The 144,179-nt window shown below is 39.8% G+C and overlaps 2 protein-coding genes and 1 pseudogene across 7 annotated transcripts; 2 read left to right on the top strand and 1 right to left on the bottom strand.

The window, feature by feature from the left end:
* Positions 1–36,218: 36,218 nt before the first annotated feature.
* On the top strand, positions 36,219–89,960 carry SLC2A12 (solute carrier family 2 member 12). Of its 5 annotated transcripts, none has more exons than XM_073219630.1 (5): positions 36,222–36,524; positions 53,683–54,657; positions 73,078–73,200; positions 78,247–78,379; positions 88,660–89,960. In XM_073219630.1, exons 1-5 carry the CDS (start codon positions 36,329–36,331, stop codon positions 88,811–88,813), a joined length of 1,581 nt encoding a protein of 526 aa, XP_073075731.1. In that variant the 5' UTR covers positions 36,222–36,328; the 3' UTR covers positions 88,814–89,960. The 5 variants fall into 5 exon arrangements, with proteins under 5 accessions (XP_073075729.1, XP_073075730.1, XP_073075731.1 ...); XM_017644523.3 differs by having other exon boundaries at positions 36,223–36,524; positions 53,317–54,657; XM_073219627.1 differs by lacking the exon at positions 73,078–73,200 and having other exon boundaries at positions 53,317–54,657.
* LOC108386586 (ubiquitin-conjugating enzyme E2 W-like) lies at positions 73,507–76,017 on the top strand (annotated as a pseudogene).
* An 866-nt stretch (positions 89,961–90,826) lies between the features above and the next one.
* On the bottom strand, positions 90,827–122,330 carry TBPL1 (TATA-box binding protein like 1). Of its 2 annotated transcripts, none has more exons than XM_073219631.1 (7): positions 122,055–122,330; positions 99,238–99,310; positions 97,408–97,490; positions 97,180–97,243; positions 95,209–95,312; positions 95,024–95,118; positions 90,827–93,048 (listed from the first exon to the last, which is right to left on the bottom strand). In XM_073219631.1, the coding sequence occupies exons 1-7, from the start codon at positions 122,174–122,176 to the stop codon at positions 92,969–92,971; spliced, it is 621 nt and encodes a 206-aa protein (XP_073075732.1). In that variant the 5' UTR covers positions 122,177–122,330; the 3' UTR covers positions 90,827–92,968. The 2 variants fall into 2 exon arrangements, with proteins under 2 accessions (XP_073075732.1, XP_073075733.1); XM_073219632.1 differs by having other exon boundaries at positions 99,238–99,416; positions 122,055–122,265.
* Between the last annotated feature and the right edge of the window lie 21,849 nt (positions 122,331–144,179).

The raw sequence follows: 144,179 nt of genomic DNA, 5'->3' as shown, positions 1-144,179 counted from the left end.
GCTCCCAGTTAACAAAGTGCTGGTTTAGGGATGGAGAGTAAGGGGACAGGGATGAGGAAGGGAGCAGTTGCTTCAATTAGCATGTTTTGGGGAGACCACGCTGTTGGAGTTGCATTTGAGTAGGGGTGTGAACAATTTGAGATAACGTGCCATTGCAACATCAGGAGAAGAGTATAACAGGTGGATAAGACTCTGAGTGGGGAATGCCCTTAGAATGTTTGGGAAGAGCTGTAAGACTTGTGAGGCCTTGGCACAGTGTGGGAGGAGCCTGGAAGGGAATGAGTGAAGTCACCCCTGGTCATTCCTGGAGGGCCTGGAGGCCATGGTAAGGAGTTTGGGTTGTATCCTCAATACTGTGGGAGGACACTGAAGCATTAGAAGAGAGAAGGGCCTGAATCTGGTTTACATTTTTAAAGGGTCAATTTGAAGACTTTTCAGTAGTCCAGGGAGAAAAGATGGTGACTTAATCTAGGGTGTTAGCTATGGAAGAGGTTAAAGAAGGTCAGATTAAGGATGTATTTTTAAGGTACAGCTGATGAGGGGTCTATGGGCTGGATTTGAGAAGCAGGAGAAACAGAGAAATTAAAGGTGTCTCTCAGGTTGTAGACCTGAGCAGTGAGATGCAAGGCAGCGTCATCTATGAAGATGGTATGAGGACCAAGTGGGACTGCTTGGGGTTGCACAGCAGGGCGTGTGGCAATCCAAACAACAGATCTGGATGGATGCAGGAGTGCTCTGCAGTGAGTAGTGGGGTCTTCATACAGGATAAATGACCATTCAGCTTCAACAAGACTAAGATTCAGGAAAGGAGACAGTGTGGAAGTCAAACGACTGGAGAATTGGATCCTAACAGGACTGAGGCAGAAACATCTCACAGCAGATGTACCAAGTCTCTGGCGAGGAGGACTCCCTTAAATAATGGGTTATTATTTAAACTACACTGTGTGTTAATTACAGTTTATAAAACATGTATGTGGCAGGGTCACATATTTTAACATGGAAGCATCCCAACCCTCTTCCCCATGACCTTCGAGGACTGTGAAGGAGCTGCTGTACTCCTGGGCTGGTTTTGGAAATTGATCAGGGTAGTCAATGAAGAGATTTAGCAGAAGCTGAGATAAGAAAGGCGAATTTACACTGGAAAGAGTATGTGTCTTCAGAATAAATCATAAAATGAAAGAAAGGGACAAAATGGTGGACAGGGGAAAGGGAGCCATGTGGGAATGTCACTGTAGTTCTCGATGACTTTCCAATATGAGATTGCACATAATACTCAGTTGTTTGTCTGCAGTAATATCCATTTTCTAGAAGCTGTTATTAGTAAGAGTATGCTACATTTCCAAAAGCACTACTCATTTTTATTTGTAGTTACCTTTTTCAAATTTTGTCACTGTAATAAATTGGGTTTATAGTAAAATGTGAAAAATCAAAATAAAATGACTGCTTATAAGAAAAAGAGGTTGTAACCTGCAATGACTCTCAAGTAAAGATATTTTAAGACATTAAACAATTTCGAGAGATGGACATAAAAACTTCAATAAACTTTTAGACTTCCCATTATGCTCTGCTACTGTAAGGTTATTGAAACAGAGAAATATCTTGGAAATTAGGGATGTTCCATAAACCCATGCCTGTATAGTCAATTAAGATGTGACAAAGGAGGCAATAATACATAATGTGGGAAGAGAGGCTTTTCAATAAATGATGCTGGGAAAATTGGACAACTATGTGCAAGAGAATGAAATTGAATCACTGTCTTACATCACACAAAATAAACTCGAAATGGATTAAAGACCTAAATACAAGACATGAAGCCATAAAACTCCTAGAAGAAAACAGGCAATAAACTCTTGAACATTATTAGTATTAGTAATTTTTTTCTGGATACATCTCCTCAGGCAAGGGAAACAAAAGCAAAAATAAACAAGTGGGACTACTTCAAACTAATATGCTTCTGCACAGCAAGGGACGTCATCAGCAAAACCCTACTGTATGGGACAATATATTTGCAAAGAGTATATCCAGCAAGGGGCTAATATCCAAAGTATGTAAAGAGCTCATACAATTCAACACAAAAAAACAAATAATCTGATTTAAAAATTGGCAGAGGACCAGAATAGACATTTTTCCAAAAAAAGACATTATAGATGGCCAACAGGCACATGAAAAGGTGCTCAACATCACTAATTATGAGGGAAAGGCAAGTCAAAACCACAATACCACCTCACATCAGTCAGAATGGGTAATACCAACAAGACAAGAAATAAGTTTTGGCAAGGATATGGAGAAAAGGCAACCCTCATACAATGCTTGTGGGTTTACAAATTGGTGCAGCCATTATGGAAAGCAATATGGAAGTTTCTCAAACAATGAGAAATAGAAATACCATATGACCCAGCAATTCCACTTCTGAGAACTTACCTGAAGAAAACAAAATCACTAAACTATGTGCATTCTTATATGTACTTCAGCATTCTTTACAATAGCCAAGACATGGAAACAACCTAGGGGTCCATCAATAGATGAATGGATAAAGAGGATGTGGTACATGTGCACAATGGAATATTACTCAGCCATAAAAAGAAAGAAATCCTGCCATTTGTGACAACATGGATGGATCTAAAGGGTATCAAGTGAAATAAGTCGTTTAGAGAAAGATACAATTTCACTTACATGTGGATTCTAAAACAAAACTCGTACACATAAACTGAATAATGATAAAGATTCATAAACATGAAATAGACTTATAAACACAGAGAACAGACCAGTGGTTGCCATAAGGGAGGGGAGTCAGGGGATGGATGAAATAGGAACAGGGTGCAAAAAAATTGGTGAGAATGTTTGATTTGTGCATTTTAGTGTATGTACCTGAATATAAAACAAAATTATAAATAAGTAGAAATATATGTATTTAAAAAATAAACACCTAGCAAGAATGTAGGTTAAAAAAGAAAAAGGAATATTCCTAGAAAATAAATGAGAAGGTTTTGTTCAGGTTTGCCTTGAGAAGGAAAAGATAATGCAAACTAATACCCACTGAGCACCTATTCATAGCACCAGGCATTGTTCTAAATCCATCCATTTCATGGGTGAGAAACCCAGAGACCTTAAGTAACTTGCTAAGGCCACAAATGGGAAAGAATGCAGCCAATTTTCTTAGTCACTACACCAAATTGTGGAATTCCTTCAAAAGCAAAAAGAAACCCTCTTCTTTCATGCCAACTTGAGTAAAATTCACAAAACAAACCAAGCAAAGCCCTTGCCATTTGTCAACCAAAATTTCATTTTGTAAGATACTGTAGTAACGTTACCAATAGAGGGCAATATCGGCTTGGAAAAGTTTGACCCGCACACTAGGAAGGATCCGCACAAAAAATTCTGGCCCTTAAGCAATAAGCAGCAGTTTATGACTATGCTTTTGTTTACATAGTGACGCTATTGCTTTATTATTTTATGATTTCTCTCTAACCCTCATCATTCAATTTCGACTTGGAGAAAGGAAAATTCTAGAAAATTTAAAATCACAAGATTTCTGGAGTTAACACTTTTGTTGGACTCACTTTATCTGAGAGAAACAGTACATGCATGAAAATAGAAATTAAGTATGTTTTTACGTTACTTCAAAAACTTATACCATTATGTTTATCTTATTTATTGAAAAGAGAAGCAAAACATGTTTTCTCCCCACCAGGGCTCAACACTATAAAATCATAGGATTTAAAAGCTAGAAGGTAATTAAACTTTAAATCCTTTCATTATATTGCAGATTTACTGAAGTGAAGCATCACAAAATAAGATAAACGAGGACATAGAAAAATCTCTTAAATCTTGCCTTATGTGATGTAAATTATGTTTGTAAATATTTACTTGATTTTTCCCAAGTTACTTGATTTTATTGTTCAGCCTATGCTTTCCAGTATTACTAAGATCAGTTTCTAATAAACACATGTCAACCTTGCCATAAATGCTAAATATTTCTGGGAGTGGCTGGGTCAAAATTAAAGGAAATTTCTCTAAGCAGCTTTGTTTTAGGGCTCATATATTAATTTATAAGGGATTATCTGTTTTTAATGTCCATCACAGTTTTTAAATGAACAAGTTTAGACTGGGAATGTCTCCTTAGATTGAGGAGTAATTTCTTTTTATCACTGATTATACTTATTTACAGGTCAGTCATTCTGGGATATTCATCACCTATGTTGGTATACCAAGTGATAAACTTGAGTGGTGACTTACCAGTTTCTAATACAGATAATGTGAACCAGTTATTCATCTTCTGAAGTGAATAGCAGAGAACTTAGATCCTAGTATGACTTAATTTGTCCATCTGCTCATTTATTTCATTCATTCAGTACCAACCAGCTCAATGCTAGGCCTACCAAATTGAAGAAAGCTGTTCAAGTCATACCATCAAGTAGCTTGCAATTGGAATGGCTTATAATAAAAGCTAATATTTAAGTTAACTGAAAGATACACTTGCTGTTTAATTGGCATTATGCTGACTGCTTTAAGCAATACTCTAATCTTCACAATAAACTTAGAATGTTGATACTAATTTGTACCATTTAAAAAGTAAATTGGCTTGATACCTGAATGGATTATTTTAACCTTGGAAATGAGTATGGAATTCCTTTCTTCATTGCTAAGAAATGCCAGTTGAATAACGACAGATGTCTGATCAGTTTGGATCAAACTGATTTTATCTATGAAAGAAAATGTATTGAACAACTACTATGTGCTGATCTATACTATAAATTTGTTAAGAATGTGAAATTAGTCTCTGCCCATAAGGAACACATCTTATGGTTTATATCACTGCATTCATTTTTATTCCCTAATTTAAAATAGCATCTTCTGAGGAAGCTCTAACCGATCTCTCCTTGCTTCTTATTAAAATTCTTAGGAAAAGGAAAATATAGGAAAGAAAATGTAGGAATATATCAAAGTCTGCAATGCTGAAAATTAAGACTCTAAGAGAAATTTTCCTAAACTCCAGTGGATAACCTGCGTGGAAATGCCTAGCCCGTACTAGAACACAGGGAACTGAACAACCCTAACACTGTCCAAACCACCTGCCCCTGGCCCAGAAGTACAAGGCCTAAACTAAAAAGAAAACCAAGAATCTTTCCCTCTCCTCTGTGGCTCCCTCCTTTTCAGACTGCCCAGTTGCCACTCCCACCTCTATCTTTCATTTCCATGCTCCTTTTAGCCTTTCTTCTTATATCCATTTAGGACCTGCAACTTGAGGGAAACAATTGGACACAAAGGAATGCACTGAATCTGGGGATATGTAATTTCCATAACTAAAGTGCTGTAGACAGAGTACCAGCTCTGGAGGAGTCATTTCTCATATTCTCATTGGGTTCAGTGTCAGATGACTGGTCGAGGGGTAGAATATATTCCCATCTGTTTCACAGAACAAAGCTAAATGAATGTAATTTGTTACCTGCTAGAATCTGGGCTTAGGAGTTGAGTATACAAATCTATTAAACAGTTACATATCTATAGAGAAAATTTAACTGGAACCCAATTGTCAGAAAGTGAAGCCAAGGGCAACTCTTCATCCAATTTGGCAAATTCTAGATCTGGAGAGTTACTCTATTGTTGGACTATGAATATGCAAGTGAACAGAAAAGAAAACATGTGTATTCATTAGATGGGAGGACACAGTTATAGCATAACAAACACCACAAAATAGCAGTGATATGCAACAATAAATTTTTATTCTCATGGATCTGTGGATCAGTTTGGGATTGGCTGATCTGGGCTGGACTCAATTGAGTATACTCCTCCATAGAGCTGAATATTTTCTTGGCAATAATCTAATCTAATTTATACCCAAACAAAAAATACAGATAGTTTGAAGATGTATTACAGAACAAGAGAAGAGACTCATGCTATTAAAGACTCAGAAAAAAAAAGAGGAAACCTCTAAAAATGATTTAATATAGAACCCAGAAGAAAAATAGAGAGAACTCTGAAATTTCAAAAAGATTCACAATGGCATGCTCTATATGAAATAAGACCAGATAGTTATGAAAAGAGAAAGGACTGAAATCAATTTTTTTAAGTATGCTAAGACAAGGAAAGTAGATAGTGAAACATTTCTAAATGAGCTCAACAATGCAGAAACAATTAAAAGTTTGAAGCAATAAACTTTTGAAGCAGTAAAGAGCAGACTTGATTTGGATAAAACTCAACCAGTAATCTGGAGAAGCCTTTTTATAATGAAGAGAAAGAAGTAGAAAACAGACATTCCTGATATGAAGTTAAGGGTTCCTGAAAACAAAAAACAAAAAAAACTCAAGCATTGAAACAAGCAGTAATTATACACATTATTGAAAAAGAAAGTTTCCTGAGTTGCGTTAATGCCCTTCAGCCAAAGGCCACCAGCAAGAACCTTGCAGTTAAACAAGGTTGGTTATATTGGCTCGTTGCAGCGAGGGAGTGCATGCACCATGGGAGTGTGGGGAAAGGAACTGAGAAAAAACACAGGATTAGGGATTCTGTTAGGTGATTTTGAGGAGAGTTCAAGGAAGTAAGGCTTTGCTCTGGCATTGATGCTGTCAGAAAAGAAGTGTGTTTATTTATTATTGTGTATTTGTAAGTTTCCTAGGGTTGCCATGACAAAATCCTACAGACTGGGTGGCTTAAACAACAAATGTATTTGTCTCAGTGTTTGGGAGACTCGAAGTCCAAGAGTGTGGTGTCGGCAGGGCCATGCTCCCTCTGGAGGCACCAGGGCAGGCCCTCTCCCGACCTCTCTCCTGGCTCCTAGGTAGTTCTTGGCCCGTGGCAAGAGGATACCAGTCTTCCCACAGCATTCCCCCTGTGGGTGTGTCTGTCCCTTTTACCCCTCCCTATTAGGACACCAATCACATTGGATTAGGGGCGCACCCTACTTCAGCATGATTCCACCTCCATTTAACTATTTCCACGAGCAATGACCCCATTTCCAAATCAGGTCACATTCTGAAGAACTGGGGACTAGGACTTCGATATATAGACAGGAGGAGGACACAATTCAATCCGTAACAAGTAGCCCAGTGAATCTTAGCTAGAAAGAGAGAACAGAAAGAGGCTAACACTGTCATGGTAAAGAAGCAACAGTCAAAATACCTCAATAAAAAAAGAAGAAGAAGCAACAGTCCCTTTTCCTGGACAGGCTAGGGGAATGTTTGGTCATTTTTGTGGCTTGGAGAGGGTTTACGTTTTTCTCTGAGCTCAGGCACGATTACTTTTGTCCTAGTCATTTTTTGTCCTGATCATTATTTTTGTCCTGATCCATTGCTGTCACAGACAGTCTTGTCTGATGTTGATGCTCTGTGAAACTGTTTTTGTTCAGCAGGAAAGAACAAAACTTAGCCACGAGCTCCAGCTGTGAGTGCTAGCAAAATTAAGGCCTAATTGACAGTTTCAGGCCAGTTCCCTGCAACCAGGAGCTGCTGTTGTCATTCTCAGTCCACCATTCTAATCAGGGGCAAATGAAATTAGGGCACAGGACATTAACCTATGATTTCCAGATCTTTAGTATGGATAGAATTTTGCTGGATAGGAGGTTTTCCTGAGAACATAGCCTTTATTTCTATATTTGAACCATTTAAGATTTCAAATTTAGCTCTTACATAACTCTCCTTTGAGCAGGGTGGAGTTCTTTTTCATCCCTTCCCTAAAACACCAGATTTATCCTAGTTGAAGAATTGCCAGTAGAAAGGCAAACTAGGAAATGTACTTTCAAAATATATGAAGTAGTCAGTCCCTGTGTTCTATATATAGAGAGAAAGGCTGTGGAAAGTCAAGGGCAGTGTCCCTTGGATAGATGGAGCTTTCAAAAGTTCCATGTATTTTTGTATCACTAAAGAAGGTCTGAATTACTGTGACAGTAAAAATTGTTTCTCTCTAGGCTTTCAGCAAGGGTGAACAGTTAACGCTGAGCTTGGTCAGTGCTGAGCGACTTTTGAATCAAAGTTGTACAAAGCTCCAGATTCATCAATAGCCAAAGGATGTATAAATCTATTCTAAATGAGGATTGGGGAAATGAGTTTTATTTTATTACTAAGAGCTGAATCAGCTGTCTCATCAGGTTTCAGCGGACAAAAATATTATTTCTGACAGAAATTCTCTGGCTTGACCAGGAGATTTTTCAGTATGGGACATTTCATGAACCATGGCCAAGTTCAGAATTAAAGGACATTCATAATCAAGACATGGTTTCTAGAGTAAATTTCATTGTTTCCTGAAGTTGTTCTTAGTATTCCTTTAAAGTATGTAACTAGGGCAAATTTCATTAACCAATGGAAGTCAGTTCCCAGCCTTCTTCACTTACTTTGTATTCCTTTCACTTTGTTGCTCGGTAAGGACAGGTTCCACTTGGGTCAGATGGAAAGTAATGGCTTGTCTATTTGTCTATTTAATTCCGCCCCCGTCCTCCACTCCCTCCTCCTTACCCCACTAAGGAGGTTTTATGAAACAGTTTAAAGAAGCCAAACTGCCTTTTAATCTTCTAAAAATGTCCTTCTATGGCTAAGAATTTAAATTTCAAAAAAAAAAAAAACAAAAAACAAGGTTCTGCAGAATCCTAACTTTTTATTTTATTAAATTATCATTGATAAACACTTTTATGAAGGTTTCACATGAAAAACAATGTGGTTACATTCACCCCTATTATCGGGTTCCCCCCCACCCCATTGCAGTCACTGTCCGTCAGTATAGTAAGATGCCACAGAGTCCCTATTTGCCTTCTCTGTGCTGCACTGTCTTCTCCATGCAGAATCCTAACTTTTGAACTCCCTTCTCTTCTGGGCAAACCTTTAACTTCTTTCTTTAATTTATTAATTATTTAATTTTTAAAATGAGGTGTAATTGACATACAACATTGTATTAGTTTCAGAGGTTAAGCCTTTAGCCTCTCTTCAGCAGTTGTTATAGGGGCCCATAATGCACCTTCCTTTGCCATTGTTCTGAGTCAAAATAATAGAAATAGTTAATATTCTGCAGTAGAAGTTTTAAAATTGTAAGACAACCTAAACCTTAACATAGGCAGTTTTGTCCTTGGGTGTGTTTTGAACAACCTCAGCACTGAAGGAGCATGATGTCGTGGAAAGAACACATTCTTGGTTCAAATTAGGCTTGCATCCTTTACAAGCTCTGTGGTTTTAGATAATTTTTCAGATACTCAGTTTCCTCTTCTGTTAAGTGGGGATAAAAAGATAGCTTGTGAAGATGCAATGAGATAGCGGATGCCGGCCAGAAAATATTAAATATTGGTTTTCTGCTTTTCTTTTTCTTCTTCCTTATCTAAGTGTAGATTAATTATACTAATCCTATAACAGAAAACACATATACAGAGCTCATTGCACTAGGCACTGTGAAATATGTGCATATCTCAGTTGGTGGTCAAAGATCACATAAAGGAAAGGAAGAGAAAGGCCCCTTAATTCTCCCTTTTATCCTTCCCTTTCTGCTCTTTCCATGTGCTCCCCTTGGGTCCCCAGCTTTTTGCCTTAGCTTTCCTAGGTTCTCACTCCTTCCCCTTTTGGCCTGAGCTGCCTCCTATTCTGTCTCAGTGTGGGTCCTGCCCCGCCCAGGCATTCTTGGCCCTCAACTCATCCTTCAGTGAAGTGGTTCTTAAATCTTGGACATCATGGACCAAGATTTATTACACCTTTTTTGTAATAGTGTGGACCATAATAAAGCTGTCCAGGTGTTTTTTTCAAATGAGGAATTTTTTTAAAAAAGTGACTGCTATTATTATGATTCTTGTTTTTTCAAGAATATTTTAATACCAAAAAATAATTGAAAGAACATAAACTCAGAAGAAAGGAAAGTCCTTTACATCATGAGGTTTTAATTTCATGACAAATTCTTTGGACGGTTTTTATTTTTCTAGATTTGTTTCAGGGTGGTTGGAATTTGGGTCCAGAGGCTTGCTTTAAAAATTACTTTCTGCTTTGCTCTCTCTCCTCCTCCACCTTTTCCTTTTCCTCCCTCTCCCTGCCCCCACTTTATCAAAATATAACTGCCTCGTGCAATGCTTCTTGAAAGCCTGCCTAGTAACAGGAGTTAATTTAAAATGCCAAATTTTTGGTGGCAAATAACTAAAGATGTACATAAGTATGAGCGATTTTTTTCTGGACACATCTCTCTGGGAAAGGGAAACAAAAGTAAAAGTGAACAAGGGAGGCAACATCAAACTAAAAAGCTTCTGTACAGCAAAGAACACCATCAACAAAATGAAAAAACAACCTACATTATGGGAGAATATATTCATAAACAATTTATCTGAGAAGAGGTTAACATCCAAAATATATAGAGAACTCATTTGACTAAACACCAAAAAACAAATAACCTGGTTTAAAAATGGTCAGAGAATGTGAATAGACATTTTTTCTTTGGAAATGTCTCCAAATATTGGTTTTCTGCTTTTCTTTTTCTTCTTCCTTATCTAAGTGTAGATTAGTTATACTAATCCTATAACAGAAAACACATATACAGTGCTCATTGCACTAGGCACTGAAATATGTACATATTTCAGTTGGTGGTCAAAGATCACATAAAGGAAAGGAAGGGAAAGGCCCCTTAATTGGCCAATAGGCACATGAAAAGATGCTCCACGTCGCTAATCACCAGGGAAATGCAAATCAAAATCACAGTGAGGTATCACCTCACACCAGTCAGAATGTGGTCACTATCAAAAGGACAAGAAATAACAAGTATTGGTAAGAGTGTGGAGAAAAGGGAACCCTCCTACAGTGTTGGTGAGAATGTGAATTGGTGCAACCACTGTGGAGAGCAGTATGGAGGTTCCTCAAAAAACTAAAAATAGAAATACCATATGATCCAGTAACTTTGCTTCTAGGCATTTACCCAAAGAAAACAACATCTCTAATTCTAAAAGATATATGCACCCCTATGTTTATCGCCACATTATTTACAATAGCTAAGATATAGAAGCAATCAAAGTGTCTATCAATATATGAATGGATAAAGAAGATGTGGTACATATACACAATGGAATATTATTCAGCCATAAAACAAGAAAGAAATTCTGTCATTTGCGACAACATGGATGGATCTGGAGGGTATTATGCTAAATGAAATAAGCTGGGCAGAGAAGGACAAATACATACGATTTTGGTTATATGTGGAATCTAAAAATAAAACAAAATGAACGAAACAACAGTAGACTCATAGACACTGATAGTTACCATGGGGGAGGGGTTGGGATGGGTGAGTGAAATAGATGAAGTGGATAAAGATGCACAAAATCTCAATCATAATATAGATTTGTCACAGGAGTGAAAGTACAGCAGAGGGAATATAGTCAATAGTTCTGTAACATCTTCCTATATCGACAGTAACTATACAAGTTCAAGTGAGGATTTAATAATGTTGAATCATTATTAATAATGTTGAATCACCATGTTATATATTTGAAACAAATATAATATTGTATATCAACTATTCTTCAACAAAAATATAGAATAAAAAATAAATAAATAACTAAAGATGTTACCATTTCTCCAAAATGTTTTTCTGTCTCCTTATTGGCTCAAATAATATTTTAAAGGCTGCTGTAACTCAAAATTTCAGAGGTAGGATAGGATTGGTTTGATTTGTAAAATTCAAAGGTGTCCTGAAAAACCCAGCATCTCTCCTGTTCTTATTCTAACTATGTAAATCTGGCTGCACTTTGCATCCAGGAGACTGTGTCAAAAGATATTTGGGAGACCTGTTTCTTCATCCATATCCAGACAGAAAGCCCATCCACAGTTGCGTTTACAGTTATACTTTGGTGCTGGCCTTCCTGGTAGCAGATCTGTTTTGAAAGTCTTACAGAGTCAGACATATCTTTCAACAGACAACTACCTGGATCACCAGAAGGCCCACTTTGAAAGGGAACATCAGGAATTGGTTATTTTGGCCAGAGTCCAATCCATATAAAAGTCAGCATACAGTTAATGAGCTCTAGTGATGAATCCTCAGTGGTGCATAAGGGAAAGGAAGAGTTTAATTTTATGTTATCTTTCATCTCCCTTATCAATGCTGAATTTTAAACCAATCTACCAAAAATGCCTATGATTTAAATTGCAAGTGTAATTTTTAAAAGGTGAAAATAAATTTTTAGAATTATTATTTGCATTTTACTCTTAATTCTGTAGGAGACCTGATGAATGAGAGTTGTTTCTTCTCCTTTCACATTCAAAGAAACTAGATTCTCACAACAAGCCTCATGGCTTTATGGACATTTTTATTGCAGAACAGAAAGTGGAAGACACTCAGAATAAGCCCTTCCCTGCACCGCCAATCCTTTTGTTCTGAGAGTCTGGCCCACTGGGGTAGCTGATGTTGTGGGTGGGGGAGCCAGGACTGGCCAGACAAGGACACAGAGTGTTCGTTCCAGAGCCTGAGGAGGCACAGTAGTTTGGAGTTCATGATGGGTGTGCCCTTGTGCCCTAAGAGGACATGAGACCTCCCGTATGAAGTGGCTCATACTGCTAGAACGGAATACTGATGTCAAAGGGAGTGAACTTATTCCTAATGTTTCCTCCCATGTGGAGAAACTTTCAGAGGCCACTGCTCTACTGAAGGAGTCAGGGCAAAGAACCAGGCCTGCACACCCCAGGTCTTCTGTGTTTTTCCTGCTCCACTCGTTGTTGATGTTTCAGATTCTGCCGCAGTGGAGAAGGACCATAGTTGCTCAGAACAGCTTCAGCTCAGTGGGTGGAGCAGTTCAGCTGGGTCGGTAAGCCAGCTGTACTCCAGAGTTTAGTGTTAGCAAACCATTCGGCCATTCTCCCCAGCGTAGCCTTATTAGTATCTTAAGTGGTATTTTGATCCCCATCTGCACTATTCCTGCATCTCTCTCTCAGTTAGTCCTGAACTCAAGCAGGAGAAAAAAGGGGGTGCTTAGTTGTATAGGCAATAACTAAGAATCATGGATCTCCTGTCCACTTGGAATAGCCATTCAGCAAACATTAACAGACTGTCTACGATGAGCTAGGCAGTTCTTATAGTGGGTATGTGGCAGATGGGTGTTTCAACTGTGGCATTGACATTGTGAAGACAATAAACCTTTTCTATGTTTGGGGCACCATATATGAGTCATCAGATACTTAATGACACTCCAAAACATGATGGATATATTTAATTTGAGTCAATATTATCCTTCTCACAGGTAAGTACTATAGATCACTTTCATGACTGCTGTTAATAATTTGAATTTATATTTGAAAGGGTAGCTGTTATTGAGAGATCTGGAAGGTGAAGTAGGAAGGGAAAAGACAGGGCTTTGCCTCAAACTATTTAGCAATTATATGGACAGTGGAAAAGGCCATCTTTTTGCACAAAGATAGTCTATTATTTGGTGAAAAAATCCTAACCTCAAGTAAATTAGGTTCAAAGAGAGGGAGGTTGAACATTAAAGTAACAGAGTAAAAAGCTACACTGTTCTCTCCATATAAAAATTGCTTGAGTTTTTGTACAGAGAAATAAATCCAACCATATTAATTCAATGGCTGTCAGATTTATTGAAATTTCTAAACAGCTGACTGGGCCAAACATCATCTTTCTGAGGAGTTGATCTTACTTAGTATGACAGAACAACAAATAAATTACCTTCCTGAAGACCTTTGAAAGAAAACATTGCAATCCCTACACCTTGCTCATTTCAGAATCTCCAAGGATAAAGCTTTGACCCTAAATTGCTGAAGATTATTATTTTCTCACTTTTAATTCTTGTCTTTGACTCAAGCTAAATGCCAGAAGTATTTAAAACTTTCCCATGTTCTCCTCATTCACCGTAATGTATGCCAAATCCAAAAGTGGAGTGCAAGAAAATAGCTTTAGTTTTGTTAAGATTTCCTTTTAACATGTGGAAGAAAAAAGACATCACTATGCCAGTTCTTACCATGCTCTAATCACAGAAAGTTGGCTTTCATTTGGATAACAGCTGTCATAAAACTTGTTCCTCAGCAAGCTCTGCCCAATGCAAAGTCATGAGGTAGGCAGGTGCTCTTTCAACCCATCCACTTTAACCTTCTCACGGCCTGGACTCCACTGCATCCCTGTTCCACTGTGGGGTCCCGATTTCCTGACTAGGAAATTCCAAATTTAGGATTAGGCTCTTCCCAAGTACGTGTTCATTTTAATAAGGATATGCCAATACGAAACGTTAATGAGCAGAAGAAATGAGAAGGCTTCCATATAATTCTGTGCCTGTGTCTGTAATATTACAGTACACCGTGACTTTCCTGCCAGACTAACAATTGTGCAGCACGGATTTTTGCTCTTACTCTCAACTGTGTGTCTACTGACTAGATATACAAATGCGAGGTTGAGTTAAGGCACAACATAGGTGATTGATTTATTTTCCATGGATTAATAATGGATGCATGTTTTGATGTTTGGACACTTTGACAGCACATACGCTGTTTGGACTCACCTAAATTGTTACTTCTAATTCTAATTGCATCTTCCCTCAAAAAGTACAGTTGAAAGTTGGCTCCGAGAGAGCAGAATGGAAATGTAACTTCCATGGCATGCAAACAGAAAATGACTTTATTCTTTCTCTTCAATTGCTCTTACCAACCTGCCCTATAGAGGTATTTCTTCTCTGTCTGTTGGATAAAATCTGAAGCAGGCCCCAATAATCTTATAACAACTCTTAGGAAATAAAAGAGACCTCTAGTTACTTCTAGTCATAGTTACAGCTTCATTTTAATATCAATATACCTACATTCATGTATAGCAAGAACTCCAAACTTTATTAAGTGAAGGCTTTTTCCTTACCCAGCTCATGCCACCTTTGGGCTGCAAACCTGCCATCGGAAAGAGGGGCGTGGCCAGTTTCCCTTCTGTTTCATTGAGTTCCTTTCTCCTCTCTGCCGTCTGATCCTATAAAACATCAAAACTGAGGATGTTTAACAGAGGTGCCAAGCTAGCTTTTTCTTTGTGTGCACCTGTGGGATCTTCAGTGGTCCCTTACTGAGACCTCACATTGCCCAGTCCCCTGACATGGATGATGCATTCCCTACCTGGACTATTGCGACAACCCTCACATTCAGCCCCAGACCCAGTGGGTTCCTTTGGCCCGATACTGATGCAATTACCTCACTCAGCAGCTCCACTGGGTAGGGCTCCTTCCAGGTCGATCCAGTCGCAATCCTCACTGTCCACTTGCTTCTTGGACTATACCACCTGTGCCTGTGGCAGCCCTCTAACCCGCCTTATCTACGCACGTGGCTTCAGTTTAGCCCTTTGCTTTGGCTTCATAGGTATATATCTCACAATCTTATATTCTAAGATTTATCAAGCTTTACAAATGTGTCTCTCAAGCCCTTCTCACCAGCTTGAGTAAAGAGGCAGTAACCCTCTGTATTCCCCATGTCTGGAGTCAGAGGAGGAAGGAAAAGAGCCTCAGCTTGCCAGCATTTTTTCAAAGGAACTCGTGATTAACCTTCACCTCTTATACCTGGTTGACAGATGTTAGGCTGAGAGGGTCATGGAAACAGCTTTTGATCACCGCCGTGGCTAGCCTGGCAAAGGAGGTACAGCGCCCCACTTGGGAATGTGGAACATCTGTCACCTATTATTTTTGACTCAAGCTTTTGAGACTGTAGTCAAAATCAAGGACAAAAGGATCCTATTTTAACAACCTACACAAACATTAAAGTGGGGTGCATAGCAGTCTATTATTTCATGCGCAGACGCTTTCAAATAAACGAGTCAGGTTCCTGGTTCAAAATGTTGGATGAGTATATGTGTTACTGGAAGGAATACAAAGAGGAAAACAACCACAACAGCCAGCGAGCAGACTAGAGACTTGATTGATTTCTGGAATATGGAAGGAAGGTTGCAGAGCCCGGAATGACAAGCCAGGCCACCCCGAGGGCCCTCAGAAGGCTGCGGCGGGGGCGCGGCTCTCCTGCTTTGCCGGCTCCAGGGAGGTGCGGGGCTTAGCGGCGGCGGGTTGGCAGGCAGGTTGGGAGAGAAGTGGAAGGCAGGCTCTTACTGGGAGGCTTTCCACCGAACAGTGGCGCTAGTGGCTGCCTTGCTGTCTGTCTTCCCTCATCTCACACCAAGCGAATGGCCGCTACTGTCTTCAGCCCTAGGGGAGAAAACCCCACAGAGCTGTGGTAGCCAAAGAAAGGGAGTGACCTATTACGCTGAGATTAGGGCTCCGAGAGAGTGGACGCTAGCAATTCAGAATAAAGCCTTAGCCTTTGTGCCAACAAGATTAGCATATGTGCTCCCTGCAGGGGTTTCACCCAAAAGTAAACCTTGCCATTCAGTGCCTGCAGCGTGTGTGCTCAGGCAAGTACACGCACGCACACCCCTCACCACCGTAGGCTGGTTACAGGAAGATCCTCGTGGGGAGAACAGACCCATGTAGTGGCTTTGATAACGAAGGATCCCCAGACCTTGCCTAAAGAGATCTGGGCAAACACCAGAGGCTATGTGTGGGGCAAGTTGGGAGGACCCTGATCTCTAACATCCTGCAGATGTTTGATCTGAGATGCAGTTGTGCAGCTGAATGCACAGTGGCCTCCAGCAAGGAGTCCCTGATTCCCGTTGCTCTTGCTTTGTATGAAGTGAGCATGGCAGTGGTCTTGGATGTAAAAAATAAACATTTTGGCTTGGGCTACTAAGAAGTTTGAGCTCAGGTGCCAGTTATTTAGGAACCTCCTGGGAAATACCAACGGGCCACATCTGGAGAATTAGAGGGTACCTGCTACAGTGAGGGGTTGAATTTGGGTACCAGCCCTGCCAGTGGAGGCAGGAAGAACACTTAACTACAGAGGAAATTTCAGGCTCTGTCCCTGAGAGGCAGGAACCTTCAGTCTTGGCTAACTTGTTGCCAGGTAACCAAGAGCAATTTCCCAAAATTAGTCATCCAAAGAGGGCCAAGAGGAATAAACAGAATGACTAATTCCAGAGAAATCAAAGTTAACCAAGGAAACCCAAAATAATTTTTTTAAAAACTTAGAGAAGATACTGTGCTCACCACATTCACACACAATAGTAGCTGCCCACCTATAAGCCTTCAGAGATGGACTGGATTGTCAAAGCAGAGTTACTTGGATAATATACCTCACCCACCACCAGATTCACGGATAATTCCAAGACTCCAGGCAAAAACCAGGCACAGATGTGACAATTCTCTTGGGAAGAGCCCAAATATGTCAGATTTAGCTTGGTATAAATGCCTCTTTCTCCCTCATTAGAATGCATTTTGTTTTCAGATTAACAATTGGATTCTGAAAGGTTGTAATATAGTTGTATGCTGTCTGTTTCTCAGCCAGCCATGCTACAAAAGCTTCATAAATGCCAGGCTTATTTACAATAAGTAATCTTGACCTGATCCCTTTTCTTCCTTGGATTCAGTTTAAATTTTGCTGAAATGTATTTTCAATATTTTTTCCAAAAGGGTAAATAGTAGAAAATCTTCGGAGACAAGCATGTCTATAAATGCCTTTATTTTGCTTTCATGCTGGAGTAGTGGTATGGAGCACAGATTCATATTTATTGGTCAAATGGTTGTTAACAACAATAAAATTCTGAATAGGGGAGTCAATGCTCAATGCACAATCATTAATCCATCTCAAGCCTAATTCTTGTCAGTCTCCAATCTTCTGAAGCATAACGAACAAGTTCTTACATGGTGAACAAATTCTTACATAGTGAATAAGTTCTTACATGGTGAATAGTACAAGGGCAGTCATCACAGAACCTTTTGGTTTTGACCACGCATTATGAACTATAAACAAGCAGGTCAAATATGAATATTTGTTTGATTTTTATACTTGATTTATATGTGGATCCCACATTTCTCCCTTTATTATTATTATTATTATTACTTTTAATAAAATGCTGAAGTGGTAGGTAGATGCAAGATAAAGGTAGAAAACATAGTTTAGTGTTGTAAGAGAGCAATTGTAGATGATCAGGTGTGTGCCTGTAGACTATGTGCTAATCCAAGCTAGACAAGGGCATTAAAACATCCACGGATGCAGAAGATTTCTCTCAAAACAGGGGGGGGTGAGGTTCTAAGCCTCACCACTGTTGATCCCCAATTTCTCACCTGATGGCCCCCCTGCGACTGTGCCTGTCTTAGGTTGTTCCTCCCTTGAGGAATCTTACCCGTCTCTGGCTAACCAGTCATCTTCCGGGGCCATACAGGGAGATGTAAAGTTGGTAAGTGAGAGAGAAGCCATATTGTTTGAAAAGGTTAGCTTTTTACTTCTTTGCAGATTTATGCCCTGTGGCTTCTATGCCCAGCATTTGTCTTAAGGTATCTTTACCACTTGGAGGAATTATGATACTCGGTAAATTCGATATGAGGCACTAATTCTATTTAACTGTATTTAACTCTATTTAACTCTATTACTGTAACTCCAGGGGGAAATTCCCAGGGCAAAATACCTTTGAAACTGAAATCAGCAAAGGGAGAAATAAAGTGGAAGAAACCTGTTTTATTTCTTACAAGCGGTCATCCTGCGTCTCTCTTGACCCAACTGCAGAAGAGAGAACTCCACCCAAACTCTCCAGTCCAGATAAACTCTCTCTTGCCTACGTAATTACCTATTGATACAGAGATGGCTGCTTCTCTCCATCCTTTGGAAACACCTACTGATATGGAGATGCACTAGGGCCAGGCGAGAGATTCTGAAAATATTGCAGTTTTACCCACAGTTACATTATACAAGATTGTCACTTGCTAGACTAGTGTTAGGGATTCTCCATTCCTAGCTGGCTTTGAAGAAGAGAACAGCCATGTTGAGAAAGCACCTAAGAGCTGAGGGCAGCCTCCAGACAACAGCCCCCAAGAAACTGGGGCTCTGAGTTCCCAGCTGCAAGAAAATGAATCCTGCCAGGCTTAGAAGCAGGTTCTTCCCTGGTCAAGCCTCCAGAAAAGACTGCAGACCACTTGACACCTTTCTAGTGGGCTTTACTGACCTTTTTCTCTTTCCATCTCTTTCCAGCCTTTGGAGATCCTGAGCAGAGGACTCAGCTGAGCTGTGCCCAGAATCCTGACCCAAGTAAACCATGAGATTGTAAATATGTATTGTTTTAAGCTGCTGAGTTTGTGATAATTTGTTATGCAGAAATAGGTAAATAATACAAGACAGTTCAACCCAAAATCTGATCAATGGGAGTTTTGGAAATAAGAAATAGAGAAAATACAGGAAATAATAAATGAAATAATGCAAGAATATTTCTAAAATTATTTAAAAAATGAACAACTCAGATTGGAAACTGCTAAGAAGGGTTAATAAGAAGAGAGAAAAATAGATTTCAGACTAATAGGGATAAATAAAGGAGCTTAAAAAATTTTGAGAGGGGGAAGAGTACCACAGTTTATCTAAAAGAAATGAAAATTAGGTGGGCATCCTACTGCTGGATGTCTTCACGTTTCTGAGGAAGACTTCTATTAACCTAGAGTTATACACCAACCCATACCATTCTTCGATGCACAAAATGAAGGCATTGTCAGACATGCATAGATAGCCCCAAAGGTTTTCTATTTGCCTTTCTGAAAAAAAGTATTGAGGATATACTTTAGGAAAACCTAAAATAAACCAGGGGAAGAAGAAAGTATGAGGTCAAGAAAGAGAAGACTAATCCGTGATAAAGATTATGCAGCAGACCTTGGAAGCCTTCTGTTAAAATTCAAAGTCAAAGAAAGTCAGTGGATTCATTCTGACAAATATTAATGCTGGGGGAGCATTGTGTACCTTCCTCGGTTCTTGTCCCCACTGCAACAAAGAATTGAAGAGCAGAGACACAGTAGTGAAGTAGAGTAAAAGTTTTATCCAAAGTTGCTTACTTAAAGAGAGAAAATGCAGCAACCTCAGGGAGGAAAGGCGCCTTGAAAAGTTTAAATTTTATTTAAAGAGAGAAAGTGCACACTCAGAGAAATGGGAGTGCAAGCTACTTCAGAGGGAGAGGCACACTGAAAGATTGTGAAAAAGTTTAAGTTACGCACTCAGAAAGCGTGGGCAACCTCAGAGAGAGGAGCACACTGAAAAGTTGGGGTTCCCCCTTTTAAGGATTTTTCAGGAATGTGACAAAAGGCTAGGGGTGTGGACTTGTTAAATGCTATCAGTCCTCCAGGTAATTCTGCAAAATTGCACAAGAAATTTACTGCTCTGGTCCCCTTCCAGGATAGCAGCTTCCTGGTTTGGGAGCATATCAGTTAAGACTGCCTGCCCTTCCTCCAAGGTGGGCTGGGTTGTTCTCTGTTTGCTAAAAACTAAGTTAAGAATCTTACTTGTAAACTTTTGGAGTTTTTTAAAATGCAATTTTAGCTCTAAGATGGAATCTCCTTGTCTTTAGTACACTGTTAATAGGTGGGCCTTTTAGCAAGCTAGAGTAAATCTTACAATGGCGTGATCTAATTGACACAATGAAGACATGGGCTGTGCTCAGATACTTTTATCTGAGGAATATTCAAACATTCAAGGCCAAGTTGCTCCTGACCTTTTGAGCTTCAACTGGTTAACTCTGAGTCCTTTCTAGTGGGCTTTACTGACCTTATTCTCTTTCCACCCCTTTCATATCTATTTTGCTGCCTAACATTAAGAAGCTACATGACCTTAGTGAAAAGGTAAAGAGCATAAGCTTCTTTTTGGAAAATATAAAAGCAATAAGAAACTAAAAGAAAAATATTTATAAGAAACTTAAAGTTGAAATGTGAAACAATCTAAAACATGGTATAATTTTAAGCAATTGAAAGAGTCTAATTAAATAAGTTATTTAATGTTAACCTTTGGACTTATTTTCTCTTCTGGTGTTAGAGCTGTTAGTGACGCATGAGTACATTTTTTTCTTTATGTATCCCATCATATTACCTCATTTAGTTCCATGGCGAATAATTTATTCCTAATTATCCTGTTGTAAATGCTGTATGATAAGTACCAATTTTTCAAAACAATCTATAGACAAAGCATGAATAAATTAACTAGAGCTTGAGACACTAGAAACAAATGCTATAAATATTGTGAATGTAAAAATAAATTTGGTTTTAAAAGTCGGGAAAGTGCTGCTATGGGCATTGGAGACATGTAGAAAAATTCAATAGGAAAATTAAAAATAACTATAATGAACTGGGAAGAGAGAGGAGGACTGACAGGTCCGGGTTAGTGAAGGAGCAGGATGAACTGGAATCCAGTCTGCACTCTGCCCATCAACCTGTGTGTGAGACGGGCAGCTTGGGGCATCCCCTTGTAGTTTCCAGAAGGCCCGGGTGGGGCGAGGGGGAGCCGCTAGAATCCATTCCTCTGAGATTCTACCAGCCCTGACCCCAAATGCTGAAGAAAGTGTGAAAATGCCGGGAAATGTGAAAAAGTGGGTTGCTTCTCTTGGTGCGACAGCCACAAAGCTCTCAGTCCCTTCCCGTTCTGGAGGAGAGCTCTTGAAAACCTTCCTCCCCTACAGTTGCCTGGGTCTTTTCAACCCTGAGCACTCCCTCCTCTCCATCTCCTTCTTAGCATAATTCCTCTCAATCAGTCCAGGCCCAGGCAAAACAAAAGCCAGGACGGGGGATGTCTTCTGGGTGCCTGGCAACCGCTACTTCCTGCGGTGCCACACAAAACAGGAGGGCTGCCTGGGAACACAAAGGCCTGGCTATCTTCTGGGATGGGGGAGGTAAGCACACCCTAGCAGCAAGACCGAAAGACAAACTGGTATTTTCAAAGAATGGTCTTACATCATTCTTCTCTCCTCACTCCCACCTCCCCACGCAGTCTTCAAGTCTGTAAAAGAGAATGTTCTTCTCTAATCTGTGGCCCTAATCTGTTGCCCCTCCAAAGGGACTTGGTCCAGGTTCCCCAGGATGTTAGCCCTCCGACCTGAAGCAGTGTCAGTTGGCGAGAGATCTTCCCCAGATGCCCTCAGGACCAGTAGGCCGGGGAGCCTGGCTCCGCAGCAGCTGGACTGGGAGGCAACCGCCCAAATCACCGTGCATCCCAGGCTGAGGGTTGTCTTAGTCTGCCGAAGCCTCTGGTGCGCCTCATGTTTTGGGGAACAGGCCCGCAGGCAACTGAAGAGGAAGAAAAGTCAATTTTGACAAAACCAGATCAGGCCTCCTAACTGGGGACCGTGCCCTCTTCTTCCTCACTGTTCTTTCTTCCATTTTAAGACATCTGCCCTGTGCAGTAGAAGGGAAAACTAAAGGAGCCCACTGAATGGAATTGCTGACTCTGTAGTGTCTCCCCTCCTGGCTCTCCACGATCACCAGGCACACACTCTGGCTCCCTCTGCTCTGCTACAGAAGAAGAGCAAACACAGGGTTGCTGCTTCTGCAGACCCCCAGTGACTGGCTTTGACTCTTTCCGCTGTTGCTGGGAAGCTGTGTCTGGGGAGGTCTCTCGCTGTGCACAAAGTGAAACCTCAGGCTGGACAAAGGAGGTTCTTGACTCGGGATGAGAAAGAGTTCTCGAACAGGTCGACGAGTCTAGGTAAGGAAGGAATTCATTAAAGCAAGCGCATCAGGGAATGGCAGCTGCCTTGCAGGCAGCAGAGAATAGGAAAGTGGAGAGGGAAAGAGGGAAAGTTCTCGGCTTAGGGCAGATTCCCTTGCTAACTCCTGAAGCCAGGGTCACCTAGCATCTTGCATCCACTTGGGTCTGCACAGCATGGGGACTAGCTCCTACCACTTCAGGATTTGGGAGAGCCGCGGAGCACAGGATGGAGAGAAATTATGTTCTGAGAACTTCCCAAAGAAAGGGAAGATTTTTCAGGCGGGCTACTAAGAGCAGAGATTGCACAGTGGCAGTTTCATCCGGATCACCCAGGTGAAGGAAACATGCAGGCCCAAATCTGAGCTCTTAGCAGCCCCTTCCTACTTACTAGGAGTAAAGCAGAGACAGAGTGAAGACCTGGAAATAAAATGAAATAGCAAAGAGACAAACCGCAATAATTTCAGCAGTGAGAAAGCTTTATTTGAAAGTATGCACTTAAGGAAAGGGAAGTGAGGGTGTCCTCAGAGAGGAAGCACACTGAAAGTTTTGGGACTCTGTCTCTTAAGGCTTTCAAGAATGGGGCAAAGGGCAGAGGGGGGATTGTTGGGCACTGGCTCGACTTGAGGTCTTAAGGTGCTTATCTCTGGTGGGAGACACCAGGTCTCCTTTCCTTTATTATCAGTCTTCCAGAAAATTCTGCTAAATAAACCCAACACAAGGAATGATTTACCCTGTTCTTCTCCAAGATAGTGGTTACATTTAAGTAGTGGGGACATATCAGTTAATACTGCCTGGCCCTACCTTTAGATAGGCTGTTGGGTTATTGTCTGATTACCAGAGAATATGTTAGGAATCTAACTTCTCAACTCTCTGCTTTTTAAAATAGAACCTTAGCCTTAAGATGGAGTCCCTCCTGTTCTTACTATACTATTTATATCTCTGCATTTCCATCATAGGCAGGAAAAGTTAATCATGATGCTTGTCTCACGTCCCTGCCCTACCTCACCACCATGGGGTTAAACAGGCTCCTCATCTCCACTGGGCTCATTGGGGGCCTTCTCCAGGGTCCATCACCTCCTATGGCCTCCAGACAACTCATTCAAGGACCAAGTAAGAGCCATGTCTCTTGCATGGGGCACCAGACCAGAGGGTACTCTCTGTGCTCAGTGCCCAGCTCCTAGGAGGCCTGTGGAGGATGCCCACTCCAAGTTTCCCGAGCCCACAAAATGACAGTCAGGGCTGTTTGCTGCTGTGGTAAATCCCCATCCATCTCAGCAGTCAGGCAAGATATGGGCCCCTGAAGTCGATGCCCACCCACGCCTCACTCTATATTCATGGCCTCACCACCTTCCCTCCTCTCCCGCCTTGTTGTAAGCCACACAGTTCTTGGTACGTTGTTGAAACAACCCTAGGAAATGCATACAGACACCAGGCCCTGGCCTGCTTTCCCGCTGTCTGCTAACAGTCCAGCATGATCCCCCTCCATCAACCTGGACTTTGGCCAAACAAAAGCCCAGAGGAGGCTTGTTTTCCAGGCCAGGCCACTGCTCTTTCTAGCCTGCTGCCCAGCGAACCCCCAGCAGGCCCTCCAAGACCCATTTCCCTCTGGGACCCCAGGTGCGTTAGGCCAGGTACGGTATCTCCACACAATATTCATGTGCAATTCATATGATACATGCAAGCTGATGGGGGAGAAAGATATTCTTGGATGAATCTTTGGATTTGAATTTTTCTATCTGCAGATATATTTTGACCCCACATACCTGGTGTCAGTCATCACCTACTCACAAAGGGCTCAAACTCAGAAATAAGCACAAAAGTGGCTTCAGCCCCTCAAAAGAGCTCTCACAGGTCGGCGCCGGTTTCCTCACCATGGGAGGGGCAGAGTTACCTCATCCTTTCTCAGGCTCAGAGCCTATTAATTATTCAGGTACATCTGGGGGCATCTGTTTCTTTCCTCAAGTTCCTTCCTCCGTTCCAAGTGGAGAGTAGAGATGCAGAGAAAATGAGATGGGGGTGAAGAAAAGAAAAGAGAGGGGTGAAGAGCCACAGGGTGTCAGCCTCCCAGTCTCTTCTGCTGACCTGTGAAGGGACTGGTGAGCAATCAGAATTTAGAAAGGAAGAGACATGACTGCCTAAGGCCCTCAGGCAGCTGCTGCTTGCCATTCTCTGCCTTTGTCCCAAGAATACACACAGACTATTGCCCCAACTCCTCCCAATGCACTGAGACCAGCTGCCACCTTCCTGATGCAAAGAATAAGAGCTCAGGGGTGCAGGGTTGGCCTGATGTTAATTGCACTGCCATCCACCCACCTGCCTCTGGGACTGAGAGCCAAATCCTCTCACAGGGAGGCCTCAAGCAGGAGTTCCCTGGACACATCCTTGTCTCTGCCTCCTTAACTCTTCTTCCCCAAAGTCCAAAAGAAAGAACATTTCCCTCCCTCCCCTGACCAAGCTCATCTCTGATCTTGAAGTTTTCATTTTTGGTTTCTAGATCTGCCCTTTCTCAAGATGACTGTGGAAATTTCCATTTGCCTCCTGGAGTTACAGCCCCATTCCAGAGGGGTTGACCTTCCTCTCTAATCCTAGCAAGACAACAGTCTCCCCACACAGCAGACCAGCCCTGCACGGTTCCTCAGGCCACAGGGATTTGGTCTGCTGCTACACAGACCACAGTCACAGACCGGTGCAGATTGCGCTCGGTGCAATCTAATCCAGTTGCTTTTTCTTTTAAGGCTTTATTTTCTAGAGTAGGTTTGGGTTCACAGCAAAATAGAGCAGAAGGTACAAAGATTGCTTAGATTCCCCCTGCCCCCACTATCATCATCCCCACGAGAATGGTACATTCATTACCAACTCATGAACCTGCACTGACTTTTATCACCCGAAGTTCATATTTTAACTTATGGCTCATTCTTGGTGTTGCACAGTCTATCAGTTCTGGCAAATGTGTGAAGACACCTCTACACCCTTAGAATGTCAAACAGAGCAGTTTCACCACCCTAAAAATCCTCTGTGCTCTGCCTATTTACCCCTCCCACATCCCCTGGCAACCACTCATCTTCTTGTCTCCACAGTTTTGCCTTTTCCAGAATGTCATGTAGTTGAAGTCATACCAGTGTAGCCTTTTTATAAGGCTTCTTCCACTTAGATATGCACTCAAGGGTCCTCCATATATTTTTATGACTTGATAGCTCTAGTAGCTTTTTTTATAATTTTTCTAATACGAAAGAGCCTGCCTGCCCCTCATGCAAACTTCGGGTGTCAAGTTCCAACTTCTGGCAGATCTCTCTCCATTTTTCTGTCTATCACTAATCTATTTTAGAACAAGAATTCAAAAATAAGAAGACTGTCACAGAAGATAGGAACTTCAAAATGAGTTTAAATATTTCCTCTTGGAAAATGAGTATTATTTGACTGCTCAGTTTGACACTGTAGCCTATTGCAATATGTGACAGATGTCGTATCCTCAGATTGAATCTGTACAGTTTCTTAGCTTTAATGAATATTATATTTAAATTCTTTAAAAAGAATATATACATTATGCAGAACCTGGAAAATACTGACTGCAACTATTTAAATTTATGGTAAAACATTTAGACATCAGCTTAAAAATGTATGAAAAAGTACAGAATTTTCCAAAAGTTTTTCAAATTATTTTATGGTGCACTTAAGCAAAAGTATTGGAGGGACACCCACTAAAAGTAAATGAGTGACGGAACAAAGTTGTCTTCATATCTCACACATCAGTTTTTCTTCAAGACATTATAGGATACCTCTATACACTCATTACCCAGAATAATGTGGAAAATATTCCATTTGGTTTCTACCTTATGTTAACTAAGGCAGGGAAGTGTGTAATGCATAAAAGGATGATGATAAAAATAAAATTTCCCTTAAAATACTCACCAAAAACCTTAAGCTTCCTAATTCCCTGGACATTTTTTACATTTTTAATTGTCCACCATGGTGTTTCAGTGTTTTGGAATGCAGAGAAGTAAAGAGAAAGGAAGCACCTGACAGAATAAAGAAAGAAAATTATATGTGCCAGTGCTTGCTAATAATCTTTGTCCTGTTCCTCACTGTCCCTGATCTTGGATGAGGCTCTTTCCTTGCCAGCCCTTTGTCAAGGGGGAGACAGTGAAAACTGCATCTGCAGGGCCCAGGGCAGAGTAGCCCCACATCAGGTTGAGAAGCTAAAGTGGTTTGGAGCTAACTAGTGGTTGTTTGTTCATTTTAAAGATCAAAGATAACATAAAGTTAGTGATTCTACTATAAAATAACTAATGGCTTCCTTTACAAACCAAAGTTGCTTAGTAGGTCTCTACCTGGCTAATTTCTTAACCATTTAGGGCCTCAATTTCTCTACTTGTCAGTGTCCCACTGAACTTGATAGTCTCTGAGGTCACCTTCAGTCCCTGCATGCTGTAATTCTTAGTGATGCCCTTACAAAGCCGAAGAGCAGAAATGATCAGGGATCTGCTTGCTTATTCAATAATGATTTTGCATCAGAAAAAATGCTCTCCTGAGCCCTAGGAAGGCTCATGCTCAGCATGGTAACACCTTTACATCTTAGAAATTCCATTAGAATTTCTTCCCAGAGTGAATTCCCTTCCATGCCTAGGGTAGCTTCAAGTGGTAGATTCTGTGACCCAGATGCTGCCTTAGATTCCAGCACAAGACAATGAAATAAGAGTTCTGGAGACTGTGAAAATTATATGAACTCACGGAGGCCATTTATGACCAAAAGACAAAGTGCCCTTACTAAATAGCATTTAGGATCTGGAAAGATGTGAAAAGAAAAGGTGTTGGATGCAATAAGAAGAAAGAAGCTTTTGAGATTCATATTCAGAAAGAAGGGTATTCAAATCAAAGGAAGGTCAAGCACACATGCAATGGATGTCGTCAGTCTGAAAAACTCCCCGGTTCTTCCACAAGGGCACCCCATTCATTGTTCCACCCCGTCACCTTGCTTTGTGCCAGGTGCATAGTAAATACATGGTAAATAACTGTGTGGATAGATGACTGTTGGAATGAATGCCCACATTCCCTTCACTCCAGGCCTCAAAGACACCTGGGCAGGCTTAGATGCAGCACAGACAAGCAGCTAACGACATCACAAAAACTGTGCCTCCGCAGGCACGGCAACTTGCAGTCTCCTCAGTCCCTTGCAGCTGGAAAATTGTTCTTCCTCCTCCCTACCAAAAGGGGGCAGCAGATTCAAGGTCCGCAAAGCCACCACCACCATCACAAATACCTTGGCGCAGATTTCCCAAACTCCATCCTTCTAAAGTTAATGGGGGGTGGGGGTGGGGGAGGGTGAAATTAAGGGATCTAAAATTAAAGGTGGCAGCTACCTACATTAAAACTATTTACTGTCCACACTGAAAAATTTGTTAGATATAAAATGCTTTTGGTATCCCTAGACCAGCATATAATATGGGGGATTTCTCAAACCTCCTAGATGATGGAGGAGTCCTGTCACTCTTTAATTCCCTAGAATGCCTATGAACATCTCAAGGAACACCGAACTCTGTAGAAGACAGATTAGGAAGCACTGTCCTAGCAAACCCGTTTTCATCCTAATGCCTAAGTTGATTCTCTCAGCTTTAAAGTATCAGCTCTCTTTGTGAACAGGGAGAGGGCTGCAGCGTTGACCTCTGTCACTTCATGGAGTAACTATCTAAAGATGGAGTTTGGAAACCTAGATATACCCCCATCCTTTATCCTTGATGCTTTCCTTTCCCTTTCCCTCCTGGTAGGTAAGGGCAGCCTCCAAGTTCCATCTGAGAGTTAACGATCTCGCCAGGGGCCTCCAGCTGGGTACGTGGCTCTGCGAAGTGTTGAGTCAGGCCATGCTATTGTAAAGGCTGGAGATACATGGACTTTTCTGGTTTATCACCACTGCATCAGTTGCCAGTCATGTCATATGCTGCTTCGTCCTTATTTAGACGATAGCATGATTTGAATGGATAAGCAAATAGACTGAGCATTAACTTGATTCTCTATTGCTATCACATGGGTGAACGAATTATGTTTTTAAAGTACACTAAGAGTTTTTCAAAGGCTTTCAAATACTTAATCTGATTTTTATCTTAACTCCGTTGAGAATTTTTGGACTCTGGCCAACACTAACCAAAAATGAATTTGTTGGTTGGCTTTGGAGTGTTTAAGGAACTGAAGGAAAAAAATTAGAAAGAATGAAGTCTTGGGAAAAACCAAGAGAGTTCTGGAGAAATAGGTAGTAGGGACTAGTGGTTGGACTTTTCAGGGCTCTGCCATCAGGAATGACTGACTGTCCCACCCGGGAATGGTCCTTGTGTCACCTCTTCTGCCTCATATTCCAGGGGCAGGACACCTAATTGTCATGGCAGTCGGTTACAAGCCTCCCCTTCGGCGAGAAGGTGGTGTACATTAGTTGGCAAGTAGACCAAAATGGCAAGTCATTTTCTGAAAAGAATATTGTCCAAAGAAGAGAGTATGGCTGCTCAGCGAAAAATTAGCAGCTTCAAGCAAAGCAAGCATGTCCTTTATCTTGGAGATCGGAAACAGCCTAGAGGGATGGCTTGAACTGTCCAAAGTCATGTGGAAAAGAAAACAAAAAATTCAACATTAGAATATATATTACCTTACTCTTGATTCGGTATTTTTTCTATTATTACCTTCTTCTTCCATGGAGTCCCTTGGATGTATCAGCAACAATATCATTTATTGAGGAACACTATGGTCAGGTACAGTTCTGAATACTTTCCATATATCAATTCATTTAATCTTCATGGGAATCCTAGGAGATGGGTGCTATTATTACCCCATTCTAGAGATGGGGAAACTCAGTCTTAGTTCCCAGATTTCCTGGCAATCAGGCTCTAGACTTCAGTTAGATGCATCTATCTGTAGGTACATAAGATGGGGAGGCTATTTTCTCTGCCTCTTTGAGAAGTTCCTGCCAGCCTGTGGGATCAGGCAGATGTGTGATTTTCCTGAGGCAGCATTCCAGCCTCTATGACTTCCTGGAGAATGCTGTTATAAGGACAGTTAATGTCTGATACCTGGATTTAAGCAATGCATTCTTGACCTTATTGCTCCATTAGGTGGCCTTAGATCTAGGAGATCAGCTGATGAGTCAGCTCTGTATTATTCTGGGAGTCATTTCTGAATCCTTGGAATCAGATCTTTCAGGTTTTCCAATGATTTTATAAGCACCCAATTCCCTGTGTTAAATTCCTTCCCTCTTAAATTCCTGAACTGAACTCTAACTGATACAACCAGTCCCTCACTTACTTCAGAGACAGAAGTTCTAAAAGAGAGGGTTCTTGCCTATCCTGTTCTCTCCTGAGTATAAGATGTCTGGACCTGATTTAGTTAGTTGTGCTGGGGGTAAAATTGGGGCAACTACAGGAGGAATGTGATAAGAGTATCTAAAAGGGAATCAGGTCAAGGAGACACTGATCAACTGGCCCACCACAGAGTCTCAGATCAGACTAGATTGCAGAGTTCAAATCAGGAAGCAGCAGGAGATGGCTCCGGAGAGGTCAGCTCAAGCCGGACTGAATAGGGTAGTAAGACCAATCCTAAGAAAGTCGTGGCTGTAGTATGGAAAATGCAGGCAGGGAGACCTGTTGGAGGTTGTTGAACTGTCTCTCTGGAAGGTAGTAAATCCTTACTATACCCTGGATTTAGAGAGTGGCAGTGAGGATGGGGAGAGGGGAATGGTTCTGAGAGAATTTTTAGTAAGCACGGTCATTTGGAAAGAACTATTTCCCCACCATATTCATGGTATCAGATCTAAGTTTTATAAGACCTGACATTTGTAAAAATTTGGGAGCTCCTATTTCAGAAAACAAAAATAAAAAATTAAGTATGAAAGTAAATATTTATTTAGATAAATTACACATATTGAAAAGCTGCCAACATCATACAATCTAGGAATTGCCTGGTACATCTCTTTGATTCTTTTTCTCCCTTCCTTCTTCATACACGATCTTTTTCCATGACATGATTTTCTGTAGAGAGAATAGAAAGAATTAGTTCTGTCCTCTAGTGGGGCTCTCCTCTCCAGCCCACATATGCTTGGCACTGCTAGTCCTAGGACAGATCCACCCTGGGAGACAGCCTCTAGCTCTGTCCTTTTCATCCTTGTGCCACATGAGTGATATCATGAAACATGGGTTGGCACCGTGCGTACCAGAATTCCTGGAAGTCCTTCTTTTACAAGCAAGAGATTAACTATATTGAAGTACCTGTGAGCCATCTCAGTGAACAAACCAAATATTTTTCCAACTTAACTGCCCTTAAGCCAGATCCCAATTATTCTATGGCCACTCCTATGTCACTCAACACAAAAAAATGTGACAAGGAGGATGTCATGCCAGTGTGCAAATAGTCTTAACTGATTGCAGTTAAATATTTTACCTCTGCAAATTTCACAAAAATGTATGATCCTACGACTGCATTCCCACCCAGGGGAAGGGCCAGTGTGAGTGAGGGGCCCTGAAGCTTAAACTTTGTCAGCTTTGTATTAATCTGCCTCTGCATGCATGGAAAAGGACTCAGCTAGATGAGTTCAGAAACCAACTCTAGCTTGGAGACTAGAGTAAAAACTAATCCCTTCTCTGAGACGGTCCAGCTACCCCTGGGCACACACCTCACAGCATCTATCTAGTAACATTGAACCCTGGACATGGCAGCCAGAACCATGGCCACCATGACTACCCAGATGGGGCCTGCAAATTCTGCTACTTCATGCTGCTGGCTTCTCACGCAAAATGCAAGGTTTGTGATTTGCTTGGCAGAGCCTGGCCTTATGTGTAAAGGAAGCCAGAAAAGGAACCTTCCCAGCTTTTTTGCAGGAGACAAGTCAGTTTTCTATGGAATGCCCTCTTCACTGACCAGCAAATAAGGAGACATGTAATGAAGGTGACGAGGGCTCCCAGACCAAGCAAGGCTACTGTTGTCCCATAGAACTGAGCAACTTTTTCAGACATCATGGCAGAAATGGAAGGATCACCTAAGTCAGTTAGCCATTGAACACCTTTCTGTGGATGCCTCCATCCAAAGGGCATGGTAATGTACTGAGGCAGATTTAAGATTTAGAAAGAATTTATCTGGCAAAAGCTAAACATATGGAGAAGGTTGCTGATTTTGTATCCCTAAGCAATACTAAAGCAGACGGGGGCCTAACTGATAAATAAGATGGTGTCATTTCAAGGAAGATTATAAATCGAACAGCTCCAATAGTTGCCCAAATGCAATCTTAGAAAAACTGCCCCTTCTTCAACATTCTTACAATAATCTTCTGGAAAATTTATTTTATAAATAAACATACAAACCTCTGCTATCTTTGAATGGGAATGCCCCACAGACAGCTGTGCCGTGTGTAAATTGCGCAATGGTATCCGGTAGCCCTAAATTTAAAGAACTTTTCTTCACATTTATATGTATTAGATATACAATATTATAATAACATTAAGAAAACATTTTTCCAGAAAATGCTTTTTGCACATGATAAGGATTGATCTAAGTTCCTTAATGAGTCCTAAGTTTACTATTCCAAGATTATTAGATTTTTTTCAATTTTTCCAAGTTCCCTTCTTGTATCTACCAATAAGCACCTATATTTTAAACATTCGTGGAATGGTACTCTTGCATGCAATTTTCTACTCTTATTTTCCCACTTAACATAACAGGAGTAACATTTTTCTTGTATTGCTCGATTATCTCTTTTAATGAATTATTATACAATTTATATCAAATGAACACGTCATGATGAATTTAACTGTACTTCTTTTGTAATTTGAGGAACTTTAATCAACGTACTATGACCGGTAATATTCTACACATAAGAAAAGCGTTACTTTGAAAACTTTAGAGAGAGGTTGGTTACATAGGATAAACAGGTAAAATTATAAGTATCTTCCAATAAAATCAGGCCAAGCTGATTATTTTATTGGAATATGGCTAATAAACAGCTGCATTTGTATCTGGCTATTTTCTTTTTGAAGATCATAGTTGCCCCATTTGTGTTTACACTGTAATGAACCATTTCAGGATTAAAAACTCCAGAGGCACATTCCACATAAACATTAGCGCAATAAGATGCACTGCAGAGAAGCAGTAGGGTGCGGTAGAAAGCATGTGGGTTTTGGAATCAAATGGACTTAGACTGCTGTGCTTTAAATGTGACATTCCACAAAAGGACTTGCACAAGAATGCTCATAACAGCTTTGTTTATAATAGCCCAAACAAGACACAGCCCAGGTGTCCACCATAGGAAAATGGATAAACTGCGGTGTATTCACCATGGCATACCATTCAGTAAGAAACAGAATGAACTGCTAACACACTCAAAACCATGGGTGAATCTGGAATTATGCTCAGTGAAAGAATTACACTGAGTATATACTCTTTGATCCCATTATATGAAGAGCTTGATCACAGGCAAAGCTAACCCATGGCGGAAAAAATCAGAACATTGGTTGTTTCTAGAGGCTGAGGTGGGAATGTACCTCTTGGGCTGATGGTCACGCTCTTCTGCATAATAGAAGTTTAGCTAGTACACATGTATGTGCTTCACTGAATTCATATAATGGTACCCTTAAGATTTGTACACTTCACTGTATGTAAAATGTTTTAAAGAAAAATAAAGAACCTAAACAAATATTGAAATCTAGTTGATGATACACATTCCAAAGCATTCCAACTCACTTTGAAATGCATAAAAGCTAAGATGATCAAAGGAGGGAGAGACTAATGTACAGATTTTTAGGTTAGAGAACAAGCATGTGGTAAGATATTGAGTACAGAATCTACACTTTCCTGTATGACTGAAAAATTTCAGGATAAAATATTGGGAAATGGCTTTTCATCTTGGACATGTTTCATAAGCTTGTCAGTTTAAATTTCTGCTGAACAGAGATAATAGTATTTACTTGGCAAAGTCACTGTGAATTTTAAGAAAAATTGTCATGACAAGAGGCCTGATATACAGATGGTCACATGCCTTATGATACTGCTTGCCTTCTCTTCATGCCCTCCTGCCTGTCTTATCAGTTTAGAAGCCGTAAAATGTGTTTTGGGGTCTGGTAACATTGTCTAAAAGTAGGTGTTCTAAAATGTATGCAGCAAAATTATTAGGGTCATGGGGAATAAACTGTCTGTAAACTTATACGGTCTTTGAGTGGAGGAATACCTTTTAATAATAGCAGTGGCTTAAACTCCATGGAAGGATAGGGGATACTTGCTCTAAAGAGATTAACAGAAAGAAATGAGGAAGGACAAAATGTTATAAGCAATTGTCAAATGGGTTTTATATTAAAAAATTAAATAGCTATTTAGTTCCCTAAAAGCTCCATTTATGAGCACTTATTTAACAAATATTTATTGAGCATCTCATGTAGGCCTGGTATTGTGCTAGAAGCTGGGGATATAGGGGTGGACAAGTACAGGAGACAGACAGAGGTGCCTGCCCTCTTGGAGTTTACATTCTAGTAACGCTCATGTCAGTTGAATGTATAGGGATTGGTCTGTTAGCCAGCAAGTATTTACTGAGTATTTACTCTGGGCCAGACACCTGGAATACAGTAATGGACCAGACACAGTCCACACTCCATAGAGCTTACTGTCTAGAAGAAAAGGCAAATTTAATCAAACCACTGCATGTAACTACAATACATTATAACTGCAAAATACTGTGAAGGAGAAGTACAGTCTTCTTAAGGAAATTTTGGCAGGGAAATACTCCCCTCTAGACTAGATGGAAAGAATTTACCCCCTAAGTTAAGAGAGTAAGTGAGCACAGAACAGACTGAGAGAGTCAGGGGCGCACATCAGTTCAACAATGGAATGAGGAACAGAATTAGGTGCACCAGGAGGCAGTCAGTCAGCCAGTGTTTGCTCACTCTGATTTCTTGCTGGCTTATGCCTTTGGAGTTTCTGTATGTTTTGGCTATAGAAAGCTCAGTGAAAATTGTTGGATTGCTTTTAGCTACAGGAAGTAATTCTGGAATTAGGTTTATCTTCTGCCTAGTCAGACTATTGCAAACACCCTAACACTCCCATGGGGCCAACAAGCTGCTGGGGATACAGGGCCTGGGATCACTAAATAAAGTATTTTCACAGCTGACCTGCTGCAAGAACAATCGTCCTAACTGAGGTCATTGGTTCTGAGCAGAAAGATGATAGAAGGCAAGAGAATATGGAGAACTGATGAGAAATATGTGTGTCTCACAGATAACTGCTGCTCCTACAAGCAGAATACATCCTGCTAACAGATAAAAACTAAAGCACCATTGCACTACCCATTCTATAGAGGGGACAAACTGATCTGTGGGATTCTGAAGGGGGCTGGCCTGTGCTTGAAGAACTTCCATTCTTCTAGCACTATTGGCATACAGCAAGTGCATAATAAACACTAGTTGAATTATTACAGGTTTGTTTTCACTCGCTACCTGACTCCCTAAAGGATAAGAAACATATAGAACTATTTATTGATGAGCTAACAAAATATACCAGCAATAAGTTAGAGATATGTTATGATCCAGCCAAAAAGCCAAAAGTAAGTCCTGTGTGGTTCAGATTCTGCCTATACAAATAACGCAAGTTTGCTTCCCCAACCTGAGGAATGACTAGGACTAAAAGCCATGTTTCATGGCATCTTCTTAAGGTCAAAAAGAGCTAAAAGTAAAGAAGGCCAGGAAAATCAGAGGACAAGACTAGAAAGTTAGGATGTAGGAGAGTTAAGGCATTAGACTTCCTGGCTTCCTCATCTCAGCCCCACCTCGGAGTAGCTGTGAGACTTCAGGCAAGTTACTCAGCCTCCATTTTCTCTTCTGTAATATGGATATCTGTCTGACCAATTTTTTTTTTCAGAAGAATCACTTGAGTTAATGCCCTTAGCACAATTTCTGGCACATAATAAATACTCCATAAATTTTAGTTTTCACTCCTAGTGATTTTCTGAAATGATCCCAAGATTTCATCCCTAAGATTTTTCAATAAATATGATTTGCTAAATATACAACTGTAGGTACCATGTCATAACTCTGTAAGTCCTTTTATATAAATATAGTCAAAAATAAGAAAACAAAAAGTCCTCCTTCTCATGCTTTGATTTTGTTTCAGATTATATGACCACAGGACCCACACAATGGGTCCATGGTCTGGCCTCTGAATTGGAAATACCTTCCTTCTGCAATCAGGCTATCACACTGCCTGACAGGAGATTCAAGGTTCGTTCCTCAAAATCCACTGGATCTCTTTGCTAAAATTTGAAAATATAAAAGGTCCACAGAAACTGTGCATTCTGAGCATGTGTGTGCTTGGTCTGAGATCTTGGAGACACGAGTATAAGGCATTTATCTAGTGCAAAATCAGGCTGAAACAATAAATATGTTTTCTGATCTGTTTAAAATGGTTAAGTGTCACCACTCTTGGAATAACAGTCTTGCTGAAAAATTGACACACTTTCCTTGCTGGTATGTCCTCACATAAATCGTTCCTCTCCCTGCAAGATTAACTGATACCATCTGTGAGTAATCTCGGCCCTCACCCTCCGTTTAGATTTGAATCCGCATATTTCTTCTGTGTTTCAAAGGGGCAGAAATACAAGAGCTACCCCTAGCTAAGGGCCAAACACTGTGTCTGAGCTCCCAATCCCCAGCCTTTTAACTCCTTGCTTCCCACTCTGCATCTGAAGCCAACAACAAGCCTCGGAGACAGGGCCCTCCCACTGCCTGTGATAGGCTGCTTGGAATAGCAACAGCCCGTGTCACCTAAAAGGGCAAAGCCTTCGGAAATAGAAACAAAGTTGGTCACAAATCACATAGGCTTTGCCCGAAGTTTTCTTCACCCTTTTCGAGCATGGAACCATGGGGCAAGTGACCCCTCCCGTCAGTGGGGGAAGCCCGGGGGGTTTGCGAGGAGGGAACGCCTGTAACTTCCCCGCGACCATGGTACCTGTTGAAAACGCGGAGGGCCCCGGTTTGCTGAGCCCGAAGGGGAGAGCCGCGGACACTGATGGCAGCGACAGAGCCAGCGGCGGCCGGCATCCTCCCTGGGCGAGAGGTAAAGCGAGGCAGCTGGGCTGGGGACCGGCTGGAGGAGCGGCTGTCTCGGGGTGGAGGTGGGGGTGTACACGTGAGCGTGCTAGGTGCGTGGAGAGCAGGGACAGGGGCTGGTGGGAGAAGGGGTGCCAAGGAGCTGTACTGTGAGGATTGAAGTCCCTCTGCTGGTATGATGGGCCCCAGAGATTGCGCTGACATGATATAATGTATGAATCTTTTGTATTTGGGGATGAGTAGCCGGCAAGACAGTCACGTGTGTAAACCACCTCCCCTCTCAAAAACACACACACACCACTTTTTCATTTATTATCACAAATGGAAAATCTGTGGACACCAGAGCCACCATTTTTAAAATCAGTATTTTCCGTAAGCTTCGTAAAATTATTAGTTATGTAATCAATGAACACAACTTTCTAAATTCCCAGCGTGCGTCTGTAATGACTTGAGCATAATTTGGAGCCCACAACCTCTGCTTCATTTGCACCTGCTTTCTTTAAACCTGGCCTTTGAAACTGAGGTTTAATACTTTTTTCTTCCGGGGGCAAAATTTGGAAAAGTTTTAATTCATTTAAGTTACCTGTGCTCAACCAAATGATTTTCTTCACGTCCACACTTAAAATTCCCACAAACACATTGCACACTTTTGACGGCTTCTTCCTACCCATTTAGTTCATTCTCAAGGAAATAGAACCGGTCATAATAGGAAATGAAATCAAACACAAATAATTCTCTCCTTCCTACTCGTTCCTCAGCTCTGCTCCCCTTAATCACATAATACATTCCTGCAGAATACATATCCTGGTCATCTACTGGAATGTCATGAAAACTCCAGAACATGAAATAACACGAAAGGCATTTTTACCCTCCACTTTGGAATGGATCTATAAACTTATCTTTGCATCGTAGCTTTGTGTGATCTTGGCACTGAACCCACCACCCCTCTCAGGCGGGAGTGGAACGACACCTTTTAGGAACTGAGAAGCTGTCTCCTTCCCTGTCCTGGTCCAGCTCAGCCTTCTCTTGCTTTCCCACTTGCAGTCATGACTGAATATCCGGGGTCGTCTTTCCACGTGGCCTAGCTCTCTCAAGCAAAGCTGACTCTCCCTCCAAGCCTGAGCTCTGGCTCCCAAGTTTAAGAGCAGGCACGGGAACGTGTACAGGAGGGTAAAGGAAAAGAGTTGCAAGAGGCAGCTGAGGTGCTAATATCAACAAAAATTCACTAAACAGAGTCAGGGATAATGACACAAAGATGAAAAGAGACTTTGCCCTGAAGTGCCTTCACAGTAACAATTAAAAACTGGCGATTTAATTTTGATACGAAAGCACAGTGTACCCTTATTAGGTGAAAGTGAAGAATTTCACAATTACCTCAAAGGAAAGTCACGTGTATTTGTAAAGGTTGAATGTAAGTGCAAAATTCAATGTAAAGGGCAACTGTTTATATTGTAAATGAATGATAAATGAATAAATACCATAAATTACCTTTTAAATTTAATTTGAAGTGAACCTCTATTTTGTGAAAGAGCAAACCTAAGTATTTCCCTAAAATCTTAAATGAGTACAGCTTTGATTTGTACTGTATATAGTTTATTGTTGGTTTTAGTATTACTTTTGTAAGTTTTCCTAAATTGTCTTAAACATCCCTGGTATCCAAAAGGCAATTTTATATATATATATACAAATACATACATACATACATATATATATATAAAATAAATGCCTTGTGCACACTGGTGTATGGTCTTGACAATTTAGTTAACCTCTCATATTGAGATGATATTTTGGTCTCTTATGAAGAAGTTAAGGATTAATGACATAATATCTGTCAAATACTCATTTTGACTTCTTTAAAATTCCATAGCTTCATTCAGGTAATTTAGAGTATTTAAACTTGCTCAATAATTATTATACTACTCCTGCATTTGAAGGTAGCAAGTTATTCTGTATTCCTGGATGAGAAAATTCCAGTACAAAGAGGAATGAGTTACACAACCCAAGACAAGAAGGTTAAATCATTTGAGATACTGAAAAATGGAACAAAATGAAATAAAAACCCTAAGCTCTATGATTGCATCCCTTAATGTTATTATGCACAATGAAAAGTTTTCTTTCTTGGCCAACCCCTTAAACTGGAAAGAATATTTTGTTCCAATGACTAGGAGCTTAATGAACTATGCTTTGTTTTTAAGAACTTATGACTCAAAGTGGATATACTTTTAGTGATTTTTTTAGTGTTCACAGGCATGTTATGATTGACCTTATAGGACAAGGTTGATCTCAATTTGAAATCCTGGTACCTAGAGATGACAACAGATACAGGTGAAGGGAGAAAAATGGACTTCTGCAGCATCTCACACAAAGGCAACATGAGGCCAGAACATGCGTGGTGGTTCCAATTCACATAGTGGCTGGTGCAAAACTTACCCTGACTCTTCTGGCCTAGGATGCCCAGGGACTGCTCCTCCAACCTCCAACGTCCTAATTCAAATGATTGGCTGAGGAGAGGGTTCCTTAAGGCCCCTTCACCACACCAGTGCTACTTTTTCCTCTCAAATCTGCCCAAAAGGTCAGAAACCAAGGACAGTAGTCACTGTATGTGTGCAGGTTCTCAGCACTGTGGGTCCAGCTGCCAAACGCACTAGAACCCAGATCATTAGACCTGGACTCACTGACCCAGTTGAAAGGGCTGGGCTTCATCCCCTCTAAGACCCTTCTAAGTCTGAAATGCCACAGTCTGAGATTTAAAAAATGCACACTTCATACATCCACTGATCAGATGGATACCCTAAGGCAGTGGCTCTCAAACTCATTCAAGCTGTGCATTCCTTTTTCAAATGGTAGCAGAGTAGGTGGTCAGTGTATTACAGGTAATCATGACACCGGTCTAGTGGAAGGAGGGGATGTGAGAAAGGAAAGAGCTGCGGTCTGCTTGCTTCCCTGCTCCTCGTTTCTCATAGTCCTGGGTCAACTCCTGGCTGGGCTCGCATGAGCAGACACAGGTCCATCACTACTCTGATTCTGCAGGCCATGCTTTTAAGGGGGGGCCTGTTTGTTGTGCTCCTGATGAGTCTTGGGCTCCTAAACCAGGCTGCCTTGAATTTAGCTGGGCTTGGCATTCTCAGGCTTCCTGGTTAGCTGGAGGTGGGGTGGGGAGGGGGAGGGCATCCTACTTGAAAAAGAGACTGTGGAGACTTTTGGGAACAAATTATCCCCAGGGAAGAGAGTCCCAACCAGCTTGGCCTGGTAACAGCCTTGTTTTGTGAGAGGAGCAGTTCTAACAAAGGACCAGTCACTTTGGGAAGAACCAGGCCTTGGACATTCCCTTTTTTCCAGGCTTTCCATATACTAAAAAGTAACAAAACCTGTGACAAAAATTACTGTGTTTTGAAAACATGTGTATTTAGCAAATTTATGTCTGATAACAACAAAAAATTGCTGTGTGTAACTTGGTATTCCCAAGGAATGACAACACTTCTAGACACGTGAATTTATGAGAGACTATGGACCCTTTCGTCTGGATAATAAGACCATATTTGAAGATAACCATCTCCCCTTTTGCAGCAGTTAGCTTATCTCTGTGACTGTACAGGTTAATCTCACTTGGAAATCACATCAAAAGTCTAAATTCGAGGATTTTCATGACTGGGAGGCCTAGTCAGATGGCTCCTCCAAGATCTGGGAAGCGAGAAGGCTCTAGACAAACAAGGTGGGGGCTGTTGCACCACAGACTCAGGGTGGTGTTCGGCTGGTGCCTGAGGGTTTTCGTTCCCCTTCAACATCCACCTAGAGAGGGCAGAGAAGTTGCCCCTTGCCACAGACCACCTCCTAGCCACAGCAGCAGCCAGCAGCCAGCAGACGTTAGTGGGAGCTTGCAGTGCAGGGCCTGGTGGACATGGAGAAAGCCAGGCCCAGAAACCACCAAGCTGGGCAGCTGAACTGGAAGGGCTGACATGAGCCAGCAGACACCAGTGTGCCTGAACTGGTTTTACAGCTAATGTCTACTCTGAAAGGTCAGTGCCCCTGTCCCAGTTCCTAAATATTAGACATCACTTTTCTCTGGCAAGATTGCCTTCAGAAGCTGAGGTCCCTAAGATCCGAGGAACATGACTGGTGGTAGCCGATAAGACCCTGAGTGAATCCTGAAAGTATATTCTTTGTGAAATCTCAAGGCAGTACTTTTAAGTGGTCTAGATCTTATAGCAGCTGGTAAAAACAGAACTCAAAACACAATAAATCCACCCCAGAGCTACCCAAGAACTCCAGTTTACCTGTGTATATTAAAGGAAAATCAACAAAGTTTAAAATGCAATTTTTAACTGCTATACATGTGTGGGATTATGTTTCTCATTCAAGCATAGTTAGCTCTTGAGCCTGATTTTGTAGACAGTGTTTTCTCAATAGGAAGGCCCGGTTTTACTTGGTTTCAGGGTTTAAAATGTTCTGAGAGCTCCAAATGACCTTCCATTAGTGTGCAACTGGCTTGGGTTTCTAGGAGTTGAAGCAGCTATGTACTCAGATTATATGAACAAGAACCAATTTTATTTGATTCTTAAATGAAACAGAGTAGGAGCTCCTCGGTTCATTTTTTTTCCTCATGCACAATCTTCCCCAAGAGAGTTAGTTACTGACTAAAGCAAATCAATGGGATCCACATAAAAGGGGACCACGTTATGGTGGTGAGAAAAGAGACAAGCTAGAATGGGCTTCTTCCCAAGGGGTATTTGACTAAATACCAAATAAGGGTGAATTTTCATCGCATCCTCCCTCAAAAATACCCAGTCTCATTTAAAGGCACAGGACCTGAAATTCCCCCATATATTTCTCAGCTGCAATTTTGAGCCAAATATATTACCTTTACAGTGAATCATAAAGTCATATGAATTTTTTCTATTTTATTTTGCTTTATTTTGGTTCACTGGCATCTTTTCCTTCCCAGTGTTACAACATGCTCCTTTATGCATTTGCTAAATGGCTACACTTCAGTGATACACTAATTTTTCTGTACTATTTAGGTAGAAGTATTCATAAGACTAGAATAATTTATCACCTTATTTTAATTTTAGAAGCTTTAGTTATTTTTGAACAATGATTCACTTTATACAGTTCTGCCAAAAGTATCAGAGAGAAAAATGCAATTCTTCATTTGACTTATAGGAGTATTCTTTTTTCCTTAAGTAAATCAAGTGCAATTTATCTTTCAACTGTTAAATTGTGCTTCCCTTAGAAGTAATTGTTTCTCGGAAACACTCATGACTCAGGTCTGCCCAGCAGTGTTAGGCTCTGGACATTCGCTCCGTTAGCCACATCCATGTTATTTATCCAACATGTTTTGCTTCTGTATGCACCTGTTTCCACACTTTGTGGAAGTTTGAGTAGGAAGTTATGTGTAATGCTAATTTAGAAACCTTCCCAACATGGCATCTCAGCCTCAGATGTGCAAGGCTTTTAAAGAATCAGGGAAAGACTTGTAATTAGAATCAATTCATATGGTGAGAGAGCATCCCCAAGCTAATGAAATATTTCATTTCCATTGGGAAATAAAACAGTGGAAACCTTAAGGCAAAAATCACAGGAAAAATTTTTCATGCTGTAAGCCCAATTATGTAGGTACTGCCCCCAATGAAGGAATTTGAGAATTTATGAAAAGGCATAATTGTTATGTTGGAAACGAGATATCACTTCACTTCCTTTGCTATCAGCTAGAGACTGTTTCAAAGTTTTACTCGTGTTGAAGAGATCTTGCCCCATCAATTCAGACTAAACAAATCTTTGTTGAATGATTATTGTGGGCCAGATTTTTATGTTAATATTATCCCTTCTTATCTTTACAAGAACCCAATGAGGTAATATTTCCTCATTTCACAGATGAGGAAACTGAGGCCAAGAGAGCAAAAGCTCACATTTACCACACACGAGGCACTCTTCCACCATTTATTTGCATAACAACTCTATGAAGTAGGTAATATTATCTTTATCTTAGGAGCAAGGGCACAAAGGAACAGAAAGGTTAAGGATCAGGTCACAGTCCAGCTGGTTAATAATCAGGCACTCTGATTCCAGACTCTTCCTTCACCATTAAACACAGGTAGCTCCTGGAGAGAAGCAAAGTGCCATATTTCCAGGTAGCACCAATAATAAGTGGCACCACAGTGATCTGGCCTCAGTATCCTAAATCCAATCCATGCTTTTGCCCACTTGGCCAGTAATACCATCCACCACTGATGTCTCTGCCTCCTGCTCTGTTCTGTGACCTGATCTCTGAGTTTGGGCTTCAGAACTGTATTGCATTTAATTTTAGCTAGTTCCCTAATTTTCCACACAATGTGTCATATTCTTGCATCTATCTGATCTCTAAGCTGACTGTAAGTGCTTGGAAAGTATTATGCAATTTATAAGTTGGAGGAACAATGGCTTTTCTCTGTTTTTCCATCAGGGATCAGATGAATGTGGCACAAGTTCCACCATCAGATCCAGACGTAACCTATGGAGTATCTCAACACAATGCTTACAATGACCAGCCTACTGACTGCAGGGTGACTCAGATGAACCTTTCTGCCATCTGTGCCCAAGACAGTGCTGGCCCATAGTACATGCTTAGTTGTTAGATGAGTAAATGAGTGAGGAAGTGTTTTTGGGGGGCTAAATTTGGCATTTTAACTCAGAATACGTACAGAGTATCTACTCCGTGAGAGGCACACTGGATACTTCAGGCTGAAAAAAGATATCTAAGACATTATTCATGTCTCTAGATTTACCAACTCATCAGAAAGATAAGACAATAAATGACTACAAGACAAATGTTTAGCAAATTTTGAGTGTCTACTAGGAATCAGATAGGATGCTTGGCCCTGGGTCCAATGATGAACAAGAGACATCCATGCAATGAAGATGCTTATTACCAATTGGTGGAGAAAGTCAAGAGATCAGGAAACCTCCAGGGGTGGAGGTGACCAGACACATAAGACTATAGTGTGCACAAGGCAGCTCCTCCACGTTTTGAAGGATCCTGGAAGACCGTATGGCTAAACTGAGTCAACAAAGTATAACAGAGGCCAAGAGGTTAACACAGGACAATCTATATAGCTGGTATACATGTTTGCAGAAGAGAGAATGGTGTATTCAAGGAACTACACATATTTTTGTATGATAGAGCATAGAGTTCAAAAGGAGGCAGAGCATGAGAAGTCTGAAATCAGATCATGAAAACTCTGTGTACTGAGTCCTTGAGAGGAGGAATTTTAATCGAGAAAGTTTCTGAAAATGATGGTAGTGGTGACAGAGTTAGGAGTCTTGGGAAACCTCACCTGCATGTCTCTAAACCTGCCAGCTTCATGCTGTCACCATGATTTTAAACTTCAAGGCTAAGTCCACATTCCTTCATGCTCCCCACTTCTCTGCCTATCCTCAAACATACACAATACATCTTAGGAGTTCTGTGGTTCTTCCAATCACTTTTTGCTGTGTTTAATGGATTCTTGTCCTTCACTTCTTGCAACTGGTCTTTTTTCTTATCCCTACTCTAATCCGTGCATAGATCACAGCCCTTTTTCCTCCACATACTCAAATCCCATTCATACAAGTTGATTTTTACTGATGGTTTGAAGAGGGCTATGGGGCAATTAAATATTAGGTGGGCCCATTCTTACAATTCTCTTGTTAAATCCACTACAGGAAATTTCTTGTAAACCAGCTTTTCCAAAACCACAGGCTGCTTGCCCTGTTATTCCCTCCAGCTTGCTCCCCATTCCCCACAACTTGTCCTCATAACCTGCACTGTTTCTTCTATTTCTCCTGTTTCTGGGCTCTCTTATTCTTACTTGATCCCACTTTCTCTCTCTCTCTCTCTCTCTCTCTCTCTCTCTCTCTCTCTCTCTCTCACACACACACACACACACACACACACACACACACACTCAAATGTGTCAGAATTCTCCCTTTATATTATATAAAGCATCCTGGCCTTTGCTCTCTCTGCCCCTCTCTTGCCTGGAGCCCACCTGTGTATTATAACTATGCCCCATGGTCTTCTCCCTTAACACTCAGGTTGTCATCCAGGTATTTCTTTTTAGTAAATAAAGCGCTCTTCCTAATAATATAAAGAACTTTATAGCCACAGTCTTTACAATATTATTTATTTTCCTCACATTTCATTTCCCTAATTAAGGAATTTTAAAAGCACTAAGGGTGATTCTCAACCATTTTTTTGGGTACACGGACTCCTTTTTAAATAGAAAAAGAATTTCAATCCCTCACATAATAGTATCCTCAGTTTTATATTCAATGATTAGAAAATATAGAATAGCAGAAAGATATTATGCACTCACTAGCACTTGGAATTAAAAAAATACTTTGTCACACTGACATACGTTTGAAATTTTGATGTGCAAATATGTATGTTACTATTTTTTCCAGTAATCATTGATGGGGTGAGGATCCCTCTTAATGACTTTGTTAATTTTCAAATGTCCCTAACTCACCCGGGCTCACACATTGAGACTCTCCATTCTAAAAAATATCAGAGCTCTCTAGGGAAAATGGCTGCTGGTTTGGTCTTCCAGTTCACCCCTTCCTATCTATTGAAAAACCCCATACAAACATGGAAAGAGATATGAAAGCCAGATATACCCATCAGTGAGTTTAGGACTCAACCCTAAATGAAATGCAAACGTGGGCCTAACCTGTAATAGGGCAGTAAAATTCTAGCTGTCCACAGATTCTCACTGTGCATCTCTGAGAGAATTTTCACCAACCAGAGAAAGGAAAGACATCACGAACCCCTGGAGCTGCTCTTTCAGAGAGTCAGAGGTTTTTGCTCCACACACCAACTCTCCCCATCCTATCCTGTCATCTTTACTCTCTTCCAAATCTCTCAAGGGCTACAATTTCCAGCATTTCAGAAACTCTGGGCTTGGTAGGAACTCATAGCAAACTGAAATATGAAATCAGCTTTAAGAACAGGCAAAGTCTAGACAAGATAAGCCACTGGAATGTTACACTCTGGAAGCTGTAGTTTTGTATGTACTGTTTTGTTTAATTGGAATATAGTTGATGTGCAATGGTCTGTAGGTGTGTATGTAGTGCTTTTGGCAATCAGAGAACTACAGACTGCTTTAAATAACACAGGACTGATAGCCCTTATTCATAGTCAGGGGACCGAAAAATGGAAGCACAACAATTCCTTTCTCAGCGGAGCACCAGAAAAGTAACTTCCAGACATCAGAATTTTGGCCAGCAGCTGTGCACATCAATTGCTCCTTCAGGGCTAATATGAGGAGTTTCCGACTGTAAGCGAGTGGCTAGAGTAAGGAGTGGCAGACACTGAAAACACAGCAGCTATTCCAACTTCCTTCTGATTTTCTGCCTTTTCTATCCAGGGAAACAAAAGATTCAGACACACTTCTCAGACTCATTCGCAACAGATGTTTGACCACGAGACTGACTGGTTCAGGGCAATGAGACATTATGGCAGGTTTTTGTAGGAGAAGAAAAGAAAGTTTCCTCCACCCTTTTAGGGTCCCTGGCTAGGTCTTAAAATTAAGCTAACAAAGGCAGGTTAATGGGAGAGAAGCATTCAAATTTATTTAATGTAAGTTTCCTTAACATGGGAGCCTTCATAAGGAAATGAAGACCCAAAGAAATGGTTAAACCTGAGTATCTTTTATGCTAGGCTTGGTGAGAAATGGACAGTCATGGAGCAGTGTGACAGGCTAAGTAGTATAAAGTCAGTGTAGTAAACTAGGGGAAACTTAGCAGGCCTGTTCATTCTTGGTATCCCTTTGTCTTTGGAGATGAGAATGGTCTTCACCTCTGGGTATAGGGGAGGCTCCTCCTGCAGGAGGGTTGTTTGACTTGCTTCAGGGAGAAGGGCAGAGGGAGATGGCCAGAGGGACCCTCCCACTTCTGCCATTTTCTCTAACTCCTAAGGCTTAAAATATTCAATATGCTGAGGTACCATATTTTGGGGTGGCATGTCCTGAACCCCATCATCTTCCCGGGTGCCTCTGGAAAGTTCCCTCCCTGATAAAAGGAAAAGGGCCTAGCCCTAAGCCTTCTTTCATTGTCCCTTGATATGGATCTGGTTGTGAGAGAATTTTGTGCCTGGAGCTATGACAGCCACCGTGCACATATGGTGACAAGCCAGGGACAAAAGCCAGCCTTCTGAGAAGGTGGGAACAGAAGGCCGGAGAGAGTGTGAGTCCTTGGCGACACCAAACTCCACTTGGTCTGCTCACTAATTAAACAACAAATGTCGTGGGATTTTCAGCCCTTGACTTCCAGGTTTTTGGTTTCTTGCCGTCAAAAATTCCTCACTGATCTGGGTGCTCGTAAAGAGAAGGCAGCAAATCTGGCTATTGGCAAGTACAAGTCTACTTTGACTGCAAAAGCAAAGCATACATTTTAAGATTTCTTTTTACAGGAAACAAACACATTTGAGAAAGCATCTGATTTCTGTTCCTCATAATTTTTTTTTAAAAATGGACTCTAAAATAAGAGATGTAGGATGACCTATGAGGATAAGGTACACCAAAGTAAAAACCAAAGTAAAAGTGGAACCAGCTGAGAATGAAGATGTAGACGGACTGTTACAGACAGAGGAGACTAAGACCTCAGGAGTGGAACAATTATTTGAAATCTGTGATGTGGAGAATAAGGTACACAAGCCATTCTGGGTTGCACATAAAAAGTACAAGAAAAAATGAGAGAGGAAGTGACAACATACAAGTAACCAATAAACAATTGTTTCCTAACAAAAGGGGGGAAACTCCAAATACTACAAGAAATCTTTTCTGAGAAGAACGCAACTACTAACAGAAAATTTTAGAAGAAACAAGCACCCAGACTTATCCTGGTGGAAAGTTTAGAATTAAAGGAGGGAAGGAAGGAAGGAAAGGAAGAAAAGAATGAAAAGTCATACGTGTTGTAGGGCAGAATAAACAGGATGCGGGGAAATGTCAATAAGCAAATATAAAGGGTGTCTCCTCTCTATACCTCCCTACTCCATAGTGATTGGAGAATAGTAACTGCAGGAAAGTGTGTCTGTGAAAGTACTACTAAAACAAACCTGGGGTTGGAAAAATTAAAAAGAAAGAAAGCAAAGTTCTTATCTTTTTGTTCTAGAAAGAGCAAACAATTGTAGGCAGAGGGAGATGCCAAATTTTCTGTTGGTCTGAGTTTCATTGTAAGAACAGAATTAGAGGGCAAGGGAGGGGGGATAGTGGTTAGATAAAGCCTGGGGCCCAGTGTTTATCACCACAGGGCGTACCACGCGTGGTCCAGGTCCCAGAGGCCACATCTGGGACCTCTGACAGCTGTTGGAAACAACACACCTCAACCCTCCATGGGACGTGCCCTCTGGGAGTGAGGGAGCCTCTGGTTGAGCCGAAAGACCATGGATGAAAAAGCAAGAGAGAGATTAGTGCTAACCAAAGAAGGGGGGTCTGGAAAGGTTTCATAGAGGAGGTGATATTTGAGCTGGATCATCACAGATGAACTGGGTTTCTCAAGGCTCTGAAGGAAGGGGAAGAACAGGCTGTGGGGACGAGCAGCTTCAAGACAAGCACAAGTCTGGGAAGGAGCCTGGTAGGCAGTGGTCCATGCAAGTGTTATGGATGGGCTGACAATGGGTGCCTGGAGATTGCTGGGAGACCTGAAAACCTGGCCTACTGTCAGGGGACTGCTGAACACTGAGTCTGAATGACTGGAAAACAAGTCCGAGCACGGGGCTGATGTTTAATCAAATATAAATATACAGTGACGATGAAACACTTCATGCTCTCTGCAAGGGTGCTATATTAACCGGCTAAGAAGAGTGCTGAAAGCGCTGTAGAAATCCTAATACTCTGCTATTCAAATGCTAAGCACTTAAGTAAATACGCAGTTCTAAATGCTAACCACCACCTAAGACTAGATATTAACCTTAGTCCGTTGACAAAACTGGGGAGGAGAGGACCAAGGATCAGTATTCTGGAGTCTTATTATCATTCATTTCTTCAGTCACTCAGCAAACCCCTGCTGAGTATTTATCTTGTGCCAAAGACTAGAGATGAGAATACAGACGGAAGTAAAGCAGAGTTCTTGCCTTCAAGGGCTTTCAGTCTGAGAGGGGGAGACCAGTGGGTAAGTAAACAGTGAGGGGCCCTGAAACACACGTGCTGGGCACAGCAGGAGCACAGGCCTCGAGGTGGGCAGCACCAGAAGGCAAAGCAGCCTGGGCTTCATGGGGAGGTGGCACACGAAATGCCTCTTGAGAGACAGGTTAGGTATTCAGGGAGAAGGAGCAGAGAAAGAGCGACCCCCAAGTGCCAGGCCATTCTGCAGCCACTGCAAATTTTCCTCCAGCCAAACATGAAAGTAAGAGGGTTTTTAAATTTGCGAAGCATTCACAGTGGATCGAGCTGTATAATTACCTGGCAGCCTGCCGCACAAACCTGTGTGCGCACGCTTTTCAGTCTGTTGTCGGAGACTGTCTGCCAGCGGGTGTGTACTGTGTGTCCATTGTGTACAGACGCTGTAATAGGCATATGGGGAAGAAAGGAAAGGGGAAAGCAGGCAGAAACTCAAATATTGTGAAAAACCAAGTGTTTTGTGTGCGTGCTGGTTACAGTTGTGGCTGCATCTGAGTCACCGTGTGCGCTGACAATGAAGCTATTGTTCCGGCCTGGCTGCAGGCCCGGAGCTGGTGTGGGCTGCCTGCCCTTTGTGCTCTCCATGTGGGTCTCCGCGCTCATTTGCATAAAGCCTTTCAATTGGGATCACATCTTCTATATGGGTGTCCTTTATTACCTTATTGGAGAATTAGTGCCTCAGAAAACTCTGCTGGTCTAGAAAAGCAGCAAGACAGAGAAGTAGGCCTGACCCACCAGCCTGTGGGGGCCAGTTGCCAGTCTCCATAGTTCCCACTTCTGTGGTGTCCACAAAAGGCTGAGAATTCCTCGCAGCCCTGTTGGGGAACATGCGTGTAAAGGAAGCAAGGCCCCAAGCAAAACGGCTGGAATGCTGAATGAACTTCATCATGAACAAATGATAAGTACAGACTGTTTGACTTCGGGCAGGCTTGGCTGTTTTCTTAAAAGGCGCTAATTATGATTCCTCACCTTACCCTCTCCTTTAGCACCGGCTGCTCCTTTCTCTTCAGTCTCCCCAGCTGCCCCAGATTCTCCCTTCCGGGTCTAAGCAAACAGAAACCCCACCTCCCTGCCCCATCCCATCTCTTTCCTCCTGTTCACAGCCAGATTTCTTGGAAAAATTACCTCTACTTTCTGGCATCTATAGGATAACATCTTGCTTCCATCATCAACCAAAAAGTGTATACAGGAAGAAGCCTATTGCTTCTGTCTCTCTTCAGTGATTTTATGTGGTAAAATAGCACCAGGAAAATTTCCTGTGGCGGAAGTCCTAAGGTGTCACAGGGCTGCACTGGTGGACCCATTAAGGACTACCAGTCTTCCACACTGAATTAGAATTCATATTCCAATGGGCAGCTGGACAATCACAGTAGAATTTCAGTGGCAGTAAGTAGCAGTAGCGAGAAGGGTGGGGAGCTAGTTTGGGGGCAGTAGCCCTTAAAGCATATAATGGAGAAGATAAACCCCTCAAATAAAATTGACAATTAAAGCTGTAGTTTAATTCTGTAGCATATGACTCATGTTGGTATGAGAAGAGGGTCATGGATTGTCTGAGTGTAACTATTTAAGCTTTTAAAGGCCAATTCCACAGATAGATAGGTAATGTTGTGATATACAAAATTTTTAAACACTTGTAAAATTTTATAGAAATAATTTTTTTCCCAGTTAATGTGGACATAACTTTATTATGTCTCTGGAGAAGTACACTCAGTGCTAGTTGCTGGGTCTCAAGAGGGCCATTGTCAAGCTGGGACAGTTTCCAGACTTTTTTGCACACATCCCAGTTTGTCAGTGTCCTATGACCCCTGACTCAAATTAAGAAGATGAAGCTAAGTCCAGAGCATAGAAGACAAAACTGGATCCCTCTTCTGTCAGGAGAGATTCCTGCAGGCTACAAGAAGCTGGCTTTGCAACTTGCCCTGTCCCTTACCCCCACTCCCACTTTATTCAGCACCTCAGACTCTCTAAAGTAGAATTACAGAGCATCAGAGGAAGGGGCTCTGTATTTCAAGAGATCTTCCTTTTTGTAGGGAAGCACTCTTTCCCATGAAACAAAGGGAGAAAATGAGGACTGGGAAGGAAAGGAATGCGGCAAGGACAATCTGTCGCTATTCAAGCAATTCTGGTATTTATTCCCCCATGTCTTTGACTCTGGATCCCCATGCTACCCTTTGTCACTCTAAGCCCCCTCCTGGGGTGCCTCTCTCAATCTGCCTCCCTAGAGAAAAAGTGTTTCATTCCCCAAAATCACTTCTCCAATTTGAATCTCAGAGACCAATTGCCAAAACACACATGCCAGTCAATGTCACATGCTATGTCAAACATAGATAAAATGAACAATGACGAGTAGAGGTATGAAGATATATATAAGTGGAGGTGTGAAGAGTTTGACCTAATTCTCCCTGGAATAGAGGAATTTGTTGTTAAGGACTTTAAGATCACATGAGAATAAAAGAATATGTGGAAATTGAGGACATGAAGGAAACTACAACCATGTAAAGTCATTTTGCAAGTAAAAAGTAAAACAGTACATAGTAAGTAATAGATAATAGAGATATCAACAAAATGTTAAGTTTCTTGGGGGGCAAGGACTACATCTGTTTTATTTCATTGCTGCATATAACTCCCAGAACCTAGGAAAACATCTGCAGTGTAATAGTGCTAAATATTTGTGTTGTGATTAACTAGATAAATCGCCAGTTTAATTTCAGTGTTAGAGCTTGTGTTTGCAATGCTCAGAAATTAGTTTTACTTTATTGTGGATTCCTACATATTTATTTTCTCCTTCATGTCAATATTCAATCCTTTGTTTATTTATTATGAAGTCTCCTATTTCGTAGGGCCCTGGAGATGTAAAATAGATTGGATATTTATGTTGGGAAGAAACTTAAGTCACTTTTGTTTGATGTGCTCCTTTCACCAGATCTAAAGAGCACTTTTTAACCAGAATCCTTACCCCAACAATGGCAGGGTTAAATGGCCTGAGCTCAGCCTGGGATAATTGTGTGTCCACACACTTTTCTAGTCCATTTTGCACACATCCCATTTAAATACTGAACACATGCTGCTGAATCCCAAATCCATATCTCTAGCCTTGACTTACCTCTTTAACTCCAAATCTGTATGTTTAATCCAAGTCAACATTTTTATCCAGATGTCTTTCAGGTAAAGCAAATAAAACATTCCACTAAGTCTAAAATGGAATTTCTAATTTCCACTCCTCCTTTCCTGCCACCCAGAACCAGTTCTCTTCCCCACCTTCCCCAGATCAGCATAGTGCACTGTGTAATATAAGCTTCTATACAGGGTACTGGAGATTGTAAAATCACCCAACTGACTGCTCAAACCATGGAGCCATCTTGGGTTCTGACCCACATCCTTACCTTTCAAGCTTCAATTCATGAGCAAGTATAATCAGGTTTGCCTCCAGATTAACTCTTTACTCTGCTTGTCTCCATTTCTACTTTTAACACCCAAGTCTAAGCTACCATCATTTCTTGTCAAGACTAAGACAACTAGTCTCCTCCCTGGTATCAGTCTTGTTCCTTGAAGAGCTAGTCTGCACATAGCAGCAAGAAGCTCAGGGCCAGTGCCTTCCATACTGTTCAGTGGGCGGTGACTATACAAGGAACCCAATAAAAAGTTGTCATTGTGACCTGCAAGGCCCTATATGAAGTGTCCCCTCTGTCCCTACCCAGACTTGCTGGATGCCCTCTCCCACTTGTCTCCCCATGCATGATGTACTGGCTGCCTGACAGTTCTTAAATATGGCAAGAACTTTCCTGTCCTCAGGTCTTGTAAACTGCTATTTCCTGTGCTTGCAATATGCTTCCCTCACCTACTTCTTGTTTTGTTTTGTTTCCGTTTTGACAGGCTACAAACATATAACAAACACCTGCATACATACCACCAAAAGTTAATGACTATTAACATTTTGCCATTTTAATTCAAGTTTCAACTTTAAAATAATAAAACAGTATCCTTTTGCTCTTGTGCCCTATGTTCTGTTCCCCTTCCTCCTTACTTAGAGCAAGTAATGGCTTTGTAGGTTCCCTACCTGCATCCATTTCTCCCTTCCTTCTTTCTGACACAACCTGGGCTGCGTTAAGGTACTCACACCCCCTCCCCAACACCTGCCTGGGCGTCAGCAAATCCAGCTGTGCCCCAGTGGTGGCCAAGGAGCCCTGAGGACAGGCTTCCTGGAGGTTATGCTTCAATTTCCCCCAGGTTACATGGCGGAAAGGCTGTGGCACTTCCTGGGGCTCCTGGCCTCTTTGTCCTGCCCTCAAGGGCTTGCCTTTACAGACCTGCAGAGGGACCACAAGAACCGGGCTGTCTGAATTTTTAGCCAATGCCAAAGCAGGAACGAAGCGGTGTTCTTGTTTATTCAAGCGTGCTTATCTTGCTAGCTGTCTGCTGCAAATTAAAAACAACGTCACAAGCAGAAGGAAATGACTGCCTCCTCTCTCCTCCCAAAAATGAGAGAAAAAGAATTTCCCCCTCTATATCTAGCCATGTTTTTGTTAGTGTAGTATTTGACTGTACTTAGGTGTGTTTATGCTCAGTGCTCTAAGGACACTAAAACTTACACCAAGTTAAGTCTCCATGAAGACGTGAAGTGTTTAACAGCTCAGAAGTGACCTCAGTGTGTCTCCTCTCTGCTTGCAGGTTGCGGCGTCCTTGCTGCCCTGTCGTCTGTCACTGCTGCTGTCAGTGGCCTCCTGGTGGGTTATGAACTTGGGCTCATCTCTGGGGCTCTTCTGCAGATGAGAACCGTATTAGCTCTGACCTGCCACGAGCAGGAAATGGTTGTGAGCTCCCTCCTCATTGGGGCCTTACTCGCCTCTCTCACGGGAGGGGTCCTGATTGACAGGTATGGAAGGAGGGCCACCATCATCCTGTCATCCTGCCTACTTGGACTCGGAAGCGTAGTCGTGATACTCAGTTTATCTTACCCGGTTCTCATACTGGGACGGATCACTATAGGGGTTTCCATTTCACTCTCTTCAATTGCCACTTGTGTTTACATCGCAGAGATTGCTCCACAACACAGAAGAGGACTTCTTGTGTCACTGAATGAGCTGATGATCGTCATCGGCATTCTTTTTGCCTACATTTCAAATTACGCCTTTGCCAATGTTCTCCAGGGCTGGAAGTACATGTTCAGCCTTGTTATTCCCTTGGGAGTTTTGCAAGCGATTGCTATGTACTTTCTTCCTCCAAGTCCCCGGTTTCTAGTAATGAAAGGACACGAGGAAGCTGCTAGCAAGGTTCTCAGAAGGTTGAGAGCCATGTCAGAAACAACAGAGGAACTCACTCTGATAAAATCTTCCCTGAAAGATGAGTATCAGTATAGTTTTTGGGATCTGTTTCGTTCCAAGGACAACATGAGGACTCGAGTCATGATAGGTTTAACACTGGTGTTTTTTGTACAAATCACTGGCCAGCCAAACATACTGTTCTATGCATCAACTGTTCTGAAGTCTGTTGGCTTCCAAAGCAATGAGGCAGCCAGCCTCGCCTCCACAGGGGTTGGGGTTGTTAAGGTCATCAGCACCATCCCAGCCACTCTCCTTGTAGACCACGTTGGGAGCAAAACCTTCCTCTGCGTTGGCTCCTCTGTGATGGCAGCTTCATTGTTGACCATGGGCATTGTGAATCTCAACATCCATGTGAACTTCACCAGTATCTGCAGAAGCCATAGTCCTATCAACCAGTCTTTGGATGAGTCTGTGCTCTATGGACCAAGGAACCTGTCAGCCAGCAGTGACACTTTTCAAGAGCACTTTAAGGGCATCACATCCCACAGCAGGAGTTCACTAATGCCCACAAGATACGATGTGGATAAGAGAGGGGAGATGACCTTGGCATCCCTACCAAATGCTGGACTGAGCCAAGCTGAATACCACGTGGTCACAGACTCTGCAGACGTCCCCACGACTTTGAAATGGCTCTCCTTAGCCAGCTTGCTTCTATATGTTGCTGCTTTTTCGATTGGTCTAGGACCAAGTAAGTATTTTATTTTTTTTATTCCTTCCCTTTCTCCCCTTATGAATGTGAATGTATTGCTTTTGATCAGTCAGAGCATCCAACTGCTATGGTACCTCATATGCAGAACTACCAGAAGCAAGACAGAGATAATAGTGGTCCCCTGATGTTTCCACTAATGTGGAAAGCATGCTTACCTTGTACCTGCTTTGTGAAATGTGCAGGGCTAGTACTCAACTGGAGGATTAGTTTCCCATTGTCTGTTACATGAAGGTACTTCAACATCAATTGATGAGGGATGAACCAGATCTTGAAAGATATTGCCCAAGAGAATGTGTTGTTTTAAGCAAGCAAAGTTTATTAGTATAGCATTTCCCTTCATATCATTCCTGAGTTTCTCTGTAAGTGGAAAGAAAAGAAATCTAGCATTTATATTCTCTTACAGACACAATAGTGGATCCATTCCAGTAATAATGAAGAAGTAACACTGAATAAGTATGTGGTGAGGATGCATTATTTATTTAAGCATATTTTATCCCTGGCATAACCTCCCTGGGCACTTTATTAAGTAGGAGAAAGGGAGCCAAGTTACTCCCATTCAACACAATATAGACAATTTACAAGAAGATAGCTACAAAGTTGTCCTACTTTACGTAGTCAGTCTACTCCAATGATGAAGTTAAACATATCTCTGGAGCAAACTCTCTAGAATTTGCTAGAAGGTTGTTGTTGTGTGCAAATCTCCAGTCTTTTAGCTTCACATCAGAAAGTCCAAATGTCTCTTTAGGGAGGTTGTGAAAGGTCTTCTGTAAAGCTTATTGGAAAATAAAATGCTTAAAAATTAAGGGCAGTATCTTTCTACCACCCTCCTCTCCTACCCCTCTCCTCTCTCTCTTTCTCCCCTCCCTTCCTTGTTCTTTCTTTCTCCCTCCCTCCTTCTCTCTTAAAGAGCTGGTATTGAAAGTTTTGTTTATAAGGATCAAAGACCAAACAAATTTGTTCAAATAAAGAGAGGTGTTGGAGGTTAGGAACAGTAAGAAGACACAGGCTATGTTGAAGGAAAAGGGCTCTCGTGGACAAATGTAGGTTTCTGGTGCCAGGAAATGGACAGCATTTCTGAAAAGAAAGGCCCTTTAGGGCTTGTTTAGTGATCCCCTGATATCTCATTAACTCTTCATTCAAGTGATATGTATCAAGTGACTAGTTTTTTAATAACCAAGAATGCTAAATGCTGGGGAAACAGTAATGAGTGATACAGATGTTGTCCTTGTCTTCCAAGAGAGAATACTCGAATGGACTGAGCTATAGCCCCACATCTGCTTTTATCTGATCAGCCACCAGCAGGTCTGGCCTGCTTCATCTCAGTTAGTTAATAACTGGACTTGCACATGGATGGCATTGGCCTCTTTTGCCTACTCCCACTTCTACGTGAGATCAGACTCTAGATATTGATTCTTTAAAATTCCAAAGTGAGAGAGGGAATCTTACTGACTCTGATCTTTGCTGTGCCAAGTCATAGGTGGTGGTTCAAGCCTATCTCCAGGCTTATCAGCTTTGGCAAGATTGGGCCACATGGTCCAATAGATGGATGAGCAGAAGCTGGCGCTTCCTCTGGTAGAGTAAATAGATTTCCCCATAGGGACTAGGTATGGACAGATAAACTCTACAATAACATCAGCCTATGATCTATCTGACTTGTTTCTGTACCCTGATACTCTTTTTTAAGGCTTAACAATGATAAATATCATTAATGAACAGTTTCCTAGAAACAGATTTCTACCATTATTTCAGGATTCAATTATCCTGGGCGTGTACCTGTAAGACAGTTGTCATGGGCAGTTTGGGCTGCTATAACAAATTACCAAGACTTGGTGGCTTTGACAATAAAGTTTGATTTCTCAGTCTAGAGGCTGGGAAGTCCTAGAGGAGGGTGCTGGTGGACTCAGGTGTTGACGAGGTGTTCTTCCCAGTTTCCAGATGGCCACCTTCTTACATGTCCTCACCTGACAGAGGGCGAGAAAGAGACAGAGAGAGAGAACTAGCTAGCTCTTCTATGTGTCTTCTTATGCAGGCACTAACCCCATCATGGGGCTTCATCCTCAGGACCTAATCATCTCCCAAAGGCCCCACCTCCCAATACCATCACATTGGGAATTAAGGTTTAAATGTATGAATTTTACGGGGGACCCAAACATGCAGTCTATAGTACTTATGTGGCTACTCTGATACATAAAGCTGATGAAATTTCAGCAAGTATCTTACATTTGTATTTTCAGAAACTCTTCAAAGTCTATCCAGAGTGCAAGGTATGCATGCTATCTTGTATCAAGGAACAACTTAACCTTGTTGGTGAACTTTTCTATATTAATAAGTACAGTAAGTTTTGCTCATTTGATAAACTTCAAGTGGTATTTATTGTTCCATTGATTTCTGTAAGTCCGGGGAGAGGAAATCCTGGGGCAAAATACCTTTAAAAACCGAAATCAATCAAAGGGAGAAATAAAGTTTAAAACCCGTTTATTGGTTACAAACTGCAGTCCAGGGCTGTCTCTCTCCTCTGGTCCTGAAGAAGCCAGCCAGCCAGCCCATCCCTTTAAACTCTCAGGTTCAGACACGCCCTCCATTGCCCAGGTAATTATCCATTGACATGGAGATGAACTTCTCTCCACTCCTGAGGATATGCAAATGAACTAAAGCCAAGCGAGATACTCTGGAAAAACTACAATTTTACCCACATTTCCTTTGCCAGTGTTTTTTCCTTCACATTTTCATATAAAACTAAAAATATTTACTCTTTATATCAATTTTCTTGATCCAATCTTTTGAAATGTCAAGCATCAACTAAGAACCTAAGAAAAGGTTAACTAAAAGAAAAGGATGTCCTCTTTGCTCTAATTCAGAGAACATTTCAGGTTGGCAGAGATTATGACATGGCACATGTTATGATAGACATTGATTTTAAACTTCCAGAACCAACCACTAAATGGTAAGAGTCTTCCCAAGTTTATGCTACCTTTTCTCTTTTTAGTTTTTGGGTACCTTTGAAAAATGCAAAAATTCCTCAGTCACTAACATTGATACATTATTAGAAGAAGAGTTTGTCTTTTCAGGAAACTCAACCTGATTTTGGATAAAATTATTGGAGGCTGTTTGTCATTTGCCTTTCAGGATTCCTTAAATTGTATACAATACTAATTTTTTAAAAATATAATTTAAGCCTTAGATTCAACTAATTTTTATTGACACTTACTATGTCAAATACTGTGCTGGAAGTTTTTACATACTTTGGAGAATTTCATTTTACCTTCACAACAAACTTGTGAAGAAAGGGTATTCAATAAATTTTATAAATGATGACTCTAAATCTCAGAAAGGTTAAGTGACTTGCTCAAGTAAATGAAAACATCTCTTGTCTTCTGAAATTCAGTGTTAATCCTTATTCTAAGACAAGAATAGGCAGTACTGTGTTGGTCTTACAGTAAATGTTAATTATTTGTAGTTCAGTTCTCTCCATGAAGATACACTAGAAGGAAGAATGAATGAAAATAGTGTATCCCTGTCCATCACATGAGGCTATTAAGTGGACCAACTCTGCATTTTTTTGCAATAGAGACAGTCTGTCTTTCACTGAAGCTCTGCTAGGTAAGTGAGCATGCACCTCTGTAAGGCTGACTTATAGAAGAGAAGGAGCATAATGATAAGAACACAGAAGTTTTTTATGTGCATTTACTTAAATAACTAAATTTGATTAAGGTAATATTTCATGTGTATATTGGTTAGAATTCAAGCTCATCTATAACAAAGACCAAAATAACAGTGGCTTAACTAAGATAAGAGTTTCTCACATAACATGCATGGGGTAGTTCTGGGTACTGTGGCAGCCCTGAGGGTCAAACACCTGAAGCCTATAGTGTCCCGAGCCTTTATTGTAGCCAGTACTTTAATATTGGTTCTCAGTCTACCATGATGGCTATTTAAAAATACTAAGATGCATTTTAAAATTTCATCACCCTTTTCTGACAGCTAATGGTCGCTTGAGAATAAGTGAAATGCACAAAGTACAGTCAATTAAGGGGAGACTTAATTGGCTCTGCCATTGTTACTCTGATGGTTTTGTACTGTGCCAGTTTAGCAAAGCTGAGCTGTTTCCCAGAATACCCTTCCCTGTGTAGCTCTGGGTGAGGATCAGAAGGAAGAGAAACTTGCATGACACTTGGAAGGCCTGGATAGTAAGACAGGGCAAGCAATTCTATCAGGGAAAGGAGAACCTCTGTGAGGAAGGAATTTTTACCAGATTAGACCTCACACAATTGTGGAGACACTGAGAAAGAAAGGTCTGGAAGGGGACAGTTAGATGAAAAGGAGAAAGCCCTAATCGGGAACATGAAGGGAAGGCAGTGAAGAAGGCTACGGAGGGCTGTTGTCTCGCATCTGGTTGTGGGTTGACGTCTCTGCAGGTGAGCAGGACAAGCCAGAGGAGAAGCTGGGCTCAAAGCAGGGAGAAGCGAAGATGAGATGCACCCTGCTGGGACACACTGGGATCCCAGAGAAGAAACGAGCTTACCTACATCTGTCTCCTGCTGCATGATTCTGATGCCACAGGAAAATGGATGCCCTTCTGACTAGTGGTTACCAAAGGGAAGGGAGTGGGAAGGGTGCGGGGGGAGGGAGGGAGAAGGGGATAAAGGGATTATTATGAGCACACATAACGTAGGTGGTTCATGGGGAAGGCATTATAGCACAGAGAAGACAAGTAGTGATTCTATAGCATCTTTCTGTGCTGATGGACAGTGACTGCAGTGGGGTGGGGGTGGGGACTTGATAATATGGGTGAATGTTGTAACCACAATGTTAATCATGTGACACCTTCTTAAGATTATATATCAATGATACCTTAATAAAAAAAATTTTAAAAAAAGGATGCCCTTTTCCGCAGAGCCCAGGCAGTGTGCTGAGCCTAGGACTTGGAAACGTTGGAGGGGGATGCCTGGCTGCACTGGTTGATTCCCCACACCAACAAGGAGAGCCAGCAAATCACAAGAATGTACAAAGGCTGCAGTGATGTCTAGGGCCAAGTGTAGGCTGATGCATCCCCTGGGCCTTCCAAGTCTCATGCAAGTTTCTCTTCCTTCCAACCCTCGCCCAGAACTACACAGGGAAGGGAATTCTGGGAAACAGCTCAGTTTGGCTAAACCAACACAGTACAAAACCATCAGAGAAATACACTCTGAACTGAGAAAGAATAGATGTGAAGATGGAAAAAAATATTCCAGAAGGTAAAGGGCCCTGATGTCTGTCTTCAGATGCTGCGATAGACATCTATTTATTTGAATTAAAACAGTAATTGTTAAAATGTATGACTAGCTTCCATTCCATTTACTTCTAAAAAAGAGATGAGACTACTTCATTGATGTCTCTTGGCCTTTGTTTCTTTAGCTATAAAACTGATGCACACTCTTTTGTCAATGCATCAGGAAAGCTTTCACATTCATTTTCTCAGGAACATTAATTATCTGCCCTGAGCTGATGACTCTCACTTATCTCTAGTTCTATCATCTCACATGACTTCTAGTTCCTTTTTTTCCTACTAAGTACTGAATTTTTCCACTTGATGCTTTTCATCCAAACCTAAGAAGTCCACTGCTGAATTCTTTTCCCCTTATATCAGGAGAATTTCCTTTCCTTCTCCATGGGCAGCTGCTCTGCCAGTCATTTAGACCTGATGCTCTGGGGCCTTTTCCCAATCCAGTCAATGATCAAATGCTCTTGCATCTTCCATCACAAATGGCTCCTGTGTTTATCTTGTCCTTCCCATTTCTACCCTCCCAGTCTACCTCTTAAGGTCTCATTCCTGGATTACTGGAAACCCCTTCCTGTAGCTTTCTTACCTTGCAGATCATTCTCACACCCATCAGTCCTTCATACTAGTATTCTTTAAGTACCATGTTCTTCATGTCGTCAATGCTCACAAATTTTCCATGGCATACTACTTTCTACCACGTTAGAGAAGTCTAATGCCTTTCAAGAGGAAGTGGGGATTAGAAATTACCTAGCCCAACATTTTCCTTTTATAGAAAAGAAACAATAAACTCTGAGAGATGGAAGTCAAACAGGTTTAGGGCTACCACCATGGGCATCTAAGGCCTGATGCTATACTCTTTCTACTATAATGTCACCCATCTTTGAAGAAAAAACTATAATTTTCAAGGGACTCCATCATCTCACCCTAGTCTGCCAAGGTTTTCTGCACACCTCTGGGGGCACCATCTACATTGTAGTTCACTGTGTTGTCTTCCAGGGCCACCATTCATATAGAAGTACAAATAGACACCACACAGAACACAGGGTGGGTGATAACCCCTGGTGTTGGGCAATGAGGTAATACTTGCTGCTCTGGGTTTCCTTATTTCCCACTGCTCCATACCCAAGTCAAGAAATACAAAGCCCTTATTGTGGCCTCTTTTCCTTCCCCTCTACTCTACTCAAATCCTTCCTATCTTTAATGATCAGTGAAAGTCTCATCTCCTCAATTTACTCACTCCATTTTTTTTAGAACTCTTTATTGGTATGAATCACCAGTAATAACTTGTGTAGAGTAGTTCAGTTCTGGGCTCCAGAGAGCCTGAATTTAAAATCAGAAAACCTAGGTTCTAATCCCCACTGTTGTACTTAACTGGCTGTGTGATCTTCCAGTTCTTTTTCTTCTCTGAAGCTGGTGCTAATATGAATGGGCATAATAATACTTGTCCAACTCACAGAGTGTAGGCGAGTGTCCAGGGAGCTGATATGGGTGCAAGTGTTTTGGGTGCTGTAGAGTATGTGACAAACAGAAGTTATGGTGCAATATCACACTTAGTTCTGAATGGTATAGTGCATTGCTTTTGTGTTTCTTTTCATTTACTAACCAAACATAGTTCCTAGAGTAAGTTATTTGAGAGGAGAAATGACAGCTCATATTTCTTCCTTCTCTCCCTCCCTTCAAGTGATCACTGCATTAGTTTGTTGGAAAACCATACAGGGATACATTTGGGTTTCTAAGGAAGGGATGGGGAAGAAGAACTTTAAAAATAAGAGGCAGATGTAAGAAAGAACAAGAACAGTGCTTCTTTACATGTGTCAAGCTATCTAGTGGGCAGGCTAAGTACCACATAAGCTAGAAATGCTAGGCTGCCCCAGACATCCCTGTTCTTGCCAGGCACCATGACCCCTGTTGCTGCCAGATGCTTTTTGCAGAGCAATCCACTATTTGGGTATGATTTTTAAAAATCTCTCTCTGTATTTTGCTTATAAGATAGGATGTCAGAAAGTTAGTAGTGCTCAGAAACAGGGAAGCATTTAGGGCTTTTTCTTTGTAAAGTCATGAAGAATTATTTGGTAATTTTGGACACAAAGTATCTAAAAATAGACCCAGATTGTTTTGGACACCTCAGTTTTTTGCTACAACAAGGAGAAAGAGTCCACTTGATTATTTCTTGGTCCTAAAGCAGTGTTAGTGAATTGGAGAATCTCATGGTTGAAGGAGGTTTGGGTGTGGGAAAAGGAAATGACCCTTCATCTCATCCTGGTTTCTTCGACTTATAATTGCATTTCCACGGAATGAGCTGGGTGTTCATGTATGAGACTGAGAGGCTTGCAGCCTGAGACAGAATCCTGAATCATCTGAAGAGAACGAGCAGATATTTCACATCCATGACTTGGGGTTACAGATTCTCCTAGAGTTTTTCAACAAGATCTGAATAATTCTTTTTTTCTTGCTTTGGGTCAAAGTCGTTTATGTCCCTATTCATGTTGTGCTTTATTTTTCTTTTCTAAAGAAAACATACCATAAGAATTCCAATTCAATCACCAAAAGCATATACTAGAATCTTGGTTTAAACTGCATGCATCAGTTGGAGTTTAGGGAAGGTTTTTATTAGGAGAAAGTTTTCCATATGAGATCTTGAATGCCTTATAAAACTTATTAACCTGATGGGATTATTCCTCAGGTATTTCATTTAGAGAGTTTATTGCTTGTAATAGAAGTAAATCCTTTTTTAGAGAGTTTATTGCTTATAATAGAAGCAAATCCTTTATGTGAACAGTGGCCTAAAGAGAAAAATACTTATTTTCTAAAGCAAGAGCAAGATTAAACCATCTTTATTAAACCTTCTTAAATATGGGTTGGCTTAGAACAACATTCCATAATTGTATTAGATCACAACATAGTTTTGTCTGCCAAAGAAGTGTTACTATTTTTAGGTTAAAATATACGCCCTACCTCATTTTACTTTCTGGTTTGCTCTGTTCCCCTAACTGTAAAATAATACGGTTGCTGTAGAATCTAGAATTCTGGAGGGGCATGAATTTGGTACCAAGTAATCTTACGTATTTTATTTTAGGCATTTAAAATATTATCCTAAGAAAGGATCCATAGGCTTCACCAGCCTACTTAAGGGGTTCATGGCCCAAAGAGGTTAAGCGCCTCTACCTTCCATTTCTCTGTGATTAATATGAACTCTTTCATCAATTAAATCAGGATTATACACTCCACTGCTTTTACTGGAGACTTTTGAACCATTCTGTTTTCCATACCCTATCTTTTATTTTAGTATATGTTCAAAATCTTACCCTTACTCTCCGCTGTGTTTCTCAGGTGGTCCTGATCATCATTTCAGCTCCTTTTAATAATTGAACATTTTTCTATCATGGTTCAAGCTTAGGGTAGAACCAAAGATTCATGACATTGTGAGGACATAGAGCCACATGAACATTTATTTTCTACACCTGCTTCAAAAGTAGAGCAGACATGTGCCCAAACCTGAGCCATACAGTGTTTATCTCATGAATTCACTGGAGGTGATATTTGTATAGAAACAAGTACAGAAACTTGCGTCAATATGTGTATAGCAACCTGTATAGTAGTTCTCCTTAAAATAGCCACTGTAACTCAGAAAAGTATGTATGCCTATTCTTTTCACAGTAATTATTAGGGCTTTATTAATCCCCAAATTTCTGTGTCCATAAATTAATTAACCACCTCTTCCATCTTATGACTAATATCTTCTCATTAGAGCAGAGGTAAGGAATTTGTCTAAGGTCACATATTAAGTCTAGCAATGAGGCTGTGACTTTATATTCACACATTCAAGCAGAGCCTTGCACTGAAGACTGAATGACAGGTAACACCAAATCACCTTCCCCAGTCTCTTCTATCAAATAGACAGGAGATCCATCGAGAAAAAGCATCATGGAGTGATCAAGAGAAGAGAAAGGGAGAAAGCAGTGGGGATTCATGAATTTACTCTCTCATCCAGCCCTTGTGTATTGCTCAACCATGACATACTGGGCCTGATACTGGAGATTCAGGGATGGGTGAGTGGGCCCCACACCTGGCCCTCGTGGGGCTAGCAGCCAGCCAGGCAATAACCAAGAAAATAAATAGATGTATAATACAATTTCAGGAGGAGAGAAGTGTTAAAATTTAGGTGGCAGCAAGAGTGATAAAGAAACATTAAGAAGGACACATGAAAGAGCATGCTTGGAGAAGGGTTTCTGAGAGAGGATGGTCACAGAAGACCTTTCTGAGGTGGTGACATTTGGGCCAAGGCTAATATGAAGAAAGCAGCATGAAAATCTGGAAGGAGGGAGATTTTTGCAGGGATAATAGTAGGTAAAGTGACCTTGAGGGGGACACAAGCTTGAAGGGTTAGAACAGCAAGAAACCCTATGAGGATGTACATCAGGGTGACTTAATGTGGACAAGACTTAGACATCGGGCTGCCTGGCCTTGAATCCCGGCTCCATGGTGTACAACTTTGAGCCAGTTAATTCATTTTTTTTGGCTTCAGTTTTCTTGTCTAGAAAATAGAGTGATACTATCTACCTCCGTGTAACTGAGGGGCTGAATGAAGCAATCCATACAAAGCATACCTAGTTCAGTGCCTGATGTGTGCAACATGGACTCAATTCACTTAGCTATCAGTGCTACTAAACGCCTGGCCATGGTCCAGGCATGAGAGACTAGCTCTGATAATGCCGGCACTGACTGCAGCAGGCATTTTGTTTAAGCCATGTCAGCACCCACAGGAAGTACTCTATAGCCTTATACTGAATTCTGATGCCCATGTCCTCCTCACCTCCCTTCCACACGCCATTGCAGGTGGATCAAGACTAAAGAGAATATATTTGTGGCTTGAAGTATTGGTTCAATTCTGGATTACTTACAGTCAGGAGAGCTTCCTAGAAAACCAGACAGGCTTTGATTCACCTGAGGCTTAGATGAATGGTGAGAGGTGTGATGTAGGTTGAGAAACACCCAGATGACCACTCTTCGAGGTTGCTGCAACTTAGACTACATGTCCTGTGTATGCACAAACTCTGTCGCGTTCACTGTGTTTCCTTGAGCCTAACTTCAGGCCTGGCCCATCAGAGGGGCTCCGTAAGTACTTGTTGGATGAATCAAAAGAGACTATGAAACCCCCAGATTCTATGATTAAGGGAGAGCTCTCTCTACACCTGGGGACTGATATACCTTGAACTCTTCTGGTATGAATCTGAGTCAGTATCTAGGTAATTAGACATAAATGTGCTTTGTGTGGAACACTCTGCACACTTGACCAAACAGTATATCTGAGTGAACTACTTAAATGAGGATGTACAACCATCTCTAATATTTGATAACTAAAAAAATTTCATGCTTTAAATTTTACTAAATTTAAATTTACTAAAATTAAGGCCATTTAAAAAAATTGATGGTGTTAGACAAAATATTCACTTCCAAATTTCCATTGTTTTCTCCAAATATGAGACCCACCCCTTCCCCTATGGAAAAAAAAAAAGATTGAGATTAGTCATATCATGGGATAATTATTCCTACCTCAGTTTGGTAATTAGGTTACTTAAACTTGGCTTTTTACAAAAAATACCTGAAGCAATTCATTTGTGATTTTTCTAAGAGAAATATGTAAAAATCTGAGCCTGGAATTTGGGGATTGTTTTTGCTTACTTAATTAGCATTAAAGTTTATAGAAATATTTCAGTGGATTATCTCAGGCTTAAGAATCACATTAAATCCCTCAGATATAAATGGGCAGTCCAAAGTTAATCATAGTAATAGAAGATCTTCTGTAGAAAAAATTATACCATAGCCACAAGTAATCAAACTTGCAAGAACTATAAACTTCCTGGGACTTCAGCCTACTGCAAGCTAACAAGTTAGCCTTTCACAGTTTTATGGACATTAGCAAAAGAAATAAGACTATTGAGTCTGAGACAAAGGACAGTTTATTTCTCATACCAATAGCAATAACCAGAACAGCAGCATTTGTACCAGTTCCCAAGCCCCAATACACATGGGACAACATGAAGCAGGCCAGGTGACACTAATTTTAGAGGAGAGGATTCCCAAGCTTAGGGAACCCAAATCTTTTATAATAGACAGTAATTCAACCTGATTTCTTCCCTGGAGGGAGACATTATCTTTAATTTACTGGATAATAAACAAACTTTTGTTCCAGAGGGGACACTATTCCATCTTTTAAGGCTGCTTATTATACAAACATCCTTAGAAAGACATCCTGGAACAGGACAATCTGGTCTTTTGCTCTCAAGACATGCAGAAATGCAAGAGGCCCATGAATTTCAGCTCAAATACCTTAAAAAGGGTGCTTTCCTGTTTTGTCTTTTGTTTTTGTAAAAGACACTAGAACTTTTAAGGGTTCTGTGATTGTAGAGCCTAGTTTTTTGTTTGGTTTGGTTTTATGGAGTTTAGCCAGCCTTTGGGAGGATGGATATCAGTAGGAAGCATAAGATTTATCTGCCGTAACATTTAAATTTAGATTTTATACCCAAATAACTGTAGCTCTTCAAAAAGAAATTGTTCTTGTGATGTTAGCACAGCTAGCGATTATGATAATCCCAGGGAAGTGGAACAGCAGGTTATAATTCAAAAGTTTACTTAGCTGCTTCAATCCAAGGTATACTGGGTTTAAAACAGAGAGGTTTATAGACCAGAAGTGCATTAATGTTTCAAAAGAGATTTTGATACTCTTTGCATTTATTCTTAAACTCTAGGCCCCTAATAATATTCACATCCATCAAAATCAAAGGCTATTTTAGTGCCCATCTTCCTTTTCCACTATTCGTCTGGGATAATTACACACCGCTAGAGAATAGGCATATTATTTAAGTCACTACTTTTAAACAGGAAGGTTGTATTATCACATGTAGCCATTATACAGTCATAGTCACCCAATGGGTCTGTGTTAAGTTTAAGTGTCTATCTTTAAAAAAAAAAAAGGATTTGAATTATCCTAATCTTAGGTTTTGGTTATCACCAATATTCACCAATACTGTTCCTTTTATCAATTAATTACTTAAAAGTCATTTCGAGTGGTGAATTATTTGGTCCTCTGATGGCAGTCATCAAAATAATGCAAGGTAAATAAAAACTAGCCTACAAATGGTTCTATACTAAATCTGCACCCAAGCAACGGAGGAAAACCTTAAGAAATATGTGTCCTTGTCTAATTAAATCCTGCTTCCCTTCCTGGCGTTAGGTGAGGCAACAGTTGTACCTAACAGAACAAGAGTCTAAAACTATATTTTTGCAGCTTGAGCACAGCTTAATAAATGGAGAGACGACACCGTCAGTTCCCTTACCACCGGCAGCTGTTCACATAATGCATCAGTGTTTAGCTTTCCTCTCAGTCCAGCATGACAGGCATACTCCTATGGCCTTGGAAATTATGAATACTAGGCAATAAAGACATTTAAGAAATGGACTAAGGTTTTAACACTCTCTTAATAAAAATAAGCATTCATTTGTTTCTCTATTGTTTTCCAGAACATAATGTAAAGAATTTTTCCAAGGAACATTTGCAACATTGAAAACCATTATATGGTTTTGATTGAAGTCCAAAGTCTCAATCATGGAAAAATGCAATGTAAAATACTACATCTGAAGCATGATATTCAAATTATAGTTTAGACCAGAAAAGACCAATTTTTTTTAGCTCCTTTCTTCTTCCTCCCTCCCCTTCACCCCCGACCTTTCTTTCTTTTTTTGCATTTTGAACTCCAGTTCAGTGGTCTATGAATTGGGATATGCATAGTCTTGGGAATTAACTTTCAGTGATATGTGTAAGGAAATCAATTTCTTGATTTTTAGGAAAAGTCTGCACAAAATGTCTTCTTTCCCATTTCCCCAATAGTAACAGCTCTCCACTTAAAAGAAAGCATACCTATTACCCATTAGAAAACTTATTATGATACATGTCCCAAATTACATAAACCTCAGGAACACTAAACAAAAAGAAAATTGGAAATATGTAGGTGTGGTGTGGAAAAATGACTGTAATGACTAAATAATAACCCTTGGTTAAGCTTAAATATTTCCTATAATTTGCTCTTAACAAAAACTAAAGGATAACTTCATCAAGATCTCAGCAGACACGTTGTTATAAATACCTTCTGTTGTTAATTCAAAGACGTAAGGGACCCTGCTTTTATAAAATTTCTTCAACTCCTCAAATATTTCCATTATTCTTGAGAACAACAAATTTCATCTATTTACAGAGTTGTAATATACCATGTTATTCTAGAAGCAAGTGACATTCACTCACATTCACCCATGCATTAAGAAAGGTATTTCCAATATATTTTACTTTTCACATTTAATAGTTACTTCTAAAAATTTAAAAATCTATCATTTTGATCCATTTCGTATTGATTAGTGTGTTAGTAGCTTTACTAAGAAAAACTACCTAAACATTCTTAGAAGAAATAAAAAGAAACTTAAAATTTCAACTTAAGGTCATTTTTTTAAAGAGAAGTATGATGGAGTGATCTATACAAGACTTTCAAGCTTAAAAAAATGTATTACAGTAGGATAAAACTAAGTTCAAGGTGAAAAAAACACTGTAAAATTTCTGATAATTACCTTATTCCTTTATTTTTTAAATGCATGATGATGAGTATCAAAATAGGTATGGTATTTAAATTCCACTGGAAATATTTATAAGAGTGGTAAGTGTTCTGTTTTAAATGTTAGAGTTTATAATACAATAGAAGTTGCATCCTTTGCTATAATTAAAATTTACTGTGAAAAAACAGTTAGATGTTGACTTACAAGTGAAAGAAAGTGCTTAGTTTTTTAAATTATTTTAAAAGCTACACAAGCAAGAAGGTTTGAAGACCACTGCCATAGCTCTTCCTTATTCCCAACAGGTACCTGCTCATAAAAGGGTTCCATTATTAACTGTTGCATTTTTATTGAGTGTTACTACATATAGTATAATTTCCCTGAAAATATTTTTAAAAGATCATTTCAGTTGGTTTTGAGTAGAAATCATTAAGATAGAAATATTGGGGAACATTGAGACTTTATTTCATTGCTTTCCTTGGTTTGTTATTTAAATACTCCAAGATAATATTCTTAAATAGCATTTTAGTAGAGGCCAGGAGTGAGTAAAACTCAGAGACACTGAGAGAAAGGGGAATACAAAAATAAAAATAAATTAAAGCTACTCCATTACTGCTGATGTTGGAGATGGTAGCATATGATGAAGTATATTTTAAAAAGAACACAATTTTCCAATTTGGGGAATGTATAAGGCCAGAACTGAAACATCTGGTTGGAAGGAAATGAGCTTATTTCCCCCTCCAATTCACATTTAAAGTACCCTTCTGCAATCAGAGAGTGGGGTGTGCTGCTGGCTGCTTGCAAAGGTAATAAAAGTCACAGGAATTGGCTTCCCTCCTACACAGTATGGGACAGTGGCTCCTTGGCAAATCAGTTTGCAAACTCTGCAGTCTGAGTGTAGCATTTCCTCCAAAGTTGCTAGGAATTCTCCGGTAAGACTTTTAAGACCTCCATGAGTCTTTCAGACCTGGGGCTACATGCCAGGTGGTTCAGGATGCACTCAAGCCAAGTGGAAAGTGTGCTGGAGAGGTGCAAGGCTTAAATCTGAAAGCACAGGGAGTCAAACAACAGCTTCAGAGGGGAAAATGTCAGCAGTGGCAGAAATAGGGAGGAAGGAGGAGACAAGCATGGCTGTTCACGGGTGGTAGGGCTAAGTCATTTACATTGATTGCCCCTATTAATCCCAGTTCCCACAGAGGCATTTCAACATATTTGTCCTTCATGGTCTTTTTTATGGCACTCGGTGCAGCCATAAACACTGTCTGCCGATTTCATCTGGATCAGGCAAGTTCTGACGGGCACCCCTGGTGATTTAATACCATGTGAAATACATGTTCCACTACCTGTGGACAATTAACTTGCAGCAAGTCCAAAATTTCCTCAATCCTTGCAGCATAGAGAAGACCGTAAAGATGTGTGCAGACTGACATTTTTACAGGCACACATTGCTGAGGTAGTCCGGAATGATGGGTTGCAAGGAGAATTGTTTCAGGGCCTGCGAAGCAGCTAGAACTACAGTCACCATCGAAGAGTTCACTGTGTCTCTGGGAGTCTGTGGATTCCTCACGAGCAAATAGCACAAAGCGTCCCCTGTGGGTCTATTGTCGGGGTAGGGGATAACAAGGATGCCCTTGACAGAGCCACTGCTTCTGCACTGTGGCATGTGACAATGATTTGGTTTTCCTTGGGGGAGAAATTAGGCCAACTCACTAGGAAAAAAATCGGTGATTTTAAGAAAATTTCCACCTGTCATTATAAATATAAACATATTAAATCCCCATGTGATGGTTTATGCCTCCGTGCTCTTTGTTGATGAACTGAAACAGGGTCTCTCCATTCCTTCTGCTTTGGGTCCCTGCTTATTTTCAGGGAACACGGAGGCCCGTAAGATTTCCGCATTACCTTGCTCCTAAGTCGGCCGTGGGAAGACTCTTAGTCTTTCAGTAAGTTCTGCATGCTGCGAGTGCCACTTTCAAATTCTTGTTTCACTCTCTCTTGATCTGAAAACCTGTGATTTTATGGCTCTGAAATCACTGTTAAAATAATAGTCTCCTTAGTTTTGACTTGTCAGGCTCCATATTGGGAGGTTGAACCATCCATGTCAAAAACACTTGTCAATTGCTACTACATCCAGTTTGTCAATAGTAGATAAACCAAGGCATCAGTTCTTGAATTCTTCTTGATCTAACAGCAGGTTTGCAGCAATGACCCATTACTTTTGAAATGGCAGGTGTAGGATTTGCCTGACCACAAGTTCTCATCAGAGACGGAGGGAAGTTTGCTTTCCAATATTCAGTTCTTTGCTCACTGACTGGTTAAACCGCTCAAGAACTTGGCTCAGCTGCTGAATTGAATGCATGCTTATGACAGATCTTGGGGTCTTTTAGGCAAGTCCTTAAAGGTTCACACTGAGTCAGCTTCTTGTTGACAAGATCCACCACTTTCTATGGCAACAGGATCCATTCGTTCCCATGTGAGGCCAGGTTGGCTGTCATGAACCCAGCAGTGACTTTCTTCAAACCCCACCAGATAATTCCAAGAGGCCATCATGATAAAAAGTGATGATGGGGAGAAGGGGGCTTCAGAGCTGATGAAGTAGTGTGGAAGTAGATCAAGAAAAGCTGTGGCAACTCCTCTGCAGAAAGAAAATGAGAGAATCCCTTCCCCCACCTCCTGATGGCTACTAAAGCAAAAGGCGATAAGTGACCCTCCGCTCTACCTTGATGCATGTCACACACCCATAGCAGGAAGGGGAAGAGGGGGATTGGTTTGTGGCATAGATTATTTCACTTCAAAAAATTGGATTTACATAATTTTATCTTGAATTTGTCCAAGGGCAGGACATTACAAAGACTTCATCAGAATTATACAGCTATCAGTCTACTCAGAACCAGATCCCCAGTCTCTCAAAGCTCAAGAAAAGACTGCCTGAGCATTGCACTGGTCTCCTTAAGAGTAAAGTGACTCTACCAAGGATATAATCTGCAAGGACCCAGTGAAGGCTTTTTGAGGTGGGGAGTGGGGAGTGGAGCAGATATGCAATTTTCTGTTTCAGTTCCCTATGAATTAGAACAATAGTAATCATTTTCTTTTGTTTGCAGTTACCTCCCATGCCCTAAATTTAACCCTATACAGATTCACTTGGAGAAGATAATCAAGGGAAAAAAAATGTTTTTCCAGTCCTTATCTATAATTCAACTTATTTTTCTTATTTTTAAGACAGCAAATTTACTATGAGCAGATGTTTTCTGTACAGAGAGTAATCTTGTCATGAGAGGCAAATTTTTAAATCAGAGGACAGCTGACTTGCTTGTTTCTCACACAGGTGTCCTAGGGGTTGTGGGCCCAGGGGGCCCCTCCCTGCTCCTTGCTTCTCCCCACACCTGCCGGCTCTGGGCTGGGCTGACACAGCTGGTCTGTATATAAATGCTGGCTTTCCAAGACAAAGTGACTTAGCCAGCAGGGCGCCAGGGCTGAGGCAGCTCCTAAGTCATTCTTTCCTCAAAATCAAAGGTACTTAATATTCCACATTTATTTATTCATTAACAAATATTTACTGAGCCACCAGCAAGAGAGCACCATGAGTAAAAAGTTCCAGAGACTGCCCAGGCTCGATGCCACCTCTGCTACGTGACCTTGAAAAATAGTTTACTCCTTTAAGCCCCAGTTTTCTCTTCTATAAAGAAGGGTTATAATGGTTTCTGTCTTATAGGATTTCATAAGAATCAAATGAGATAAGGTTTGTAAAGCACTCAGCCCATAGTAAGAACTGTTAGCTGTTTTATAGGCACACTCAGTTTGAAGAGCTGAAGACAAGTTAATTTGCTCCTTCACTGCCCTTTCTAATCCCATCAGGCAGGTCCCATAGTATTCCTGTCACTCTCAGAAAATATAAGTCCACTGATGATTTTTTGTGCCAAGAAGAGTCTCTTTTCAGGAATTCAAATGTTTTGTCTGGTGTAATAATCAAATATTGGAGCTCTATTTAATTTAGAGCTTCTTCCCACCCAGCTTGCCCCTGACCAGAAAGCCCAGTGGGAGAGTGAGAGTAGCTGGCCTCCTTCTTCCAGCTCTCCTACCTCTGTTTCCTGCAGACTCATTAGCCAAGACGCCGGAGTTCTCCAAGGGCAGGTGCAAAGCAGATCAGCGGAAAGGGCCCAGAAGTTTGGCAGGTAGAGCTGGGGCCTTGCGCTGAGGCTCTGTGCTTGGGAGAGGACCAAGCCTGCCTCTCTTGTTTCTGCTGGCCAGGTGGCCCCTTCCATTTGCATTTCTCAGGCCTATGTCACATACCAGTGTTTTATATTCCTCTCCTACTTCCGGGGACCAGTGTCAACCTCTTAGCATTTCTTCCCAATCCTTTCTCCCTTGTTAGAGGTAAGGAGGAAGCACATCCCTTCTCCCACCTGCCAGTAAGGACGTCGCCCTGCTCTCCAAGCACAAAGTGTGCAGGACTAGGACAGAGAGGTCAGTGGGCTGGCCCTCAGTGTCAATGGGGGCTTGATCATTTTGCCATACCCCACCCACTCTTGCCTTTCTTCTAGTGCCCTGGCTGGTACTGAGCGAGATTTTTCCTGGTGGAATTAGAGGACGAGCCATGGCCTTAACCTCTAGCATGAACTGGGGCATCAACCTTCTCGTCTCGCTGACATTTTTGACTGTGACTGGTAAGGACTTGTTTTCCTCTAATGCCTTTTGTGCTCCTAGGACAGATGTTAGGGAAGCACTCTCACCTATGTGGACATTTATAAAAACATTCAGTAGTAAAGAGAATGGCAATGAACCTGAGGTCCCAATCAACCATTAATTTAATACCGATCAATCTTAATTAATTTATAACCTCACCAGCATTTTCCCCCAAATTATTTTGGGTCAGATCCCAGACATGTCATATTGTCTACAAAACTCCAGCATGGACCTCTAAAGGATAAAACATTTAGACATTTAGGAACTAAAACGTCAATGGTTACATCATGGCATCAATGCAGAAATGACTGCAGAAAGAACCCTTGGCTTTCTTTGCAAAATGACCCACCTCCTGGGATAACTTTAAATGGAAAGGGTGTTCAAATTCAATTACACACTGGACTTTAGACATGGAAGGTGCCCTTGGTACCTTATATGAAGTGGAAAAGTTTCAAGTTCTATGTATGTTTAGTAGTTGATATCCTTTTAACTCCCCTCTGGTCATGTTTACTGGTGAAAATATTCCCACTCATCCCCATGTTCATAGCAATGGTCCCTGTCTGTTTATCCATTCTAACAGAAGGCTGGTCCCCAGCACTCTCAGTCCAATCAGTTTGTCTCAGCATTATTAGCATGCTTTCCAGCTGCAAAGAAAGGAGGAGACCAACAGATCATTCTTTTTACATTGGAACATGTAACAAGAATGCAAAGAAAACAAAATGGTGGTATCATGATGATACTTGTCGATGCCAGGGTTATTCTCCTAGCAGAACATAGTTGTCCTACTGAGAAAATGAGCATTTTGATCATTCAGCCTTTGAACTTTAACCTTTGACTGGAAATGACCTATAGGCAATGAAGACTACTTTGAGAAGTGGTAAGAACCACCCAATAACCCAATAATCATTGGGCTTCTGCCTGTATCAGAAGGGTATAGATATGTCATGACTTGTGTGGACACAGCTACTGGACTTCTGGTTGCTTTTCCTGCATGTTGCAGAGACCAGCAAATGACCAGAAGAGGCCTGGAGCGTCTCTCCGCAGCCTGTGGCCGACCGCAGGTGATTGAGAGTGATCAAAGCACCCATTACCGGACATGCATTACAAGGATGGGTGCAGCACTTAGAGATAAAGTGGAAGTTCCATGTGCCATGTGACCCTACCGGGGCAGGCATGATAAAGGGGTACAATGGTTTGTTGAAATCTGGCCTGGAGTCAGATACTGCAATTTTACTCAGGTGCATTCTGGGTGCATGCTGATCTCTGATTCAAACCAGGCAACTGATATGCTTTTATTAGTCATACAGTATTAATTCAGGTGTCAGAAAGTCTCAAATATAATTCCATTTTATATTTTTGTTTTTTTTTAACTTTTGGGAAAGTTCCAGATCCTCATGTATTGTGCAACAACCATGCCTTCCTTGGTGGTTTGGGGACTTTCGTTGTCGGCATGGATGTTGTACCAGGAATATTTTCATTAACTTCTGCTGCCCCATGATTAATGCACCCACGGACCTGTGAAATGAACTTATCTGTTACAGTGGGATTATAAAATAAAGTGAGGGATTCAACATTACTTTGAAAGTCACCCCAACTGTTTGTATTGGATACCATGCCCTGTGATCCTAAGGTTAACAGCATGTTAACACGCGTCTTTAAAGAACTATAATGAAACATCATTGTGTATTTATTGAATTGCTTATAGCTGCTGTCAAATTGTTTTGACGTGGAAAGTTTTCAAGTAACATTGGCAGAGGGATACAATACATTATCCCTATGGTGAAATAAGTTCATTTGTTGTATATAGTTCCTTAATCTCTGAAGTAAAAGTATGAGTAATAGAGGGTATGAATGGTTAAACCAAGGCTTTATTTTGTAAGTAAGAAAAATGGCAGCGATGATTAAACTGCCGCAGTCCACAATTTGGGCTTGTTATTTGTACATTAACAATCTTTCCACATAGATTACACTTTGGGACTTCCTGCTAGCCATCAGCATGAGCCTTACTGCTTAAACAGTATTTCATTTATTTATGTTTGGAAAATCCATAAACATTTTTTATTTGCAAAAAAACCCCCTGTAATTGTAGATTAATGATACCAAAATAAACAAAAACAAAAACAAAAACAAACCTACAATGTCATTATCACACCTAAAAATATTAATACAATGTATTAATATAATTAACCACAATGTCATTATATCACCTAAAAATATTAATAATAATCCTTTGGTATCAAATTTCCAGCCTGTGTTCACATTCATTCAATTGTCTTGTAATTACTTTAATACTTTGTTTGACTAACAATCCAAATACATATTTATAATTGATTGATATGTCTCTTATAATTTGTAAGTTTTACATCCATTTCTCCCCCATCCTCTCCACATTTTGTATTTTTACTGAGGAAACAGGGTCACTTGTTTCATTGTTTTCCCCAGACTGGATTTTGCTGATGATAGTGACATCCTATGACTTTCTGTCCTCGGTGTTTCCTGTAAACTGCCGTTTAGACCTGGGGGCTAGAGGAGATTCAGAGTTTCTGGTTGGCTGGTTTGCAAACTCCCTCACAGGTGCTGGCGTGTGCCCCGCAGTTCCAGGCGCACCCTGTCTCCCTCCCTCTCGTCATGTTGGCTTCTGTGGAGGATCATTGTCTAGATTCATTTTTTTTATCCCATCATTCCTTCTAAACTTTTATCAGCAATATTTCTCATTAGGCATTTGTCTGCCCTGAAGTACGACTCCTATAAGAAAACCAAGATAAATTCTTGAAACTTCCTATTTCTAGTTTTCCAGCTAATGAGATGGTTCCCCAGCATCCTTCAAAATTCACTAATGAGTTTTCTTTTCTCCTTTTTTCTTTATATATATAAATATATACTACATATTGTATGTAATTACATTATTATATAAAATATAATATATATACAATAAATATATATAAGTAATACATTACCTGTAATATGCATATAAAATTATATATAGCACTAAATTTTCAAGTATATTCACAAAGGTATATAGCTATATATAGTACTTGTGAATCTTGTCAATCACTTTTTTAAAGTACATCCACTTTTGGAAATTAATTTTTGGAGTTATTAAGTATGGTTTGCATCTTTACATAGCATTTTTAAATGTCTATCTCATGTTTTTTAAGAAATAGCCCTGGATTAAAGGAAACAAAGGAACTGATTATTAGCACCAAGCACCTCTCTCCTACTCATCACGTGCTTGGGCCTGTGCCCTTCACCTTCACACACACACACACACACACACACGCACATACATGCACACCCCTCATCTGCTCTTCGGTGTGGAGAAAGAGAAATGGAAAAGAATGCTAACAATGAGGGAGAAGAAAAGATAATAGAATCTCTGGGAAGAATAGCTAATACTTAGGGTGAGCTAATTCGGAAGTTCTAAGATTCAGAAGTTCTCCTGTCATGCCTTTAAAAAGTATATTCACTTTTTAAAAAAGAATCCTGGAATGATCTCTAACCTGTACATGACATTGCACTGGGCTAAGTTTGAAATTCTATGCTTATTTTCAAAAATCAATTTTCCAAGTAAAAGATGGAAGGGTTTTGCTTGGCAGCAAGCCCTTGGGCACCAACCCCTTTTTGAGTGTCGTTTCAGCTGTATCAGTAAAAGCCGACTATTCCAGAGAGACAGACTTACTCTGCAGTGGTCATGATACAGCTGCAGTGCTGTGCTCAGCAGCTCTCAGTAAAATATTTTAAGAGGATTGTTTAAGTATTTTAAGAGGGTTGCACTGTGTCCACCAAGAGAGCGCAATCTGGATGACATGGGCGTGTGAATAATAGTTACAAGTGTTCAGCATATTTGACTTGGACAGGAGAATGATCAGGGAAGGGATGGAGGTGCAAATACTTGCGCGGCTGTCATGAAGAAGGGAATGGGGAGAGCTGATGCAGAGGACAAAGCAGAACCTCTGAACCACAGTTGCTGAAAGGTGGACTTGGGCTTAGGAATTAGTGAGGAATACCTTTTTAACAGATTAGGCCAGCTCACCATGCAGCCAGAACCTCTGTGACGTGGTAAGCAACCTATTACTGAAAGTGCTCAACCAAAACAGGGACAAATTCGATGAGATGACCTTTTGGCATTTTTCATTTTCCATATTCTGGTTTTATGCCCCAGAGAGGAAAGACAGACCAATTCTACAAGCACTTATTAAGCACTCACCTGGGCAAAACCCTGTGCCAGCAGCAAGAAAAGCACAGAGGGATTGAACTTTAATTCAGATTGTCCAGAGATTGGCCAGTAAGTACAAAAACACTGTATCTTTGGCTAGAAATGGTCAGAGGAAAAACTAGGGTGGTGAGTGAGCTCTCTCAAAGCCTCGAGGACTCAGCTTCTTACTGATGCATCTTAACAAGTTAATGTCTTTCATTAAAACCATTATCACTTTTTCCTCTGAATCCAGGAAGAAGCATCACAAATACGCTGCCAGCTATTAAAATGATGAAATATTGCCAAGATGAAATGATTCCTTCAAATTAGAGTAAAGAAGGATGAGCTCATTCCAAGAAAAGTCCATCTGTATAAATATGTCTTTAAAAATGTCCACCAAATAGACACCATACTGCTAGAGCAGGCATTCCCCAGAGAGGGGTTGTGAAGGGTGAGGAGTACCAGGAGATATTTTACCTTTTAAAAATGTTTCTGTGTTGCCTAAGTCTCTCTTTTTTGCAATGAACACACACTCATTGTGAGCATATTACCATTTTGAAAAAGAAAATCATGCTCACCAAGAGGCAATTGGGTTTAAATGTGATACTTACAAGGCTGCTATTTATTTACCAAAGAAAGCTGCGATAGCTTGTAAAAATGAAACTTTCAGAGGCTGGCTATATTTTTTATTTGTGATTGCTATTTCTCTGCATATTACCAGCATGTTTGAAAATAAGTGTGTTTTTGAATAAACTCTAAGAAGCAGCTGTCCACAAATGGGATCATAGCAACACAAAACACATTTCTAACCATCTCCTTTTGTCCTTTATAGATCTCATTGGCCTGCCCTGGGTGTGCTTTATATATACAATCATGAGTCTAGCATCCCTGGTTTTTGTTGTTGTGTTTATACCTGAGACAAAGGGATGCTCCTTGGAACAAATATCAATGGAGCTGGCAAATGCGTAAGTATTATGTGCATTTCTCTATGAACAATGCAAAATGCAGCTTTTATATATAACTAAATAATAATATCTGCAGCTATTTTAGGATATTGCCATTGGTGTGAAACCAGATCTCAAAGCATAATTCCAATTTCTCTGCCATATGTGTAATTTTGGTGACTCAGCAGAGAAATTAGAATAACCCATGCTTTCTCCTAAGGAAACCTTTCAAAGCTCTTTTCAGTAAGGATCGAAGAATCTCCGCCATCTCCCTAGCTCCCCCAAGACAGTGGAGTTTTAATTTGGGGTTTCAGGAAGGTGCTGGGATGTCATGCTCATTGCCTAGAACTGTGGGCTTCAGCCACCTCTGTCACACTTACAGGTCTCTTTAAGCCCTAAACTTGTTCAGGTAAAGATTACCTGGAAAACTCTGGGGTTTAAATGTCTACAATTATTCCAAATATGGTACAAAGTAAGTTAAGAAAGATAAAGTGTTTCTTACATGAAGAGGCATTTAGAAAACTGGTTATCTAATAGATTTCTTACGGAGAGACTGTTTAAACAATTCAGACGCAGGCTGTGAGAAAACTCCCCTTTTCCTTTAGTAGTTGAATTCATCGCTCTAACTGCAGAGCCTGTGGCCTGGGGGAGGAGGTGATGCACAGAGCCCAGGAATGGAGAGGAACCTGTTCCTCTTCCCAGAATGAATCATTATACTTCACACTGTAGAGATACTTGTTCTAGGGTTTTAATATAATGGAAGGAAATTACATATTTACAGCTTGTGACTTTTTCTAAAAACTTTCAATACACAAGACAGAAATGTGTGATTGCTACAGAAACTGGGCACAGTGATTCTTCAGCTTTTATCTGAAAGAAGAATAAATCTGATTGGTGAACTGATGGAAGTATATGTGTACATACATATTTATATAGACTATTAATAAATATATATATACATATATATATATATATATAGCCTGTTATAAGCTGTTAATACTGTTTACTAGGGTATAAAGTAAGTAGGATTGGGAGAATTTTCACTTTATAGTTACACACTTTTAAATGGTTTACATTTTTGAAATATTTCACTTTAGGAAGCAGAAAAGCAAAACATAACTCAAGTTGTAAACTAAAAACCAAATTGTAGGGCTAATTTTTGATACAGTTAAGGCCCATTGTATTTTTAAAAAATACAATGAAAATGAAAATTACTAATTTTCAAAGAGAAATATAATTATCAGGAATGCTGGCTGTACCCTTGGTCTAACTAGCACATTGCCTGGCTCAATGCAAGTTGAAGCCAAATGATTGGCTTTCTTGATGAGCACAGAATCTGAACAAGACTGTTCATTACACATATACAGCTCCAATAACAGCCTTAGACCTTGATTACTCATGCACTCATCTGTAAACTGGGCACATGTTTGGCAGATTCAGGCCTTTTCCAAAACTGAGATGCCAGGACCAATGACTTCCAAATCCATGGGTCATTCTTCATTTCTCATCCTCCCCATGGCTTGTGTCATATCAACCATCCCCAAATGCAGTGGTTCAGAATACACTGTGTATTGTTTCCCAGGACCCTTTGGTTTGGCTGGGTGGTGCCTCTCCTCCTTGCACCAGTGCTCACTCACGTGGTGACATCACAGGATGGTCAGCTGGAAGGGAGGTCCGAGGGCGCCTCACTCCCGCAGATGGTAGTAGGTGCGGACACCGTTGGGAGCTCTCAGTTCTCCATGTGACCTCATCCTCCAGGAGGCTAGCAGGGTTCCCGCCCATGTCAGACTCGGGGCAGCATTCCAAGTAGTGGAGGTGGATGCTGCAGGGTCCCATGTGGTTTCCATTCTGGAAGTCATACTTCATCACTTCCTATCATCAGTACAAGTCCTGAGGATAGTCAAGACTTATGGGGTGTAAGAATTGATTCAATCTCTTGAAGAGATGAACGAAAAAGAATGTTTTCTTTACTACATTTAATCTATCTTACCTACTCTCTCTTGAAATTCTCTTTTAGCTCCCATGAAACAATTTTCTTTCCTGGATCCCTTCCTATCACTGACCCTTTCTTATTTCTTAACTTCTCCTTCTATTCCTACATTATAGTTAGCTTTGAAGATTTAATCCAAGATCCTTATGCCTTAAGAGACATGGCAAATCCTCATCTTGAAACCCTGAGAAACCCTCAGACGGGATAGCATTCCTTTCTCCTGGCTCGCCAATATTTTCTAGTCCCCTTTTCTTCTACACTGACTTAGCTAAAGCTCTTGCAGTTTCACCTCTTAATAGGGTTAAAAAGTTTTGGTTTCCAGGAATGATCTCTGCCCATTATTTTCCTTATGTAACCTCTGTAGTATCTAGCTTAATACTGATTCCTACCTAAAGATTAAATAAAAAGTATTTAGTTTTTAATTTGGTAACTTGTGGATAAAACCAATGCTGAATTCATTGTGTGTGGGGATCCAACCACGGATAACAGTATAAACCACAATAGGTTTTGATCTATGGGTCAGAGGATGTGATTTAATCTATCATCTAATCCAGTCTGTGCAGTGAGAGGAGGAGGCATGAGCTCAGATAAGTGAGCCATACTGCTTATACCAAACTAATCCATTCCCCAGCACTTCAGATATTACTTATTCAATTCTTTGTTGACCATCTACTTTGGACCATGCACTGTTCTAGAAAAGAACTGAAGATACAGGAGACAGAGAATCCATAACTGTTTTATTTTCAGGGGCAGATAAGAAAGCAGACCATTGCAACACACTGTGTTGGCTGGCAAAGGAAAGTCACGGGTATTGAAGGATTGCAGCTATAAAAATCTTCCTGTAATACTGAAGCTGAATCTTACACTAGTTGGGGGTGAGGATTTAGTAATGTAGATAACTGTTGAATCACTATGTCGTATATTTGAAACCAATATAATATTGTATATCAACTATACGTCAATAAACAAAAATCAGTAAATAAAAAGCTGAATCCTGAAGGAGTTACCTGGGCAAAGAGGAGTGCATGGGAGTCAGAGGGGAGTCGCACAGAGTGGCCAATGAGCTCACAGGTATGATACAAAGGGGACAGGTTTTGAGTTGGACACTGGGAGACGAGCCCAGAGTAAAGGGCAGCGAACACTTACAAAGGGTCCTGTCCTGTTTGGTAAAGAATTTGGATCTCACCCTGAAGACAGTAATAGGGAGAAAAGGGACTAGACTTAACTGGGCACTTAGGCAAAATATGGAGAATGAGAAGGGGAGGCGCTGAATGAGGGAGACCCATGAGGAGTCAGGTAGGGAACTGTGGTGGGTGGGGTGCAGGGATGGAACCTACACAACTTGGAGCTCGACTGGAGAAGGCAGTTGGGGCAGGGAGGGAAATGGGGACTCTCTCTAGCTTAGAGAACTAACCCAGTATGCAGTGGGACATCCACCAAACCAAGAGCTGAAAGAGGAGGAAGAGCAGGCTTAGGAGGCAGGATTGTGGTGGGGGTTGGGGGACAGCACTGAGTTCCGTTGGTTCGAACTCTACCTGATGCACCACTGGGCCATGCAAATTGGAGGGAAAGAAGGCTGGGAGCTCTAGCTGAGGAGGAAGATCTCTGTTGGAGATAATTCTGTCCCCCACACGTGAGTGTGTAGGTATGTAAGCAGGGGCAGACCCATGTTATGTGGAGCCTAAGCTTTTGAGACCCCTTTTCAAGTAAAATAGTAGACTGTGGGTGCAAAATCAGGCATGACTATGTGGGGCTTGCAAGGGGCTGGGCAGGTGAGGGGCTCTGTGGTAAATTCTCCTATCTGTATGTACTTTTGAATGACCCGGGGAGCAAAATTCTTTTGAAAATAAAGGTTTGCTAAAATTCAATTCTAAAAATTTGATGGATGTAGGGGAGAAATCAGTAATGAATTAATTAAATGACACTAAGGGCCTACTCTATTATCATCCCTCATTGCACTCTTTTTAAAAAAGTTTTAACTTGAAAATAGAATGTTCTGGGTGAGTTAAAGAAACTGTAAGATCTATTTGCATATGGGACTGTCAGAATGTATCAACTTGTAAACCAAATGAAAATTTGAAGACAAACATAAGCCAGTCTTTCTATCTAGGAGACCTCCAGAATAAGATATTTCCTAAGAGCATATGACTTGAATATCTAAAATTCAACAAAACATATTCATTCAGAATTCTGGGAGGGGAAGGAATCTGTCTAAACAAGTAAAACTCTGAATTACGACATGTTTTTAAAAGAATCACATTTCTGTTACTTTTGAGTCATGCTCTAATTTAAATCCAAGTTTAAATCTAGACCCACTCCAAGAAAGTTGTAAATTGCAAAGTAGGAGAGATCTAAACCCAAAGTACCGTCAACCCCTAGACAGACTGCGTGAGGTTGGTATCAAAGAATGAAGATAGATAAGGACACTGGTGGAGAGAATTATGAAAGATGAGAAGGCAAAAACTGCATTTTAAACATTCATAGCAGCAGCAAATGCTGTATCCACTGGAGATCTATCTTGTGAGGAAGCCCAGGACTGAGAGCAGAAAGGAAACAAAGTTGCTTTCGGAAATCTTTGCTACCTCCTACTTATGCAATATGAGGGAGCCTGGGGCTTGTTTTAGCTGGAAAGCAGGAGATTGGCAAAGGCTTTGAAAATGAAAATATAAGCAGTTCAGATTATGTAAATTGCCCAAAGTATGTAGGAAGTATATATGTTAAACAGGGTTCTCTGGAGGGAACTGACAGAGACAAAAAATAAAATACATAATGGTATTGGAACGCTATCAAAGTAGCTCAGGAAACATGGGGCAGTGGAAAGACCAGGGAATTTGCTAGGACATCAAAGCTCAAGTGAACTTGAAGGCTGGGGAAGGACACTGCTAAGTGAAGGATCTTTATGAATTTAGGTGTTAATGAAACATGAATCAAGTTTTGTAGACACTCTGATGGATATATCCCATTGATTTTCTGAAGATTAAGAATTTGATACTAGCGTTGCTTAACATTTTCCTTTCTGCTATTTGGAGTTGGGTTCTTTTCTTCTATTTCTACAAGGCTAAAAGAGCAAATATTCTTACAAGGTGGTTAGGTTTCTTATAAAATACACAGTGACTCAGCTGAGTGGTCAGAAAAGATTTCAGCAGTAATGTAATTTGAAAGGATTTCATTTTGAACTTCTGCCTTGCCAGCTACAAACTCAAAACGGGCCGTTTGCCACATTTACATTTTCAGCTGTGCTTTTTATATTTTTCCCCAGTTAAAGTGGAAGTAGAGAAATCCAACAATGTTTTTATAAATACTTTGGTTCTGAGAGTTATCTTTCACTTTCAGCAGGTAATTTTATGTGGTCTCTCCTTGCATTCATCCAAATTCACTTACTCACAAAATATTAACTGAGCACTTCCCATGTGCCAGGTGTCAGGTGGTACAAAATTAATTAGCAGGCAACAATGCCAGAATGGAAATGTGCTGATAGGATAATGATTGATTAAGCGGCCACTTTTGACTGGGTGAGATCTCAAGTTATTCTGAGAGGTAACATTTAAGATAATTGGAGAGATAAAAAAGAGCCAACCCTGCAAAGATAAGGGGAAAGAGAACTCAGGCAGAGAGACCAGCTAAGTGCAAAGGCTAAATCAGAAACACACTTGACCTGGCCCAGGAACGGGAAGAAGCCCAGGAGACTGCCATCGTTTGAGATTCAGCTGGCAAGTCTGTAGCACTCTGCAGGCTGAGTGAGTTTGGATTTCATTCTAAGTCCAACGGGAAGCTACTAAATCTATTAAGCAGGGGAGTGATGTGATCTCATGTACATTTTGAGGTATGCCAAGTGAGCATGAGCAGTCACACAGCTCAACATGTCACTGGGGCTCATTTTCAATCATCACTGACCCAAGCAGCCCTCACTGTCTGGCAATCACACATCTCTAGTCTATTTAAACTTCCTCTCCTAGATAATTGCTCACCCATTACCTCCTCTCTTGGGAAACCTCCCCACCTCCTCAGCTCCCCTCCCTCCTGCTCATCAGCTTTGGACTTCACTGAGAAAATGGACCCAGTCAGAAGGAAATTTCCATAACCTTCCACTTTAACTACACATCAGATTGATTCTAAATAGGGAATTTGCATGCCCTAGGACTTAGTCCTCTGACCACTCCCCTCTCACCCTCACTGGCTTGTTGACCTCAAAAGTTATGGCCTTTATACCATCTGTGCACCAGGGACTCAGAAATTTGTATCTTTAGCTGTGATATTGCTCCTGAATTCACTTATCTATTCAACTGTTTGCACCACATCCCTTTTCAATGTGTAACAGATATCTCAGCCTTAGCATGCTCTAAATTGAACCCCAATGTTCCAAACCTTCTCCACTCACAATCTTATCTGCCTCAGTTGATGTCAACTTCACCCTACCTGCTGCAGGTACAAGCCTTCGAGTCTTCCCTCTTTCTCTCATTCCCATGTTCCATCTATCAGAAAATTGTATTGGCTTTTGTTTCAAAATATACCCAGAGCTTGACCACTTTCCCTGCTACCCCCGATTGGAGTCACCAAGATCTCCTGTATTACTGTAATAGCCACCTGCCTGGGCCATTTTTACCTCCTATCCCCTCCAATATATTCTCAACACAGCAGCCAGTGATCTCTTTAAATGTGATCGAGCCATTCCTTTGCCCAAATCCTCCAGTGGCTCTCCGTCTCAGAGTAAGAAGCCTGTCGATGGCCCATAAAGCCCTACATATCCTATTACTCTCCCTGTCTTTCACTGTCATCAGCTACTCTGGCCTTTTTGCTGTATCCTAACCACACCAGGTGTGCTCAAGACTCAGGACCTTGGCCCTGTCTCCTCTGTCTAGAATTCTCTTTCCCTAGATATCCACTGGTCATTGCTTCACCTCCTGCAGACTTTTCCTGGGCCTCCCACAATTGTGTCCCTAACTCTGCATCTACTTTCATAACTTTTTTTTTCAAAGCTGGTACTCTTTATATTTCACTTGATTCATTGTCTATCTTCTCTTACTGCATTTAAATTCCTTAAGAGCAGATTTTGTATATTTTGTTGCCTGTTGTTTTCCAGCACCTTGAATTAATTCCTTAGCACACAGTTGAAGCTCGTTATTGAATGAATGAATGAATGAATTGGACATGGGAGTAAGGTAATGAAGTAGTCAGGTTGACTCCTACATTTTTAGCTTGAGAAACTGTGTGGATGGTAAGATAAGTAAGCCTGAAAGAGGACTAGGTTTTGGGACTGGGGTGCTAACAGAGTTCTATTTTAGATGTATAAATTTTGAGATGTCTATTAGATATCAAATAGGCACATTATTAGTCAGCAGCTGAATATGGAAGTCTGTAATTCTGGAGACAATCAGGCTTAGGGTCAGATTTGGGATAGCCATCTGCTTGTAGGTGGTATTTATTTTATGAGAACCAGATGGTGAGAGAGCAAAGGGAATGAGGGCCAGGCCCAGGCCCATGATCACACCAACTCTTCGAGATCCAGCAGAGAGCGATCATCATACAGGGCTGACAAGGGGCCAGCAGTGAAGCCAAGAGTGCTGTAGGAAGGTAGGCCTGGACAATGCTGACTGCTGCTGAGAGGCCAAATACAAAGAGGGAGGTTGACCACAGGCTAGTAAGCCACAGTCTCAATGGGGAGGACAGAAGGTAATGGTAGAGGTGTGAGGAGGAAGTGGAAGTTCATGAAGGGAAGACACCCACTACAATCCACTTTCAAAGTTTGCTGTGAAGGGAAGCAGACGGGATGGTCGTACCCTAGATGGTCATTACCTGTCACTACTTGCTCACAGCATTCCGCTCACCCTGTGGCCACTCTGCATTCCAGCTCACTTGCTTGAGCACCTGAATTTCAACACATCCTCACCCACACCAGGACCTGGAATCCACTGAGTAGCCATCACCATGTCCTCACTTACCCTGCTAAATCTGTATCATAGACCACCACCCTCTCTACATCCTGCCCTCTCCCTGTCCATTGTTCAGGCAAAACTTAACTCAGAGTAAAACAATTCTTAGCTTATTTTATCCCTGCATTGAGCAGCTAAACATGGCTGAAGAAAATGTGCGGTTAGGCCGACAAGCTTTCAATTTATGAACACAAAGCTCAAGTAGGTCACCAGAATGTCCTGCAATCTGCACTTCCCTGGCGAGTTGATCTTCCTAATCCCCAAGACGGCTTCTTCACGTTATACTCTCAAGCTCCCAGCACTCCTTCCCACTTGCCCATGCTGATGTTGCTTTTTTTGTTCACTGACAAAACAGAGAGACCTCCTAGTCGACCACATCTACCAAACCTCTTGTATGACACACACACACACACACACACACACACACACACACACACACACACACACACACACACACACACACACACACACACACACACACACACACACACACACACACACACACACACACACACACACGGCTGCAAGATTTCCCATCGTTAACAAAATACCTCCCTAGACCTCAAATTAGCTGACACATTCCCTGTCCCTACTTTTCAGTTTTGGTAGTGTTCTTCTTCCCCATGTCCTCACTTTTATTCTTTCTTGAGCTGACTCCACTTAGGCTTTCTTACCTATTTTCTTACTCCTAAGACTACATGTGACTTCTGAGTTATCAAACCTTAGGAGCAATTCTCAGTGCCCATATTACTTGCCAGCAGCACTTGCCCAGCAACTCATGCTCCCTATTTTCAAACACTTTTTTCACTCATCTTCTGGAATATCTTTTCTTGGTTTTCCTCCCTCATTAATCACTCCTTGGTGTTCTTTGCTTCCTCTTCCTCCACACCTGTAAATACAACAGTGCCCAGGACTCAGTGTTTAGAGTTTTTCTCTATCTATACTTCTTAGATCTATTCCCATAGCTTTGTAAGACATCCATAAATTGATGACTCACAATGGATATCTCCAGGCTTTGATTTTTTACCTAACTTCCAAATTCCCAGATCTACTTGCCAAATAACATCTTTCGTTGGAATGTCTAATAGGCATCTCTAGCTTAACATGACCTCCACACAACTTGATTCCTAGTCCCATTTACAACCCCCCTACACACTCTCCTCCACAAGCCTTCTGCCTGGGGCTTGGGGGAGGTATCTCAGGCCAAAAGCTTAGGATTCATCTATACTACTCCCTACACCTAACATCTGTACTACCAGTAAGTCTGTTAGCTCTGTTACCAAAACATACCGTGAATCTGATACATTCCCAGTCTCAATCCAAGCCACCGGCTTTCACCTGGACTACACCTGGACTACACTAACCTTCGAGCTGGTCTTCTTGCAGGTCCTGCCCTCTACAGTCTATCCTCCGTACAGCAATCAGTTTGAGCTTTTAAAAATGTCATTCCTCAGCTCAAAATCCTATGGCTCAAACTTTATTTCCAAATAAAATGCTAACTTCTTACTGTAGGGGCTGCCTACCCCTTCAGCCTCATCTGTCAATCAGGAACTTGACATGCTCTAGCCATACTGTAAAACGCAACTCTCCTTGCGATTCTTCACATGCTTTCCTCCCTAACTTCATTCCAAGTTTCTGACCAAATGTATCCTCTTCAGAAACATGCCAGCTGTATGATATAGTCACCCCCAAACCCAACGTCATTCCTTTCCTCTCTCATTAGCATTTCTGCTACTTGAAATTATATGCTTATGTGCTTGTCGCCTGTATTAAAATGTGAGTTTCTTGAGAGCAGGCAGCTTTACCCACCCTACACACAGCACCTGTTTTACCAGGCACGTTCCAGCCACGAGAGTAACTGGTTAAATTACCGGAAAAGACACTTGACGGGGAGGGAGATTCTACTTGCCTTGTTTTTAAATAAAGGTAAACCACTAGAGCACATCTTTGCTCTGAAGGGAAAAATCCTATAAAAAAGATCTTGTTCATGCAGGAGCAAGGGGATGGGTAATGCAGAAGACAGACCATGTCCATATAAACAGAGGCATACTGGTAGTTTAGAATTGGAAGAAAATAAAATTGATGCTGGATGCTACCGCCATTAGTTCTATACAATACTAACTATCCTTGGATCTCTGACCTGATGAGAGGGATGCCAGACTGGGTTCTGAGAAGACACCTCGTCTTAACCTTTCCACGCGACTGACTAAAGTTCTGTGCTATGTCGAATGTCATGACACATTGAGGCTCCGCAATAAAAATGTATTTTTTTGCATGGCTGATCATTAAAACCCAGGGTGGTTTAAAAAATATCCTGCACATTTTTTTCAAGTGCTGTAAACTAAGAATGACATTTTCATTAGTGCCTCTTTCTCTTTCAGGAACTATGTGAAAAACAACATTTGTTTTATGCGTCATCATGAAGAGGAGTTAGTGCCAACACAGCTTCAAGGAAGCAAGCCCCAAGTGCAGCTCCTGGAGTGTAAAGAGACATGTGGTAGGGGACAGCCGCGGCAGCTTTCTCCAGAGGCCTAGTGGCCTCAAAACCTTAAAACAATATTGTCTTCATACCAATATGTCTTGGCCACTCCCATGTCCTCTCTTTAGTGTCATGGAGCTACTTTTAAAGGGACACCCTGAAATTACAAAGACAACCTTTAATCTCCACTCACCAAAAAGTAAACAAAGTACAAAGTTCCAAGTGGTATCTTTCTTACTCTGACTAGAATACTAGGTAAAAAAAAAAATAGAGGCTAGTTCAATACTTTCCACCTTTCACAGAGCAGCCTTTGTAAGACTATAACTAGTGATGAAATCAACTTTTGCCTTAAGGTGCATTTGAGGCCTGCTGCAGCTTTATTATTCAGATTACTTAAGTGGTCTGAATGTGAGCTTACACGGTTTTTTTTCCTACTAAGATGCTCCTAGCACTGGGTCTTGTGTAAAACAGAACTAGGACACATTGTGGACACCTGCACATAGGTTCTAAATTAGGATAGGGTCTTGGTTAGGATTTTAGTGATAATTCCTAATTACGGTTAAAGAAGTACAAAGATTATGCAGCTTATTTTTTAAATTATGAACTATAATGTAAAATATCCTTTTATGAATTTCATGTATTATAAAATATTAAAAGACAATTCCGCAATAGTTGGGAAAAATAAGCATTTTTCCATCCATTTAAAAATAATGTGAACAAAAAGGGCAATTTCAAAATCCTGGGACCATATTTATTTAGAAATAGTTGTTAATAAGTTACTAGAAAAGGAGTCAGGCCATTAGATTATGATTTGACCTACTAAGCAAGCCTGTAACATTCACTCCTTCTAAGGCTTTCATGATAACTTAATAGCGACCCACAGTTCCCTGCACGTCTCTGCACTCCTCAGGAGTATCACTACCTCAGGTTGTGGCACACAGGAAAGCTATCACCGATGCTGATGTTCAGATGACTGCAGATGTAAAAAATGACAATTAGACATCAGGACAATGCTCTCACTACGTTCTTCTCTATGATGAAACAGAGAACACCAACTGTACCAGAAACTTGGGTTTTCACCCACACAGCAATGGATGACTCTCTTCTGTATTTCTCCAGTTGAATTTCAAGACCTTGGGAGGCATTCTACCAATTGAATTTGAATGTGATATAGAAAATCTGTAATAAAGAATCTTGACCCAATTTAGTAACCTATTAAATTACAAATAAGCTATGGAAGACACACAAAAAACAAGCATGAACAACCTAACTTGATAAAGAATTTATAAAATGATTAACCTGAAGAATCCCAAGAGCCAAAAACTCTTTTTATTTAGTATGGAATTTTCCTAATGGTCCCTAACAAACTGTCCCAGTTTGATATAAGGGTATACAATGTACTACATTCCATTACAACAAAGGGGAAAGACTATAAACCTATGTGAGCAATGTAGATATAAATACAAACATATTGGTAGTTTGAGAAATGGATGAAATTATGAGAGACTCAGGAGACTGACTAAAAGTCTTGGTTTTGCAACGTACTATTTAAATTAAAACTGACAGGGGAAGTTACAAGGAAATGAGATTTGAGATCTTAGTTTTACCATGGTACATTTCATATGCAAGTTAAAGCATGCATTGTTTTTGTTTTAGAAGGGGAGGTTATTCAGTAATGGATCAATTTATGAAATTTGTTATGAATCTTCAGTTGAATTTTATGCTGAGATTTAAAAAAATCAATGCAGGTAATCTATAAGAATTTTGTTTTCTTTGCCAAGCATCACAGATTGGAAGATATGTAACAACTGTTTGAAAGATATGTTAACAACTGTTTCCTTTGAAGTTCAAACACTATAATTTAGCTTTTTCTTGATTTATTCTAAATGGGTAGGCAATTGTTTATAAACCTAATAGGTTTATCATTAGTAACTTCAACTTCAGTATCTTAAACACTTCCTTACAGTTCTTTTATTATCCTAACTCTATAACTAAACATTCAAATTAATTTTTATACAATATGTCCCACATTTTTTGATTTTCAAAAAAAAGGGGGGAATACTTATAACTTGTATGTATATATTCACAGTTTTTATTTATAAAAAAAAACTTACAGCACTTGTGAAAAGCCAGCAGAAGACATAAGACACACTTGTTTCTTACCAGCTTTTTTAGGTTAAGTGGGTTATCTGTGACAATCTTCCAGTGACACTCATGAAGCAGTATTAAAACCAGACCTGCTTAGATTGTCTTCTGTTCTGGGAAAGCATTCTGATGAGCTACGGATCTACCCAGTTTTCAAGTCACTTGAATACTGAAAATGTTATAACATCTGGATTTGCACCTTGACCATATAATCGTGTTTCCCCTTTTCTATATTTCTTCGTGAACATTGCAAGTCAGGAAGTTACTTATTACTGTTAACTAAAACTAAATGGAAAATCTCAAATTTTTAAAACAGTCTGCCCAGAACCTGTAACTTTTTCATTGAATTTTATTCTCTATATTTTGTGAGGTTACCTATCCTATTGGATCTTAAAATGAAGCAAATAAATACAATGTTTAAAAAAAAAAAGTGGATAGAAGCCTGAAAATCATAATGAAGTCTTTTACAAGAAAGAAAGTATAAAAGTCAGCCTCTGGCCCGCACTTTGAGATAGTGAGAGGCAGGACAGGGGAAGGCAACCAGAAGAAAGAAAATAAAAATAAACATGAAATAGTGTGTACTGTTCTTCTGAGCAGCACTTGAACTAGGTCCAGATTTGATAATACGCTCAGAAAAATGTACGAGAATATGGAGATTAAGAAGCTGCAATTTTCCAATAAAGGTTTCAAAACATTTTGTAAATTCAGGCTTTAGTGAAAGATTGTGTTAGAATATTGTCTGTATTAATTAAGTTTCTACTAAGAAGATAATTGACTCCCCACTCAGCTTTATTTCTACATAAAAACACTGTTGGTTATACTCCTAAGTGGAAGTGGCAGAGCACGCCTGCAGCTTGATGCTGCATTACTGGGTGAGCCGGAGACCACTGCTTCACAAATGCTTATTTATTTTATCTTTACGATTAGCAATCGTATGTACTGAAGTCACTCTTTAGCTCCATTAAATAAGACACAGCAAGGGGAAAGACATATCTTGCAAAATGGCTTCCAAGTTCAAATTGAACTGTATTATAATTATACTGTGGCACAGAGGCAGCTTGTGGGCACTTCTTGTTAAAACAGCACAATGTATCAACTTCTGACAAGACTCCTGGTATACCCTTGAGCACCAACCTAAGATGATTACTTTCCTACAACTAGAGTTGAGTCTTTCCAGAAAAACAAAAGTACATATGTGAGGTACAACCCATCAGTTTCTTTCTCATATCCATCCTGTAGGTAAGAAGTTTCTCTTTTTAAAACTACAACTTCATAACTTTTAAAAGGTATTTAACATTTTCTATCATATTAAATAAGCAACACAAAACATTATGCCTAATCTTGAAAGTTCTACTGTCATTCCCTAGAACTTATATACATGTTTTAATTCTAATCTACAAGAAAAAAATTCCTATTTGATATTTGGTAACAGAGCATTAAAAGATACTATACACATGTGGCATATATATTTACAAAATACACTTCAAAAAGAAGCCAACATACTTCAGCAAAAGTCTAAGCTTGCATAGATTAAAAAAGAAAAAAGAATTATGAATACAATTTGTTAAAATGGAAAATGGGGAATAAAGGTTACAGAATGGATATGAGGAGAAATCTTTTCCAAACTTTTATTTGTGCACATTCAATTGAAAAAGATAATTTTTACAGGTTCTTTGGTGCCCATATTCAGCATACAAAAATGTAAAAGACTATTCACAAATAAAACACATTAGCTCAAACTGGAAAAAAATGACGATAACAAAAAACAATTTAAGGTAGTGCACACTGTGACAGCTCTGCTTATGGGGACATGAGAATTACTGCGAAAATAAATAGAATGTCCTTTTGTAAAAGCAGCAATGTCATGTCTTGTAAACTTCCTTTTCATATTACAGCAAGGTTTGAAATAAAATCCAAAGGGCCTGGAGCTTACACTGTAGCTGTGAAGAATAAAAGAGTCTATTTCCTCAATTACTGTTGGTCCAGTTTTCCTTTTGTTTTGAGTCCAATGTGCAGCAGATTTTAAAAGGTGCTCAGTTAGGGATTCTAACCAATTAAGTGACAAATTATAAAATCTCTTTCCTGCTTTCAAACACAAATGGGTAAATCTGTTCCACAGCAGTAGCAACAGCTTTTACATTGGGCCCTGTAACAAACACAATGGAAAAAGGGGTGAGAAGAGGCAAAAGAGAGCACTAGGAAAAGCTCATTTCCCGGAACCAAAAATATTCATGTAGTTTAGAATAGCACACTTATTGTTTTTTAAAAAAATCTACACTTACATAATTATACACACAATCATTATAAATAGCAAGAGAATAAATTTTTTCCTGCAACAATTAAAGGAAGTCTGAAACACAAAACATTGTCATTCATCTTAAGGACACCAGTGTGAAGAGAGTAAGTATAAAAACCTGCACAAACTATCACAAAGGAGAATACAAAGTGCTGTATGCTCATTAAAGGAAGGAATGACAGATGGGGCTCAACACCTATGACCTTTTCTGTTGCTGTGGTCTGGCTCTAGGTGAGGCTCTGCCTGAAGCTCCCAGGCGTACTGAGAGCAGAGCCGCTCCCAACGTGCTGGGGAACCGGAGGGCTGCTATAAGCCACAGCATCTGAAACTCCCTCCAGACTTACTACTGCTTGGTATCTTCATGTTATTATTGTCTGGCTGTTCATCCTCACGGCTCACTCAGGCATGGGAAAAAAAAGCGTGGGGGAAGAAGGTGATACTATATACTAATTAATCCATATAATGCTAGGAATACTTTCTGAAATGTGAACTTTCATTTAGATAACTAAAATAAAACAAAGGACAGCAAAAAATATTTTTGTAAGATTCATTTTGTAAGATGAATAAAAATGGTTTCACTAATGTACCCCTACCTCTTTTGCAAGATCCTGAAAATGTACCCATGCACCCACTGTGAACTCTAACTGACCATGTCTTATCCTGGCCCTGCTTCCTGACTCACTTCACCCCCCACCCAGTATAGAGCTTTGCCCATGGGAATCACTCAGTGTCTGTTCCCTGAATTGTTAACATTTCATAGGATATTGCAGATGTAAAAATAGAGTGCAGACTAATCAGCCAGGTCAACTATCTTCAATTTGTTATTGTGCTAATTATCTATTGACTCAATAAATAAGCTCACACAGGCATTGTTTTATTCTATACTTAGTAATGACTTAATAATCTATTTGGGGGCCTATCAGAGGTCTAGGCTCCAACATGTAGAAACAGTTGAAAGAAGGGAGCTTACAACTTGTTCCCCAGTATTCCATTTTTAAGATTCAGGTATGACCCTGGCACTAGACTTTACAAACAAGTTTCCAAGAAAAAAACCGAGATGAATAAAAAATACAGCTTATTTGTTGAGGGCCTAATGGTATCAATCAATGATTTTTTTTAAGGATCAAAGGAATAAAAAGAAAAATTTAAGGAGACTAAAGAAATTTTCCTGAAATGAATTTTGTCAAAGTTTGGGCCTGACTTCCAAGAAATAAATCACTCTGGTGCTATTGGGCCCTTTGACATTTACTTCTAGTCTCTGGAAAGTACTCCTTCCAAATTCTTAAAAGACTCAAAAGATACAACAAAACACACATAAAACATAACAAATAGTTATCAATTATATTTCAATATTTTGCTTATATAAAACCTCAGTGAAGTTCATAAAATGGGATTTGTGCATATTTTAAATGCAAGGTATCATAAATTAAAAAAAAAATTACACTATGAAAATATATACTAGAATATTCTTAATAGCTCCAAACTAGAAACTATCCAAATGCATATGGACAGTATATGCATACACTGGATGCTACACAGCAATAAGAATGAATGATCTGTAGTTACATGAAATAATATGGATGAATCTCACCAAGATAATAATGAGTGAAAGAAGACAGACCCAAAATATTATGTGTAAGACATAAAAATAGTATATAAAAACAGGTAAAAGTAATCTACAGTATTAAAAGTCAAGAAACTGGTTTCCCCTTGAAGGGCAGGAGTGACTGAAGGAGACAAATCAGACATTTTTAGTTTGGTATAGGCTCGTCTTTTCTCACTCAATCCATACATGACAAGCGCTGGTTTCAATGTCATAAAATACCTGTTACTGTGATACTTCCTGTTGAAAAAATCTGTAATGTAGCTCTTAGAGATTTTATCCGATAGCACACAGCAGGATGAAGCTCAGGTTCATAACTGTACAAAAAGAAAGCCACAATTAATAGATTTATAGCCTGACAAGTAATTTCAAATTTGTTAAGTTATCTTGATTCCTCAAAGACCTACCTGGCATGAGGTCTATTGTTCTTTGTGAATTCTGGCAAACGGATTTCAAATGGCATGTTACACACTGCCAAAACATTAACAACCTTAAAATCTGTAAATATTACCTTTAAGAGAAAAAAAGGTACAACTCAATGAATTATTTTGAAACAAAAAAGTCTGCTCATCAGGACAATTGTTAATTAAGTTTCAAACCTTTAAAATAAGAACAAATAAGATAAACAAAAACATCTTAATCATGGATATCATATTTTAAGTTACCAGTGACTCTTTCATATTACAATTTTTAAAAAAGCTCAAAAACTTCATTAAAAATTTAATAAAATGAGGCATTTGAATGATTAAAATATTTGGGGTCTTTTGAATATTTTTACCTTTTAAAAATTTCATATGGGATATTTAATCTACTGAGATGGAAGAGAGGAGAGTCAGAAAGAAAATTAAACCACAATGTTCCTTCTCAAGAGTCAAAAAGTAAAAGATGTCACTTAAAGGTCAAAAAATGGTGAGTATACACTGAGCTCCAAAGGTCAGAGTTTTTCTCATATTCAGTAAGGTAAAACAACATTTCTGTGACTTTGGGTAGATATTTGTTTTCTCTTGGGGACAGAGTGAGGGATAGAGTGAAACAACTGTGTTGTTAACTGGGATTCTTCCCCACACTTCTCAGGTCAGGCTGTAACAAGACGCTCCGAGGCTGGAAAGTAACTTCGGCTGCTCCTACCATTAACTGGAATGGTTTTATCTCAGTATCTTTTCAAATGTTCCCAGTAACACCGTCATTCTGGATGAACTATCCGTCCTCTAATTCAGTACGCGCACAAGGCAGCTGAAGAAAGTCACAAACCGTGCACAGCAGCCCCGTCAGCCGTGGCTCACCGCACTGCGACTCTCCTCCTCCGGCACCGCCCCGCCGCCCAAGCCCCAGCACCTCAGTGCCTTCCTACCACTTCCTCCCTCAGAGGGAAACTCCACTTCCCATCACTTCCCATCCAAATCCCCCAAAGTTTAGGCCCACCTCTCTGGAGGCCTGGCTCGTCTTTATCTTCCTTCCATTTACTCATCATTGGCAGGCGACGTAACAAGTCCACGATATGTATTGGTTTTATTCAAATTTAGGCCTCCACAAAATTCTATTTGATAAAGTTAACCTGCCAGTGATGGACACTTTACAAGTATGAGAGCTTGCCAACCAGTGTGCACATTGTGTGGATTTAATGCAGCAACAAATCTTACACTGTCCCTCTTCGTGTAACATGAATCTTGTTTTGGATTTGTGTCCTTTTTATTACAGCTAATTGACTTTACAGAATGCAGTCTCTTCTCAATTCTTATATACAGGTACATATTTGGTATTAGTTATTCTTTTGAATTCTTCTCGACTTATAACACTATTTACAATTATTTCTAAAGCACAGATTAATAAGTTCTGCATATTTTTAAGTAACACAATTCTCTGTTACACTGATAATGTTCTCACTAACCATAGTATGTAGGAATATTGTTTCTTCTTAGCCATAGTATGCACACATCTATCCAAGTTCCATTCTAATATCCTTCTTTATAATTCATGCGATAGCTATCTATAAACAAAAATATGTTTTAACTTTATAAACATAGGGTCTTGCAGCTCTCTACTCATCACCATGACATACCACTCTTGAAAGGACCAAAAACATGATTTTTTTGGTATAAAGTGAAAAAATTAAGAATTGAAAAGGCAGTTGGAAGGAAGGAAGTCTGTCTCTCTACGGGCAAGGGATTTGGGAAAAAGCTGGGATCTTTTATAAGTAATCTATGGGCAAGTTTGGCCGCTATATTTTTGTATTGAAGAACAGTAGAAAAAACATCTAGCAAAAGGTCAACCATAACAAGAATTTCTGTGATTTCCTTGGTCTATTATATTAAAAATTTTAACTTTACAAAAATAAATCCTTGAATATTTTGCAGCTGTATGTTTTTTGAAAATGTTACCTGAAAACCTAGTTTCTGCAGACTGCGGGCTAAACGTCTGGCACCAAATTTAGCTTCTTCTTCACTATGGTTTTAAGGAAAGAAAAAGTAACAGTTATATAAGGAATAAATTTCATACTGAGGATCATGACAAACTGTACATATGGTTTTGTTTTTAAGTCTAGGAAAATGTCCTTACCATGAGGGGAAAATTTTTAAATTACAATTAAAAACCCAAATAAAATTTACCTTGTTGCTCCAGTGCAAATAATTTTTCCTGAGGACCAAATTGTAGCTGTAATTCTAGGTTTTCTAAGCTTCATTAATACTTTCTGAAAAAAACAAAAACAAAAACCTATCTGATTACACACTAAACGTTAATTTTCACACATGGTTCTACTCTATGTGGCTATTTTAATGATTAAATACTACTATAAGCTTACCCAAGATTGAAATAACTGTTCTCCAATTCACCTATTCTGAAATCAAGCACCATAATGAACACAAAGGACATTTAATTAAATGTTCATACCTTAGGAGCTTTACAGTAAATGTTACTTTCATCAGGAATATTCTTCCCTCAATATTCTCACTTCATTCAGTTGCCACCAGATGTCACCTCCATAGAGAAGCCTTCCTTCCCATTTGACCAAAATATCCATGCCTTCACCACTTTCTAACCATTAACTTTATAGTGTACCTCAGAGTTGAGATGCCTATTATATATTAAAGTTCAATATACAAATCATTAATACAAGAGAAACGCTGGAGTGAGAAATGTACTTTTTGATTTCTTACATATGAAAGGCCTGTAAAACTATAGGTTTGAATGAAATTACCTACAGAGTAAGTATAAATAGGCCAAGGACTAAGGTCTAAGATAATATTTGAATTTAAATTTTCACTGACTTTTCAATTATGGAAATTTTCATTATATACCCATTATGTGTAAGAGACATATGTTTACTGAACAACATAACACATAAATGAATCAGACATTTTTCCTTAAAATTTTTGTTACATTTTGAGTTCCTCCCTTTCTCTGCCATATACCATGTTATCAAACTAGAAAGCTATTAAATCTGGAAAGACAAATTTACCGAAGACAAAATAAAATGTGAGCTAAAATACATTATAAAATTTCATACACAAGTGGCTGAGAAACACTGTGTTGAGATTACTTTACATTTAATTGTCTTTCATCATCAGCTTGTCCATCAACTCAGCTTTTTCAGTTAACCTTCATAGGAAAAATGACTTCTCTACTTATGGCATGCTCAAGTTCCAAAGCAGTGTTAGGCATTCTGCTCTCTATACTTTCAGCAGACAAATATTCTTTTTTGATGAATTTGAAAATTTTTAATTGCTGGTCATGAAATGTTTTATTGAATTTGATTCATCTTTACTTCATTTCTAGTACTAAGAACTAATAATTTACTGAGGCATACTGGCATCTAATTTTTAGAGTTTAAATTGAGCCTTCAAATACATTCTTAATTTACATAATAAACATTTAAGATAAATATCTCATCATTCTTTGGTTTATAAAAGCCAAATGAACACCCAATGTCGTTTACAATGTTAATCTCAAAACACTAAAGGTTAAAAGCAAGTTATCAATGCTTTTATTTTAAATATTACAGGTTTAACAAAAAGTAAAATCTAAAATGTCCATGTTAGGATGAGAATCATATTATTTCCAACAGTTTGTTATTGAATAAGAACTTTCTTAGCTAATTAAAGAGGGATATGTCAACATAGTACAAAAATTAAAATACATATATTAGGGCATCATTCAAATATAATTATAATATGCATACATGAAGTACAAATGTCCCCTTCTTCAGTTATAAGAAATTGAGAGAACAATAAAATGTCCAGGAGCTACAGAGATATTTGCTAAGACTTCAAGGTAGGTATCTCTAAAAGCTGCCTCTTCACAAGCAGAGGAGCCACTTTCAAAGGGCTCCATGTTGCACCCAGTACAAGTAGCATGTGGCAAGGTGCCGCTTTACTGTATCATCCATAGCACTATAAAATTACTTTATGCAGCATACATACCAAAATTCAGATACTTACTCCAACGTCACGCTTATAAATTACATTTGCTCCCTCCAAAGCAATCTTCCTTAAGTTCAAATGGCATCTTGTTCTAAAAACACAGACTACATTTGTAATTAGAATGTCCAATGCAACATCACTGTCTGCATCCATTGGAGTAGTTTAAAAACTTAGCTTCCCACCACGGAGATCACATCCTGAGAAATGAAACAAAATAAAGTAATTAAACTTAAATGTTCCATTAATTCATTTCTCACAAATACTCTTGAAAATTAAAATGCAGAAATGAATCTATATTATTTTTCAAACATTACTCAAATCATGTCCCTTCTTTTCCCCATTAAAAATGTCATTTTTTAAAAGATAACATGTCACATAAAATCGAAAACCTGGATCTAGCTTTCATTCTTAAAATTAATAAGTAACTTTTACATGCCAGGAACTTGCAATACTTATCTTCTGCTACTCACCTTTATAATCACTATATTCCAGGCATATCAGTTATGGCAATTCTCCTAACATGCTAAGTTCAAGGGGTGGACTTTGTGGTCTCAACGTCCAACCATTAACACTACTACAACCCACTTCATACATCTTGCCAGGGCTATAAACAGGATGACCTGTTTTTCCTCTGTTTCAGGTAGGACAATTGACTTATTTAAGTTTAAAGAAGGAGAAATATTACATGTTTATTAACAGACTTTTCTCATTTTAGTCATCCACTCACTATTCAACTACTGAACACCTTCTACACACCAAAAATACTGGAGAAAAAAATTAATAAGGCAAAGTCTTTTGTCCTCAAGAAGCTCACACTTGTATGTGTAGGGAAGAGCTCTTACAAAGAGTTAGCACAATACCATTTTTATTAAGATCACAATCTTCCAAAATATGTATCCTTTCAAAACTGTTTGAAGCACTTTTATAAAACAAACAAAAACGGGCGCCAGTTTTTACTAAACACATTGACCCAAATCCAGCAAACAGATTCTCTTTGACTGGGTTTCCAAATAGTAAAAAGTAAGTAATAGTAATTCAGTTTACTTAACCCACAAAGAGAAAATCAGAATATAGTAACAACACTATTATGATTATCTTTAAGATTCCTTATAGCCACAATATGAAAACAAGTATTCTTTAAAAGAATTCATCTTAGTATATAACTAAAACAATGACAATGCCAAGAGTCCAAATAAAAAAATTAAATCTTGTGGGTTTTTTTTTGTCTTTTAGTATCTGATAGAACACAGTAAGTCAAGACTTCTGACACCTCTCTAGGATCATACAGTATTCAATTCTGTGTATTAATTGTACCTCAGCTTCATTATATTTCTCATTTTTATATTTCCTTCAATCTGCTTGTCTTTTGCTATTCTGTTCTTTGTGTATGTTTGAACAACCTCAAAGGATTTTTAGTTACAAGGGGTGGGGCAGGGGTAGCAGTGGGGCCCAATGGGTAGGTGTATAGGTAGACAGATTAATAAGTGAGGGACAGAGGCAGTTATCAATACCAATCTTAAGCAGCAGGCTCAATGTCCGACTCAGGAGCACTTGGGCAAGTCATGCACTCTATAGTGCCTCAGTTTTCTCATCTGTGGCATGAAAGAGTCAGTGCCTACCAAGATAGTGTTGTGGGAATTATATAAAATATATGAAAAGCACTCAACATTTATATCTGGGAAATAATAACATAAAAATGATGCACAGTCATTATAGATATTTTAAAGTAAGTTCAAATCAATAGGCAGAGCAGAAATTCCTTAGTTCCATCTCTCATGATTATATTACAACCCAGCTATAGAGCCATCTGGACAAAACCAGTTTTCTGCTATTTTCCTATAGAAATTGTGAAACAACTGTAAGGTAAAGGCTCCTAGTTGCTTACCCCAATATCCATTCCACCCTTCACAATGAGCAAAACATAGATGTCTAGCTGGGTAAACTGTGGGAGAAATAAAATACTACGTTTTTCACGCTCCCTGGCAATAGGTATAGATGTCCAAGAAATCACATAACGCTGCTCTGGTCAATTAAATGTAAAATGAAGTGGTTTTGTCTCTTTTGGGAAGTCTGCTTAGCAGGATCAAATCAAGCCAACAGAGACCCCTTTGGTTTCCGCCCTTCTTCATTCTTGCTGCCTGCAGTTTGGGTGGAAGACCAAACTGGAGGATATTTTCCAAAGACATATAGATGGCCAACAAGCACATGTAAAGATGCTCGACATCACTAATTATCAGGCAAATGCAAATCAATACCACAATGAGATGTCACCTTATCTGTTAGAATGGCTATCATCAAAAAGACAAGAAATAACAGTAGTGGGGAGGACACGGAGAAAAGGGAACCCTCATGCACTGTCAGTGGGAATGTAAACTGGTACAGCCACTATGGAAAGCAGAATGAAGAGCTCTCAAAAATTAAAAATAGATCCACCATTTGATCCACAATTCTACTTCTGGATATTTACCCAAAGAAAATGAGGGCACTAATTTAAAAAAAATAAATGCACATCTATGTTCACTGCAGCATAAGCAGCATCATCTACAATAGTCAAAATAATGGAAACAAACTATCAATGGATGAGGGGATAGAGATATGGTACATATGTATATATATATACATACATACATACACACACATATACACAATGGAATACTACTCAGCCATAAAAAGAATGAAATCTTGCCATTTGCAACAACATGGATAGACCTTGAGGTATTGTGCTAGGTGAGATAAGTCACACAAAGAAAGATAAGTATCATATGATTTCACTTATCTATGGAATCTAAAAACAAAACAAATGACAAACAAAACAAAACTCATAAATACAGAGACCAGAATGGTGGTTGTTACACCATTCACAGTACATACATTTCACAATATATATAAATATGGAATCATTATGTTGTACATGTGAAACATATATTAATTATACCTCAATAAAAATACAAAACAAAACAAAACATTCACTTCATAGAGCTAAGCATATCATATCCCTTTTAAATAGGATAACCAGAATAATAATCCAGTTAAATAGAAAAATCAAAATTTCTGTAGGGCATCAGACAGCTTGTCATATCTCCTTTTTCCCTCATTTTCATAATAATATTTCCCTTCACTTTTTTTATTTTATTGAAGTATAGTTGATATACAATATTATATTGGTTTCAGGTATACACACAATAGTTCAATAGTTACTCACATTATTAAATCCTCACCCCCAATAAGTGCAATTATCTGTCAACATAGCAAGATGTTACAGAACCACTGGCTATATTCTCCATGCTGTCCTACCTACAATCCCTAAGATCAACTTATATTATGATTGAGATTTTTGTGTCCCTTTATTCTCTACCCTCCCCACCTACCCATCCTGTCATACACCTTCTAATTTTAAGTGTAAATAACTTATCAGTGGAAAAAAAGTCTACCTGGGTAAACTTTATTCTCAGCATTAAAAGAAGAACTGATATCCTTAGAAACAATTCAAAAGGCTTAGATTATTCCTGGAAATAGACACACATAACTTTATTTAAACACACACACACACATACAAACACATAGCCCTGCAATAGGAGAGATGGTGTAAACTAATTCCCACTGGGGAAGAAATCTTTCAAATTGCTTGCAAATATTAAGTTTATCATCTGTTGTTAAACATCTAGATCATCCATTCCCCCTACTAAATTATGAGCTTCTTGAAGTCAAAGACTTCTTAAAGGACTACATATTTTCATGGCTCAACACCGTATCTGGTACATAGTCAATGTCCAATTACTATTTGGTGAATGAATGCTAGAAAATCCAAAGTTTCAATCTCCAGTCTATATTAAATCTCTTGTCTACCTAGAATTCCAAACTATTTCTTTTAATACTAGAAATGGAAAAAACTTGTTAGGCAGCCTGAAACTTAACTTCCAAAGCTACCAATTTTCATATGAACACAGAAGAGCTAAGAGTCTTGTTTCTTCTCTTTAATAAGCTCCTTATTAACACAGTATCCATGAAAATGTATGTATATTATACTTGATCATATTTCATGTTTATATGTACATTTTTAAACTCATTTGTATAGTTCAAAAAGGAATGTTTAAGCAACTCCACAAAAAACAGTTTTTGAAAGTAACATTTAAACTCACAAAGCTGTTAAGCCTTCTAAGAATATAATATGAAAAATTTAAGATGTACAAAAGGGCAAAAAGGATAATACAATGAACATCTATGTACACACTACCTAGTTTAAAAAAATAAAAGTTACAATTGATGCCTCCCCATATACTTCTCCCAAATCACATCCTCACCGCTCACTCCAGAGGAAAACTTTACTCAGAATTGGTATTTTATCATATATTTCTCTTAAACTTATTACATATATATTATTTCCCTAAATCCAATTAAGAGATTTTTTTTTAATACATTGGATTTGGTTTGCTAATATTTATTTCATTTAGGATTGATAGATCTATGTGCATAAGTAGAATTCATCTGCAGTAATCTTTTTTGAACTGTTTACTTGGTTTGAGTATGAAGGTTATCCTAGACTCATCAGGCAAGTTAGGGTGGTTTCTTTTTTTCAATTTCTCTAAAAGACAGTTTAGATGTTATTTGAAAATCACCTAGACCCGCTTCTTGCTTTTTTGCTTGGTGGACTTTAAAAGACTAATTCAATTTCTTTAAGAGTTTAAAGACAATTAAAGTCTTCTATTTCTTCTTCAGTTCATTTTCCAAAGTTAAATTTTCCTGGGAAATTTTCCATTTCTAAATTTTTAATTTACTGGCATAGAATTTCTCATGATTTTCTTATAAACTTTTAAAATTTCTGCTGTGGCATATTTATCTCTTTTTTATTATAGTATCAGTTACTCCTGCTTTTTTCCCCCCTTCATCAATCTTGCTGAATGGTTTTTCTGTTTTGTTAAGAACAAATTATTAGCAGTTACTTGACCCTATTTATTAAAAGTTTTGTCTATGTTTATCATTTCCTTCCTTCCATACAGCTATTCTTTTTCTAATTTCTTATATTGGAAAGTAAGTTGGTTACTTAATACTTAAGTTTTGAACTTTCTCTTTCCTTGTATGAACACTGAAGGTGATTATAACCCAGTACTTCAGGTGTGACCGCTTTTGGATACACAATGCTTTCAGTTTTAGAATCACTTGATTATAACAATACTTTCCAACAATAATTTCCATTATCTTTCTTAGACTATTTGTAAGTTGTCTTTAGAAATACATGGTATTTAAATTCACTGCTAATTAGGAAATTCTAACTTAAAAGAATGAGGTACCATTTACAGTACGGTGAAGGTGTGAGTACACCAGCATTTTCTCATAAAAACTTTCTACAGGAGATAATCTGGCAGGATGTGATAGTATAATTAAAAATGTGCACATATGTGGAACTGCAGCCAACCAGTAAGAATGCATCTTCAGCAAAGCATAAATAAGATTATATATTGCAATTTTGTTAATAACAGAGACAACCTACATGTCCATCTAGAAGTAACCGGTTAAAGGATAGCACAATCTTATGTAACAGACTGCTACATAAACTTCATAAATGGGTGCACAGGTCCATAATGTGAAAAACACTGTATGTTTGATATGAGTTCATTTTGGTTTATATATCTACATATGTACTTATATACTTAAACCTGCCAAAATGTTAACAATTATTTTACTTAGAATTGGCATCTCAGTGACTTTTAAAAAATTGTTTTCTTCTATTTATTTCATAGTTAATTTTTCTCTTTTAGAACAAATATATATTAGATTTACTATAAGAAAAATAAATTCCACTTTGAAATAATTATCAGTAACTTTCCCACTGTCCAAGGTCTAATATTAAAACATTATTTAATCAGGTGTTTTGTCCTGTTTCTCAAGGAAATGCCTAATATGAGTTTGTCAAATATTTCCTTCCAATAAAAAGCAAAGTTCAAAACTGCAGCCATCTTAACTTGAGGAAATGTCACATTTCTAGTTTTCTATTAAATGCATTATAATGATGGCTAAACAAGTTATAAAATATGTAAGTCATAGGAATATAATACATAGCATAGTGACTATAGTTAGTAATATTGTATTGTATATTTGAAAGCTGCTAAGAAAGAATCTTGAAAGTTCTCATCCCAAGAAAAAATAAACTTGTACCTGTGTGGTGATGGATGTTAACTAGACATATTGAGATCATTTCATAATATATACAATATCAAATCATTATGTTTTACAGCTGAAACTAATACAATATTATGTGTCAATTATATCTCGATCGAAAAATTTCAGTTTAAAAAAAAAACCGCATCAGAGAAGCTGAAGCACCTTCCTCCTCACTCAGTGATTTTACTTACAAGAATGCACTGTCTGTGTTTTAGGTCCTCTGACTTTCTAGTGGTATTCAAAAACTACTTTAGCCACGATCACAAACTGCAACTTTAAAGCATCACCTGGAAAACACTGCCATCTCCTGGCTCTTAAAACAAATGGCATCAAAGACTATGACTACATTTAAAATTTTCTACACCAGGTAAGATACTTAAACTGAAAGGTCACAATAAACTCTGTCATAAAAACATGGCAAAAATAACCCTAAACCATAATTAAAAGCCAAAACAATAAACTAAATAAACCCAAGCATACAGAAAAATGGAATCTAGCTGCTTTAAGTATAAAGGGGCCTTCAAAAGGTTGAACCACCAAATTAGCACCTATGGTCTGAGAAATGACATTAAGTACAAGACTAGATTTTGACCAATTTGCAAACACCAAATGAAACCTTGGGCTATCCTAGAGATCTTTCTTTTCTGAGAGTAAGACAGGCCACCCACACTAACTTCATATTCTTCATAAAGCTCCCAAAACAGCAGATTAGGAAACACATTTGGTGTCCAGATTCCAACAGATTATTTGACTCTCCCACCATATGCCAGCAGCTGTGCTAACATTTTGTCTTTTAGAAGTAGGGTGTTCTTTCATATCTGTTTAATAGTACAGCAGAAAAACCTTAATTTTCTCTTCTGGAAATAGGTGATATCATTGCACCTCCTAGGGTGCTTTTAAGAATTAAATATGATTCTCTATATCAAGTACAGAGCATAACATACAGCATGTGGTTATTAAAGGGTAGCTATTACTGTTTGATGGATTCACAGGTAGTTGAATATCGTAACCAAATAGCATTTAATGAATTGACACAAAATTTGTGAACAGTCATATTAACAGATGGAAAAAAATCAAGACCATAATAGGTTGGTTAGGCAGGGGTCAGCAAGCTACAGATAATGGGGTAGTGGCTGTTTTATAAAAAGTTTTATCGGAATGTAAAACCTATGCTCATGTGTTTACCTAATGACTATGTGGCACAACTGAGTAGCTGTGACAAAGACCAAATGATCCACAGGCCTAAAACAGTTACAATCTGCTCCTTTTAAGAAAAAGTATGCTGGTATTGAGGCAGTATCAATAAAAGAAAATTTAACCCTGACAAATATTAAGCCCACATTTTTATTAAAATGAACAAATGTCTGTGTATCATGGATGTTGACTGGATCCTGGTTTGAACAAACAAGCTGTTAAGAAATATTTGAGGAAAATATGAATATGGATCTGAGTAACAGATATTAGGGAATCACTGCTAATTTTGTTGGGTGAAATAATAGAGTGGTTATGTAGACACATGCTTATATTTTAGAGATGCATATAAATATTCAAGAAGAATGTCATGTTTATAATTTACCTTTAAAAACAGGTATTTTTTACTGAGTAACTCAGTAACAAATAGATCTGATTAAAGTTTCAGAAAACTCCCTCAATATCTGGAATCTTGCCACATGACCAAACAAATCTGGACAATCTATTCTGAGGTACAGAATAGATTTGGTAATATGTGCAACTATGTTTTAGGACCAAAAAAATACTTCATCTCCTAATAATTGTTAAATCTAGGAGCTATATGGTTGTTAATTACACTACTGACCCTACATTTCTGTCTGACAGTTCCCGTAATAATTTTAAAAGCTATTTAAGAAAAAAATTTTAACTTCACAATAGGTCATACTAAGACAACATGAAGCTGTAATTGTATTACTTAAAAAACAAACAACCAACCAACCCTAGGTTAGACAAGAGTATCCAGAGCAAAGGAAGTAATAGCTTCTCCTAATGAAACATCTAGACTATCCTATTTATTCTAATCATATCATTTAAAGAGGGCACTGATACCTAGATATCCAGAGGAAAGTAGGATGGTATGATATAAAAATAATTGTGTGAGAGAAGTCTCAGGACACTTAGCACAAGAAGGGAAAGATAGCAGTTGTTCTTAAATATCTGAATAAAAAAGGCAACTGATAGAACCAATTAAAGTCACCACAGGAAAGCAGATCTCATGAAGACACCAAAAAACAAAATAACTGCAAATGTGTGGGCTGCACAGAAGATACATGCCAAAAAACAGGAGGTAGTGCTAGAAAATTAACAACAGGAATGCTGTAGAATAAGTCTTTTACTGGGCGAGAGATGAGACTAGATGGCTTCTAAGATTCCATCTAATTTTAAAATCTTAGATTCTAGCATCTGAGGTGAAGACATACTAGAGACAAAGTTCAATTTTAATTCTAGAGCTCTTAAGTTAGGTTAAATTAACATCCCCATTCTGAATTTCCCACTTTCCCTTTAGCATGCATTTGTGTTCAGAGGGAGAGTAAAGGGAGCAAACTGGATGCACCAAGAGACAGTAACAGAGGTAGGTAGATGACCAACTGCAAAACGTTTAACTTGTTTGGCAGGGTGGCATTCTATCACGAGGACATTTCTGTGCACGGCACAAGAGCACGTACTTTAGGAGCCAGTACTTAGGGATGACATTTTTGCATTCTAGCCAAATGAAGAAAATTTTACCAACAGTAGGTCTAGCAATAAAAATCCTTGTTTTACCCAAAGGAACGGATTATATATTATCCCACCCATATTATATAAAACATTTAACAAATGCTTAAGTAAAAGCAGAAGTTTTTGATATACAAACACATTGTTACATTAAACAGAAAGTTAAACTATCTTTATTGCATGTCTCCACCTAACTATGACTCAATCTAAATTCCAGTTCTTTAGACTGGTAAACAGGTAGCATTCATGTGACTAACCTGCATCAGAATGAACTGTTACAATTTTTTAAAATCTGTATTAACTAAAAAGATACTGTTTTTTAATGGAAATTAACATTTTGAGGGTTGCCAGCAACTATTAAAAAAAAAAAAACAGTAAGGAGGAATATACTTTATGTCTTATCAATAAAAATATTTGCAATGGTGCCTAAAACATGGTGGAGGAAAACTCAAATGATACTGATTTTCTGCATGAATGTTTAAGGAAAGCCAATGGTTTACACTGTCATGAAAAAGTTCTAATTGAAAAAATGAAGTATTTTGCAATTTATTAATACATAATCTAATACCTATTCCTATTTTTTGAACAGTAGCCTACTTAGGAATTCCACTATTTCAACAGGTACTAAATATATCTGTAAACTAAGAAAACTTGGATGCTAAGGTGAATCATAATGGAAGCTATGTGATAGTGGGCTAGCTCTGAACTAATGGGAAATTGTGATGGCAGGCTAGCTCTGAACAGTCCCTATCCTTATTTGTAAAATGCAAACACCACCATTTACTCACCACATGATTGTTTTGAGGGATTAATGAGTACCCCACAGACTATAGTATGTTCAACTAAGGCAACGTCATATTAGTCAATGCTAGCATATTACCTAATATACTTTTATGGATAATGAGAAAAAAACTGTACTTTACTTCATACAATTAGAAATTTCATGATTCAAATGCAAAGATGAAAAATCTGGCATATTGATTCCTTATTATGTAAAAGCAAAATTTATTTTGGATAGATTTCTTAGTATTTCAAATAAATGGTCTTAATGTGTGATTTTAAGAGAAAATAGCATGTCATTTTCTGATAACATAAGAAATACTCAGAGAAAAAGAAGTCACCCATAATCCTACCACAGTGCTCATTATTAAATTTGTTTTTTTCTTTGTCTGTGCTCACATAGGCACATGCTTTTAGGCTGCTAAATCCTTATTTTTATCTGGGCCTATTACCCAAGATTGGGATCATATGCATATGCTGTCATACCTAGTCAAACAAAAGACTGTAAAAATCTTATGTGACAACCTGAGATACAAAAAAATTGCAATATTCAATTGATTTTTCTGAATACTAATGAGTTGTATATTTCGAATATTACTAACAACTTGTATTTACTGTGTTAACTGTCTCTTTGTTCATTTTCCTTCTAAGATTTCCTACCGATTGATTTATACAAGTTCTTACATGTAAAACAGAGTAACCTTTTGCCTGCTTATACTATTCCTCCTGATAAAAATGATTTCTCTCCACTTCTACACGTGGCTCACTCCTATTTGTTCTGCAGCTCAGTATCACCTTCTTTCAATCAATTCTGTAACAATGATCTGGAAATCTAAGTGTCAGGCCCCATTCTAGGAGATAGGGATCTGGGAGTGAACAAGACCTGGTAGAAGAAGAGCAGGTGTTCTCAGCTCGAAGGTGAGTTAAGATTAAGAACTGTTCAGAGCTGAAGGAGAGCCAGCACGGCTGGAGTGGAAAAGGGTAAGTGGCACAAGACCAAGCTGGAGATGCAGAGGGATCAGATCATGCCTTCTAGGTGATGCTAAGAATTTTCCTATCTATCCCAAGAGCAATGGTGAGCAAAAAGAGAAGCAAGAAATGACATAATATATTTACTTTTTAAAAATGTATCACTGCTACTTCTGTTATGGGAGAATGGACTGGAAGACAAGAATGGGCAGGAAAGTCAGGGTCTAGTTCAGCAGTCCTGGTAAGAGAGGAGAGTAGTCAGGACCCAGTGACAGTGGATGAAGATGAAAGGAGGTAGGTAGAAGAGAGATATTTTTAAGAGACAGAGTGAACAGAGCTTTGTGACTGATACAGAGGACAGGAAAAGGGAGATGGAGGATGACTCCAGGTTTGGAGGGACAGAAGGGTTGCCAGGGAAATGGGAAAAGGAAGTGGGGTAAAGACACAGTTCTGAATCCTGAGTTGAAGGAATAAGTGGACATCAAAGAGGATAGAGAAGAGACAATGAGATAAGAGTCGACAGATCTAGGTTTAGATTGGAGGAGAAAATTTGGAGACCCTAGTATAGAAGGTAATCGAAACTATGATGGATAAAATAAGAAATCAAAGGGACTAAAACATTTGATCCCCAAGATTGAGTCGGACTCTCTCTCTCTGAGTCCTATTACCATATTGCCATGTATACCACTATCACAATTTCCCACACTACAGTGAGATTTCCTATTCATGTCTCCTTGGTAGACAATTAAGCTCCTCAGACACATGATCAAATCTTGTTTTTGTACCCAAGCCTTAGTACAGTTCCCAAGCATGAAAAACATTCAACAAAATGTCTGCAAGAGCTAAACTGTTAGCTTGAAATGATTAAAAAGCAATGTGTGAATGCACACACACACACACACACACACACACACACACACACACACACACACAAGTTTAAGAACTCAGACTCTGGAGCAGACTCCTTGGGCTAAAAACCAGACTACCCGATCTACCCAATTAACAGTTGTGTGACCCTGGGTACTGGTTATTTAACACATTTGTGCCTCAATGTCTTCATCTATAAAATAAGGCAATAACAGCACCTATCACAGTGTTGTGAAAATTGAAATTTCACACAAAGCATGTGGCACAGCACTTGCACATAGTAAGCATTCAAATTTAGCTATTCCCACTGTTACTGACTACCACCTCATTTCTTCATCTTCCACGGACAGAGAAATATTCCAAAGTGGAAAGAATTTCCAATTACTCATTGGGGTCCTCCAAATTTAGAGCACAAAAACAGATCATATTCTAGGTCTAAAAGCAAGGAATAAAGAATATGATTTTGATGTATCTGGTAAATGAAATTAGTATTAAAAAAACAAGTACATTTAACGGTGAATTAAAAAAAGTCTCTAATAATAACAAAGTCATTTCAAACCAAAACAAACAGTACTTGATTGCTTGTGGGTTTGTCGGGAATAGGTGACACTGAGGTTGGGAGAGAATGGGAATAGGAAGAGGCAGGGAAAAAGAATGTGACCAAGTCTACTACAAATTACAAAACAGACACTTGACTTTTACTTAGCCTGCAAAAATAGAAAAACTGGAAAGACAACAGGTTTAGATACTAAATTACAATAAAGTTCATTTCATTGTAAGTGTAAATTAATCATGTCCATTTCATTTCAAGTGTAAGGCATCAGTTTTCTCCAGCAGGTCTTAGATGAGTCCCTATTTCCTTATATTATGTACTATCATTTAAAAAACTAGGAAGTTTATCTCTTCATAGAGAATCTTGGTATTTGTCCTACGTTACCCATAGTAACTACAATTTGTAAGACTAATTTAGACATGAAGCTGATGCTAATAATACAGCATAGTTTTTTAAAGATTATTTTCTTTGCAAGTGTGATTATTAATTCACTAAATAGCTAACGAACTGTATAAACCCTCTTTCAGTTTCTGGTTGGTGTCAGGGCTGGCAGGCATATAATGCAAAATTCTCTGTGTTCTGATTTTTATTTCAAAGGTATGAAATTTGGGGTTCAAACTTTAAAGAGTAACAGCTCATCAAGAATTTAATCAAAAGAAAGCACTGTAAGGTGAAAGCACAACAGGGTGAAGTTTCCTACCTGACAGTCTCCTTTCAACTGCTTATAGGTTTACCCTTTATATAAAATGTCTGCTCTAGTGTAGACAATCTGTTTGGGGTCCATGTCATGCATGACTGCCATTTTAACAAAAGAAAGATAACATTATGAAATTCACTAGCTGGAAAACTGCATTAAGTTCAAACTTTTCTACTTAAGAAATAGTTTTTAGTATTTAGTAAAAAATGAAACATACTTATATAAAAGTAAACGGAATTACAGAATGAATACTCTTTCCACATGTAAGCACCATTACTTGTTTTACTCAGAACTTTTTTTACTCAGATAAGATTTTTGATCGATTGAGGGCTGTGTCACTCAAAAAAGATAAATATGAAGAATCTGAAGAAAGATCAGAAGACAGCCATAAAAATTTTTAAATTGGAAACTAAGATCTGTGAGAAAGGCTAAAAGACACTGATTTGAAACTAGCACACTAGAGCAGACATTTTATATAAAGGGCAAACCTATAAGCAGTAATTAGATAATAACGAATTAAAAGGATTCTTACATAGAACACAGAGGAGTGATAAAGAAGTTTCTGATTAGAATACTGGTTCTTAAGTACTGGAACCTTATAAGAAAATAGACAAACCAAGACATAAAATACACAAATAAAAACTATGAAGAGGCTCAATCCCCGGAGATGCTCAGTGACTAACCTTTGCAGGCTACTTAAATAATGTTTTAAAACATTTCCAAGTTGTTTCTAATGGGTAGCCAGCTAAGAAACAGTGGGCTGAAACGCCACAGTATGTCATCAAAATAATGGAATTTCCCTTCTAGGTCCTTAAAATGGGCTACATTCTGCTATCAGGGCTGTTTATCATAGAGAACATCAAGATTTCTGCACTCAGAAGTCTTATTTCTTCAACTCAGATTTACGCCCCAAACCATCACAGTCTACCTTCTGCCATTGCATGAATGAACGTATGAAACGTTAGGAAGGGCTCATGGCTGGATCCAATGTTACAGCTCAAACTCCCTCTTCCAGGACCTCTCCAGAGCATAAAGCACTGGGAACTGATTCTCAAAATCCTCCCTTACCATTCTCTACTACTTGGCTCCTCAAGCACCTTTCCTAGGTTTTTCTCCCGTATCAAATACTTCTCCATCTGCTTTTTAAAAGAGGTTCTTAATGAAAGTCCATGACTTTCATTAAGTCCTTGAAAAGCTCAACAACAGGTTCCACTACATATCACAGGTGAGGAGTCTCTTGAGATTATATACCACAAATCTGATGTGTTCCTGAGGAGGCCACTGTTTTCTTCATATTCCTGAATGAACTTAAGATCCCTGAAGGTTACAAATCACAGCATTAAAGCTATCCGTGAATTTATGGTTCCTGTCATCAATTCTGACCTATCAGAGGTCTGCATCCACATTCCTGTCAGGCATATTTATTAAACTAATCAATACATCCAAAATTAATTAATACCTTCAGAAATACTTGCTGTCTCTAGATTCTGAATTTTAGTTAATGAAGCCACCACCCAACAGATACACCTGAAACAGAAATTTCAGGATCATCCTTCATTTCTTTTTTTCTCCTATCCCCAGTTAATTTCTCATCTAGCTTCTTTTCTGCATCCAAAGCATGAGTGTTTCAGGCTTTTACATGTCATTCTAGCTACAGCCTTCCAATGGAGCTCTCTGCTTGCAGTCTCCACAATCTAGTCCACCTGCCCAATAAGCCACCCAAATGACCTTCCTAATTGTGCCACACGCCTGCTTAAAGAAACATCTGTTGGCTCTTTCATGGACAAAATAGAATCTAACTTACCTGGCATGAAAAGCAGTGAGCTTCACATTTCTCATTTACCTTTTGTAACCTTATCTTTCACTTCCAACACACCTCAATAGTCTTAATTTTTTACCATTCCCCTTTTAAGAACAGTCTCTTTCTGGATTTTATAATTGCCTAAGGTGCCCTTTCCCCACTCTTTCAACTAACAAACTTGTACTCATAATTGCAGTCATTTCATATACAACTGATGTGGACCAAGCTCGCTCTGTGGCTGGAATGAGGAATACAGCTTGGAACAACATGGCCAAGTAAGCAACTCTCATGGCAGCTGTAGTCCACTGGAAAAATCTGACAACAAACAGACAAGCAATTAAAATAATTAGAAAATGTGATCTACATTATAAAGGAAATAAAGATGACACAAAAGAAACTTAAGGGGGAATGATCCAGGAAGGCCGCTTAACTTCCTCAGAAATGAGGAATTATTTCTAAAATGACATCTTGAATAAGGAGGAGCCAGTCTTATGAAACACAGAGGAGAGCCCCAAGCCCTCCAAAGATACTGTCTGTGTGCATTACAACTGTCTGCTAGCCTGTAGGCACCAAGCTCCTTAGAGTGAACTGCTTAACATAACTGTGTATCTTCAGAATTTGGCTTAGTGGCTGGCACTTCATCATCAACTCAATAAAGAGTTGCATTAAATGAGTACTTCAAGAACAATCGAAAGAGTATTATGGAGTTGCGGAGTAAGTGGAAGAACAGACATTTCTCACTATAACAGTAAGAATCCTAGCCCCAAACCACTCAAGTTCTCCAACATTATCCTATTATTTCCTTACTTCATTTTCTGGTATGTTCTGCTTAGTGTTTCTGCACTTGAGTTATTGGTTTTAGTTGAGACTCCCAAACCCTAAAGGGCAACTGTGGTCTAGGAGCTTTTACAAAAACAGAAATATAATACATTTCTGATATAAGGAAATAATTATTTTAATTAAAACACACATACAGATTCTCACCACTTGTGAAATATACTCCCTTTCCTCTCCTCTAAGAGTTACTCTCCATTTCACCACTCAAAGTCCTAATACATCCATATACTGAGGAGTTCATTCCATGATAGCTTGTTACAGACAGGCTACCCCTGCAGTTACTTGCGTCATATTAACCACCCAAATAAATAGGGTTTGACGATAAAGACACCATCCCTTTCTTTACAAAGTGAAAGCGGGGACAAAACACAAAAAAACTAAGAATTTGGTTTCAGACATCTTCCAATTTTACAAGGCCCAAAACAAAAAGCCTAAAGAGTAAATTAAATTCTCAATGTACACACAAACAACTGTCCAAGCAGTTCTGCACTATGCACTGAAGCAGAATTTTAAAGATTACTGGCTAGCTGAAGATTTTTTCTGCTATACTAACCTAAAGATTCACAGTACCAACATGCTGCTGAGATGATAAAGGTATTACTTGTATAGCTTTTCATGAGTTGTGAACTGTTGAGCTGTGTTACATCCCTTACCTCAAGTCTCCCACCCACAACCACCAAAAAAAAAACCTAACAAACAAACTCAAGTGTGTGTTGAGGAAGGTCTAAAGGACTGGTAACTGTGCCTTCAATATGGTTGTGCCTCCTACAACCACCCTAAGCCGCCACCAGCAAAGATTACTTGAATATGGTCAACCCACACGCAGTTAAGAGATGCTAATTACAGTGTCACAAGGTTGCACTTACACAGTCACTAGAGATACCAAGAAGCTCACTGTCACTGTAAGCAAGAGTAAAAAGGCTTCGTGGCTCAACAAAAGTATCTGGCAAATTAAAAAGAAAGGGGTGGTTTTTGTTCCACAAAAGCTTCCAGTTCACTATGAATCTTAGGTGAGGTTCAAACCATGATGTTTATAAATGTTGACCACAGTTATAAACCAAGTTCCTATCTTCATAGTTGCATTTACATTAGCTTTATTATCTTCATATTTGAAGGACTGAAACATCTGTCACTGAGAAAGTGAGAGAAGAGAACATGGAAACATTAACAACATGTTAGACTTTTATCTCAAAATAGGCAGGTTTCATTCTGGACAAAAGTACTGACACCTTGGAGACGTGCTTTCCTAGAAATCTCCCAACACAGTCCTTAGAATATCTAAAACTAAAGGATATCTAAAACACACCCTAAGAGGTGTGTGTGTAGATGAATTACCCATAATAGTTCCCTTCTTATCTCAGTATTTTTAGATTTAGAATCCATGATGGCTTTAGGAATAATGTTAACAGTATTATAGCAATACTAAATATGTTCTGGCAATGTAGTTATTACTCAACTAAAATAACAGTATCAGTAAACTTCAGTCTCTTTAAACAGAAAAACAAAAGCTACACCTCTAAATACAAGCATATTTGCCAGTCTTCTTGGGTGGAGGACAGGGAATTTAAAAACCAACTATCACAGATAAACAAAAACAGCACAATATAGAAGGAATTATAAGCTTTACCCCTGTACATTTAAAGCATAACAAACTGTTAATATTTTACATAAACTTCTATAATACATATTTTATGAAATATTATTTCAAATAAAAACCAAGAAGTGGATATTAGCCAAAATAGGAACAAACAGTTTGTAATTCATTGTATTTAAACAAATATTTATTTTCTAGTTGGCAGTTTCAAATGTCTACACAACTAAACTAAAATATTTGGACTTCAAAAAGTTAGCCATTTCAATAGCAGCCTAAACAAAGCTACAATTATCAAGTAATTCCCCTGATTAGGTAGCCTCAGTAGCTGATGTTAGCCCTACCATAAGCAAATAATTTTGTAAGCTTATGCAGTCCTTCTTTAGCCACTTGAATTATTGGAACAGAGACCCAGTTTCAGCTACTTTTAAAATTACAAGAAAGCTACTATGGAGAACATTTATGGCGACTCATAAAACTTAAGTTAAATGGCTTGACAATGATACCAACAAGTTTCAAGTTTACCATCACTTGAGGTTATACAAGTAAAAAAAAAAAGTGTCTTTGAAAGAAAGACTAATTGTGCTAAGTGAAACCATTGGGGTCTATTCCTTTTACTCAAAAGTAACACGCAGCTAAACAAGCAGTCAAGTCCACAGGGAAATAGCGTTTTAACAGCTGCAGCACAGTGCCAGACCAGGCTTTGTTGGCCTTCCTTTTCTGAGAAATAGAGATGTCTCTTTTTACTTAGTCCATCTGCCATAAGAGATAACCAGATGCCTCTGTGACAATTCAAAATTAACACAAGAGTGCTTCCCTCTCCCAAAACCTAAGAGCAGAGATGAGTCCAATAGTCAGTGATCACAAAGAAAGAACTTCAATGCTTTAATAGAAACCCTCCAAATGAAAGAAACAAAGCATTCAAGTGCTAAATGGTTCACATTTAATATACTACCTAGTACCACTGCTACTAGCACCAGCTAATATTTTTTCAGCTAATTATGCTGGGTATTGTTCTAAGTGCACTTAATTCTCATAGCAACCCTAAGAGGTAGTCTAATATTAACCGCATACTGTAGATGAAGAAACTGGGGAATCAAGGCAGTGAAATAAGTTGTTCAAGGCCTTACCACTAAGCAGCAGCAGATCCACCATGCTGAGCACAGGCAGCCTGTATCCAGAGTCCATACTGTTTGGCACTATACTACCCTAAATTCCAAGAAGCATTAACTGATTTTGATTAAAACCGTTTTGTCTCACAGAGCAAACACCTGATTCTTTAGAACCATTTAATTAATAAAAACAAATTTTTACTTCTTTTGAAATGTTCTGAGTTCTCACCTAGTGAATCAAAAAACAAACACACACGATGGACCAATGCCTACAGACAGCTGTCTATGGTGCTAAACACAATTAAAGTACTAAGAGTCATCCACATGTCCTGATAAAAGTCTGTCCTTAAGATACAATCTAATTTTTGTTATTCTTTCTTGAGGGATGAATACTCCATGTTCAAAGTTGACGGTCAATTTTTTTGGTGAAATTTTAAACCGTCTCATTATCGACTCCCACATGGAGGCACACCTGAAATGTCCCAAAATTCACCTCAGGGTGTTTTTTTTTTAACATTTAATGGGATCCCCAGCAGCATGCTTCCCATTACAAAACAATCCTTTTAAACCAAACTCTGAATTTTATCATCCTTTAGTCACAACTTAAGAGCAGATGAGTACAACTTCTGATACGACCTGATTCTTTTCCACTAATAACATGCTTCTGGAATAGTGCTTTTTCCCAACTATGTAAATACACACACTCCATCTCTCCTTTAAATAAAAGGGTGACTGTGTCACTATACAAAAATCAAATTTGTCTACATGGCCTGGAAAGAACTCAGAAGCATATACTCCTTTCTCCCTTTTGAAATTTCTCAAAGTGGCAGTCATGTAACAAGAGCAAATACTGTATCTACTCAAGGCAGTAAACCATTATTTTAATTGTTTGAATTGGGTTAAAAAAAAAAAAAGCCCAATCATGTTTGAGAAATTTCTGTTTATAACTTGCAGCCAATATAAAAAGTTGAAATTTTAGGCATCAAGAATGAGATTATTAATTAGATTAGATGCCTCAAGGTTCCCCTCAAGGGCTAATTAAGTCCCTGAGGTAAAAAAAAATAAGTGTATATATATCCTTCCATTAACATGTTAATTTGAGAAACACATACATGACATGAACATACGATAGAGTGGCAACTCATATAATCCTGACCCTCAAGAAACTTTTAATTTAGCAGGCAGGATAAAATCTGTGCACCAATAACTACAGCACCAGGCAGTATGTAATAAATAAAAATTCAACTGTGTGTCTGTCCTATTTTGGTATCCATGTATGTCATTTCTCTGCTACCTACAAATGCTCAAAAAAGCACCAGAAGAGAAGCACTTTCATCTTGCTTCGCACACCTGGAGTGGCATCAGGTATACAAAATGTGCAACAAATAGGGGTGCAAATTTCAGGAAACCTTTATCTAGTAATTCAAATGCCACAATACAGCTAAGTTTTCAAAGCACTACAGGCTTTGACTCAGATATTGTGGGAACATTGGACTTTAAATTCTTCTAAAATCAGTTTAAACTTTATTTTTCAAACCAGTAACAATTTCATCACATGGTCTATGATGCAACAGAAGAAAATCAATCACTAGATTATTACAGGCCTCCTTCACCTAAAAACAGCACCGATATTCACTCAACTAGATTAGACAATACTTGCTGATTTTTAAATAATGTGCTACATCCATGGTAAGAAATAACACTCCAAAAATACTCAGCTGTATAATTCATATGTATTTGTTCTATTTCATAGCAAATTCTACACATTCTATATACATATAAAGTAGTTCCCTCTTATCTGTGGATGATGTGTTCTAAGAACGCCCAGTGGATGCCTGAAATCACAGACAGTACTGAGCTCTATGTATCCTGTGATTTTTCCTATGCTTATATACCCATGAGAACGTTTAACTTATAAATTAGGCACAGTAAGAGATTAAAAACTAATAATAAAATAGAACAATTGTAACAATACAATAAATGTTATGTGAACGTGGTCTTTCAAAATATCTTATTGTACTGTACTCACCCTTCCTCTAGGGATGTGAGATTATAAAATGCCTACATTATGAGATGAATTGAAGTGAGTGACATGGGCATCAGGAGTAGCATTAGGGTATGTCAGGAGGAGGATCATCTGCTTCTGGACCTCAGTTAACTGAGGATAACTAAAACCATGAAAAGTGACACTACGGATAAAAGGGGACTACTGTACATCCACAAAAATTTTGATATGACAATTTTCTATGTGAAGAAAAACTTGTGGAAATCAAACTGTTCCCTCAAACTTGGCAAAGTGTAATTTCAGTCAAATATTCGAATGCAAAGATCAGAAAAGACTGACATTACAAAAAGATTTTTAGAATAAGAATTATAAATTCTAAGGTTCATTTAAAAACACACAGCAGGCTCTTTTATCTCTAAATAAGTGGCTATGTCCACAATTACAGTATTACCACTTGGAATTCTAAAACACCTTTTATTCTGAGAAGTTGAAATATTTTTACATGCCTTATTTCAATACAGTCTTTTGATTCTCAGCATACCTGCTGTACTGCACAGCAAGTTACACAGAATGAACATCTAACATTACCACTTAATTTTCCAAACAAAGGAGAAGGATACAGAAGGAAAATCCAACAAAGTAACATTAATGAAAAGGATAACAGGCCAAGGACATATGTTGAAAACTCCCTAAGAAACAGAAGTAATGCAAATAGTATAAAGAATCATTTCTAACTGGGTCATGATAAAGTTAAGGAGAGGAACTAAAACACCACCAAACACTGGGAGTATTGGAGCAGAGAGCAGGGAAAGCAGAAAATGGATTGTTAATAAAAGCAGAAGCTTGGGCTTGACCCCACTCAAACACGGAAGGGATAGAGAGGCAACAAGAAATAAGGTCTAAGTGAAGTGGGTGAGATGGCAGCTCTAAGAATGATGGAATTCAGTAAATTGCCTATGTGCTATGAAAACTCTTGGACTCAATATCCAACCGCCTCAAGTGTGGTCATCCCCAAGCATATTCTTCACAGAACAACAGCTATATGAAAAGATTAAGCAACAGTCCTTGATTGATTATCCTGAAGATGACAACATTAGGTTTTCCTTCTTGAGAGTCTTAAAATGCAATTTTAAGTTTTCCAATGTTTAGCCTTCCCATCTTTGTTAAAGGAAACTGCACACCTCTTTGCACACATGCGAAATTCCTTTAAACAGGAGACATCAAACCTTAATTTCATGAAAATTAAAAACCTTGTATTCTGACATCAGTCAACCCATAAAAAACACACAGTAGCAAATCATTACAGTTTCTGAAACTGATTTCTGATTTTGAGGGCATAAGAGTATGAAAAATGGGGGCTGGAGATAAGGATGATACCTTTGTTTAAGACAAGCCAGGTTCAGCAAAAAAGGTGGGGGACAAACAGAAGCTGTGGTTAACAGTACTTTTGCAATTTATCAGTTTTATTTTCATCTTTAATTTACAATTTAATAAAAAGAGCTTTGTTCCCATTGGACACAAAAATTATATTATGTTCTATGTATATGTGGCCTTGTCAGTATGACACAGGAAAAAACCTCATTTACTGACCTAGAATGGTTTTGGAAAGTATAAAACCATTAAGCAGTTAGTGATGTAAGGCTTAAAGAGACAGCATAAACTGGTATTTACCTGGGCATACCCAACGGTGAATAACGCCTTAATCTACACAGTAATAAGCCCCTTATCGATTTGAATGAACTGCCATTTTCTCAAACTTTCAAAGAAACTGAAGACTATGCTAAGATAGCTGAACCTTCTAATTACAAATGTCTTTTTCAGTTTCCACAAGGGAATCTGTCAGTTTATTCACACAAAAACCAAACCAAGCTTGTTTCCTTTTCTTTTCTTGAGGCAATTTTAAGGTACTGCTCTTAACCCCAAATACCCTGGTTAACTGCCAGTGTCGCTTTGGAACCGCAGGTGACAGATGCAGTCGGAGAGCTCACAGATGTGGACTGGCTGCAGTCTCACGGCGATGAGCACACCGACAGAGCCCGCAGAGGCATATCTTGGCGCAAGGAGTTTTAAAAACCATCATTCCCATTTCAATTTACTTTCAGACTATTATTAAGCTCTTATTCCGACTCTCATCCCTGCTTAGCTCTACCCACAATTCATCTTATCTTCCTCAGTTCCAGACCCTTCATCAAAGCTAATTTTGGTTAACGGTAAAAAAATTAATTGGGGCTGTTGGCGTTGCCAGGAGGAGGAACCGACGAAGGTGCTGTTTGCGAGCCTTCCCGACAAGGCAGAGGCCGCTGGAAGTTTTCTGGAAAGCAACGGACCTCCAGCATCTTTGCACGATGCCTCTTGCCGTAGGTGACGGCTCCAGAGACAGATGGGGAATCTCCCTTCTGTCTTTCCCAGCAGTGGCTAGCAGGAAAAATAAAACCTCTTTTCTTATCCTGCACCCCACTGGAGAACGCTCCCGGGCAGTGGCGCCCCACCCCCACGCCGTTATCCCTGACGAGATCACCACATATCGCCCTATCCTCCTCAGAAGGACCCTTCGTCAGCCCCCGGACCCATTTCCCCCAGCGGAGCGCCTCTCCTCCCGCCCTCCGCCCCCGCACACCCCGCCCGCAGCACGGCCCCGGCTCCGCACAGGCAGCCTCGCGCCCAGATGCCCCGAGCCCAGCACTCTGGCCGCCCCGGCGCCCGCACTGCCCCCGCGCAGGGTCGCCTATGGGATTACCGTGGGAAGAGGCGGCGGCGGCAGAGAACCCGGCGGCAGCGCTGGTGCCGGTGGCTTCGGAAGCGAAGGATAAGCTGGAGGAACAGGATGAAGATGAAGCGGGCGCGCTCCCCAGTATCCATGGAACTCCCGCCCCGGCCCGTTGCTAGGAGCCCCCAAGGTTCGGGCTCCGTCTTTCGTGCTTTGTTGTTCCGGGTACGGGGCGGCCGCCCGCTTCCCCGCGACAATAAATAGACAAGACGCGGGGGAGCATAGAGTCAGCGCGCGGAGGCTAGAGCGCCACCGGACAGGGCGCCCCTGGATTCCTCGCTAGCCACTCATTTCCGGCTCTCACTGCTCCCTTCGCTTTCCCCCGCCCCTTCCCTCGCGGCCTCTTCCTCCTTCATGGTCGCCTTGTAGGCCCGTCGTAACGATGAGCTTGGCAAGGTTCGGCGATGCGGAAGTGGGTGTAATTGGGCTACATTTTTTTTGTTGGAGAACTGCTTTAAAAGATTTCGAAAAATTTCGGTGTACCTTGTACTTTTTTGGCTTATATCCAAGCATGAGTACGTTATTTCTGGCGTAAATGGACTTCAATTTTTTTTCGTCTAAACCTTAGAACTTTCTCATTGGCTCGTTCAACTTACAGTAAAGGTCCTTTATTTAACGTAATTAGCAAAGCTAGTCATTAGATTTCTAAGACATTTTCTGTTTGAATAACGACCTTGCTTTTTCAGTTAAACGTGCTAATTTACGAAATAGCGATAAAGCTCTCATTAAGGAATTCAAATCCTAGTCCTAAAATAAGAGTGCTGGCAGACGATAGGTGATGGATGTATGGACCGACAGACGGGGACAGGTAGGTAGCTAGACGGCGCAGGGAGCTTATAGATCACACTTCCGTCGCCTGTCCCTCCGGTATTCCTTACTCAACTTGGATTTACGATCTGGACTCCGCCTTTGAAGCCGGGAGGCGCTTCAGAGGCTCTTACTCTGCAAAGCCAGATCCTGGAAGGAAAGGCGGTGAGATAGGGAGGCTGCAGGCTCGCACCGGGGCGTCGGCAGGAGAAGCGGCGGCTCTGGCCGACGGGCGTGGGGGGCGCTTCCGCAGAAGCCTGAGCCTGGGCACTGAGACCTTTCCGCGGCCTGCGCCCAAGCGGCCCTGGAATGACGGGGAACCCCCGAGGGGCGTACACTCGCCAGTTTGAACGGTCGCGCTGGGGCCTGGAGCGCGCCCTCAGGGTTCCTCAAGGGGGTAGCCTGAAGGGCGCGGCCGGCGGGACCGAAACTCCAGTAATGGCCCCGGGAGGATCTGGCTTTGCGGATCCTCGCGGCGTCCCCGGAGCCCCACACCCAGGCCTACACGGGTCTCTGACCCCCATCTTGGCTGCATTCAGAAGCCTCTGGCCCCGCATATGGCCAATGGCTCTGACTTAATAAAAGGCCATAAGGCAGGCTCATGGATGGATACCTGGCCTCTGATTGCTGTGAATTGTGGATGAAAAATGATATGCCCCTGTCATTTTGAAAGAGAAGATGGGCTGACTAATGGGGGATTGGGGAATACGCATTCATTGGGGTATTTCAATATTTATGGGGTCTCCAAGGATGGATGCCTCGATCTTTTGCTTCCCACTCTTTTTGGAAAAATAGCCAAGCATTTAAAATCTCTGTACACTTATGGAATTTCTATTTTGTTTCCATTTCTGTACTAACTTATTTTTTGAATAATATTAAGTAATTATAGCTTGTTTTCGTTGCAATGAAAATGAGCAAGAGGATGATGGGTAGGAAAATAATGTCTGTGTGGTAGTGGGAGGACAACTTTTAGGAGGTAACAAGTTAGCTGTTATCTAAAAGGAATAGGAGAGAAGGGGTGTGTATAGTGTTCCAGGCGAAGGGAACAGGATGTGCTAAGAGTTTACTATGCTGGAGTATTAGCATGGATGGGTCATCGTGATCAAAACAGGGGGAAGAAGGACATGAGCTAAAGTTGGAGAGAGACTAAGGCCTCGAACCTTTGGTGACCATAGAAGGAAGTTCCAAGTGCTAGGGGAAGTGAAGGGTTTTAAGCTGTAAAGTACCATGGTCCAATTTACTAGGGAAATGATAGGGGAAAGGTTCTATTCCAGTGATTACTGCTACTACTGAAGAATCAATTTTACAGCAACAGGGACCAATTCTAAGGTCTTTATGAGGCAATATTCTTTGTGGGACCAGCAAAATACCTGACATGAGTCCTGACAATTACTTTGGACTCCCTTCTGTCGTGAATTGGTCAACAATTTGTCTCCCTGTAATAGTTCCTCATTCAGGAATTGGATTTGGTTTGATGGCAAGCACTATTCTCCATAGACTTACTGAATGCTTAAACATTATCACATTAGCCCCATCACTACTCCTCTGACCAAGGAATTCACTTTACAATGAAAGCAGTAAGAATGAAATTAAGCCCATGGAGTTCATTGGTAACAGTGGTTAATGTACTAATTCAAGTGCCAGGTAGGGTTAGAGTATACCATATATGTTCTGAACCACGACTCTTCCTTAGTACAGAAATTGATACTTATGCTGGGAAAATAGTGAGCTTTCTCAGTTACATCAGTACTGTTTGAAATGCAATATATAGACTAAAACTAGTCAGCAGTGATACAGATATACTGGGAGGAGCATTTTGAAGCTTTCACTGATTTTACCTTATTGTCACACCTAAGCATGCAATTTTATATTTATGAAAGCATTTGTCTGTGTGGGGTTGTTAACTAAAAACAAACAAAAAAACTGATCTTTCACCACGGATGGTTATGTCCACTAAGCCTGGAGCTTTATGAACTTGATTTAAAAAAACAGGCTATTGGAATATGTTGGCTGCTGCTTGCCTCGCTTGGTACTATGAGAAAAACAAATGTGGTTCAGTGTGGCCTTTCTGAAAGAGACAGGCATGGTCAGGAGTGGGGTGTGGGGGAGTGATACAGCATTGTTAAGAGGAGTCCTTTCTCCAGTGGTGTAGTTACACCCTGCTGATAGGAATCAGTTAATAGCTGCTGTGCCAATTGAAACAACTATATTTCCTGCCCCACGTGCAGTTAATATACTACTGGGAATGTGGAGACCCAGTACAGCAGTGGAGTCAAGGATGCTTCATTCCTCAGAAATCTTCTCAAGTATCTCTACTGTGCCCCCTTACAATAGTAATCCCTCCCATTATGCCAGTCGAGTGGTGTACAATTTAGGGAATAGAGTCTCGTACTGTAACCTGGCTTTATGGCCCCAGCCTGCCTATGTTCTCTTCCACCCTCAGAGAGTCTGTGGCAAGGACAGTGAACTAAGATGCCTCAATTAGATTTCTGATAACAAGCTAATAGATTTCCCCCAAATGACACTGCTGGCAGCCAAGTAAGTTTTAAGGTATTGCCAGAAAGTCCTTAGCATGGCAAAAGGCATCTCCTGGTGTGCCGTCTCAAAGACAATGTCCTGGTTTCTGTATGTGTAGAAATGAATTTGGTTGCCAGGGCAGTCCCAGGAGATTCCTTCTCTCTACTCCTTGAAGGTGGGATCGTTTGAGGTTAATAAACAAAGGAAATCTTGACAATTTGATTGGCTGACCAAGATCTTGAGTCTCTGCTAGAGATGATGTTATTAGCTTTATCACTCTTGTGAGGATATGGTATATGCTCACAGCCACTGCATATTGTGTCTCCTTTTTGCTCTTTCTTGTTATCCTGTTCCTTACCCCTTTCTTTATTGTATTTTTGTGCATTGGAAAAAAATTCATAATTCATCACTTAGCTCCATCTGGACCTGATCAAGATTGACTACACTCAAAGATCCTGAATTTGGGCTGGATGTGTGTGGGGGAAATTGAAATTCCTATGGCCAGTATCCTCACCTGAACCGAAACTACTTGATGATGTAACTGGCCTACTGCTAGGCTACTGCTTCCACACCCACAGGCAATAAGCTATTATTGACTGAGTCACTATATAAAAGCTCTGCCCAGTGCTCTGGATGGAGGCAGAGACAAAGGAGGGTTACAGACCTGCAGACTGCTGGATACAGATGTAATTCTATTGCTCAACCTATCCCCAGGAGAACAAGCAGGTAATAAACCCTTTTACCCCAGGAATGTTCCATTGTCATTCCTCAGTCTCACTGAGTCCCCAGGTGAACTTGCCTGAGGCTGAAACCCATTGGCAAGACAATTGGTGTAGTTGGCAGGATTGTATGGCACATGAAACTTCTATTTGATTACTGTTACAGCACCCATTCTTGTAGTGCATATCCAGTAAAGTGGGTGCCTTGATCACTCTCAATTGCCTGTGGTTGGCCATAGGCTTCAAAGAGCTGCTGCAGGCCTCTTTTTGTTGTCTGTTGGTCTTCACACATGTAGGAAAAGCAACCAGAAGTCCAGGAGCTGTGTCCACACAAGTCATGGCAGACATGGGCAGAGGGCCAATATAGTCTATCTGCCTCCTAACACGGGGTGTCGGCCCCTTAGCTATTGTCCCATGTTGCTGTGGGACTCTGTGTAAGTCCCTTTTAGAGCATAGATGCACTCCTGCCAGGCTCTGCTGACTTCTTCAAAGGTCAAAGGCAAGCCCCACCAACAGGCCTCAACCTACATTGTCTTTTGCTCCATATGCAACAACAATGTGTTAACCATTGGGCCAAATCAGAGACAGGCTTTCCTTCTAGCCAATGTACCTGGGCCAATTCATCTGCTTCATTGTTTCCTGGGGATGCCAGTGGCAAATGACCTGTCACACAATATACCATAACTGTTTTAGTCTGACTACAGGCCCATAAGTCTTGCCACAATTCTTGCTCCAAAAGGGGTTGGTGACCAACCAACCAGTTGGCTTGGTGCCATGTAGGTAGCCACAGAGTCAAGCCTCGATAGCTCAGCTGTCAGTGCAGACAACTATTGTGGAGGGCTCCTCACAATGCCCGCATCTCTTCTCCTCACCATTTTCCATCCATATTGTCTCAGTCTTAGGATGGAAAGTTATGGCCCTCCATTCTGGGGGCTGCCCATGGCTGGAGTCATCTGTGTGCCATGCATCTTCAGGCATAGGGGCTCTTCCCTCCCAATAAGGATTCTGCTACTAATGGTTCTTAAGGAAATTCTTCCTGCTTTTCACTGGTATATGTCACTGACCCCAATAAGCATTGGAGTTCTTTACCCACGGGACTAGTAGAGAGGGCGCTATACTGCTATAGGTACGCACCCCACTTGGCCAATATAGGTGTCTGTTCCACACTACTTTGTGACTTTTGGATCAAGTCTCGTACCCATCCTGCTGTGGGCTGGGTGGTTATTACTTTTATTGGGGCTCTTCCAGTGACGGATTCTGTAGCCAGCAAGGCACAACACATGGCAGCCAATTGTTTTTCTATCAAGGTGTATCATACCTCTGCTCCTTTCCAAAGTTGTGGCCAGAATCCAATAGGTTGGTGAGTTCGTTCAAGCTGCTGCCAGAGACCCCAGCCATAACTGTCTCCAGTCACATGAGCATCCAGCTCACAGAGCCTTGATGGGTCTATCACACTCAAGGTCTGCATGACCTTGACTGCCTGTTTTGCTGTAGTAAAGGCAGATGCACATGTCTCATCCCAGTCCCACCTGACACCCTTTCATACCAACCACTATAAGGGCTTCAGAATTTGTGCCAAGTGGGGGATAAACACTCTCCAGTAGCCTAAAAGACCCCAAAACTCCTGTAACAATGCCACAGCTGTAGGGACAGGAAAGGCCTGGACTTTATCTATGACTGCTTCTGGTATAACTTCAGTCTTACCCAACCAAACGACCCCCACCAATTTGACCTACAAACCAGGTCTCTGAACCTTGCTGCTGTTCACAGCCTGTCCTTTCTCCTGTAGATGTTGCAGCAGTCTAGGTGCTGCACCTTCTAGATCTGAAAGAGAATCAGACGTGAGCATGACATCAATATAATGGTACAGCTGCACCGTTGGCAGTTTCTCCCATGCTGCCAAGTCCTGGGCTACAAGTACATGACATGGTGGGGCTGTGGAGGTATCCCTGTGGAAGGACGGTGAAAGTCCATTTCCATCCTTCCCATGTAAAGGCAAACTGTTCCTGACTTTCCTGCTCTATGTCAATGGAAAAGAAGGCATTAGCAATATCTATAATGTAATGATATGTTCCTAGTTCATGACTGAGGATATCCATCAGGTCTGCATTAGCAGGGATGGCAGCATGCATAGGGGTAGGACTTTATTCAATTCTCTATAATTCACAGTCATATGCCAGGAGCCATCCATATTTTTTACTGACCATACTGGGCAATTGAAAGGACTATGGGTGGACTTTATAATACCCACCATTTCTAGTTCTTGGAGGGTTTCTCAAATTTCTTTATGCCCCAGGCAATTTGTATTGTTTGGTATTAGTCACCCATTGAGACACAGGCAAAGCTGTGGGCAGGTGCCCAGCATGTCCCCTCAGAAATTCCTTCACCACACATATCCTCAGTCTGAACTCACCTGCAGTGGTCTGCAACCATAGGTCCTGCAGGATATCTATCCCCCAAATATATTCAGAAATGGGAGCGATATACACGGTATACTCCTTTGGAGGTAGACGCCCTATTCCCAAAGGAATTTGGCCTTGTTTCACTCTGATAGCCTTACCCGGTATCCATCAATAATAGGAGGGGTCCCAGAAAACTGCTCAGAGTTGCCATAAATGAGTGAATATTCAGCCCCTGTGTCTTCCAGAGCCAGGACACGTTGTATATTCACTGGGGACCAATGGATAGATATTTCAACATATGGCCTCCTGTCCCCACCCCCCAGCCCCTCAGGGCAGGTACCTCAACTTTCCCCTCAATCAAACCATGTTCCCCAATCATCTTCCTGGGTGGATTCAGGTGAGGTTGGCTCGTTCTCCAACAGGAAGTCTTGCAAACACACAGGCCAGACTTGTGGCTCTGTCTCTGGCCTCTGCCTCTTTGTCCTTAGTGGCTGGAACTGCTCTTCTGGTTTCAGTTGTTGCCGCAGCTCCAGTAAGATTCTATTTGGCTTCCCATCTAATTTCCTTCTGTCTGCTCCTGCTTATATTAAATTAACTCACATCTAGGTCCTCGTAACCTTCATGGGGCCCTTTAAATTCTTCCTGAGTAGCGGATCTTATTTCTTTCCAGGCTTTCATTGCTTCAGCTTCTCCTAAATCTGCTACTCTACAGGTAACCTCACTTATGGGCTGCCCCTCCTCTATTGAAAGCTTGCCAAGTGGTTGTAAAGAAAAGAAAGACACAGCCACCTCTCTGGGAGATGTGCAGTCCCCTCCCCAAGTTGTGGAGCACTCTATGCTTGGCCCCTATACTCAGGCTTAGCTGATAGATTTGGGCTCCTGGTTTAGGCAGAAGCCCTCAGAGTCAATATCAGCTTGGCTCCTGTGTCTTTGGGATTTAGGGGTGGATGGAATTGTTCTGTCTGGATCAGAGATGGGAAAGCTGGCATCCCTGGAAGTTCATCCTGCCTTGAGGCAGTGATTACAAAATGCACATCAGACCCCATGAAATCACTCCCTCCTCTATTGACTTAAGGCTACACTCATACTGTGTGGCACAATCAGGGTATTGAGGTATTGACGGGAAGGTAAGAGAGCTGTTGAAGACTGAGCTAGTGTTGCTGCGCTGCACTATAGGAAAGTTAAATGGTATAGCAGAGGAGACACTTGGAGGAGTGGAGTGAAAAGTGCCATCAGCCCCAGAAATGGAGGAGCTGGGGAACGACCAAGGGGTGGTGCTGGAGACACCAACCCCTCCTCTACTGAAAGCACTCCCAGTGGTTGTAAAGAAAGAGAGACACAGCAACCCAGGGTTCCTCTGGGAGACTTGCAGCCCAGGTCGTGGAACACTCTATTCTCTGCCCCTATGCTCAGGAAGCCGCTGGCTTAACTGAACAGTGAAATTACTTACTGAAGACTCAGTAATATTCCAGTTGGGAGCCAACATTCTGAACAAATGGGATTCCATCGTACAGGATATATTTTAAATCAGAGACCATTATATGCTGCCCCCACCCCTTCCATATCCAGAACATATTTGAAACAAGGTATGGCAGTGGGTTGCAGCTCTTCTCACAATTTTGCCTAATAATCCACTCAGAACTTATCCTCCTTTATCTGGAAATTTTGCTTGCTGCTGGTATGGAGACCCTAATTGCCAAAGAGAGAATGCTGCTTTAGCAGAGACTACAATAGTTTCACTAAATTGGAAAAGACACTACCACCTGGCCTTTTGGGGTTCCTTATACTCCTGAAACAAGAAGCAAAAACAGGGAGAATCTACTGGGTGGAGTGGTTATTTTGTTTTTTGTTTTTTACTTCTACCGAATATTTATTGCATAAGCAACTTGTGCAAAATACAAAGAAACCATTAAGACATTTTTAATACAAATAAACAGGTATATGGAAAAGCTACATACAAGCAAATTAGAGTAATGTGAACTCTTTCTATACTTGCCAAATAAGCAACAACAAATAACCTCCCCCCTCCAAAAGCGGTAAACTTTTAGTGAACTGATGTGCTCAAATGGTGGCACAGCAGGGGGAATTGGCCTGCTTGTCTACCACGGAGGTAAGAGGGACAGTGTGAAAGCCAGAAGATTCTCTGGGAATCCTCTTAGTAGTTCCATGTCTAATATTAAAGTCAAAATTATAACAACCAAAAATAAAAGGTAGAGTGTTTTAGATTTTTTGGAAATGAAGATTTGGGTCACTCCAACAAGCAAAGAATTCCAACAAGCTGATGTTTCGACTGGGTTTAGGGGAAATACAAAGAGGGCAGAGGAAAATGGAGGCCTTAAATATGAACTGTGGCCCTGTGAACAAACAGAAACAAAGACCACAGTAATTTTGCATATTTTCTATTGGCTTGTTACATCAGTGTGGTTATTTCTATTTTCTAATCATTTTCTTTGTTTCTCTCCTTCCTGTTTTTATTTTTATACTGAAATTGTTGGAAGTTGTATGAGCTTCCTCGGGCTGCTGTAAACAAAGTACCACAAACCACGTGGTTTAAAATAACAGAAATGTATTCTCTCATAGTTCTGGGAGCCAGAATTCTGATACCAAGGTGTTGACAGTGTTGGTTTCTCTTGGAGGCTCTGAGGGAGAATGTGTTCCAAGTTTTTTTCCTAGTTTCTGATGGCTGCCTGATAACCCTTGGCATTCCTTGGTTTATGAGGCCTCTATCTTCATATCATCTTCTGCTCTGTGTATCTCTGTGGGATTTAGAGCCTATTCTAAATCCAGGATGATTGTAAGATCCTTAATTTAATTACATCTGCAAAGACCCTATTTCCAAATAAGGCCAAATCCACAGGTACTGGGGGCTAGAACATGATGTATCTTTCTGAGGCCACAATGCAACTCACTATAAAAGTTACGTTTAAAATTAGTTTTCAGGTTATAGAATATTCAGTGGAACTGTAATTGAATTTGAGGATTCATTAACATAGCCAACAGCAGATACAATGACTCCTAGTTTGCTGTGTCTCCTTAATTTGGGGAAAAGGTGAGAACTTCACTTGTAGGGATAGCAGTATCTTATTATAGAGAAATACAGCATTGTTTTCTTGTAGAAAGCCCAGTAGTCAGGCAGCTTCCTGTATAGCACATGTGGCTCCTACAATGTAGCAGTTTCTGTAGTCGGCTTCCTCCAAACTTAGAGCTCCCCTAGTGCCTCCCTCCTGCAGCTCACCTCCAAAACCTCCCCATCACCTGGTTTTGCAGCTGAGCAACTCCAGTGAGACACCTCCCTGTGAACTGCTTTCCAATTGAGCACTAAAGGGGCTGTTTCCAGTGAATTCTGTCTGTGAAGCTTCACAGCGAATCCTGTGTCATTCAGTGAGCCGTGCTATGCAGTCTCCAATAAGGTCTGGAGCTCAGCCATGTTGGCGGGGAAGGGGGGTCTTCCTTGGGCACACCATTAACTGTTATAGTTAAAAATTCTTTGTATTATACTGTCTTTGCTCAAATTATACGTGGTTTATCTCTCCTGATTGGACTTCTGTGATTGTTTGGAAGAGGGTATGTGACTAAGCCAGGCCAAAGAGTGTCCTACTGCAGGATTTATTGAGGTGCAGCTGGGAAAAAGAACAATTTCCTTTTTTGGCAGTGAAGCTGAGAAGATGTGAAGTGAGGGCAGCAGGCTGACATATCCTCTTTTGTAAGGAAGAGGACAATACTTACTAGGAAATGACAAAGCTACAGGAAAAGAGAAGTAGAGAGAGAAGATGGAGAGAATAGAGAAGCAAGCATCTAACTGCTTGGATAGAAAGGCTCAGTGGTATAAAGAAATTGATTCTCCTCAAATGTATTTATAAATTTAATGTTATCCCAATAAATAAATAATGATAATTTTTAATGAAATTAATTCAGTTTGTAAATTTCATCTGAAAAAGATAACGCCAGAGTATAAAATAGACAGTTCTGAAAAGAAGAATATTAAACTGCCAGATTTAAAAACATTAAAAAGCAATAATAATTAATACAGCATAGAATTGGAGCAGGGATAGACAAAAATATTAGTGAAAAGCTAGAAAATACAGATCCATGTGTTTAAAGGAATCTGATCAATGATAAAGGTATCATTTCAACTCTGTTGGACAAGGGCAGACCATCAATAGATGGTATTGAGACAGTTGGCTCTCCATTTGAAACACAGATATGTAGTCTGATCTTAATTTCATAACAAAAATAAATTCCACATGGATTAAGGATCTCCACTGTCTCTGATTTTCTGGAGGAGTAATTATAATATTTGTCAAATGTATGGGTTTCAAAGATCCTCAGCTTTTTTTTACATTTTATCCTCAAATCTCTATGTAGCTTATTTATAAATGACTATGTAATCTTTTTTCTACAAAAATAATGCACGAGTGTATTTTCTTTGTAGAAATTCAGACACTAACACATGTGCACACACACACACACACACACACACACAAATGAAACCTCCTTTAATTGCCCTCCCTCTGCCATCATAACCCATTCCTCAATATTAACACAGTAGTGTAACTTCTACTTTATATGATTCAGAAATTCTCCACTGTTCTGGTATTCTGGTGACATCCTAGATATATTGTTAGTGCTGCCATGAATTAATTTTTATGTTTATATTTCTTCCTTCAGTTTAGTTGAACTTTGAAAGGCTAAGGAGGTAAATATGTGTTTTTAGGTCACCTTCTTGAAACAAAATTCAGTTGGTCATTTAATAAATAATGAAATTCTCAACTAAGATAAATATCATTGTTTTGAAATACATAAATTTTTTTTTTGAAAATGCATTTCTCCCCCTAGTGGTAGGAAATTATCTACTTTATTTCTACATGGGATATTTTATTATGACCACTTAGAAACTCAAGTTGAGACTGATGCAAGAAAAGTGTCCTTAGACTTGTATTGTTTGGAAGAAGAGTTAAGAGTTAGGTTATGATAAGGTTTTATATAAATTTACTGCAAATAACATACCTAATGGTGAAACAGTAAACACCCTTAAGAATGGATCTGAGACAAGGACACTTAATATCAAACTTTCATTTATGCCAACAAGCTCTCTACCGAGTACTAGCCAGGTGAGTATGGCAAGAAAAATAGATCAAAGATGTAAGGATTTAAAGAACAGAAGAGTCATTACAAGCAGATGAGACGGTCACATACATAGAAAATACAAAAGAATTTATAGATAAATCATTAGAATAAAAACGTTTAGCAAGTTTGTTGAATTCAAAATACATAAATAAAATCAGTTGTATTTCTATATGTCAGCTAACAGCAAAGAGCTAGAAATCACACTAAGTACTTTAAACAGAAAGACTTAATAAAGGAGATTAGATGCATATGAAGTTATTGGAAGATAAGAGTTTCTAAGTATGAATTTCTGAACAACATAGAATGATCTTCCAAAGGCCACAATAATTAAGTTAGAGAATCAGGTGACTGGATTCAGTTACTTACCGTGATGTTAATGCACTGAGATTCAAGAATCTGAAATCAGAAAGCCACTTCTCAACTACCTCTCAACTCAACAATTGTGAAATGCAGCTGGATTCTAGAACACTACTGCAAGTTCCATATCTTAATGACTCCACTTACTAGACAAAACATACTGAAGCAACAAAAAGATGACTTCCACCTTACTTTTGTCTTCCAAATCTCCTGTGAATTTATATAATTAGTGTAAACTAATTCACTTAGATAAAGTAGCTTCAGCAGAATCTCCAAATGTAGATCTTAGCTTTCCAGACTCTGGTGGAAGTGACAGTGATCACACAGGAGTGACTCTAAAAAAAGAGTATCAATGAAAAATAGAGATCAGTCACCCATATCTACTCCACTAGCAGTAAATAGTTGAAAAAATATAAAATAAAAATATATAATATTTACAGAATCCACAAAACAAAGTAATTAGGAATACATAAATATGATAAGGAAGATCTTTATGCAAATACTATGTTATTGAATTAAACTGAAGAATTACACAAATGCAGAGATACACCATTTTCTTAAACAGGAAAACTCAATACCAAAAAAGGCATTTCTTTCCAAACAGGTCTATAGATTCAATAGAATTCCAATCAACATTCCACAAGACTTTTAGAGAAACTTGACAAACAGTACTGAAGAATAGCAAAGGTGGGAGGAAAGGTGAGATTTGCCCTCTTACTTAGTAGAATTTATTACAAAGCTTTCTGAAGGGTGAATAATGAATGATGAATAAATGATGAAGTGATGGTGTAGAAGCAGATCAAGTGATTCTTGAGGCAGAATAAGGAGCCAAAAAATCAAACTCATTCGTATAGGAAATTTGACATGTCAGAGGTTCTACTGCAATTCCAGTGAGGAAAGAATGAACTATTTAAGGAACAGAGCCAGGAAAATGGATTATCTATATATAGAAAACAAGATGGGACTCCTACTTAACACTACACAGAAAAGCCAATTCTGGTTTGATTGAAAACTTGAATAAGGAGGACAAAATTTAACTTTACAATCTCAGAATTGGTCAGTATTTCTTAAGCAAGATGCAGAAAGCACTAATCATAAAGTAGTTAAATTTTACAACATTAAAATATCTCCATTCCGTGAAAAAACATGGTATAGGAATTGAAAAGACAAACCACAAACTGGAAGAATATTTTTGTAGCTTACATAAATGCTGAAAGATTAGTGTAGTGTCCAGTTTGTGAGGAGAAATTCTCTAAGTCAATAAGAAAAAGTCAGACAAGCCAGTTGGAAAATGGGCAAAAGACATGAAGAGCATTTCACAGAAAAAAACGTGATAATATGAATAAAATATGAGTAAAACATAGAGAAAGATGCTCAGTCTTATCTTGTTACCAATTATGAGAGTAACTCTTGCACCAGGCTACATATACAAAGATGTTTATAGCCATATTGCTGATAGTTAAAGTTACAGTCTAAAAGTTTCTTGAAAAACGGAATGGGTAAGTTGTGTGTGTTCACACAAAAGAATATTATATAGCAGTAAAAATGAATAAACCAAAGCCAAAGGCAATCACATGGATTAATGCTAGCAATTTCATGTTGAGTGTCATGAATCTGTTGCAATGCATAAAATTAAATGCCAGCTCAAAGATGAGCAAAACCAAACCAACATACTTCAAAAGCTCTTCTGAAGCAAAGGTTAAAAAAAACTAATAAATAAAACATTTTTAACTAAGGGTATTATAAACAAAAACCCCAGGATAGTGTGTTTAGCTTAGTGGGAGGGAGATGGAATAGCTTCCAAACATTTTCAATGTCTTTCATGCTTTTAGTATTTGTTAAGCCTGCACTAGCAACATATTCATTAAAGCTAAGGAAAGGATTCCTCTTACCACCCTTATTTTCTCCTGTTTGTTCTAGAAGTTCTAGTCACTATAATGAGATAAGACAAAGGAATAATTGTAATAAAGGCAGAGAAGATGATTGTTATTTGCACATGATGGTATTGTCTGGAAGCCCTAGTAAGATCAATTTAAGAATACATCGAAACTAAAACTTTAATAAAGGGATTGGTTACTGGTGGTGGTATCTGCCATTTGGTGGGTATCTACTATTTGCCAGAAACCATGCTCAACACTTTATGTTCACTGTCTCAATTAATCCTCACAAGCAACCCTCGGAGATGTTAGTATCTCTGCAAAGATGAGGAGAAGGTTTAGATTAAGTAACTTGCTCAAGTGACAGGACGATTTGAACTTGCCTCGCTTAATTCCAAAGCTTGTGGTCTGAAACACACATGTTACATTATGTCCTATTGAGAGTAAGATAAATTCTCTGTGACAGAGAAAATTACCAATCAGGAAATTTGGCCAAAGAAAAATACTTGGATACTTTCAATGGCAAGGATGATCAAACTAGGATATTATCTATCTTATTTAAAAGTTACATATACTTCAAAAGGACCAAATATACATGCAGCTTGCTCAAGGCTTCCTTGAACAATGCTCTTGTTAAATTCCGTCTCCCCTTTTTCAGACACTATGCAGACTGCTATATTTTTTACCTTATTTTCTCTTCAGAGGAGTTATAATATTAGTCATCAGGTTTTGATATTTTCCTCTCCTGAAACTATGCCTTCATTGGACTAGGGTGGTTTTGTATTTCTCTGTGAGGAATTGCTTCTTTCTAGTTTTCCTCTGAGATGGTAGTAATGAACGTAAGGATTGATTTGGAGTATTTTCTGGGGTGTGGAAGTTAAACGCTTATGGCCAATGTTTTCCAGTTCATTTACAACTTTGATCTCATTCTTCTTTAATTCCTTTTGTCCCGGAGACCCTCAAACTTTCAAACTGGTTGCTGAGTTTTTAGTTTTCACTCCTTCCATTTGGAAATTGCTGGGAACACCCTCATTTCACGGCCTGCCTTACTACTTAACCCACGCTGGTATATGCTTGTTGAACCTGTTCCTGAAAGCTCGGCCCCGCCATTCCCTTCTCACAATCTTTGCAGATTCAAGTTCAGTGTCAAGTCAGCTTTGGAATCATAAATTAGAGCTAGAAGGAACTTTGCAGACCAGCCCAGTTTTATGATAAGGAAACAAAGGCCCACACCATTTTTCCTGCTAATTTTGCAGAACATGGCTCTGCATCAGGAGGTTTCTTCCCAAACTCAATACCCATTCGGGAGCCATGAGGACCCCCCGGCTGTGAAGAAACTACGGAGGAGGAACGGAGAAGCAAGGCTGCCATCGTGTGGCGGCAACTTGAACAGGACGGGGAGGTTTATACAGACAGGTGTGAGCCCTGGGAAAATTAGGCAGGGTGAATTTCCATTAATTAGAACGTAATTAGCAACTTTTGTAATTGTTATTATGACTCATTTAGTGAGATTTGTAGGAATGCTAAATCCTCTTTAGGCTACATCAGGAGCTCCTGGCACAGCCAGGAGACCTAGCTGTGTAGCTTATCTGAAGTCCCAGGAACATATAAATGACCAATGTCAACATACATACTTATAAGAATATATATATTTTTACCTTCAAGATAGCCCTAGGTGCACACAATTTTATTCATAAAATCGAACTAAGTAAAATAATATGTCATAAGACATTAAATTCTTAAAATTATCTTTGTTCCTACCTTTTCTTACCATAGATATTTTTGGAATGACAGTCAGGTTATATAAATGAGATAATTTCATTAAGTAAAATTTAATGAATGCTAAGTGAAGCCAATAGTAATATTTAAATAGCTTTGCTTTCCAGAATTATGCAAGTTCTACCATAGTTTGAGTGTCACCGAAATGTGCGCTGAGATCTATTTGGGATTAAACATGAAGTGGAAGGCCAAGGGACCCACTGCTTGTGTGGCCTGGAGGCCCCTCCGTAGATGTGCTGCTTCCAGCAAGCAGACAGAGGGGAAGAAACAAGGCTATGAAAAATAAGTCTGCCAAAAATATTGACTGTATCAGCTGTTATCCTCATCCTAGACAGTTGCAAGGTGCTCATGTCAAGTCCCGCTGGGCCTCCCCCACCTCACTATAATGAGAACAGGCAAGGGGCACCATATCAGTAACTCTTCTCCTGCTGATCTCAAAGGGTTAGAAAGGAGCCTAATATTTTCTCAAAGCAGCAGTCTCCATATTAATTCTATTTTATATTTTTAAAACTTAAAATCTGGAATATCTGAAATAAAGAAAGTATACAGCAGAGGACAAGCAACTAGGTGGGCCCTGGCCTCCTGGCATGTTCAAGAACTTGAGCTGTGGAGTCAGACCTCCTTGGAGTCAAATCCTAGTGCCACCACTTGGGTGGTAATTTTGGTCACGTTATTTAACCTCTCCAGTCTAGTAATACTGACCCACTGGGCTGTGGGAAGGACTACACGGGAAAAGGCATATAGAGAACTTAGCACAATACCTAGTAGTTACTCAAAGGTCCATAAACAGCAGGCCGATAATAATCACCCAGCAGTGGGGATGTGTGTAAGACTATGTGTGCTCACAGTGAAGCTTCAGATTTCTTGAAGAACACCGTAACTTCTATTGCATTTTTTAGGTGTCCACTGAAGAGAATGCCATCCAGAAAGTAACAATGGATTGCCAGCAGCATTTCTCAGCCTAGAACCTGCACTTTCTTAGCACAATACAAAAAAAAAATAGAGTTTTGGTGAGAAATTTAAGCCAAGTTACTGAAAAGAGCACAAGTTTACTAATCAGATGGTCCCAAGTTCAGATTTTTAGATCTATCACTTACTAGCTATGTGTTCTTGAGCTTCAGTTTTCTCATTTGTTAAAATAAAAAAGCATGGTAACACGTCTTTACATACTGCTGTCTATACAACAGAGTGCTCATTAATTATCCTACAGTTAAATATTATCCCTATGTAAGCATCTGTTCTAGAGCAAGTCTCAACAGATGTTTTTTGTTCTCTGTGATTCTGTGATGACGATGTTGGTACTGTTTAGGAAAACCCTGGGATTTAGGTACTTTGGGAGGTTGATTTACAAATCCACTCTGTCTGGTGAATAGGAAAATGAAAACACAGAAGGAGAATGGTTTGTCCAATGCTCCAGTTATCAAGGTATTGCCTCTCAGCTCCCAATACACTCACTGTTGGGAAGCGGAATGTTATCAGCTTCTCTCCTTTGCAGCTGGCGCTTTGTCAGTAGAGGGCGCAGGATGAACACTGAGGGAGGACGGGGCGCCCCCTTCCAGCAGGCTCCTCCGGTGGGCCAGCTTCTGCAAGCCCCTTGCAGCACAGGGGCAGCCAGCAGCGTCAGGCTGGCTACCAGAACACAGTAGCTCCCGATGGGGACCTCCATCCAGCATCTCCTCTGGGGGCTTTACAACGATTTCCGAGGTGAGGTACCTTGTGCATGGCTTAACCCTGCAAAATTCTCAAAAGGCAAATTCGCAGTGAGTCCTAGCCACAGTTCCTAGTTAGCCAGCCTCTGCTTACCTTACCCCCAAGAAGGGTGTTGTTCCCTGCATACTAGTCCCAACCGACATTCCTTGCTTGCTGGTCTCTGCTCCGGCCAGCTGTGGACCAGCTTGGGCCCAGAACAATCCAGGGATCGTCTCTGTCCAGTGGCCTTCCCCAACAAGGCCTGGGTCCTAGCCTTGGGAAGGGGGTGTCGATTCCAAGTCTGTTCCCTTCGTGGGAATATTCCTCATCAATCCTCTGTTGTAGTTAGTAACTTTTTAAATTTCAACTTTCCTTGTTCAAATTATTATATGGTTTTTGCCCTCTAGTTAGACACTGACTGTTAAGGTAGATCCACCATCCAACCTCTGTGAAAACCCAATGCACTCCATTCTACCATAAAGTACCTCTTTTGTCACAAAATTTTCTCCCTCTCTCATATTGTCCTGGGAAACTCTGAATATAGAATGGATATTTTGCTTCTTATGTCAATCATGTCCCTTTTGTTAATCCTTCATTGATTCAGATGTGTGAATTTACTAAGTGGTCTAACCAATATTGATGGGAACTTGCAAATGTTATGCTTCTTCCAGTTATTAGTTGACTTAATTAGTCTGATTTGTGCCATTCTAGAATCCACCTTACTTATACTGCAGCTATTAATTTTCAGCTGATGTGATTGGGAAAGTCTTCATGGAGGAGGTGACATTTGAATTGGACTTCGAAGGGAGAATAGGATTTTACAAAACTGAAACTTAGTCACAATCATGGGGATATTTTAAGCATAGAGAAAAAATGCTGAGGCATACCTATTTACCTGGAACAAACATGTCAGATAGGGAAGAAATAGAAATAGACATGGGAAGGAGAGTCAGATTATGGAAGGCTTTGAATGCTAGGCAAAGAAACATGGAGAGATACTATGTTTCCATAAAAATTTAGTTTCAGTATAGAACAGATTAAATTGGAAAGTGATCCTAAGACCTAATCAAAGACACTAATGAGAAAGCTATTATAGTTACCAAGATATGAAGCAATCTGGACTATAATAGAGCAAGGATGAGCAGAGGAACTGGAAAGGAAAGAATGGGGGTGTAAAATTGTGTAAAATAAGACTACGTTAGAACCAAAATGGGTGGATGTGAGAGAGGAAACCTTGATGATTTTAGGTGTCCAGTTTGTATGCATCTCAGAAAAGGGAGATCATGGGGTAGAGAGTTAGTGTTGATTTTCCAACCCAGCTAGAAGATGCTGTGAGGGAGTCCATATAATAAATATTACTGGTATGGTGATGTAATCTGAACACTTTATTTACTTACTTATTAATCTGTTCTTCTTGTGCCTCTTTAAAAAGTGTTTGATGGGGGAAGGTCTTCCTAGTCTCTAGAACGAAAATTTGACAAGTCCTATAACTTTTGTGCTAATTCTTAGACAGTAGTCAGCTCTCAGTCTCAATTTACTAATTAGAATGTCCAACCCAAGATATTAATAGAAATTCAGGACTTCATTACATGTTAAGCCTCAGCTCTCTAGCACAGGCCTACTTGAGACTGAGGGTGACAAAGAGACATAAAGTGGGCCTCATCTCAGTCTTTCTTCCCTTTTTTTTCTCTTCCTCTAAACTGACAGTTTCTGACCCCCTAACATTGAAACAGGGAGTAAGTTCAGAGACTTGTAAGGGGAAAGAAAGAGCTCACAAAGACATAGTATCCCACAATCCGAGCACATGTGCCCTGTGCCTGGCAGATGTTCAGAACCACCTTTCTCCTATGGGCACTGTACTTGGTCCCAGACAGATGCATTTCCACTTCTGGAGGCTGCTTGAGGCTCTACCTGTGGATTTTCACTTACTGGGTCTCTCTGCCTCTCTAGGTGGTCTGCTTGGACTGGGCCCATCGTTACCTCATGCCTGCTGTCTGTGCTCTGTTGGGGACAAGCCCTGGGCGTATAGATCCCAGCACAGTATCTCACTCCTGGTTGTGCCACAGAGGAAGCTAACTCTAGGGCCTCAGGAGGGGGCGCTCTCGTATCCCTCCCACCACCCACAGGAATAACACAGCTCTCTGAGCAGCCCTGGGAGAACCTCTACCCACACGAGATGGCAGACCCCTCTTTTACTCCTTAGGCCTGGGGTGGGATGAGGCCCACAGCTCAGTCCCATCCTGTGCACAATATCTTCTTCCAAAGATATTCTTCGCACGGGACACCTTCCCATCCCTTTTATATTTTTCACTGGATTGAAGGATGCAAAGGTCATGAAACAAATTTTTCTGCACCACTTTGTTTGTAAATTCTTCATAAGGGACTCTGTCATGTATCTTAATATCTGTTACATTGTGCTCTCTCAGTACAGACTTCAGTTTGAACATTCTCTTAGACAATCCCAATCCCAAGGGTAATTATTTTTTTCTGAATTTCTCCCATAATGAATAAATTAAGTCAAGGCTGTAATTTTTGTGTCAAAATGTACATAAACAAATTTATATATATTTAAGCTAAATGTGCATTTAAATATATATAAGCTATATATGTTTATAAACTAAGTTTATTTGTTTAATTCTTATTCTACAAAAATTTTAAGACCACTTTCAAAGATTTGGTATTTTCATTTCAATTGCTGCTATAACAAATGGTCACAAATCTGGTGGCTTAAAACAACGCAAATCTATTATCTTACAGTTTGGGAGATCAGTAGTTTGAAATGGGTCTCACCGATCTACATCAAGGTGTTAGCAGGCCTGCACACCCCTAGCAGCTTTAAGGGAGGGATGCATTCCCTTGCCTTTTCCAGTTTCCAAAGGCTGCCAGCATTTTGCCGTGAGGCCCCTCTCTACCTTCAAAGTCAGCAATGGCAGTTGAGTCTTTCTCAGGCCTATCACTCTGCTACTGCCCCTTTTGCCTCCCACTTCCACATTTAACTACCCCAGTGATTGCATTGGGTTCACCCAAATAATCCAGGATCATCCCCCTACCTTAAAGGCAATAAAGGCAAGCTTAATTCTATCTGCAGTATTAATCCTCTTTTGGCATGTATATTAAGTCAAAGTTTGACCAGAGCAGCAGAACCAGTAGGGAATATGTATTAAGAGATTTGTTGCAAAATATTGGTTTATGTGATTAGGGGAACTGGGTAGGCAAGTCTAAAATGTGTAGGGCAGGCTGTCAGGAAGGGTAGCTAGACCTCTTGGGCATGGGCTGAGATGGCTGTCCACTGGTGGAATATTTCTTTTTCTTCAAGGAAACCTCAGCCCTGTTTTTAAGGCCTTTCAATTGATTAAATGAGACTCATCCAAATGATCCAGGATAATTGCCCTTACTTAAAGTCAACTTTAATTGATGATGGACTTAGTCAGTTATGGATTGATAATGGGGAGTATAGCCTGGCAAGCTGACAGGTCAAAAAGACCATTAAGGTTCACACTTTGTCAACTTGGCACCCATATACGCCTCCATAAACTGTATTTAACCTACAAATAAAGACAAGAGCAAAGTCATACTTCCACCTGACATCACACATCCAGCAGACACACTTTCTCCAGAAGAGGACGCAAAGTCCTTGGATGATATTCAGTCTTCTCTTTGATACAGTGTAACTTAGGTCATGTGATAAAAAGTTGACTGTCATTAATATATCTCATGTCAGATGATGAGGGGATAAAAGAGGGAAGAAAACAAAAATAATTGCATACAATACTAACATAACCATGACAGACAAGGAAGAAATACACACTCATAACTGTGATAGCCCTAATTTCTGCAGTGGTTACATGGTCGTACTTGATATTTATAGCTATCTTCTTCCACTGCCCATACTATATTCTCTTTGCCTCAAAAAGCACCTCAATTCTTGAGGTCATGGCTCTTTACCTAGTGGGCTAACCCAAACCTTCATCCTTGAAGAGTTTGGGCCATTAGTATATCCTGGCTACATTGGAATGTTTTAGTTTTCCACTTACTTAATTACAGGATGTGATGTGTTATTTTTATGTGGCAACTTGGCTGGGTCAGAGAGTGCCTAGATAGTGAACATTAGTTCTGGATGTGTCTGTGAGGGGGTTTCCAAATGAGACTAGCATTTGGATAGGTTAGAATGAATGAAGCAGATTCCTCTCCCCAGTGTGAGCAGGCACCATAATGCGTTGAGGCCTGAGTAGAACAAAACGACAGGGGAATGAAGAATTCCCTCTCTGTGCCTGACTGCTGAGCTGAACACCATCTTCTCTTGCCCACAGAATGGGATGTACACCATCAGCTCCTCTGGTTCTCAGGCCTTTAGACTCAGACTGGAACCACACCACTGGCTTTCCTGTGTCTCCAGCTTGCAGATGACAGTCTGTGGAACTTCTTAGCCTCCATGAGTGTGCGAATCAATTCCTTATAATAAATTTCACGTATCTAATATGTTATTAGTTCTATTTTTCTGGAGAGCTCTGACTAATATAGAGGGCGTGATAAGTATAGTCAATCTTCATTTTCCTAGGATTCCACATTCCAAAATTCACCTATGCTAAAAGTTATTTAAAATCCCAAGAGCAATAATTGCAGGAGTTTATGGTAATTCTAGGTAATGCACAGAGTAAAGAAAAATTTGAATTGCTCACTAAGCTTTTTTCTGGGTGAGGTTACGAACAAGATGACGTTGGGTCTTTGTATTTCAGCTCTCATACAGAATGACTGGAGGATGGAGCCAGTAGGGGGCAGTGCAGTGTAGTGCGAGAGGCTCCAACTCCAGGGCCAGTTGGA

The sequence above is a fragment of the Manis javanica genome, chromosome 13 (genome assembly GCF_040802235.1).
Source record: "Manis javanica isolate MJ-LG chromosome 13, MJ_LKY, whole genome shotgun sequence".
Lineage (NCBI taxonomy): Eukaryota > Metazoa > Chordata > Mammalia > Pholidota > Manidae > Manis > Manis javanica.
This window is presented reverse-complemented; position numbering and strand designations above follow the sequence as displayed.

Bases quoted from the DNA above. Each gene is read 5' to 3' on its own strand.
- SLC2A12 (XM_017644523.3), top strand. From the start codon at position 36,329: ATGGGGCAAGTGACCCCTCCCGTCAGTGGGGGAAGCCCGGGGGGTTTG. The intron at 36,525-53,316 runs GTAAAGCGAGGC...CTCTGCTTGCAG, and splicing joins GCATCCTCCCTGGGCGAGAG to GTTGCGGCGTCCTTGCTGCC. The intron at 54,658-73,077 runs GTAAGTATTTTA...CCTTTCTTCTAG, and splicing joins TTCGATTGGTCTAGGACCAA to TGCCCTGGCTGGTACTGAGC.
- TBPL1 (XM_073219631.1), bottom strand. From the start codon at position 122,176: ATGGATACTGGGGAGCGCGCCCGCTTCATCTTCATCCTGTTCCTCCAG. The intron at 99,311-122,054 runs GTAATCCCATAG...CTGTGTTTTTAG, and splicing joins CGCCGCCGCCTCTTCCCACG to AACAAGATGCCATTTGAACT. The intron at 95,313-97,179 runs GTAACATTTTCA...TTTCTCTTAAAG, and splicing joins TGCAGAAACTAGGTTTTCAG to GTAATATTTACAGATTTTAA.